This window comes from Tamandua tetradactyla, chromosome 5, assembly GCF_023851605.1.
Source record: "Tamandua tetradactyla isolate mTamTet1 chromosome 5, mTamTet1.pri, whole genome shotgun sequence".
Classification (NCBI taxonomy): domain Eukaryota; kingdom Metazoa; phylum Chordata; class Mammalia; order Pilosa; family Myrmecophagidae; genus Tamandua; species Tamandua tetradactyla.
The window spans coordinates 26761182-26901272 of record NC_135331.1 but is presented as its reverse complement, the minus strand read 5'-3'; the positions used below and the strand labels follow the sequence as shown (position 1 = coordinate 26901272).

General features: G+C 50.1%; 6 protein-coding genes and 3 pseudogenes across 14 annotated transcripts in view; 4 read left to right on the top strand and 5 right to left on the bottom strand.

The window, feature by feature from the left end:
* The window catches only part of LOC143683866 (tubulin alpha-3 chain-like), a 47648-nt pseudogene extending 20039 nt beyond the window's left edge, over positions 1–27609 (bottom strand). The window contains exon 1 of the transcript XR_013175681.1: positions 27566–27609. The product of XR_013175681.1 is annotated as a tubulin alpha-3 chain-like (transcript). The remainder of the gene's footprint in view (positions 1–27565) is intronic.
* Positions 27610–34949: 7340 nt separating this feature from the next.
* LOC143683864 (cationic amino acid transporter 4-like) lies at positions 34950–39028 on the top strand. Its single transcript, XM_077160301.1, has 5 exons — positions 34950–35246; positions 35525–36539; positions 36836–37479; positions 37667–37775; positions 37869–39028. Exons 2-5 carry the CDS (start codon positions 35558–35560, stop codon positions 38045–38047), a joined length of 1914 nt encoding a protein of 637 aa, XP_077016416.1. The 5' UTR covers positions 34950–35246; positions 35525–35557; the 3' UTR covers positions 38048–39028.
* LOC143683865 (P2X purinoceptor 6-like) lies at positions 37612–47192 on the bottom strand (annotated as a pseudogene). The gene is made up of 12 exons (XR_013175680.1): positions 46977–47192; positions 46106–46256; positions 44531–44602; positions 42484–42559; positions 42303–42394; positions 42119–42198; positions 41862–42003; positions 41635–41744; positions 40392–40462; positions 40260–40339; positions 40091–40168; positions 37612–40011 (listed from the first exon to the last, which is right to left on the bottom strand). The product of XR_013175680.1 is annotated as a P2X purinoceptor 6-like (transcript).
* Positions 47193–47387: 195 nt separating this feature from the next.
* Positions 47388–59625, top strand: LOC143682996 (uncharacterized). The gene is made up of 9 exons (XM_077159330.1): positions 47388–47463; positions 47654–47709; positions 48032–48164; positions 49150–49356; positions 52813–52922; positions 53799–53914; positions 55527–55605; positions 56486–56581; positions 58706–59625. Exons 1-9 carry the CDS (start codon positions 47388–47390, stop codon positions 58838–58840), a joined length of 1008 nt encoding a protein of 335 aa, XP_077015445.1. The 3' UTR covers positions 58841–59625.
* A 2947-nt stretch (positions 59626–62572) lies between these two features.
* LOC143682995 (tubulin alpha-3 chain-like) lies at positions 62573–72541 on the top strand (annotated as a pseudogene). Its single transcript, XR_013175396.1, has 5 exons — positions 62573–62661; positions 66348–66570; positions 67596–67744; positions 68062–68718; positions 72229–72541. The product of XR_013175396.1 is annotated as a tubulin alpha-3 chain-like (transcript).
* A 591-nt stretch (positions 72542–73132) lies between these two features.
* Positions 73133–75281, top strand: THAP7 (THAP domain containing 7). Its single transcript, XM_077160300.1, has 4 exons — positions 73133–73426; positions 73750–73905; positions 74293–74433; positions 74595–75281. Exons 1-4 carry the CDS (start codon positions 73347–73349, stop codon positions 75157–75159), a joined length of 942 nt encoding a protein of 313 aa, XP_077016415.1. The 5' UTR covers positions 73133–73346; the 3' UTR covers positions 75160–75281.
* A 1377-nt stretch (positions 75282–76658) lies between these two features.
* LZTR1 (leucine zipper like post translational regulator 1) lies at positions 76659–91810 on the bottom strand. 4 transcript variants are annotated; one of them, XM_077160293.1, is made up of 21 exons: positions 91299–91810; positions 90797–90859; positions 87813–87869; positions 86357–86436; positions 85305–85413; positions 84784–84867; positions 84108–84165; positions 83505–83644; positions 81585–81786; positions 81255–81410; positions 80731–80886; positions 80020–80112; positions 79790–79885; positions 79505–79670; positions 79144–79313; positions 78795–78951; positions 78239–78365; positions 77989–78138; positions 77584–77689; positions 77428–77508; positions 76659–77279 (listed from the first exon to the last, which is right to left on the bottom strand). In XM_077160293.1, the coding sequence occupies exons 1-21, from the start codon at positions 91496–91498 to the stop codon at positions 77163–77165; spliced, it is 2568 nt and encodes an 855-aa protein (XP_077016408.1). In that variant the 5' UTR covers positions 91499–91810; the 3' UTR covers positions 76659–77162. The 4 variants fall into 4 exon arrangements, with proteins under 4 accessions (XP_077016408.1, XP_077016409.1, XP_077016410.1 ...); XM_077160294.1 differs by having other exon boundaries at positions 80731–80841; positions 91299–91808; XM_077160295.1 differs by lacking the exon at positions 77428–77508.
* Positions 91811–92275: 465 nt separating this feature from the next.
* On the bottom strand, positions 92276–106350 carry AIFM3 (AIF family member 3). 3 transcript variants are annotated; one of them, XM_077160298.1, is made up of 20 exons: positions 106286–106350; positions 103731–103893; positions 98690–98903; positions 98416–98525; positions 98013–98122; positions 97865–97909; positions 97606–97702; positions 97400–97512; positions 96833–96919; positions 96428–96519; positions 96169–96215; positions 95932–96047; positions 95755–95826; positions 95584–95647; positions 95396–95472; positions 95190–95307; positions 94296–94394; positions 94029–94104; positions 93444–93548; positions 92278–92719 (listed from the first exon to the last, which is right to left on the bottom strand). In XM_077160298.1, the coding sequence occupies exons 2-20, from the start codon at positions 103759–103761 to the stop codon at positions 92680–92682; spliced, it is 1713 nt and encodes a 570-aa protein (XP_077016413.1). In that variant the 5' UTR covers positions 103762–103893; positions 106286–106350; the 3' UTR covers positions 92278–92679. The 3 variants fall into 3 exon arrangements, with proteins under 3 accessions (XP_077016414.1, XP_077016413.1, XP_077016412.1); XM_077160297.1 differs by having other exon boundaries at positions 92281–92719; positions 96169–96299; XM_077160299.1 differs by lacking the exon at positions 96169–96215 and having other exon boundaries at positions 92276–92719; positions 95755–95855.
* Positions 106351–108547: 2197 nt separating this feature from the next.
* Positions 108548–139546, bottom strand: CRKL (CRK like proto-oncogene, adaptor protein). Its single transcript, XM_077160290.1, has 3 exons — positions 139138–139546; positions 125624–126089; positions 108548–111708 (listed from the first exon to the last, which is right to left on the bottom strand). The coding sequence occupies exons 1-3, from the start codon at positions 139446–139448 to the stop codon at positions 111574–111576; spliced, it is 912 nt and encodes a 303-aa protein (XP_077016405.1). The 5' UTR covers positions 139449–139546; the 3' UTR covers positions 108548–111573.
* Between the last annotated feature and the right edge of the window lie 545 nt (positions 139547–140091).

Genomic DNA, 140091 nt, shown 5'->3' with positions numbered 1-140091 from the left:
CAAATCACAGAACTTATGGGAGTGAAGGACAAAGAAGAAAAAATGGAAAAAACAATGGATACCTACAATGGTAGATCTAAAGAGGCAGAAACTACAATTAGTGAACTGGAGGATGGAACATCTGAATTCCAAAAAGAAACAGAAACTATAGGGAAAAGAATGGAAAAACTTGAGCAGGGGATCAGGGAACTGAATGACAATATGAAGCGCACAAATATACGTGTTGTGGGTGTCCCAGAAGGAGAAGAGAAGGGAAAAGGAGGAGAAAAACTAATGGAAGAAATTATCACTGAAAATTTCTCAACTCTTATGAAAGACCTAAATTTACAGATCCAAGAAGTGCAGCGAACCCCAAAGAGAATAGACCCAAATAGGCGTTCTCCAAGACACTTACTAGTTAGAATGTCAGAGGTCAAAGAGAAAGAGAGGATCTTGAAAGCAGCAAGAGAAAAACAATCTGTCACATACAAGGGAAACCCAATAAGACTATGTGTAGATTTCACAGCAGAAACCATGGAAGCTAGAAGACAGTGGGATGATATATTTAAATTACTAAAAGAGAAAAACTGCCAACCAAGACTCCTATATCCAGCAAAATTGTCCTTCAAAAATGAAGGAGAAATTAAAACATTCTCAGACAAAAAGTCACTGAGAGAATTTATGACCAAGAGACCAGCTCTGCAAGAAATACTAAAGGGAGCACTAGAGTCAGATACAAAAAGACAGAAGAGAGAGGTATGGAGTAGAGTGTAGAAAGAATGAAAATCAGATATGATATATATAATACAAAAGGCAAAATTGTAGAGGAAAATATTATCCAAACAGTAATAACACTAAATGTTAATGGACTGAATTCCCCAATCAAAAGACATAGATTGGCAGAATGGATTAAAAAACAGGATCCTTCTATATGCTGTCTACAGGAAACACATCTTAGACCCAAAGATAAACATAGGTTGAAAGTGAAAGGTTGGGAAAAGATATTCCATGCAAATAACAACCAGAAAAGAGCAGGAGTGGCTATACTAATATCCAACAAATTAGACTTCAAATGTAAAACAGTTAAAAGAGACAAAGAAGGGCACTATCTACTAATAAAAGGAAAAATTAAACAAGAAGATATAACAATCATAAATATTTATGCACTGAACCAGAATGTCCCAAAATACGTAATGAATACACTGCAAACACTGAAAAGGGAAATAGACTCATATACCATAAGAGTTGGAGACTTCAACTCACCACTCTCATCAATGGACAGAACATCTAGACAGAGGATCAATAAAGAAATAGGGAATCTGAATATTACTATGAATGAGCTAGACTTAACAGACATTTATAGGACATTACATCCCACAACAGCAGGATACACCTTTTTCTCAAGGGCTCATGGATCATTCTCAAAGATAGACCATATGCTGGGTCACAAAGCAAGTCTTAACAAATTTAAAAAGATTGAAATAATACACAACAATTTCTCAGATCATAAAGGAATGAAGTTGGAAATCAATAATAGGCAGAGTGCCAGAAAATTCACAAATATGTGGAGACTCAACAACACACCCTTAAACAACGACTGGGTCAAAGAAGAAATTGTAAGAGGAATTAGTAAATACCTCGAGGTGAATGAAAACGAAAACACAACATATCAAAACCTATGGGACGCAGTGCTAAGAGGGAAATTTATTGCCCTAAATGCCTATATCAGAAAAGAAGAAAAGGCAAAAATGCATGAATTAACTGCCCACTTGGAAGAACTGGAGAAAGAACAGCAAACTAATCCCAAAGCAAGCAAAAGGAAAGAAACAACAAAGATTAGAGCAGAAATAAATGAAATTGAAAACATGAAAAGAATACAGAAAATCAATAAGACCAGAAGTTGGTTCTATGAGAAAATCAATAAGATTGATGGGCCCTTAGCAAGATTGACAAAAAGAAGAAGAGAGAGGATGCAAATAAATAAGATCAGAAATGGAAGAGGAGACATAACTACTGACCTCACAGAAATAAAGGAGGTAATAACAGGATACTATGAACAACTTTACGCTAATAAATACAACAATTTAGATGAAATGGACGGGTTCCTGGAAAGACATGAACAACCAACTTGGACTCAAGAAGAAACAGATGACCTCAACAAACCAATCACAAGTAAAGAGATTGAATTAGTCATTCAAAAGCTCCCTAAAAAGAAAAGTTCAGGACCAGACGGCTTCACATGTGAATTCTATCAAACATTCCAGAAAGAATTAGTACCAACTCTCCTCAAACTCTTCAAAATAATCGAAGTGGAGGGAAAACTACCTAATTCATTCTATGAAGCCAACATCACCCTCATACCAAAACCAGGCAAAGATATTACAAAAAAAGAAAACTACAGATCAATCTCTCTAATGAATATAGATGCAAAAATCCTCAATAAAATTCTAGCAAATCGTATCCAACAACACATTAAAAGAATTATACATCATGACCAAGTAGGATTCATCCCAGGTATGCAAGGATGGTTCAACATAAGAAAATCAATTAATGTAATACACCATATCAACAAATCAAAGCAGAAAAATCACATGATCATCTCAATTGATGCAGAGAAGGCATTTGACAAGATTCAACATCCTTTCCTGTTGAAAACACTTCAAAAGATAGGAATACAAGGGAACTTCCTTAAAATGATAGAGGGAATATATGAAAAACCCACAGCTAATATCATCCTCAATGGGGAAAAATTGAAAACTTTCCCCCTAAGATCAGGAACAAGACAAGGATGTCCACTATCACCACTTTTATTCAACATTGTGTTGGGGGTTTTAGCCAGAGCAATTACACAAAACAAGAAATACAATGCATCAAAATTGGAAAGTAAGAAGTAAAACTATCACTGTTTGCAGACGATATGATACTATATGTCGAAAACCCGGAAATATCCACAACAAAACTACTAGAGCTAATAAATGAGTACAGCAAAGTAGCAGGTTACAAGGTCAACATTCAAAAATATGTAGCATTTCTATACACTACTAATGAACAAGCTGAGGGGGAAATCAAGAAACGAATCCCATTTACAATTGCAACTAAAAGAATAAAATACCTACGAATAAATTTAACTAAAGAGACAAAAAACCTATATAAAGAAAACTACAAAAAACTGCTAAAAGAAATCACAGAAGACCTAAATAGATGGAAGGGCATACCGTGTTCATGGATTGGAAGACTAAATATAATTAAGATGTCAATCCTACCTAAACTGATCTACAGATTCAATGCAATACCAATCAAAATCCCAACAACTTATTTTTCAGAATTAGAAAAAGCAATAACCAAATTTATCTGGAAGGGCAGGTTGCCCCGAATTGCTAAAAACATCTTGAGGAAAAAAACGAAGCTGGAGATTTCGCACTGCCGGACTTTAAGGCATATTATGAAGCCACAGTGGTCAAAACAGCATGGTATTGGCATAAAGATAGATATATCGACCAGTGGAATCGAATAGAGTGCTCAGAAATAGACCCTCTCATCTATGGACATTTGATCTTTGATAAGGCAGTCAAGCCAACTCACCTGAGACAGAACAGTCTCTTCAATAAGTGGTACCTAGAGAACTGGATATCCATATGCAAAAGAATGAAAGAAGACCCATATCTCACACCTTAAACAAAAGTTAACTCAAAATGGATCAAAGATCTAAACATTAGGTCTAAGACCATAAAACAGTTAGAGGAAAATGTAGGGAGATATCTTATCAATCTTACAATTGGAGGCGGTTTTATGGACCTTGAACCTAAAGTAAGAGCACTGAAGAAGGAAATAAATAAATGGGAGCTCCTCAAAATTAAACACTTTTGTGCATCAAAGAACTTCATCAAGAAAGTAGAAAGACAGCCTACACAATGGGAGATAATATTTGGAAATGACATATCAGATAAAGGTCTAGTATCCAGAATTTATAAAGAGATTGATCAACTCAACAACAAAAAGACAGCCAACCCAATTACAAAATGGGAAAAAGACTTGAACAGACACCTACCAGAAGAGAAGTACAGATGGCCAAGAGGCACATGAAGAGATGCTCAATGTCCCTGGCCATTAGAGAAATGCAAATCAAAACCACAATGAGATATCATCTCACACCCACCAGAATGGCCATTATCAACAAAACAGAAAATGACAAGTGCTGGAGAGGATACGGAGAAAGAGGCACAGTTATCCACTGTTGGTGGGGATGTCAAATGGTGCAACCACTGTGGAAGGCAGTTTGGCAGTTCCTCAAAAAGCTGAATATAGAATTGCCATACGACCCAGCAATACCATTGCTAGGTATCTACTCAAAGGACTTAAGGGCAAAGACACAAACGGACATTTGCACACCAATGTTTATAGCAGCGTTATTTACAATTGCAAAGAGATGGAAACAGCCAAAATGTCCATGAACAGAAGAATGGCTAAATAAACTGTGGTATATACATACGATGGAATATTATGCAGCTTTAAGACAAGATAAACTTATGAAGCATGTAATAACATGGATGGACCTAGAGAATATTATGCTGAGTGAGTCCAGCCAAAAACTAAAGGACAAATACTGTATGGTCCCACTGATGTGAACGGACATTCGAGAATAAACTTTAAATATGTCATTGGTAACAGAGTCCAGCAGGAGTTAGAAACAGGGTAAGATAATGGGTAATTGAAGCTGAAGGGACACAGTCTGTGCAACAGGACTAGATACAAAAACTCAAAAATGGACAGCACAATAATACCTAATTGTAAAGTAATCATGTTAAAACACTGAATGAAGCTGCATCTGACCTATAGGGTTTTTTTGTTTGTTTGTTTTGTTTTTGTTTTTTTTTTTACTATTATTACTACTTTTATTTCTTTTCTCTATATTAACATTCTATATCTTTTTGTGTTGTGTTGCTAGTTCCTCTAAACCGATGTAAATGTACTAAAAAACGATGATCATGCATCTATGTGATGATGTTAAGAATTACTGATTGCATATGTAGAATGGTATGATTTCTAAAAAAAAAAGTAAAGGGCGACACTTTCGGGTCAAGATGGCGGCTTAACAACATGCGCATTTTAGTTCGTCCTCCAGAACAACTACTAAGTAACCAGAAACAGTACAAAACAGCTCCTGGGGCCATGTCAGTGACCAGAAACACAGCGTACCCCAGTCTGGACCAGCTGGACCGGCTGTGAGCAACCCCTAGAACCGTGAGCTCCCAAAGCTGTGGCGGCCAGCGCCCCTCCGCCACAGGCCGCCTCCCAGAGGGGAAAGGAAAGGACTTTACCAGCAGCAGGGTCTGGGCACAACCAAACGCCAATTGTAGAACTAATTAACAAATTCTGACTACTTAAAATAGGCCCCCAGCTTAGGTGAACCTGATCAAAGCGGAGGTTGCTCATTTTTGCCCCGGTGCCAAGGGGGCAGGACGGACAGAAAAAGGGGGGGGACAAAAGAAGGGAACAGAGGTTTTTGTGGCTGTGTATCTACACAGGCTTGACTGCCTCTGGATACAGCGGCAGGACTTTTCAGGCTGCAACTGCCCCAGGCATAGGCAGAAGTGAGCTCTTTGGGGGGCTTATCTAGAACCTGTGCCTTCCCCAGGGGAGGGGTGAAGCCCCACCCAGGTGGACTCCCTCCATGAAGGATTTCAGACACTAGGGCTTGGTAATTCAAAGCCATTAAAACCAGCCTACAACCTCTCCTCTGTCTCCACCACGCCCCCAGCAGGGAGAGTCTGCCAAAGATAAAGGTACCGCATCATCTTACGCTGGTGGGACCTGCAGTCAGACAAGCACCACATACTGGGCAGGATAAGAAAAACAGAGTCCAGAGACTTCACAGGAAAGTCTTTCAACCTGCTGGGTCTCACTCTCAGGGAAAACCGACGCAGGTGACTCTTTCCTCCTGATAGGAGGCCAGTTTGGTCTGGGAAAATCTGGCTGGGATCTATAATATCTAAGTAGACCCTCCTAAGTTTGTGTGTGGGGGGGAAGTCACCACACAAGCAGGGCAAGAAACAAGAAAACAGGAACTGAAAAATTCTCCTCTGTTAAACAAAACTTAACCTAAAGGTCCAGATAAAGCTGAACGGAATGTCAAAGAACAGCTAGACAACAAATTCATCCAGCAAGAAAACCCTAAATAAAAGAAGTGAAAGCAATCTCCAGAATAAACTAATTAAGGTAATTAAATGCCTAGACAACAGCAAAAAATAACAAATCACACTGGGAAAATTGAAGATATGGCCCAGTCAAAGGAACAAACCAACAATTCAAATGACATGCAGGAGCTGAAACAATTAATTCAGAATGGACAAACAGACATGGAAAACCTCATCAAAAACCAAACCAATGAATTGAGGGAAGATATAAAGAAGGCAAGGAAAGACCAAAAAGAAGAAACTGAAAGTCTGAAAAAACAAATCACAGAACTTATGGGAATGAAAGACACAGGAGAAGAGATGAAAAGAACACTGGAAACCCACAATGGTAGATTTTGAGAGACAGAACATAGGATTTCTGAACTGGAGAACGGAACATCTGAAATCCGACAAGAAACAGAAACTATAGGGAAAAAATGGAAAAATATGAGCAGGGACTCAGGGAATTGAAAGACAATATGAAGCGCACAAATATACGTGTTGTGGGTGTCCCAGAAGGAGAAGAGAAGTGAAAAGGAGGAGAAAAACTAAGAGGAAATTATCACTGAAAATTTCCCAACTCTTATGAAAGTCTTAAAATTACAGATCCAAGAAGTGCAGCGTACCCCAAAGAGAATAGATCCAAATAGACATACTCCAAGACATTTAATAATCAGAATGTCAGAGGTCAAAGAGAAAGAGAGGATCCTGAAAGCAGCAAGAGAAAAGCAATCCATCACATACAAGGGAAGCCCAATAAGACTATGCACAGATCTCTCAGCAGAAACCATGGAGGCAAGAAGACAGTGGGATAATATATTTAAATTATTAAAAGAGAAAAACTGCCAACGAAGAATTCTATATCCAGCAAAATTGTCCTTCAAAAATGAGGGAGAAATTAAAACATTTTCAGACAAAAAATCACTGAGAGAATTTGTGACCAAGAGACCAGCTCTGCAAGAAATACTAAAGGGAACACTAGAGACAGATACAAAGACAGAAGAGACAGTTGTGAAGAGTGTAGAAAGGAAGACTATGAGTAAAGGTAAAAAGAAGGAAAATTAGATATGACATATAAAATCCAGAAGGCAAAATAGTAGAAGAAAGTACTACCCACGCAGTAATAACACTGAATGTTAATGGATTAAACTCTCCAATCAAAAGACATAGTCTGGCAGAATGGATTAAAAAACAGGACCCATCTATATGCTGTCTCTACTCAAAGGACACGAGGCCAAGGACACAAATGGACATTTACACATCAATGTTTATAGCGGCATTATTAATAATTACCAAGAAATAGAAACAGCCAAAATGTCCATCAACAGACAGTTGGCTAAACAAACTGTGACATTTACATAAGATGAAATATCATGCAGCTGTAAGACAGAATAAAGTTATGAAGTATGTAGCAACATGAATGGACCTGAAGGACATTATGCTGAGTGTGATTAGCCAGAAACAAAAGGACAAATACTGTATGGTCTCACTGATATGAACTGACATTAGTGAATAAACTTGGACTATTTCCTTGGTAACAGAGACCATCAGGAGATAGAAATAGGGTAAGATATTGGGTAATTGGAGCTGAAAGGATACAGATTGTGCAACAGGACTGAATATAAAAACTCAGAAATAGACAGCACAATATTACCTAACTGTAATACAATTATGTTAAAACACTGAAGCTGCATATGAGAATGATAGAGCGACGAGGGCTGGGGCATAAACGAAATCACAAAGAAAGATAGACGATAAAGATTGAGATGCTGTAATCTAGGAATGCCTAGAGTGTATAATGATAGTGACTAAATGTACAAATTTAAAAAATGTTTTTGCATGAGGAAGAACAAAAGAAAGTCATTACTGCAGTGTGCTGAAAATAGATGATACTTAATATTTTAAAATTTCAACCAATGTGTGAGACTAAAGCAAAAAATGTTTACTTGGTACAAATCTATAGTTTGACTAGTGCATCTCCTAATATAACTTAAGTAGATAGTTGATTGAACACCTTAAGTACATGGAACTTTGTACAGGACATCAGATTTTGTTGGTTTGTCCAGGTGATGCCCTGATGAATCCCAGAGTGATTTGATCAGTGAGTGGAAAAGCATTTACAAAGTCCCCTTCGGGGAATGGTGAGAATGGGGGAAAACTCAACTTCCCCAAGTTGAATTCTCGATATTCTGACAAGCAGTGTGGACAACAAAAGCTATACGCTGAGCCCCCAGTCTTCGGGTTTGTTCATATGAAACTTAACCCCACAGGGCATAGGTCAAGCCTAGTTAAAATTAAGCCTTAGAGTCACCCCCAAGAGAACCTCTTTTGTTGCTCAGATGTGGCCTCTCTGTCCAGCCAACACAGCAAGCAGACTCACCACCCTCCCCCTGTCTACGTGGGACATGACTCCCAGGGGTGTGGATCTTCCTGGCAGCGTGGGACAGAATCCCAGAATGAGCTGAGATTCAGCATCAAGGGATTGAGAAAACCTTCTCCTCCGAAAGGGGGAAGAGTGAAATGAGACAAAGTGTCAATGGCTGAGAGGTTCCAAATAGAGTCGAGAGGTTATCCTGGAGGTTATTCTTATGCATTAAGCAGATATCACCTTGTTATCCAAGATGTAATGGAGAGGCTGGAGGGAACTGCCTGAAAATGTAGAGCTGTGTTCCAGTAGCCATGTTTCTTGATGATGACTGTATAATGATACAGCTTTCACAATGTGACTGTGTGATTGTGAAAACCTTGTGTCTGATGCTCCTTTTATCTACCTTGTCAACAGATGAGAGGAACATATGCAGTAAAAATAAATAATAGGGGGAACAAATGTTAAAATAGATTTAGTTTGAAATGCTAGTGATCAATGAAAGGGATCAGTAAGGGGTATGGTCTGTAATTTTTTTTTCTGTTTGTTGTATTTTTCTGTTGTCTTTTTATTTCTTTTTCTGAATTGATCCTAATGTTCTGGGAAATGGTCATGATGATGAATATGCAACTATGTGATGATATTGTGAATTGCTGAGTGTATGTGTTGGGAACGTTTGTGTTTCTTGTAATTTTTTTTAGTTAATAAAAAATCAAAAAAAAAGTAAAGGGCAGGTTGCAAAAACAGATGCCCTACTTAATAAGATCAGAAATGCAGGAGAATGGTCAGTGAGGGCCAGAGAAATGACAGAACCCAGGCTTTGACTGATGAAGCTGGGCTGGGAGGATGCCACCATACCACTGAATGAGCTTCCAGAACCCAAACAAGACAGTGGTGGCTCCAAAGAATCTGTCAAAGAACAAGAAAGGGACAGGCTTAGCCTTACGGGACATCCATGAGAACGTTTCCCCCTTTGGAAACTTACACCTGGCTCCTTTTCGTGAACATATATGTTTCAATATATCGATACATACTGCTTTCAGTTTCCTAACTCAAAAGCTTTCAGTTATAAATCAACATGCAAGAATGTACACCCACTAAGCTTCTGTGGCAGCAAAGTACAATATGAAAATATCTGTCAGATGAGAAACAAATTGAGATTTCACAGGAGGCAGAATATTTGACTCTGACTCAAAAACTCTCATTCATTAGTTTATATTTGAACGTGACTTGTTAAACACTTGTCTTTAACTCTGACTTCGTCTTACAGTCAGAGTTTAGCATTCTCAACTAGTTCTCTGCGTCAGGCAGTACACGTACGTGGTTGAAGATACAAGATGATGTCTTTAACATTAACTTCTCACATGGTTCCATTTGAAGAATTCTGAGAAGATGCATAATTAGCCTGTGAATGCTATGGATATATGGATCCCTAAGATTCCCCGTGGTATTTTCAAGCTTTAGATCAATTGACAGATTAAAAAATTATCTAACAGTTACCTCTGATCTCCCATAAAACTTCCTTTGGGACTACTGGAAAAGAGCTTTAGTCAGATGGACCACTAGTTTTATCCAGTAACAGCATTATTTATTTCTCAGAGCCCTTTCAAATATAATCAAAACACCATGAAAACCATACTTAGTTACACATTTATTTAAGAATTTGTACCTTGCAGAACATTCATGTATATTATCTCCTGGAATCACTTGTCCATGTTAAATGGTGTCCCTCTTGCCCCTATAAAGATTGTAAGCTTTTTGTGGGAAGGGGCCCTGGTGTATATTTCTGTATCCCTCACTGTAAAACTGAGAACACCGAATAACTGAAATCTTAAAAAAGGAAAAAAGTAAAGGATGGAAAAATACTTGATGTTTTAGTTTCCTAGGCTGCCTTAAGCAGGTACCATGAAATGGGCGGACTTAAACAATGGGAAGTTATTAGTTTACAGTTGGAGGCCTCAAGGCATCATCAAGGTGAAGTTTTCTTCCCAAAGACCTGGCTGCTGGCAATCCTTGATTGTTCTGCCATATGGCAAGGCACATGGCAGTGCCTGATGGTCTTTCCCCTCTATTCTGGGTTTTGCTGCTTTCAGCTTCTTATTTCAGTGGCTTCCTCCCTCCCTGTCCCCCTCTCTCTGTACTCATTCCCTTTATAAAGGACTCCAGTAACAGATTAAGTCCCATGCCGTATGAGCTGGGTCACACATTAACTGAAGGGGTCTCATTAAAAGACCCTATTTACAACTGGTTTATACCCACAGAAATGGATTAGATTTCAGAACGTGTTCTTCTGGGATACACACAGCTTCAAACCACCACACCACATTAACACTAAATCAAAAGAAAGTTAGAATGACTATACTAAAAATGTCATTTTTAAAGCAAAGAATGTTATCACAGTTAGAATCACTTTTGGAATGATAAAAAGGTCTATTCATGAAGAACACACAACAATCCTTAATGTTTCTGCATTTAATAACAGAGTGTCAACATATACAGACCAAAAACTGATAAAATGGAAAGGAGAAATAGATAATTCACAATCAGAGTGGGCAATTCAGTGACTGACAGTACAAGGAAATACAGTATCAGTAAGGAGCCAGAAGACCTGGACACCTTATCAAGGGCACTGACCTAAGTGACATTTATAAAATGCTCCACCCAACAGCAGCATATGACATATTCTTCTCAAGTATGCAGGGAACATTCACAAAATAAGCCAGATTTTCAACCATAAAAGAAGTTTCCATAAATTTAAAAGGATTTCAGATAATACAAAGTTTACTTGCTGACTATTTGAATTAAATTAGAAATAATTAACAGATATCTGGAAAAACACCCAAATTCTTGAAAACTAATAATAAGGGAAATTAGAAAATACTCTGAAAGGGATAAAAATGAAAACACAACATATCCAAATTTATGTGATGTAGCTAAAGCAGTGTTTTGAGGGATATTTGTAATACAAAACTCTAGTATCAGAAAAAGTAGAAAGGTCTAAAATCAATGATCTTATATACAAACTCTTCCAGAAAACATAAGAGAAAGGAACTCTTTCCAACTGGTTTCATAAGGCATTATGAGAACAGACAAATATCCCTTATCAACCCAGACACAAAAAAAATCTTACAAAAATATCAAAATCAATGACCTAAACTTCTGCCTTAAGAAACTAGAAAAGGAAAAACAAATAAAATCCAAATTCAGCAGAAGAAAGGTGGTAATAATAATAATAATAATAATAATAATAAAGATAAGAGCAGACATTAACTAAATAGGAAACATTAAAAAAGAGAGAAAATCAATGAAACCAAAAGCTGGTTCTTTTGAGAAGAACAATGAAAGTGATAAACTTCTAGTCAAATTGATGAAGAAAAAGAAGACACAAATTGCTATTATCAGGAAGGAGAAAGAGGATATTAATACTAATTCTACAAGTGTTAAAATGATAACAGGGGAGTATTAAGAACTCTACTTGAACAAATGATCAAAGCACGCTGAAAAATAGAGAACTAGAATAAAAATAAAACAGGCAATCAAAATGGCCATAGCATGATCCAGATAATTTCAAGTGAGGATGTTATTTTTCTACCATATAATTATAATCACATTACGATTCTGCAATCTCAGGCTACATCCAGTTGTGTGTAAACTCCTAAACTAGCTTTGTAATAACCTCCTAGCTCTTAAGAGGAATGGTCTGGAAGCCTAGAAATGCTGTGCAGGCCTTGGCTATAACAGGTCTGAGAAAAGTGGCTAATTAAGGCTGACAATCTAATTCTGGGTTCTAAACAAACTGGAATACTGAGCCAGGAAAAAAAAAAAGGACCCTTAGTTTACAGCATAGGGTGCCTTCAGGGACAAATTCTCCAGAAGGCAACTGACTTTATGATAAGGCTCACAGGTACTTTTTTTTTAATCTACCCAATTTTTTTACACCTTATTCCTCTCCCCCATTATTTATTAATTTTTATCCTTATTTTATTTTTACTCATCTGTCCACACCCTGTGATAAAAGAAGCATCAGACACGAGATTTTCACAATCACATGGTCACACTGTAAAAGCTGTATCCTTACACAAGAGCCTTCGAGAATCAAGGCTAACTCAGATCAGGCTGGGGTTTATTGCAAAGGGTCCTAGGTTGTAAGCACTTACAGCAATCACATATATTCAGGAGATGTAATTAATTCTACATTCTGAGATAATGCGCTGTTTGTATATATCAGGTCTTTCCCAGAAACTTCAGCTACTTATGTGACACCTGAGACTCAGAAGTCAGAGCTCAGAAGCTATGAAAGTCAGCAGGACCCCATACAGGAACAGTTTAAAAAAGTTGGGAAAGTGATCAGACATCGAGTAGAGATATGAATGAAGCTGATCTGGATAAAACTAACGTATATCAGAAGACAGGATAAAGGATGATATCATCTGTTTTTTTAACCTAAAGTTCTGTGTGAGACTAAAGGGAGAGATATTTATTTGGTGCAAAATTAATATTTTGGGTAGTGCATTTCCTAATTTAACTTATATGATCAGTGTAGTTGAACATCATAACTACAGGGAATCTTGAAAAGGGTCTGAGATTTTGGTTTGTCCAGGTTAGAGTGTTGCCCCGATAAATCCCAGAGTGATTTGGACAGTGAATAAAGAAATATTTGCAGGGTCCCCTTAGGGGAATGGGGCAAAAGGGGGAAATAATCACCTTCCACATTTGGAGAATTTCTGATACTCTGGCAAACAGTGGGGACAACCAAATCAATAGGACGAGCCCCTGATCTTGGGGTCCACCCCTATGAAACTTATTCCTACTAAGGATAAGCTAAGCTTACTTAAAATTAAGCCTGAGTCACCCCCAGAGAACTTTTGTGGCTCAAACGTGGCCTCTCTTTCTAAGTCAACATGGCAACGGAACCCACTGCCCTTTCCTCCTACGTGGGACATGACTCCCAGGAGTATGAATCTCCCTGGTAATATAGGACAAAAATCCCAGGATGAGCAGGGACCTGGCATCAAGGGACTGAGAAAGCCTCCTTGACCAAAAGGGGGAAGAGAGAAATGAGACAAACTGTCAGTGCCTAAGAGATTTCAAACCGACTCAAGAAGTTATCCCGGAGGTTATTCTTACACATTATATAGATATCCCTTTTCAATTTATGGTGTATTTGAGTGGCTAAAGGGAAGTACCTGAAACTGCAGAGCTGTGCTCCAGTACCCTTGTTTACTGGAGGTGATGGTATGAAGATAAAGCTTTTACAATGTGACTGTGTGATTGTGAAAATCTTGTGTCTGATGTTTCCCTTATCTAGGGTATGGACAGATGAGTAAAAGTATGGACAAAATAAATAAATAAATAAATAATAGGGGCAACAAAGGTTAAAATATATTGGGTAGATGGGAATTCTAGCAGTCAATAAGAGGGAAGGGTAAGGAACAGGGTATGTATAACTTTTTTTTTCTTTTTATTTCTCTTTTGAAGTGATGCAAATGCTCTAAAAAATGATCATGGTGATGAATATACAACTATGTAATGATAGTGTGAGCACTGATTCTACAACATGCATGGAATGTTTGTATATTAAGAAGATTTGTGTTTGTATATTGTTCTGTCAATAAAAACATTAAAAAAAAAAGAATCAAGGCTACTGGAACACAGCTTAAGAGTTTCAGAGTTTCACTCCCCTCTAGCCACTCTAATACACCACAAACTAAAAAAAGGATATCTATATAATGCAAAATAACCTCCGGGATAACCTCTCCACTGTCTGAAACCTCTCAGCCACTGAAACTTTACTTTGTTTCATTTCTCTCCTCCCCCTTTTGATCAAGAAGCTTTGCTCAATCCCTTGATGCCAGGTCCCAGCTCATCCCGGGATTTCTGTCCCACATTGCCAGGAAGATTTACACCACTGGGAGTCACGTCCCATGTAGGGAGAGAGGGCAGTGAGTTCACTTGCAGTGTCAGCTCAGAGAGAGAGGCCACATCTGAGCAACAAAAGAGGTTCTCTGGGGGAGACTCCTAGGCATAATTATGAGTAGGCTCAGCTTCTCCTCTGCAGGAGTAAGTTTCACAGGGGCAAACCCCAAGATCGAAGGCTCAGCCTATTGAATTGGTTGTCCCCACTGCTTGTGAGGAAGTTTAATATTTCCTTCTTTCTCCCCAGATGAGGAAGTTTAATATTTCCTTCTTTCTCCCCAGTCCCCCAAGAGGACTGTGCTGGTTTGAAAGGATGTATGGACCTAGAAAAGCAAGTTCTAATCAAAATCCCATTTCATTACGGTAGAATAATCCCTATTCAATACTGTATGTTTGAAATTGTAATCAGATCATCTCCCTGGAAATGTGATTTAATCAAGAGTGGTTCTTAAGCTGGATTAGGTGATGACATGTCTCCACCCATTTGGGTGGGTCTTTGTAAGTTTCTGGAGTCCTGTAAAAGAGGAAACATTTTGGAGAATGAAGGAGATTCAGAGAGAGCAGAGCAGAATAACACAGCCACAAGAAGCAGAATCCACCAGCCAGCAACCTCTGAAGATCAAGAAGGAAAATACCTCCAGAGGAGCTTCATGAAACAGGAAGCCAGGAGAAGAAGCAAGCAGATGACGCTGTGTTTGCCATGTGCCCCTTCCAGAGACAGAAACCCTGATTGTGTTCACCATGTGCCTTTCTAGATGAGAAACTGTGACTGTGTTCACCATGTGCCTTCTCACTTGAAAGAGAAACCCTGTACTTCATCGGCATTCTTGAACCAGGTATCTTTCCCTGGATGCCTGTGATTGGACATTTCTATAGACTTGTTTAATTGGGACATTTGTCAGCCTTAGAACTGTAAACTAACAATGTATTAAACTAAATTAAAAAAATTTAAAAGCCATTCTGTTATGATTCCTAGGCCAGATAAATTCTGAAACCCAGAGGGGCCTCCCTCTCCAAGAACATCAACTAGTTACATCCTGCTATCCCATGTTGTCGGCACCCCTTTCCAACATGAAAAAGTTAAAACAGCATAGCCCCAATACCCCTAAAGACTGGGATAAGGATCAGAGGAGAAGGAGGAGTTATAACAGAGAGAATAGGATTTAGTAAATGAATATGACTGATGACTCATTATACTGGTATTTCTTTTAGTCTCTAGTATCTTGGAACAGCTAGAAGGAAAAGCCTGAAATTGTGAAACTATAACCCATACCAAACTTTGAAACCTATTCTAAAATTATTTATTACAATGTACGTCACAATTTATTGCTTTTTTGTGTATATATTTCACAATAAAAAATGTTAAAAGAAAAAAAAAGCCATTCTGTTTCTGGTATATTGCATTCTAGCAGCTAGCAAACTAGAACAGGGACTTTGCAAATATTTTTTTATTCTCTGCACAAATTACTCTGAGATGTATTGGGGCAATGGATGCATTTTAAAGTAGGATTTAAACACAACTTTTGCTCTGGGGATTACCAATAAATTCATCTCAAGATGTTAACCCTTCAACACAAAGGAAAAGAAGCCAAATGGCCAACATTTGCTTGGAGAAAAGACCAGTGCCAGTTATTTCAGCTTCCTTTTGTGAAGGGGGCATGTGAGACTCTGAACAACAAAGTCCCACATCCCCCCCTCCAGACCAGGAAAACTTCCTAATTAAGTTGGTTCGACCAAGTAATAAGAAGTTTTAAAATCACATTTAGGTTCTGGGAAGATGGTGGAATATGACAGGTTGAGTTCAACCCTGCTCCAAGGAACAGCTAGAGAAAGGACTGGAGGGCAACTGAGACTGTGATTCCAGGGTGTAAGTGACGTGGGAGAGTCTTCTGCATCACGTGGGGAAACCCTGGTTGCAAACGCTGAGAAAATGAGAAGCAGAGAACTAGAGACTGTCCGGCTGGTGCAAACAGCCTAATGGAGAAGTCCGGAGCCCTCAGGAGTGCATGGACAGGGAGACAGGGACTAGGAAGTAGGCCAAATCGCATTTCTTGAAAGTGCTACCCTCACCAGCGCAGCCCAGCAATCTGTGACCGACCCCACACCCCATGCACCTGAAACCGTCACCTGCCCCACTCCCCACACTCCAAGCACCCCTGCCCCACCACCCACCTTTGCATGTACACACCCCACACACACCCCTCAAGCATGCCCACATTTGCCCCAGCCCAACTCACCTCTCACGCAAAAGTACAGTCTTAAACTGCCCTCCCAAGCCCTACCTCCCCTTCCCTGCCACCTGCAGATGGTCACAAGCACATAAAGGCTGATGGCACTTACCCTGACACCCAGACAACTCCCATTCCCAGTCCATTAAGTTGGGCAACCCCACCCTGCCCCCCCAGCTCTGCCCACGTGTATATAAGTTTATGGCCCTCCCAGATCTACCCATGCACACAGACACCAGTCACGCCCCCCAGCTCTGGGCAAGCGCTTACCTGAGCAGCTGGTCTACATCTGCCCCCAGCCCATGCAGACCAATGCCAACCCGCTGCTCTGACCTCTGCGCATGCACACAAAGGGCCCTGCATCCTATCCAGTGCATACAAGGGCCCTCCCCCAGACCTGTGTACCCGCACAGCCACATCCTCTCTGCCACTGGGCCCCCACGCTCACAAGCACCAGGGTAGCATCCCCAACCTGAGCTGCAACACATCACCACGCTGTTGTGCCCTACCTCACGTCCATCCCGCAAATACAAGGCTTTAGACTACTGAAGGAAATCCACTTCCAAAGTAAATCAATCAAGATATTTACATGCTGCAAAGATAGCAGAAGATCACTAAGCATATCATGATGCAGACAAATATACCCCAGCCTAATGACCAAATTAAAACATCAGAGGAAACACAGACACTGGAATAATTAATCAAAATTTAACTCTACTAAACAAAATAAATGGGATGGCTAATGACATAAAGGAGATCAAGAAGACACCTTTAGAAGAGCATAAAGAGGAATGTGAAAGAATAAACAGAAAAGTAGCTGATACCACAGAGATCAAAGATGCTGTAGACCTAACAAAAAACATACTAGAGACATACAACAGCAGATCTGAAGAAGCGAAAAAAAAAAAAAAAAAGGAAAAGTGAACAAGAGAACAGAACAACTGATTTCAAACACTCAAAAATGGTAATGGCAAAAAAAAGATGGAAAATTTTTAATCGGATCCTCAGGGAAATTGTGGTGGTTTAAAAGGATGCATACCCCCTAGAAAAGCCAAGTTTTAATCAAAATCCCATTTCGTAAAGGCAAAATAACCCCTATTCAATACTGTATGTTTGAATCTGTAATTAGATTATTTCCCTGGAGATGTAACCCACTCAAGAGTGGTTGTTTAAGCTCGATTAGGGGAGATGTGTCTCCACTCATTTGGGTGGATCTTGATTAGTTTCTGGAGTCCTATAAAAGAGGAGACATTTTGGAGAATGAAAGAGATTCGGAGAGAGCAGAGAATGCTGCAGCACCACGAAGCAGAGTCCCTCAGTCAGCGCTTTGGAGATGAAGAAAGAAAACGCCTCTCAGGGAGCTTCATGAAGCAGGATGCCAGGAGAAGAAGCTAGCAGATGATGCCGCGTTCGTCATGTGCCCTTCCAGAGAGAAACCCTGACTGTGTTCACCATGTGCCTTTCCAGATGACAGAGAAACTCTGACCATGTTCACCACGTGCCCTTCCACTTGAGAGAGAAACTTTGAACTTTATCAGCCTTCTTGAACTGAGGTATCTTTCCTTCCCTGGATGCCTTAGATTGGACATTTCTATAGACTTGTTTAAACTGGGACATTTTCTCGGCCTTAGAATTGTAAACTAGCAACTTATTAAATTTCCCTTTTCTGTATAAAATAACATATATGCAAAGCAGAGAAAAAAAAAAGAAAAAAAATTTCCCTTTTTAAAAGCCATTCTGTTTGAGGTATATTGCATTCTGGCAGCTAGCAAACTAGAATAGAACTGATTAACAAAACAAAACACACAAATATAAGAAGCGTTGGTGTCCCAGATGGAGAAGAGAAAAGGGCTAGGAAGATTAGTTGAGGATATAATGGAGGAAAACTTCCCAACCCTTATAAAAGACATAAATATGCAAGTTGGAGAAGCACAATGAACTACAAATACAATAACTCAAAATACACCTTCTCGAAGACACATACTAATCAGTCTGTCAAATGTTGAACAGAAGCAGAAAATCCTGAAAGTGGCAAGAGTAAAACAATCTGGTACATACAAGAGTAACCACATAGGACTGAATTCAGACTACTCAACTGGCACTATGGAGGCAAGAAGGCAGTAGTATCAGATATTTAAGATCCTGAAAGAGAAAGATTTCCAGCCAAGAATTCTGTATCCAGCCAAACAGTCCTTCAAAACTGAGGGAGATTTAAAGTTATAATAAAAAAACAAAGTAAACAAACAAAACAGAGGGAGAGATTAAAATTTTCACAGACAAACAAATCCTGAAAGAATCTGTCAACAAGAGACCAGCCCTACAAGAAATACTAAAGGGAGTTCTGCCAAGTTAAAAAAAAAAAAAAAAAAGACAGGAGAGGGAGGTCTGGAGGAGGGCACAGAATTGAAGAGTACCAGTAAGGGTAACTTAAACGACAAAAACAGAAAGAGGGAAAGAACATACAGATTTGACAAATAAAATCCAAAAGATAAGATGGTGGATTCAAGAAACACCTTTTCAGTAACAACTTTGAATGTTAATGGACTAAACTTACCAATTAAAAGTTACAAATTGGAAGAATGGATTAAAAATTATACCCCAACTATATACTGTTTGTAAGAGACTCATCTTACACACAAGAATACAAGTAGAATGAAAGGGAAAGGACAGAAAGGATGTTTCACACAAGCTGTAGCCAAAAAACAGCAGAAGTGGCTATACTAATATTGGAAATAATAGACTTTAAATGTAAAGACATCAAAAGAGACAAAGAAAGACACTATATATTAATAAAAGGGACAATTCGCTAACTAGAAATAACAATTATAAATGTTTATGTCACAATCAAGGAGCTCCAAAGTACATGAGACAAACACTGGCAAAATGAAGGGAGTGATAGATGTTTCAACAATAATAGTAGGAGACTTCAAAACACCACTCCCCTACAGACAGACCAACCAGACAGAGGCTCAACAAGGAAATAGAGAACAACCAGACAGAGGATCAACAAGGAAATAGAGAACAACCAGACAGAAGATCAACAAGGAAATAGAGAAGTTAAACCACTTCATGAATGAATTGGATCTAACAGGTCATTACACCCCAAATCACCATAAAATTCTTCCCTAGTGCACTTGGAACACTCTCCAGGATAAAGCATATGCTGGTCTTTATAAATTATTCAAAGCACTTTCTCTGATCACAATGGAATGAAGCTGGGTATCAATGACCACCAAAGAATGAGAACTTTCACAAATACATGGAGATTAAATAACACACTCTTAAAAATCCAGTGGGTCAAAGAAGAAATTGCTAAAGAAATCAGTGGCTATTTGGAGAGGAATGAAAAAGGAGACTACAACATACCAGAATTTATGGGATGGGGCAAAGACCGTGCTGAGAGGGAAATTTCTTGCCCTAAAGGCCTATGTTAAAAAACAAGAAAGAGCAAAACTTAAGGCCTTAACAGCTTACCTGGAGGAACTTGAGAAAGAACAGCAAACTAACCCCAAATCAAATAGAAGAAAAGAAATAACAAAGATTAAAGCAGAGTTAAATGAATGGGAGAATAAAAGAATAATAGAAAGAATCAATAAAACCAAAAGTTGGCTCTTCGAGAAAATCAATAAAACTGATGGGCCACTCGCAAGACTGACAAAGTAAAAAAGAGAGAGGATGCAAATAAATAAAATCAGAAATGAGAAGGGGTGCATTACCACAGACCCTAAAGAAATAAAAAAAAGTCATAAGAGGATACTATGAACTAAGAGGATATATAAGAGGATATATGCCAACAAACTAGACAACTCAGATGAACACACAAACCAGCTACACTGAGGAAGAACTAGAAGATCTCAACAAGTAAATCACAAGTAAATCACAAGTTAATCACAAGTAAAGAGATTCAATCAGTCATCAAAAATCTTCCTACAAAGACAAGCCCAGGGCCAGATGGCGTCACAGGGGAATTTCATCACATCCAATAAGAACTAACACCAATCCTGCTCAAACTTTTCCCAAAAATTGAGGAAAAAAGGAACACTACCTAACTCATTTTATGAAGCTAATAGCATTTTAATACCAAAACCAGGTAAAGATGCTATCAGAAAGGAAAACTACAGGCCAATCTCCCTAACGAACATAGATGCAAAAATTCTCAACAAAATACTAGCAAATCAAATCCAACCACACATTAAAAGAATTATACACCACGATCATGTGGGGTTTATACCAGGAATGCAAGGATGATTCAAAACAAGAAAATCAATTAATGTAATACCAGCACATTAACAAATTGAAAGGGAACAATCATGTGATCATCTTGATTTATGCTAAAAATGCATTCAACAAACTTCAACATCCTTTTTGATGAAAACATTTCAAAAGGTAGGAGTCAAAGTAACTTCCTCAATAAACAGCATATATGAAAAACCGATAACCAGCATCATACTCAATGGAGAGAGACGAAAAGCTTACCCCCTAAGATCAGGAATGAGACAAGGATGCCCTCTGTCACCACTATTACTCAACACTGTACTAGAAGCTCTAGCTAGAGCAATCAGGCAGGAAAAAGAAATAAAAGGCACCCATATTGGAAAGAAAGAAGTAAAACTTTCACTATTTGCAGATGACATGAGATACCACAAAAATCCTGAGAAATCTACAACAAAGTTTGATATCCTATCAAACTGATATTATTTGAGCTAATGAAAAAATTCAGCAAGTTGGCAGGATATAAAGTTAATGTGCAAAAATCAGTAATGTTTCTATACACAAGCAATGACCTAACTGAGGAGTCAGGTAATGAAAAAAATCCATTCAAAATACAAACTAAAAGAATCAAGCACCTAGGAATGAGCAGGACATAAAGGATCTGTACACAGAAAACTACTTCACATTGCTACAGGAAATCAAAGATCTATTTAGGTGGAAAGACAGTCCCTGCTCATGGATAGGAAGGTTAAATAGAGTTAAAATGTCAATTCTACCCAAATCGATCTACAGATTCAACACAGTACCAACCAAAATTCCAACAAACTACTTTGAAGACGTGGAAAAGCTAGTTACTAAATTCATCTGGAAGGGAAAGAGACTCCGAATAGCTAAAAGCATCCTAAAAAGGAAGAACAAAGTGGGAGGATTAACACTCCCTGTCTTTAAAACTTATTATAAAGCCACAGTCAAAAACAGCATGGCACTGCACAAAGATGGAAGCACTGACAAATGGAATCGAATCGAGAGTGCAGAAACAGACCACCAAATCTATGGTCAACTGATTTTTGACAAGGCCCCAAAATCCACTGAACTGCGACAAAACAGTCTTTTCAATAAATAAGCATGGAAGAACTGGATATCAATAGCCAACAGAATGAAAGAGGACCCTTACTTTACACCCTATACAAAAATTAACTCAAAGGGCATCAAACACCTAAATATTAGAACTAGTACCATAAAGCTTCTAGAAGAAAATGTAGGGAAACATCTTCAAGACCAAGTAATAGGAGGTAGCTTCCTAAACTTTACACTCAAAGCACAAGCAACAAAAGAAAAAAAAAGATATATGAGAACTCCTCAAAATTAAATGTTTCTGCACCTCAAAAGACTTTGTCAAAAAGGTGAAGAGGCAGCCAACTCAACAGGAGAAAAGTTTGAAAATCATATATAAGACAAAGGTTGGATATCCTGTATGCATAAAGAAATCATACAACTCAACAACAACAGAACAAACAATGCAATTATAAAATGGGCTAAAGATATGAATAGGTATTTTTCTGAAGAGCAAACACAGATGGCTCAAAAGCACATGAAGAGATGCTCATTTTCATATAGCTAAAGGGAAATGCAGATCAAGACTACAATGAGATACCATTTCACACCTATAACAATGGCTGCTATTAAAAAAACAGGAAACTACAAATGTTGGAAAAGATGTAGAGATTGGGACACTTATGCATTGCTGGCGGGAATGTATAATGGTACAGCCACTATGGAAGACAGTTTGGCAGTTCCTTAGGAAACTAAATATTGAGGTGCCCCATGACCCAGCAATAGCACTACTTGGTATATACCCAGAAGAGCTGAAAGCAGTGACAGAAACAGACATTTGAACACCGATGTTCATAGCAGCATTATTCACATTCGCCCAAAGATGGAAACAATCTAAATGCCCATCAACAGACAAGTGGATTAACAAAATGTGGTATTTACATACGATGGAGTATCATGCAGCAGTAAGAAGAAATGATATCCTGAAACACATGACAAGATGGATGAGCCTTGAGGACATAATACTGAATGAAATAAGTCAGACACAAAAGGACAGATACTATATGACTCCACTTTTATGACCATGATAAAGGTAAAATCAGAGGCTTATAATGCAAAATATAGGGGACTTAGAGATACACAGAAGCTACAGATGGGTGAATGGTTAGCTAATGAGGTTGACCTCAGATGTAAGGGGATAGATAGAAGTGAAGGTGGATCTCTAGTGAGTCTATAATAATATTATCATAATGAAGGTGAACTAGATTGAAAGGAGTCATATTCACCTACGTGTCCCACTGATTAACACTAGAAATATAAGTAAGTTTTTGCAAGAACTACTTCAAAGGTATGATTCACACACAAACAATGTTTAAGTCTGGGGTATGGGGGAAAACTGCTATTGCATGTTATGGCTATGTTTAATAGGAAAACATCAGCAGTATCACAGCAACAGCAGGGATAAATAATGGGGGGAGGGACAAGAGTTAAGGGGAGGTTTAGATTTCCTATTTGGTGAGGATGTGTTTATCGGTTATCTTTCTCTTGGGATCAATGAAATTAGTTAAAATTGAGTGTTGATGGACTGTGGACTATGGGCATTATATATGATGCTAATGAATGCAGGTGGCTGAAGGGTGTACTGACTGAGAAGTACACTGGCGAACGAAGGTGTATACATATGATCGAATATTGTGCTGCTACAAAAAGGAATGAAGTTGTGAGGCATGTAACGATGTGAATGAACCTGTGGGACATCCGGTGAGGCAAGATTAGCCAGAAACAAAAGAAAAGAACAATTATTGTATGGTCTCCTTTAGAAAATGCTTATAAGAAAAAAGGGACCTAGATTGTAAGCTCTTACAGCAGACACATTTAGTCTGGAGTGGTAATTATTATTTCTGGATTTTGAGAGGCTCTTCTACATATCTATAATCTGGTACTTAGAGATAAGAACAAAGCCAATCAGGTCAGTGTTAAAATAATTCAGAACACAGGGGTAAGGAAGACGCTGTCTACATTTTAGAACCACACCTATTTTTTGAGACCAAAGGAAGAAAGGTTTATTTTGTCTGGAACCTAAATTTTCTGTACCATGTAATCTAACCCAATATGTCTGGATAGCTCATTTAAAAAATCGAAACACAAGAAGCCCAGAATAAGAATGAGGGCCTTTAATCCTGTATAGCTTAATGTAATGCCTGGACACATCCTAGAATATATTAAGCAGATAATCAAACAGTATTGGCAGGGCAGGCTATGGTGCACTGCTGGAGACACGGGTTTGATTCCCGGTGACTACCCACACACACAAAAAAAGTATTGGCAAAGTCCCTTGAGGGATGGGAGGAAAAATATGGAACTGTTAAACTTTCACAATGGGGAAACCCCTGATACTGTGTCGCATTAGGGATGCCCAAATCAATAGGCCAAGATCTTGATCTTGAGGCTTCCTCTTGTGAAGCTTATGTATGTAGTGGAGAAGCTTAGCCTACTATAGGTATGCCTAAGAGTTACCTCCAGAGAACTTTTGTTGCTCAGATGTGGCCTTTCTCTCTCTAAACCCAACTCTGCAAGTGAAATTATTGCCCTCAGCCCTATGATGGACATGACATCCAGGGGTGAAAGTCTCCCTGGCAGCATGGGACATGACTCCCAGGGATGAATCTAGCCCTGGCACCATATGATCAACAATTCCATGCTGACCAAAACTGGGAAAAGAAGTGTAACTAATAATATTATCCGTGGCCAAGAGTTCAAATAATGTCAAGGGGCTACTCTGGAGGTCACTTCTACGCAAGCTTCAGTTAGGCACTGCTACCTATCATAACTTGCCAAACCCCAACCAAAACTATTCCAGCCATTCCTAAAGAACACCTACGCAATATATAAGATTCTACAAAGGTTCCATGCACTCGGGTAACTTTCCAGAAACCTACAACCTCCATATGGGGCCCTGGACCAGGTAAGTCCTGACACCTAGAGAGGCCAGCCTCCCCAGAATACCAACTAGTTCAATCTCCCTACCCCACATTACTGACAGCCCCTTCCAACATGAAAAAGTTAGAACAGGCATAGCCCAAATACCCGTGAAGAGTGGGACAGAAAGATCAAAGATGATGGTGGAGTTATACAGAGAAGGTACAGTTTAATAAGTGAGTATGATTGCTGAATCATTATATTTATATTTCTTTCAGTCTCTAGTATCTTAGAGCAGCTAGAAGTAAAAACCTAAAATTGTGGAACTGTAAACCATACCAAACACTGAAATCTGTTCCACAACTAACTGTTGTGCCGTGCTTTGAAATTTATTGCTTTTTTGTATATAAGCTATTTCTACAAAAAAGGAGGGGGAAGTTGATTGTGATGATAAAAAATACTCCTTCTAGCCTCCTATATCCTGGAACAGTTAGGAAGAAAAATCTGAGAGGATGGTATGGTAGCCCACGACAAACTCTGGGATCTGCCCTGCAACTTCTTGTTGAAGAGTGGTTTGAAAACTACTGCTTTATTCTTTCTTTGCTTTGTATACATGTTATATTACACAATAAAAAAAAGTTTTTAAAAAATCACATTTAGTCATTTCAACTTGAGAAGATCATATTTTCCCAGCAACAACAATAAAAAAGGCTGAGTTGCTCTTTTAAAGCATTAATTATTCATGGTAGTCTTTTTTTTTTTAAGTTCAAAGCCTTTACTAAAAATAACAGCTCTTGAGAATGGTGAAATGCACAAATTTCTTCCAATTCTGAAGCATCTTTTTACTTGTCGGATAAAAGAAAATCCTTTTCCTTTACATTTGGAACAATTCCTCTCCAAACAAACAAAAAACACATCTGATCAACGTGTTTCCATGCTAGGTGCCTTGACCAATAAAAGATGTGTCAACACCAAATTCTACTAAGGGGGAATGCAAAAGTTCACTTGCGTCATTATATAATCATATAGTTTTCCTAAAATCTGGGGAGGTCAGGAGAGGAAACCAAGGATCAGAGGTGACAGGCCATGGCCACAGGTAACGAGGACTTTGTTAAGCCCTGCCCTCTCATCCACAGAGGACATCCCTTGTTTGGGATGTGCACAAAGACAGAAGAGTTGACTGGGCTCCATGGATCTGTGAACTACTGAGGTGTTAATTCAACAAGCACTCAGCATATCCTAGGAGCCCAGGATATGAAAATGACCTAATTAAAGACAGAAGCCCGTCCTACTGTGAAGAAACAAGATGGGAGGGAATCTGACCACATCTAGGAAATCACAGCCAACTGGCTTCTGGCCACCCAGTCCAGACACACACAGACCCTTAAGGAGCAGCACTCACCCAGGTGACTCACTGCAGCTCTGCATGTACAATACTGAAAATCACCCCAGTGTCCAGCAACAGGCACCAGGGTGAATAATGTAAGGTCGGAATACTACGTGGCTTAAAACAATAATTCACATCTTCATATATGCTGATATAGGGTGCTCCACGACCTTTTGTGCAATGGAAAAATAAAGTGAGATTGCATACACTGCATATTACCTTTAGTGCGTGAAAGCAGGGAAATGCCTATCTCTATCTGTTTGCTTTGCTAAAATAATAAAAATAAATAAAAGGAAATGTAGTAGTTCAGTGGTAGAGTTCTCACCTGCCACGTGGAAAACCAGGGTTCATTTTCCAGCCATGCACATCCCCCCCCAAAAAAAATTTTTTTTTCAACAAATGGTGCTGCAATAATGGGCCAGTCATGTGGAAAAAGAATGAAATGTGACCACCACCCCCACCATACAAAAAAAAAATAATAAGTGTAAAGATATCCAAATGGCTAGAGATATCAGCCAGGACTGGTGGAGCATAAACTCTACTGTTTACTTGCATATCTACGATTAAAATTAAGATTAAAAGGGGAGGTTACAGAATTTATTGAAATGGGCAGGCTAGGTGACCTGTCCATAATATAACTAATAAGCAACAAAAAATATCACAGTCAAATTCTATACGAAGTTACTATGAGAATAATAAAAAAAAAAGGAACAGAATAAAATTCTTACAGCCAATGAATATATACCAGCAAGATATTTTCAAAATATATTATAAAAATGGTAAGAGAATAGGAAAGGCATGAGCAAAATGCAAAAGAAACAAAAATAATGCTCTTAACTGTTTTAAGAATTATTATTAACAGTGGTACTATCACACTCGCTATTCAGACTGCTGTATATGAAAAATAAGATAAAATAAATGAGTATATATAAATATATTTTTAAAGGAAATATAAACAAAAATATTATATACGGGGGGGGGGAGGACTTCTCGAAGTATACCTTTTCCTGGGGTTCTTGTTTCTGGACCGTGTAAATATCGCCTACTCTTTTCAGTGGCCTCGAGGGTTACAAACCCGAGATCCGAACAGGAGGGTGAGGAGCAGAGGCGCCGCCACGTTTCGGGACAGAAGCTTCGAGAAGGGCTGCTGGGCTCTGTCCCCACTGAGAGCAGGTGTCACCCGGCAGAGGGAGCCCTGTGCCCGGTCCCGACCCACACGCTCCACGGGGGCCCCCAGACGCCTCCTGGGCCTTTCGGATGCTCCCAGGTGCCACCTGGACCGCCACACCTAAGGAACCCCAGACGCCCCCCTGGACCCCACAACCAGACTCACCACGGCACTCCGTGGCTCTCCTCAGCCGCACGCCGCGCCCCGATTGGTCGGCTGCCCGCGCAGCTGCCATTGGCTCCGACTGCTTCAGGGGCGGGCCCCAGAGCCAGGATCCCACCCACGATTGGCCAGTTGAAGTGTCCCGCCGAGTTGGGCCTTCTGATTGGTCATCGGTTTGGGCGGGAAGCGCCAGCCCGCGGGTGAAGAAGAAGGCGGAGAGGCGGGGCGCGATGGGAGGTTCCCTGGGTAGAGTTGCGACCGGGCGGCTGGGAAGCGCAGCCACACTGTGGAGCTTCACAGGGGTGTGAGAAGTTATGAGAGCTACTGACTGTGAAGGGTGAGCTAGTGACTCCTGCGCATGCAAATGCATGTTGGTGCCAAGGTCCCACCTGGAGGGCAGACATGTTGTCGGCCTTTTGCAAGGCCACGGGATGAGTTCCAGAAGGGAAACAGAAAAGGGGAGGCCCAGGCCGAAGTGGGGTTGGGGGTGGGGTTTAAGTAGACCTTTACCAGAGACTTAAAGATGGAGGCGATGGGGGATAGATCTGGAAGAAGGAATTGTGACCAGCTTGCCTGGCAGCCAAGGGGGATGAGTAGGGTGGGCCGGGCAGGCATGGGCTAGGGAGGTCTGAGATCTGGAAGGTTCCACCAGGCGCCTGTGCTGCCATGAGGAGGAAGATGTGGAGGTGCTCGGTGGTCCCCATACTGAACAGAAGTGGGGGTGGGTGGGAGAGGGGTTGGGGGACTCTGCTCCATGCACATAACAGTCAATCTATGACATTGGGTTTCAGAGAGAGAATTTATTGGGTTTCAAAGAGAAGATTTGTTGCCATACCCGACGCAGGCAATCAGGTGGCCTATCAGCCCCCAAATCTGTTTCCCTGGAGTCTAAAGGGAGTTCAGGGTTTTTATGATTTGTAACCAGTACAATATCAAGCATAGATAGAGCTGGTACTAGGCTAGAAGAGGCATTACAATGGTAAGCTTAAGCAGGGCTGAGGCTAATTGAGTTTCTCATTTCAGGTATTAACTTTTGGCTGTTTCATAATATAGGAAGTAAAAAAAACGCCTATATAATGACTCAGTAATTGTAATCATTTGTTACTTCTTAAAGTCTCGCTCCCAGTCTTGGCATGACAGAGGCAAGACCAAGGAGTTTCGCTTCGTCTGGTGGGCTGGAGCAGGCCGGTGACACATATGGGTTGGAACCCGGTTGGATTGTAAATCTGGGAGAAATGGGAGGCAGGAAACCCCATAAGGGATCATTGCAGGGAACCAAGGAATTACCCCACACACACATACACACACCTCGATGAATGGATACAAAGAATATCCAAGCTATACACCCTCAGTTCCCCCCAACACCTCAAAAATTCCCCATCCCATTCCACTCTCCCGTCTCTCTGGGGGCAGTTGTAGAGAGTGTGTGGGTCCTTCAGTTTCACCCTTCTCGGTAGATGACTTATTCAGGTGGGGTCCTTTAGCTGCAGATGGGTTGGTTGCTTCCCAGTGTTTCCTTCTATGTGGGTGATGGTGGAGATATACAGAGAAGGCAGCGTTTAACAAACAAGTGTGCTTGCTAAATCATTAAACTGATGTCTCTTTTAGTCCCCAGTATCTTAGAGAAGCTGGAAGTGAAAGCCTAAAATTCTGGCATTACAACCCCTGGCAAACTCTGAAATCTATACTACAACTAATTGTTGTGCTGTGCTTTGAAATTTATTGCTTTTTTGTGTATGTTATTTTTCACACACACACACACAAAAAAAAGTGATTATATATATATATATATATATATATATATATATATATATATATATATATATATATATATATATTCCTTCTAGTCTCCTATGTTCTGGAGCAGCTAGAAGGAAAAATCTGAGGATGGTATGGTAGCCCATGACAAACTCTGGGATCTTTCCTGTAACTACATGGTGAACAGTGCTTTGATAACTATTTTATTCTTTCTTTGCCTTGTATATATGTTATATTATACAATTTTTTAAAACTTAAAACGCACACAAGGGGCGGGCCACAGTGGCTCAGCAGGCAGAGTTCTCGCCTGCCATGCCCAAGACCTGGGTTCGATTTCCGGTGCCTGCCCATGCAAAAAACACACACACACACACACAAATCTGGGTGTGTGGGGGCTGATCATTGATCACTGCTTTTAATCAGAACACTGGGGCCTGGCTGTGAGGGCAGCCCCGGTTCCAAACAACCTCACCTCACGTAAATAGCAGCAGCGGATTTTAAATAGGTAGAGCCTCCCTCTCCCTCCCCCTCCCCCGCCCCTCCCCCCACTCTTTCTCTCTCTTTCCATTGCCCATTTTGTAGCAAAATTAGTTTGGAAAAGTCACAAATTAATGCCCTCACCAACAATGTTTTATTTCTCCAGGCAACTCAAGCAACTGCCATGCAAAGGGATTTTTTAAAACTTTTTAAATCGTATAATATAACATACATACAAAGCAAAGAAAGAAAAAAGCAATACTTTTCAAAGCACTCTTCAACAAGTAGTTACAGGACAGATCCCAGATTTTGTCATGGGCTGCCATACCATCCTCTCAGATTTTTCCTTCTAGCTGCTCCAGAACATTAGAGGATAGAAGGAATATATACATATTTTTTTTTCTCATCACCATTTTTTCTTTTTCATGAAAAAATAACATATATTAAAAAAAAGCAAGACATTCAGCAATCACACGCATTTGTTAAACCCTAACTTCTCTGTATAACTCCACCATCACCTTTGATCTTTCTATCCCTCTCTTTAGGGGTGTTTGGGCTATGTCCATTCTGACTTTCTCACGTTGGAAGGGGCTGTCAGTAGTATGGAGTAGGGAAATGGAACTAGCTGATGTTCTGGAGAGGCTGGGCCCTCTAGGTTTCAGGACTTATCTGGTCCAGGGACCCATCTGGAGGTTGTAGGTTTCTGGAAAGTTACCCTAGCATGCATAGGGAATTTAATGGCTCAATGTTTTGAGGCCAAGAAAAAGTCCAAATCAAGACATCACCAAGGTCATGTTTTCTTTCCAAAGACAGGCGTTCAACAGTTGGCTGCCAGCCAATCTTTGGTCCTGGCAATGTACGTGGCAGCCTCTCCCAGTCTCTCAGTTCTCTTCTGGGTTCTGTTGAACTTCAGGTTCCTACTTCCAGTGCCTTTCTCTATCTGTCTTAATTTCAGTCCACTTATAAAGAACTCCACCAACAGAATTAAGACCCATCCTGGCCCACACCTTAACTGAAGGCGCCTCATCAAAAGGTCCTACTTAAAATGGTTTCACACCTGCAGGAATGGATTAAGCTTAAGAACATGTTGTTCTAGAATATATCTATTTCTCAAAACCAACACACATACACACAAAACAACCTAGCAGTCCCCGAGGAGTGGAAGAATACAGGTCCAAAGTTATAACAAGATAATACTCAGCATGTCCAGTTCTCACCAAAAAATTACAAAATGCACAAAGAAACAGGAAAGTATGGCCCTTCCACTGGAAAAAAAAAAAAAAAGGATTTACCATACACCATCCCTGAGGTAGATCATATATTGGAATTGGTAGTCAACGGCATTGTATCAACTGCCTTAAACACGGTCAGAGAGCTAAAGGAACTCATCTACAAAGAACTCAATGAAATTAGAAAAACAACTGCACAAAATGAAGGGATGAAATTCTAAAAAGGAAACTTTTAGTTTCCTGGTTGCTAAAGCATTGAGTTGCTTAAAAACAATGAGAATTTATCGACTCATGCTTTTGACGCTAGGAGAAGTTCAAAATCATGGTGTCATCAGGCAATGCTTTCTCCCAGAGGACTGTGGCATTCTGGGGCTCGCTGCTGGTAACTTGTCAGCAATACTGGTCCTTGGCTTTTCTGTCACAGATCAGTGGACCTAGCGGCCGCTCCTAACTTCTCCCTTCTTTTGTGGGTTCCACTAATGTTCAGCTTCTGACCACTCCCTTCCCCTTTCTCTCTTTCTGTGACCTTCTCTATAAGGCCTTCAGTAACAGTAGATAAAGATCCATCCTGATTCAACTGGGCCACACCTTAACTGAGGTAACTTCATCCAAAGTTCTTATTATACAAGGGTTCATGAGCACAGGAACAGATTAAGGTTAAGAGCATATTTTTCTGGGATACTTAGCTCCAAATGACCACAAATAACCAATAAGTATATGAAAAGATGCTCAACATCATTAGCAATTAGAGAAATTCAAATTAAAACTATAAGATACAGTTTCACACGCACTCCTATGGCTATTAATAACAAAACTGAAAATAGCAAGTATCTGGACATGGAGGAATAGGAACCCTTGTGCATTGTTGGTGGGGATATAAAATGGTGCCACAACTGTAGAAGACACCTTGGCAGTTTCTCAGAACGTTAAACCAAATTATTGCATGACCCAGCAATTCCACTCCTAGGTATATACCCATAAGAACTGAAAGCAGGAACTCAGACATTTAATTGTACACCAGTGTTCATCGTAGCATTAGTCACAACAGCCGAAAGGTAGAAGCAACCCAAAGCATCCATCCAAAGATAAATGAATACACAAAATATGATCTACCAGGCAATGGAATATTACCCAGCCATAAAAAAGAAATGAAGTGCTGGTTCGTGCTACAACATGGAAGAACCTTGAAGAGGTGTTGAATGAAATACGCCAGACACACAAGGATAAATTATTACATGATTTCTCTTACATGAAATCCTTAGAATAAGCAAATTTATAGATGAGAAGGCAGACTATGTGGTTACCATGGTTGAGGGAAGAGGGGATTAGGGATTTTGCTAAATGAGTATGAGTTTTGGTTTTGGATAATGAAAATAGTCTGGAAATGGATAGTAGTAAGAGACACACAGAATTGTCAATGTACTTAATGCCAAAGAATTGTCCGCTTGAAATGGTTAAAATTACATTTATGTTATGCATATTTTACTGCCATGAAAAATAAATATTTATTTCTTAACGCCATGGGAGAGCAGAGGTCAGCCTAATTGGAGATAGAGCTATCCCAAAGTGATCTTCCACCATGAATTACCTGCCTCCTGGGTGAAGGTATTTATGTACTCTATACCTTTTTTAATTTTTTGAATATGCCCATGTTACAGAAGACCCACCTTCTAGGATTTTCCCTGGAAATACAGGTCTAACCATACAAAACTAAAGGTGCAAAAGGCTATCCATTCAAGTACTATTGTAAATTGCAAAATATTAGAAGAAATCCAAATGTCCATGCACAGTAAAGAAGCGGAATAAGCCCTGGGGGGGCATGTCCCAAAGGAGTACTATGCAGCTGTGGAAAAGAATGGTATGATTTCCAGGACATGTTAAGAAGAAAAAAAAAGTACAAACGAATATGTGTAGTATGCTACCTTTTGTATAATAAAGAAAGGAAATAAAAGGAAAAAGAAAGGGTGCTGGATTATATTTTTTGAGGCATTTTAGGACAAGGGATATGTTCTAGTTTGCTAGCTGCCAGAATGCAATATGCCAGAAATGGAATGGCTTTTTAAAGGGGTGAATTTAATAAGTTGCAAGTTTTACAGTTCTACGGCTGAGAAAATGTCCCAGTTAAAGCAAGTTTATAGAAATGTCCAATCTAAGGCATCCAGGGAAAGATACCTTGGTTCAAGAAGGCCAATGAAGATCAGGGTTTCTCTCTCAAGTGGAAGGGCACATGGCAAACATGGTGTCATGTGCTAGCTTCCTCTCCAGCTCCCCAGGAGATATTTTCCTTCTTCATCTCCAAAAGTCACTGGCTGGTGGACTCTCTGCTTCATGGTGCTGTGGCAGTCTCTGCTCTCTCAAATTCTCAAACTTTCTTCAAAATGTTTTCTCTTTTATAGGATTCCAGTAAACTAATCAAGACCCACCTGGAATGGGTGGAGACACATCTCCACCTAATCCAGCTTAACAACCACTCTTGATTGAGTCACATCTCCAGAAAGACGATCTAATTAAGGTTTCAAACATACAGTACCGAATAGGGATTAGAAGAAATGGCTGCTTTTACAAAATGGGATGAGGATTAAAAACATGACTTTTCTAGGGTCCATACATCCTTTCCAACTGGCACAGGATATCTGCTGCATTATGTTTAGGCAAGCCAGGGGCAGGGCATGGGGGAGATGTCATCCCTGCAGGAAACGGACACCCATCTGAGAAGTTCCTCAAGACGATATCAGGCAAATACACGAACGGGCTGAGGAAGCTAGCTAAGGGACAGGGTTCCATGGAGTACCATGCTGTCTGGACTGCTCCACCTTTCCATCGCCAGCGGTTGAGTCAGCCAGGCTGCAGGTGCCCTAGGATCCAGGCCCAAGAGCCACCTAGAAACTTGAAAACACATGAATAAAAAGTGAGGATGCCTGTTTCGGTTTGGTTTTGCTTTGCTTGGTTGGATGGTCATTTTGCTGTGAACAAGTTTCACCCCATCACATCACCTTTCTCCTTTGCAGATACGCAAGAAGAGCAGCAGGGAAAAAATCATCCTAATGGCAGGAAAAGCAGCTAGTGGGGGAGCTGTGTTGGGATCCCTCAGGGTCCTCCATGCCTGACTAGGGGCTCCGTTGGCCTCCCAGGGGTCTGGGGTGCCCCACGCTGGAGGGACTGCAGCTTATCCCAGGAGGTCCTGGCTGCAGCTGTAGAGTGGGAACAGGCAGCATTTGTTCTGGGCTCTCCCAGGCACCCTGCCCCTGGCCCAGGGTCATTCATTCACCAATCCGCCCCCCACCCCCGACTCTTGGGCTCAACTCACCAGGGCCTGCTGTGGCCTTGGGAACCCACCCCAACCCTGGGACTGGATGATGCCCAGCAGGACTACTGGCATGAGGTGGGGAGTAGGTGGGCTATAAAGCCCCCCACGTTTGCACCTTAAGCCTGTCTTGTGGTACAGGGGAAGGCACTTACTTAACCTACGTGGTGGCCTGGCCTTGCTTATCTGTGAAGATGACAGAGCTGCCCCCGCCCCTGGTGAGTGCTGCTTTTGTTCATGTAAAGAGGGATAGGTAGGTATATGAGGAGAGGGGATGCATGGGTGACCGCGGGGCGGGGCTGTGCGCGGGTGCGGGCCCAGGGAGGGGGAGCGGGTGCGTGCGTGCCCTGGGAAGGGGGAGGGGTGCGGGCCCGGGGAGGGGGAGGGGCTGTGCGCAGGTGCGGGCCCCAGGGAGGGGGAGGGGGCTGTGCGCTGGTGCGGACCCCGGGGCCGGGGAGCGGGTGCCGGCCCGGAAAAGGCGAGCAAGCCGGCGGCGAGCTGGATGAGCCCTGGGCTGGGGGCGGGCCGTGCGCACAGGCGGCGCGCGCGGGCGGGGCGGGGAGGGCGGGGCCCGAGGGCGCAGAGTGGTGGCGGTGACGGCAGCAGCAGGTGGGTCACTGCGGGGATAGGCAGCGGCCCTAACCGGGCGGAGGCTCGGCTGCCTGGGGACAGGGTCGCAGGTGGGCCTTTGGCTCCGAGAGGTGAGCCGGACATCCCCTCGGAGGCCTGGGGCCCGGCGCTGGCGGCGGCTAGGGTGGCCCGTCTGAGCCCCGCCCCGGGAGATAGAGCCCCTCCTATTCCGGATCCTGGCGACCTGGCTCTGCTCCCGGGAAACCGCGGGTCTCCACCTAGCTCTCAGATCCCGGGCAGGGAGGATTTCCCACGTCAGGAACCCTGGGGCGTGACTCATCCCCAGGTATGGATGCACCAGATCCCCCTGGGGAGGGGGGGTGGCAGACAGACCCTCTGTGCTTCCCTGGGACCACAGCTACCCCCTCCAGCGGGCCCTGGCCCCTCGCTTCCCGATCCCAGCCCCACCCCCACCGGGTCCCCAGTGCCAGTGTGCCAGAACCCCTTGCCAAGGGACAGAGCCAGAGACAGGGATGGGCCGTGTCTGGGCCATCGGGGAGGCACTAGAGACTGCCGGAATCCAAGCTGGACAGCTGGTCACTCAGTCTCCTGGGACCCTGGCAGGTGGTGGTGGCTGCCTCCTCTCTGCTGCCTGCTATGGCCCGGGGACTGCCCAGCGCCGCCAGCCTGGCACGCTTCTGCGGGAAGCTGACCCGGCGGAAGCCCCTGGAGGAGTCCAGCATGGAGACGTCACTGCGTCGCTGCCTGTCCACCCTGGACCTGACCCTGCTGGGCTTAGGTGGCATGGTAGGCTCGGGACTCTACGTGCTCACAGGTGCCGTGGCCAAGGAGCTGGCTGGCCCTGCCGTGCTGGTGTCCTTCGGGGTGGCCGCCGTGGCCTCCCTGCTGGCCGCCCTATGCTATGCGGAGTTCGGCGCCCGCGTGCCCCGCACGGGCTCTGCCTACCTCTTCACCTACGTGTCCATGGGCGAGCTCTGGGCCTTTCTCATCGGCTGGAACGTGCTGCTCGAGTACCTCATCGGTGGTGCTGCCGTGGCCCGAGCCTGGAGCGGCTACCTGGACGCCATGTTCGGCCACCACATCCGCAACTTGACCGAGAGCCATGTGGGCGTCTGGCAGGTGCCCTTCCTGGCCCGCTACCCTGACTTCCTGGCCGCTGGCATCCTCCTCCTGGCCTCCGTCTTCATCTCCTGTGGCGCCCGTGTCTCCTCCTGGCTCAACCATACCTTCTCGGCCATCAGCCTGGGTGTCATCGTCTTCACCACTGTCCTGGGGTTCACCCTGGCCCGCCCGCAGAACTGGAGCGCCCAGGAGGGTGGCTTTGCACCCTTTGGCTTCTCAGGCATCCTGGCCGGCACCGCCACCTGCTTCTACGCCTTCGTCGGCTTTGACGTCATCGCCACGTCCAGTGAGGAGGCCCGGGACCCCCGGCGAGCCGTGCCCATGGCCATCGCCATCTCGCTGGGAATGGCAGCCACCGCCTATATCCTGGTGTCCACTGTGCTGACCCTCATGGTTCCCTGGCACAGCCTGGACCCAGACTCGGCGCTGGCTGACGCCTTCTACCGGCGTGGCTACAGCTGGGCCGGCTTCATTGTGGCCGCTGGTTCCATCTGCGGTGAGGGGCAGGCCCGTGGCAGATGGGGAAGGAGGCGGGGCGGGGGGGTCGGGGAAGGACACACACCTGCACTACAACGGGCTCTAACCTTAGAGACCTCCCAGCCTGCCACATGCCCGCCCAGGGCACTCGGCTCCTCCCATCGGATTCTCCCTGGGAGCCCGTTCCTGGGTGGGAGGTGACAGTCCCGGCAGCCCCCCCAGGCTCGTCGTGGGAGCCTGCTTGTGTCCTCGGGCTCAGGACAGCTGTCCGCAGTCCTGACCGGCATCCCCACCCCCGTCCCTGCTCTGCCGCAGCCATGAACACCGTCCTGCTCAGCAACCTCTTCTCCCTGCCGCGCATTGTCTACGCCATGGCGGTCGACGGGCTGTTCTTCCAGGCCTTTGCCCACGTCCATCCCCGCACGCAGGTCCCCGTGGTGGGCATCCTGGTGTTCGGCACCCTCATGGCCGCCCTGGCGCTGCTGCTGGACCTCGAGGCGCTGGTGCAGTTCCTGTCCATCGGGACACTGCTCGCCTACACCTTCGTGGCGGCCAGCGTAACTGCACTGCGCTTCCAGGACACCTCTCCGCCCGGCTCCCCGGGCCCCGCCAGCCCCAGCCCCGGGACCAAGGAGCCCAGCTCCTTCTCCGACCACCTCCAGCTGGTGGACGAGGACGGGCGGGCCGGGGCCCCCCAACCCGGAAGATTGCGGCCGGCCCTGAGGCCCTACCTGGGCTTCCTGGAGGGCCGTGACCACGGAACAGCAGTGGCTTGGGCCCTGGGCCTCCTGCTGGGCTCGGCCGTCACCCTGGGCTGCGTGCTCATCTTCGGGGACTCGGGCCTGCACCTCCCACGCTGGGGCTACATCCTGCTGCTCCTGTCCAGTGGCATCGTCTTTCTGCTCAGTCTCGCCGTGCTAGGGGCTCATCAGCAACAATGTCGGCAGGACACCTTCCAGGTACCCCCCCCAACCCATCAGAATGAATAAGGAGAACTCGGGGGTGGGGGGGAAGGGGGTGTGGCTGGGGAGGCCACCAAGTCTGCCCCTTTTTCCTGGCATGGCGCCTGGGCACCTGCTGCTTCCTGAGTCTTGGAGAGGCAGAGAAAGGAGGCCCAGCCCTGTCCTGCCGTTGCCCCCTTCTTAGATGCCCCTGGTGCCCCTGCTGCCAGCCCTGAGCATGCTTCTCAACATCTGTCTCATGCTGAAGCTCAGCTTCCTGACCTGGCTGCGTTTCTTTATCTGGCTGCTGATCGGTGAGTAGTGGGCAAGGAGAGGCCGGGTTTGCTGAGCGGGCAAGGCAGGCTGGGACCTGCCCCTCAGCCCCCTTCTGCACCCTGTCCCGGCAGGACTCGCCGTGTATTTCGGCTACGGCATCTGGCACAGCAAGCAGAACCTGCAGGGCTCCTCGGGGCTGGCCACCGCCCGCTACGTGGTGTTCCCCAGCGGCAGCCTGATGGAGACGGTGCAGCCCGTGCAGCCCCCGAGCCAGGAGCCTGGCAGCACAGAGCCACCCGCCGAGTCCTGAAGGCCGCCCAGTAGCTTACCCCTTCTGTCCTGGGCAGGCCGCTTGGGTTGGGGAGTCCCCAGGACCCCAATGCCGAGCTCTACATCTTCAGAGGGCGGTCCCGGGCTGGCTCCGGAGCAGTGGCCTCTTTGCCCAGCCCCTGTGACAAACTCCAGCTGCAGACGGGGTGTGGGAGGGCAGATCCACAATAATATCTGCTCGGCCGTCCACGTGTGGCCTGCTGCTGTGTCTGCGGTGGCTTTCTTTGTGGCACCGAGTCCCCACCTATCCCTGGGAACCAGGTGACGGTCCCCAGGCCACAGCAGGGACATCAAGGCTCTGCAAAGGGGTGACAGGGGACAGGCTGGGCCAGTGCCTTCTGCCCAGCTCAGCAGGGAGTCACACACACACACACACACACACACACACACACACACACACACTTACCAACACACACTTACATTTCCTGAGCACAGGCCATGTCTCCAAGTGCCAACAGGGCCCGTGACAAACTCCCGACATGTCCCCTGATAGCAGATCCAAGAGGCAGAGGCCCTAAGGAAGCCGCGTGGAAAGAGCTGTGATTTCCAGAGAGCGCTTGGCTTCCCAGGGCTCCAAGAGAGTGTGGCGTGTGCCCTGCAGCCTGCCCGGGGACGGTGATGCCCACATTCCCCTGCGGGCACATGCCTTACGTGGCCCGTGCCCACCCTGGCATGCACACAGGTGCATTTCCTGCAGTCCGCAGACCGAGACAATACCTCTTTCCAAATCCATACCTGTGTTTCCATTCTCCCAGGCTGCAGCTCTTGGCCGCCACGGCTCACTCTCTGCCTGCCCACTCAGGGGTTTCGAGGTGGGGGTTGTGTGTGGCGCCCAGGTATGAGGGCTCCCAGTGAAAGCTTGAGGCCCACCCCTGGCTGTGCCCTGTCCCCTTCCCCTGCCTGTTCCCACCCTGTAAAGACCACACGGGAAGCTGGTGGCTTCTTCAGGTTTTACTTTCCAGCCTTCTCTACCTGTGACATGAGCTTTCTCTGGGCCTATGGATTCCCCTGCCACAAACAGCCTCTAAGGATTGAGGGACAGCAGGCTCTGGGGATTGAGGCTCTTGGGATTGGCTGATGCCAGATGGCCAGCCCTGGCCACCAGGGGAATGTCGTCCCTTTTGCCACCCTGGAGGGGTCACCCCTGACCCCCTGCCCGCCCACCTGCCCTGGGACCCAGAGGGGCCCTGGTCCCTGCAGCCAGGTCTTGACCGTGGGTCCCAGGGCTTGGGGAGATTGTCCAGCAGGCTGCACTGGGGCTGGGGGAAGGAACTCTAGAGCTGGAAAGTAACCAGGCGGCTGGGGGTCCAGGCCCTCCTCCTTCCATTATTCTTTCCAGAAACGCCTCCCGCCTGCGGTCAGGGCCTCCCACGTGCAGTGCCCGAGGCTGGGGTAGGCAGATGCCAGATAGGTTCTGTGTCCAGGGCTCGTGGGTGGGCCAGAGGAGGGAGCTGGGCTGGGGAATCACCCCACCCCCATTCTGCTGGATTAACGCAAAGCTGGGTGAGGCCTGCCCCAGGCAATGCAGCACCACAGCCCACTGGGTGGGGGCCCCAGGCAGCCAACTTCTGCACGGGGCCTCCCACTCAGGACAAATGGGGGAGGGGGGCCGAGAGCCCACAGCAGCTGGTGGACCCAGTGGCCCAGCCACCTGCATACCTGGCTCTCCCTTCACCATGGTTGCCTTGCAGGACTCTATGATACAGATGGCACGGCAGCTGCAGGGGGCCACCTGCCAAGATTAGAGGCAGGGGGCGAGGGGAAGGAGAGCCCCCTGGGCCTGCGGGGACCCCACAGCTGCCTCAGGCCTCCAGGGTGGGTCACCAGTGGGTGTCCCCCCGGCTCTGGGGTGGGCTGCATCTAAAGTCACTCGGCAGCCTGCTGCGCGGTTGCAAGAGCCAGCTCAGTCCACGCGGGTTTGATTGTCACCTTTGGGGCCTTCGCCTGCAGGACAAAGGAATGTGGGTGGGGTCAGGGCTCCCGACCACCGTCTGTCTGTGGGTGTCCGAGCTCGGTGGCTCACCTCCTTGTACTTCATCCTCTAGTAGAAATGGGCTTCTCCATCCACATACAGCAGCAGGAGATCACAAAGGAAGGTGACCTGGGGGAGGGGCAGGGCACATCCAGGTCTCGGCCACCAAAGACAAACCAGGAAGCAACAGGCAGACGGGCATCACCGGGGTGACACTCACCACGCCCAGCCAGGCCGCTTTGGTGCCCAGAGTGCTGGTGGTGGGGATAAGGCCGAACTTCCCGGCCTGCGAGAGTGAGACTCAGGCTGAGCCAGCCTCCCCCGCCACGAGTGGGACCCCACGCCATCAGGCCCATCCTTCCCTCCGGCCCCCACCAGGATATAGCCTCCACGCCAGGACTCTTCCACCAGTGAGTGGCCGTCCTGCGGATAAGAGGCACGGCGCCCTGGGGATCAGCTCTTCTGTCCACTGCAGCCTGTCCCTTCCATCCCATCCCATCCCAGAAAGCCTGGACCTCGGCTCTGTGAGGATGCTGGGGCCCGGAGAAGGAAACGGGACTGCCTCTCAGAAGCTCGTCTGCCTGCTCAGACGAAGGTGGGGACGTGGCGGAGGTGGGGGGACAGGAGGGTCCCTTAACAGACACACCAGCAGTGGGTATGGGGAGGGGCAGGGGGCAGACCCAGAGCTGGGAGACCCCACAGCCAACTCTTGCCTGGGAGCCAGGATGGCTCCCTGGTGGAGGGGGCATGTGTAGGCTGGGCCTGGAAGAAAGCTCTGGAAGTTTCTGGGGACTGGAAAAGAGGTGCTCTGAGCACAGGGCCTGGCCACCGGCATTTAGGGCTCTGTCCCCAGGCCCAGAGGCCTTGTGGGCAAGTGCAAATCAAACATGGGGGAATGACAGCAGGCCCCCAGATTGGGGTGGGAAGGGCTGTTCAGGTTACTCAAAGACATGACAATAAATGTCATGCAAGGCCCTTGATTGAGAGGAAGGGGGAAAGAACGATTAGGACTGTTATTGGGACGGTTGGGAAGATTCTGATATTGGATCCATTCTGCTTTTGCCCGATTTCTTGGGTATGTCCTTGGCACGATGGATCCCAGGGACCGAGTCCTTGTCCCCGGAAAATGCCAGACAGTGTCGAGTGGGCTGGGTCTGGAGGACTGCCCCTTGCTTCCACTCAATCTATGTAAATAAATCCACATCAGTCTGGCAGGGAGAGAGAACGAGACTGGCAAAATGGTAGCCGCCTGGCAACCCCAGAGGAAGTATCCATCAGGGGGGTGCTTCTGGAAGGAGCCAACTTTTCTATGGTGTCTTTGGAGCAGTTTAGATAAAATTTTGGAGGTGGGGTTGGGGGGAGGGGCGGTGGGTCCTGTGGCTTGGGGATGAGATACTGAAGGGAGGAAGTGGGGTTTGGGAAGGAGGTGGGATGGAGTCTGTGCCGAGAGAGGGGGTGCCTGCGGGCAGCACCCTCCCCACCTCTGTCCCCACCCCACTTCACCCCCACCCCACAGGGGGCACCCAGAGAGCAGGGCCTGGGAGCAGATGGAGAAGGAGTCCTGCGAGGAGCACCAGGTACAGCAGGGGCCACACCTGAAGTTGTAGGTCCTCTCCTGCAGCTGGAAGGCGTAGTGGGGCCAGCACTCAGGGTCCCTGGCGACCAGACCGCAGTCTCAGTGCACGCGGATACCGACAGCGCCGCCCTGCAGGCCGCGTGTGGCACTGCTCCACTGGGGCATTGGAGGTGGTGGTGGGCAGAACTCCCCAGCCCCCTCCCGGCAGCTCCCACCCCTCCCCAGGCCTGCTGGGGGTGGACTCACCAGCAGTGCCATGTCCTGGAAACCCACCCCGGCCGCCTCCACAAGGTCCCCAACGCGGAACACGGGGCAGTAGGGGCTGGAGTGAGGGTCATAGTGGCAGTACTTGAAATAGGCGGCGTCCCAGGTCTCCAGGGCGTTGGATCTGGAAGAGGAGGGCAGGATATGGGGGTGGAAGGGTGTCCCTGGGTGGGTGTGGGGGGGGAGGTGGGGACAGCCAGTTCACCACCCCACCTCTCCCCTCCCCTCCCCAGGCTTACTTGGAGAAGTCGAGCTTAGTAAACGTGACAGTGTTCTTAATGAAAAGTGTAAAGTTCTCAGCCTGGACCAAAGGAGCTTCCTGAGGGTAGAGGGAGGTGAGAGCAGGTCCCTGCAGCTCCCTGACACCCCCCCCCCCCGGGGGACCCTGCATGGGGCAGGAGGGGGAGTGGGAACAACTCACGCTGGCACAGGGCCACTTTCCACCGGGCACCCGCCGAAGATCTCACACGTCCTGTGGGTCCCGTTGAAGGTCACGCACTGGCCCGTTTTTATGCCTTGAAAACAGACAGACTCCAGGCCCTCAAATCTCAGGACCCCAACCCCGGCCCCACTGGAGGCCCTGTAGGGCAGAACCCAAAATTACCGTGGCTGTGTGTCCCTGTCTCCCCTTCCGGGCAGTCATTGTGGACCCAGCAGCTCGCGAGTGGGACCGAAGGGTGCTGGGGAGGGGAGACGAGAGTGCAGAGTCACCAAGCAGCTGGTGGAACCTGAGCTTCCCCATGTCCTCACAGGACACCCTGAGTTTTTTTGGGGGGGGGTGCAAAGAAAAGGAAGTGTCAGAAGTGGGAGGGCGAGGAGCCCTGCTTTCCCTCCTGCAGTTCTGTCCCCAGTGGGGATATCTGGGGACATTTGGGTAGACAGAGCCGGAAAGGGGACAGGCTCCCAGGAAGGTGTGAGCTGCCGGGGCTTTGTTCCGAGGCCCTGGTGGAACCACGCTGCCCAGAGTCACAGCACCAGGTGGCTGTCTCCTCCAACACGACCCAGTAGTAACCAGCGCGCGGCCTCCCCAGGTCCCACCCCGCAGCCTGGGTGGTCACTCCTGATGTTCAGAAAAGCGCCCACCTCTTCCCAGAACCCAAGCATGGCTCCCCACTGCTGTTTCTGCCCTGGCAAACAAGCCCAGCTCCTTAGTGGGGTTCACGAGGCCTTGAGTTGGGGACTCCTGCCCCAGGCCAACTCTAGCTTCACTCAGCAGTGCTTCATCTCCCATGGCTCTGGCCCAGCCCTGTGCCCAGCTATCTCACACCAGCCGGTTCCACCAGCTTCCCGATGTGGGAAAACCTCCCCTGGTTCTCCCAGCCTTCAGCCTCTGCCCACCCAGCCCCGTCACGGAGCTCCGCTACCGCGACTTGTGTCTATCTGAACAGGGGTCTCTGGAGGCATGGCAAGTCAAGTTTGGTGGCCCAGGCTGAAGGACCTGACACCATCTGCCTGTTAGGAGCTTTCGGATCCACTAGAGCACAGCCGGGAGACTCTCGCAAGTCGGGAAGCCAGGTCTGTCCGTTTGGATGAATCGCCTGGCAGGCTTGTGGCCTCACGACCGCAAGCCTCCCTGGGAACCGTGGACAAGAGGGGAGGGGAGGGGCCCCGACACAGGGAAAGGAGAATCATATGGAGTCCAGAAAGCACTGACTCACAGTGCCCCACAAAGTTTCAGGTCGGCGTGCAAACTGAACATTACCTGGACATCTGATCATTTTGGAAAGGGAAGAACATTTGGTTTCACTAAGCCTAAGCACATCCTTGCAGACATATGCCACCTCCATGGTGAATGGGCACCAACCACAGCCACATGTTCCCAGCAACTCTGGTGGGACCAGTTGTTGGGGTTAGGGGCACAGGTGACTAAGCTGTCACCATCCAACAAGTGATTCAATGTCTGGACTTGCTTAAGGAAAGAAGTTCTTGAAGCCTCTGTCCCACGTCCCCAGTGTTCACACAGAATGCACAAGCTGGGAAAGGAGAGGGAGTGATTTCTGTAGGAGATGCCCCAGGCAATGGGGTTTCAGGGGCAGGGGTGGGGGGAGGAGGGACTCTGCATCTGGAGGTGAGAAATGGACAAGGACAAGGTGGGCAGACCTGGCTCAACTGCAGCTGTAGTGAAAAACATCCAGAGGTCATAAGTGATCCTGAATGAAGCAGGAGCAAAAACGGAAGCTGCCTCGGGACATATTAATGGAGGCTGGGCCTAGAGAAAGGGGAGGTGGAATTCCAGGTTTGCTCAGACTTCTGTGCCCAACTCTGGGTATCAGGCTGAGCACCTGGCAAGGGCCCCGAGACAGGGACAGGGTAGGGAGCTGGGCCCTTCATGGGGAGGGACAATGGAGAGTCCTGAAGGCCCAGAGCTGGCAGGGCTAGGATCCATAGACCCAAGCCTGAATCCCAACCAACCCCGCTGACCCTCAGTCTTCTCTTCTTAAACGAGGATCATAGTCATTCCTATCATGGTCTTTGTGATTCATTATGCTCAGTTTTCACAGAGAGATTTTATCCCTGGGATACAGCAGGCACATGAGGAAACTTCATTTACTTGGGAAGGAGAAGAAAGAAGACAAGCGTGGTCGGTGGGCCCAGGGCTGGTGGGGACCCAAGAGATCCTCCCAGGCAGGGAGGCTCTCAGGCAGCCTTACCTCGGGGCATCTGCCCTGAACTTGGGCTGGTGTCACACGGAAACTGGTCACCAAGAAGAAGACATTTTCTCCCTAGGAGGTAAGTCCCGGAGTTGGCCCCTGCTTGACTCCCTTGACTAGGAGGCCACAGGTGGGCAGTGAGAGGGAAGGGAACCGTTCTATCTGGTCATCAACCCCCAAAGACACCCCCAGTGAGGGTGGTTGGGGCGGAGAGGGGATTTGGCTGAGCTTCTAGACAATTCCGAGCCATGGGAACTTCACTCGATGCCCACCTCTTGGGGACAAGTTTATTTCTCTCATTTCACCTGCATTTGCTCAACCAGAATTTTCCAAGAGTTTCCTGCTCCTAGGCACTGACGATAAGAGCTGAGTGGGGCTGGGGTCCCACACAGGCTAGTGGGGGCGGTGGACCCTTGGCTGGCCAGGGGAGCAGGTGGTGAGCTCTGCTCGGGTCTGAGGTGGCCAAGTACCAGAAGGATGGCTGGCCCCTCAGTGCTATGCATGTGAGCGCTGTGTGTTTATGGGGTGCATGACCAGGAAGGGGGTCAAGGGCTGGTGGAGGGCAGGGAAAGGTGCAGCAGAGGTTACAATATGGAAGGACTTTTCATCCCACCATCAAGGAAGGGGAGCCTTGGCGATGTTACCAGCAGGAGCCTGTGGGACCTGACAATGCCGTGTGTGAAAGCTCAGTCTGTCTGCTGCATGGTGTGCACCTGGACAGTAGGGAGTGGGTGAGAGAAGTCAGAGGGTCACAGAAGAACAGAGCCTCAGCCAGGCATGGACAAGGAGACTGGTAGGAGTGAAAAATGTTAGGAGGTGGCATTAACAGGAGGGAAGAAGGATAGGTGCTGTCTACAGGGCAGGCTGGGAAGGGCTTTCAGGGATGTGTAGGAGGTTTCCTTCACTCCTGCTGGCAGGAGTGAAGAAAATTGGGAGGCAGCATCTACAAGAGGGAAGGATAGGTAGGTACCAAGTCTGGGCATCATGTCTCACTGGATGAGGAGAGGCTCTCTTGGGGTGAGGGGGAGAGTGAGAGAGAGGATTTCTCTTTGGACACAGGGAGTGTGCATGCAGAAGGTAGCTGAGGCTCAGGGCAGGTGGTCGTTGGGACTTCAGTCTGGGTATCAGCAGAACGGAAGGTGTAGCTAAGGTTACAGAAGAACGGGGTAGAGGAGAGGGGGATGGGCAATGTGGCTCCAGAGGGACAGAGAGCAACTGGCTGCTGCTCCCGGTTAGGAAGAAGAGTATTAAGAAGCTCCAGGCCTCTCCCACTCTCATGTGCCTCAACCCCACCCTTAGGCTCAAGTCTTGAGTTCTCAGACACCCCATGTCTTTTCAGATGCAGGCTTTGCAACCTAGCTTCGGGACCCATTCTCTCACCCTGTGAAACCTCCCACACATCCCTGGAAACCCTTCCCAGCCTGCCCTGCAGTCAGCAAGACTCCCTCCACCCCTCCTCTGGCATCACATGCCTCTCTCTCATAGACATCCACTGCAAGAGCCTGGAGGGTTGGTGTCAGAGGTGGGAGCCCCCACCCCATACACCCCATTCGCGCCCAGCAGCGGGAAACCCACCTGTGGCGGCTTCACAAAGTCGGCCACGTCCCATAGCCGGTTCCCGAGTTCCTTGATCTGGGTCACAGAAACCCCTTTGAGTTTAGTGATGACGGAAATCTGGGGGTCCAGGTCTCGCTCTTGGTAGCCTTTTTTGGCCAGGAGGGCCCACCTAGGGGAGGGGAAGGCCGGCAGTGTGGGATGTTCCCGGCACACGGGAGCAGGGCCAGAGCTGGTTCCCATTTGTGCACCTCTCTCCTGAGACGCTCATGTGTCGTGGGCCTGTGTGGGGATACTGTCCACCCCCAACCTTGCAGTCCCATCACACTCACAAACCCTGTGGCTCCCTGTGTAGCACTCAATGCTTCAAGAGCCACCTGACTGTTCTTCAGCCTCGTTTCCTGCCCAAGACTCTTGCACAGGCCAGAAGCCCCAGCCAGACATTGGAGAGCCACCGTCCTCAGCCTGATTTACCCCACTGTCCTAATCAACTCCACCTTTGCCCACCGAGTCCCTTCCTCCCAGTTCTTAAAGCCCTCCAGACCCCCAGTTAGAACCCATGATCTCTTTTCGGGGGCTTTAGCACTCCAGCTTTCACCATTATTGGAAATGACCTCCTCCCTGGCTAGGGCATTTCCTGCAACAGAGGGGTGGCCACCAACCCTACTCTGTGCCTCAGAGCCCGACATGGGGCTGAGACAAAGCCCTGGAAGGGAGGCAAGGGACACACAGCCGGGCACAGCTCACAGCTTGCTTTTGCATCCCGCTGGCCTCTGGACTGACGGAGGTCCCTCCTTCTGCCCAGCCCCTGAAGGAACCAAACTCTCAACCCTCAGGCCAAGTGAGCTTGGCCACCACCCCATGGCCAGCCTGCTGGGGACTCGTCTCTTACCCCAGTACGTAGACCACAACCCCCAACTGCAGCAGCCTCTGTAAGGTGCCCACCCTCCGGTTCCTTGTCATCACATACTTCTCGGTCTTGTAATCCAGAAGCCCCCAGCTTGTTGTGGCCCCCCGGGAGCCCATGCTCCCAGCTCCTGCTGGCTGCTGGGCTGCATGAGTCAGCACAGCAGCTGCTGCCCCAGCCAGACGGAGGCAAGGCAGGATTCCAAACTGGGCCAGGCCAGCAGCTGTTAAAGGGGCACTGCCCCCCCCCCCACCAGGCGGGAGCCGGCCCCCAGCCCCTGCGGCCCTGGGTCTCCTCTCCTCTGCAGACTCCTTCGGCTGAACACAGGCTTCCCCAAGCAAGCCCTGTCTCTGTCCTCTGGGGTTCATTTTCTCAGGGATGGAGTGGGGTGGAGGAATGACAAGTGCCGCGAGAGGGCGGCATGGGGACAGCAGGAGCCTGGAGGAGGGCCCAAGGAGAGCTTCAGGAAGAGGTGACCTCTGAGCTGACACGCAGATTCTGAAGTTCAACAAGTGACAAGGCTGGGGAGGGACGGAGGAAGGAGTGTATGGAAAAGCTGAGAAGCTTGGGAGATGAACTGGGAGCCAAGGTAGGGTCCTGACCAAGCGTACTCACAGAGGGCTGCAGTGGGGTGGGTAACCCACCTCTGCAAGGGTCCCCAGGTCCTCAAGGGAGCACCCCAGAACTGAACGTGCAGCACCGTGGGCTGGGGCCCGAGGTAATCCTGGAGAGACTCTGGGGGCCGGGTGGGGTGGGGGGTCCAGAAAGCAGCATCCATAGGATTATCTATTCCCACCCTGAGTGAGTGCTGTGTCCATGGCACACTTCTCCAGACCCCCTCTGTGCCAGGCGAGTTCCATCCCCACATCTGGGAGACAGAGGAGTCTGAAAGCTTAAGGGCTGGGGAGCTTCCAGCCAGGGGGGTGGTGTCCTCCTGGGGCCTATGGGAAGGGGAGGGTCTTCAGTGGGGAAGCACAGAGTGGGCTGAGCCCTGCGAGCATGAGCAGCTAGCTGTGCCTGGCCCCTCTGCACTGTCCCAGGGGGCCCGGGCTCTGGGTTCAGCATTGAGCTCCCATCCGATCATCAAAAGGCTAAATCTGCGGGACAACGGGCTCTGTGTGGCAGTGGCTGAGGCCCTGGCAGCTGCCCTGAGCAGAAGCAGCTGCATCTGTGGTAGGTGCTGGGCCTGGGGCACGTGGCCAGATCCTGAGTCCTCCCTGATTCCTCCCTGTCCTCTAGGGTGCAAAGCGACCCTTCCCCCAACTGGTGGAGATAGAGGAGGGGCCTCATCACAGTGTGGGCTGGGGAGGGGGAGAGAGTCAGACCCTCTGTCGTGCACCCACTGCGGGTCACCACTCCCCGATCCTCCCGACCCGTCCCACCTCCCTCCCTCAACGTGGTGGATCCCCAGGGTGCAGTGCCTGGATGCAATACTTGGAGAAGGGGAAGGGATGAGCAGCCCCAGCGGAGGTGTGGTCTCAATTTCACAAACCACGTGGCTGTAAACAACAGGAATGTATTGTCTCTCGGTTCTGGACACTAGAAGTCCAAAATCAAGGGCTCAGCAGGGCCCTGCTCCCTCTGAAACCTGTAGGGGAGGAGCCTTCCTTGCCTCTTCCTAAACAGTACACTGGTCTCTGTCTGCATCATTACATGGCATTCTCTCCCCTCTGGCTGTGTCCATATTTATTTCTTCTTACAAGGACCCAACTCGTATTGGGTTAGAGCCACCCTAATCCGGTTCCTGCCTCTTATTAACTCAATCATGTCTTCAGTGACCCTATTACCCAGTGAGGTCACCTGCATGGGATAGGAACACACAGCCACCTGGGCTGGCATTGTCAGGCCCTGTAAGGGGGCAGCGAGGGCTTCCGTGGGTGGGTTAGGTTGCTGCCTGTGTCAGTAACCCACGGGGGGCTGCACACCACAGCAAGCTGGATAGTCCTAACCCCTTGAGAGGAAGGGGGGGCAAGCCCCGAGGGGCCGCACCCACACTACCCCAGAACAACCCATCTGCAAAGCTCCTGCCGCTGCCTGAGGCCTGGAAAATTGCAGGATGGAGGAGGGTGGGGCCCATGGTTCCTGGCCGCCCTGCTGCCTTCTCCCCATCTCACCCCAGCTTTGGGTCCCACTGACCGGGTGGTGGTATCACCTGCAGATGTGGACCTGTCGGAGAACCAGCTGGGAGTAGTGGGGGCCCGGGCCCTCTGTGCTGCCCTCGTGGCGAATCCGGCCATGCAGAGGGTGCAGCTGGCGGGAAATGACCTGGAGATGCAGGCGGCCAAGTGCCTGGCGGAGCTCCTGCTGCTCAACACGAGCCTGCAATCCCTGGACCTGAGCTACAACCAGCTGAATGGCCAAGCAGGTACCTCGCAAGCCCATCCACACCTGGGCACCTGCTGGACAGCACCTGTCAGGGGAGTCGAACCTCCGTCGTCACCTTGGTCTGCTTCACGCCCACCCCAGCCACCCAGACATCTCTGGGTGGCCTCTTGCTCTATGTGCTGGCCACTGATGTAACAGCTAGGGGGCCAGCCATCCACAAAAGAAAGTCCCTGGCTTCAAGAAACACAAGTGACCAAAACAATTCTCCATAATTGTCGGTGCTAGGAAAACAACAAACAGGGCAGATTTCTAGGGAAAAGCCAGGACCCTGCTATAGGGGGTGTGTTAGTTTGTAAAAGCTGCTGGAATACAACACACCAAAAACGGAATGGCTTTTAAAAGGGTGGGGGGATTTATTAAGTCGCGAGTTTACAATTCTAAGGGCATGAAAATGTCCAAACTAAGGCATCCAGGAAATGATACCGTGATACAAGTAAGGCTGTCAGCACGGAAGACAGGTGCCTGGCATGTGCTGGGATCTCTGGCTTCTCATTTCGAACAGCTTCCCTGGGGGCACTTTTCTTTTGCATCTCTAAAGGCTGTATGGGCAGGCTCTGTTGGCTCTAGGATTTTTCCAAAATGCTTCCTCTTAAAGGGCTCTAGTGAGCAACCCCACCTTGAATGGGTGGACACATCTCCATGGAAACCACCTAATCAAAAGTTACCACCCACAACTGGGTGGGTCACATTCCTTGGAAACAATGAAAATGTTCCCACCAAGCAATATTGAATGAGGATTAAAGGACATGGCTTTTCTGGGTTACATAATACTTCAAACTCACGTGGGGAGGGGTTGCCAGGGAGAACTCTGTAAAGAAGCTCCATTTAAATTGAAGTGCACAGGGTGAAAAGGAGCCAGCCAGAAAGACCAGAGGGAGGGCATGCGTGTCCTTTTCCCAGACTGATAGCAGTCTGAATGCATTATCGAGCCAGGGGAGACTGGCTAGGGTGTGGGATGGAGACGCAGCAGGGGACTTGTGTAGCTGCAGGTCATGTCAGAGACTTGAGCGTTTTATGACAAGTGGGATTCCTTGATTTCGCTTCTCTCTGGGGCCCCAGGACTTTTGCACGGGTTGTCTCCTTTACATCTCTGCCTGCCTCTCCCCAAATGTTCCAATTACTGTATGAATTGCCTGGCACTCTAGGTTAGAAATACAGATTTCTGTATCCTGCACCTGCTGAGCCCAACCCTTGGGGGATATCAGTCTTGTAAAGGGTGCCCCCCCAGAAGATTTGTCTGATTTGGAAAGTTTGGATCTGTCTCCAGCTGCTTAGAGTGGGGGGCGGGGGTGCCAATTTCAGCCTGTGAGAACTGGCCTTTCCAGAGGGCTAGTTTGAGAAGATTATTGTGGGGAAGTCAATCATATTAAAAGAAAGGCTAATTTCAGACTTTCAGCGGATTAACCATAGGTGTCCCTCTGGACCTGCACAGTTGAAGGGCAAAAAGCACAGAGGCCACGGATCCTTTTGCTTTTCCAACTGGGAATAAGGGGTGAAGGAGTTTGGGTCTCAGTTTCCTGTCTTGGTCCCCGGGGGCGTGGGGCTGCAGGTGCCAAGCTTTGGCAAGTTACAAAGGCGGAGCCGTTCAGCCGAGAAGGGGCTTCCCCAAAGAGTGAGGAACCAGTACCCTTCGCTAGCAGGGCTAGAAGTGTCTGAGGACAGGGGGAAGTACCCCTTATCTGGGATCCTGGGAGGGAGGGGCAGGAGCAAACCCCAGTGCTGGGCGCCAAAGGGTGATCTCTCGCGCCTGCGCATGGAGCTCTCCGCGGTGCTGAAAATGTTCTCAGGGACCGGGCCGGCTGGGCTCACTGGTTGTTTCTTTCCTTCTCTCCTCTGTGCTTGACTGGCCCGTGGACAGGGGTCAAGGCTCAGTCCCTCTACGGAGCTCCAGGCTGGTGGGAGAAGATCGGACAGGCCAGATCCTTGGAAGGGTGGAAGCCCAAGTAGAGGTGGACGTCCGAGGAGGTTTAGCTTAACCCTGCCAGGCAGGCAAAGCTTCCTGATGCTACGAACCCAGGTTAAAAGGAGGCGCTCTTAGCCAGGTCAAGTGGGAGTCAGCAGTTCCAATGTGGGGAAGAGGCTGTGCACAGTCCCAGGGGCAGGGGAGAGTAGAAGCAGGGGTTTCTGCTCCTTTAACATGTGAAATATTTCAGGTGGTCTTTTGTTTTTTTGTTTTGTTTTGTTTTACATATACACAAACACATGCCCCTTTCTCTAGTGTCACTGCCCCTCCCCACCAGAGCTACCTCTTGCTCAGTCTATAGCATGAGCCTTTCAACTGGTCCCGCTGCTCTCATCTCTGCCTCTGCCACCCGCCGAGTCCACCCTTTAAAGAGCCTCTAAAGCTCTTGCTGAAATAACAACTCAGCCTTGTCACTTCTTTACTTAAAACCTTCCTGTCGCTCCTTGAATCTATAGGATGGTGCCTGAGTCCCTTGGCTTAGCATTCAAGGCCTCTTAGCATCTCCCCAGTGCCCATCACAACTCCATAATTCCACACCCCCCCCCCCCCCAGCTTCCCTCTTCCGCACCCCAGCTCCATGTGTGCATTTCCACAAGTGCTGCATGCTCCCAGAGCTTTCAACCTCACACTTCCTCAGGCATGACGAATTTCTCAGTGTTCAGGATTATCTCCTGTCTCCTTACTCCCCTCACACCCTAAGGCAGGTGTTTTGGTTTGCTAAAGCTCCAGAATGCAATATAATAGAAATGGGTTGGCTTTTATAAAGGGAATTGATTAAATTGCAAGTTTATACTTCTAAAGCTATAACAATGTCGAAATGAAGGCATTGAGGGAAAGATACCTTCACTCAAGAAAGGCCGATGGGTCTGGAACAACTCTGTCAACTGGGAAGGCACATGGCTGGCAACTGCTAGGATCTTTGGCTTCTTGTTTCAAACAGCTTCCCTGAAGGCATTTTCTTTCTTCATTTCCAAACATCTCTGCCTGTGTGGGTTCTGCAGCTTTTTCCAAAATGGTTCCCTCATAAAGGACTACAGTAAATGACCCCACTTTGAATGGGTGAAGACTTATTTCCATGAAAACCACTTCATCAAAAGGTCCCACCCAAAATTGCATGGGCCACATCTCCACAGGTACAACTTAATCAAAAGGACCCCACACAACAACATTGAATGAGGATTAAGAACATGGCTTTTCTGGGGTACACAACAGTTTCAAACCAGCACAGCAGGGTTCACCCCACTCTTTTTGCACATCCCCCCATCTGTAGCCTATAATAGCTCCAACCGCATTCATTTGTATTTATATCTCCTCTCTTGGTGTGAGCTCCTTGAGGACAGGGCAGAGCCCGTGTTGGGCTTTTCCCCTAGACTCACATGCCCAATGGAGACCCTGGCACACAGGAGGCACTGGCATTGTTTTTTTAATCAATAAGCAGAGTGAATGAAAAGGTCTCTCTTGGTGTCTCTAAAGGAACAATACTTGGCCCAGCTCTGGCAGAAAACACAGGACTCATGGAGCTCAACATAAGCTGGAATCACCTCCGAGGTTTAGGAGCTCTAGCCTTTGCCTGGGGTCTGGAGGTAGGAGTTCCCCCTCCCAATCCCCCTTGGGCTGACTTTGCAGCTCTTCAGAAATGATTCTTCAATCTTTTTTATTATTATTAGAGAAGCTGTGGGAATACAGAATGATCATTCATAAAATACACTGCATTGGTGTGCTGAATGCATTTAATGCATTCAACAATGTGCCAATGTGCCATGCCCATTCCCGTCAGTTACAGAGAACTCCCACAGGTGAATGTCACACACCTTTTCCAGACATCACAGGTATTCAGATGGAAGGGGACATCCTTGCAGTCATCCCAGCTATTAATGCTGCCCTGAAAGAACACCCTTGCACTCTTGGGTGGCAGCACCCATTCTGACACCCGCTCCCTCAGATGTTGCGGGTTCCAGGAACAGGTGGCACGAGCCTCTGGCCAGGTGGCATGAGCGGCCTGCAGTGCTGGCTGCCTTGGGGGGGGTCCTCTTCAGACACCAGCAGCTGCTGCCTCACCCTCCTCCAGGGCCTGATCTGGGGGTTACGGCACACACAAACTCCCACCCCTCATCCCATCACAGTCCTCCGGCATGTTTCATCCACCTGCCCTATGCCGTGGGGTCCCTGTCCTTGAAAGGCTCCCGATTGGACATGGCAACTGATCATCATAGTTCTGGGTCCTGCTGCGGCATGGCAGACTCCCAGGCTCCAGTGGCCTCTGGGGGACATGTGTACCTGCCGCCCTCTCCTGCTGCCCACAACTAGCGGGGCCTGCGTGGCATTTTCCCCAGATGCCACCCTCTGTCCTGGAGCCTCACCCTTCTCTGTGCACTTTGGTTCTCCTGCATTCCAGGGCTGCGGCCTCCCCAGGCTTCCCCTACCATCAGAGTCCAGAGCTTGGCTCTTCTCTGTCCTAGGCCAACATCTTCATGAAAATCCTGAATATTTCCTACAATGGTTTTGGTGATCTAGGTGCCTCTGCAGTGTGTGAGGCCCTGAGAGCCAATAACGTGTTGGAGGAACGCAACATTGGGTAAGGAGCATGGAGGTGCTGGCCCCAGAGCATGGGGCTCTGGGATCCTGCTCTGTCCACCACCTTAACTTACAGACCTGCCACCACCCACCCGTGATGGGCCTCGAGCCACACCCAAGAGCACTCAGCTCTGTCCTTCTCACTCTAGTTCGCCATTTCTACGTTGGGACCCATAACTTCCACTGAAAGGGCAGGTGGGCGGGAATAAGAAATATCTGCAAAGGCCTGATGTGGAATGGGTGCTCCATGAGAGTTTCTCTCCCTTTCAGAAGCAGCAGGACCCTGACCTGTGGGTGCATGGGCATGCTCTGTGCAGCAGCTGGTTCCCAGGGGCCTGCCCTGTGTGACGCACTCCTCTAGGGCCGTGAGCACAGAGGGGAGTACAAAGGCAGAGGCTAGGGCAGTCATAGTTGCCTGGCTGAGTCCTCCCGTGGCTTGGGTGCTGGGTTGCTACTCGATCTTGCCCACATTTCCTCTTCCATGGAAGGAGCCGGAAGATGCTGAAATCAAGGCAAGGCAAGTCGAGCCAGGGTAACATGGCTCAGCAGTTACCCAGCAGCTGAGCAGGACAGAGGAAGGACACAGGGAGGGAGCTGGGTGACTGGCTGGCACAGGCCCTGTCTCCGTGATAGTGTATTAGTTCGCAAGCTGCCAGAAGGCAATATCCCAAAACTGGAATGGCTTTTAAAAAGGGGAATCCAAGAAGCTACAAGTTTGCAATTCTAAGTCTAAGAAAATGTCCAAACTAAGGCATCTAGGGAGAGGTACCTTCATTCCAGAAAGTCCGATGGGTCAGGCACACCTCTGTCAGCTGGGAAGGCACGTGGCTGGCATCTGCTGGTCCCTTGCTCCTGGGCTCTGTTGCTTTCAGCCTCTGTTCCTGTGGGGGCTCCTCACTTGGCTTCTCCAGAACTGGCTTTCATCTCTTGGTTTCCCTTGGCTCTCTCCAGGTTCTAACTTGCTTAACATCTCATGGCAACATCTACTGGGCTCCAAGCATCTCCAAACCTCCATGTTTCTGTTCTCCAAGTGTCATCTGTGTCAGCTCTGCTCTGAAGTTTCTGTCAGCTCTCTCTGTCGACTCTCACTTCTGAGCTTTCTCTAAAATGTCTCCCCTTTTCAAGACTCTGGCAAACTAATCAAGATCGAGCTGGAATGGGTAGGGTCACATCTCCAACTAATCAAAGGCCATGCCCACAATTGGGCGTGCCCCATCTCCTTAGAGATAATCTAGTCATGAATTCCCTTGCTGCAATATTGAATCAGGGTTAAAACATGGTTTCCTGGGGTATGTAATCCTTCCAAATCAGCACAGATAAGTTTGGGGTACCAGCTGGGGCAGAACCTGTGGGAGCATCTTCCTAGCTCAGCAGGCAGGGGAGGCACTGACCTTCTCTGCCAGGAGGGGTGCTCGGGTCTGTGTGTCCCTAAAGTGTGTTGGCTGCATTCTCTCCCTGTTTCACTGACCTCCTCACGATCCTCAGGTGAGAGAGGCTTGCAATGTGTATGCCACGGAAGCTCCTTGGGACCGAGACAGCAGGCAGGGGCGGGACCCTGGGCAGCGCAGGCTCTGCATGGCTGTTGGGACGCACCCCACTTCTTTCTCTTGCAGTTACAACCGCATCTCAGCAATGGGAGCTTTGAGCCTGGGCCTGGGCCTCCGAGTCAACCAAACACTGAAGATTCTTGTCGTGAGTGCTGGCCTGATGGGGGAGGCTTCAAAACGGACCTGCCCCCATGCATGTCCACTCAGCGATCTCCCCACCACATCTGCCCGGCCCGGTGGCAGAGATGCAGGAACATTCCAGAACCACATGTGCGGGCCTAGAGGAAAGGGTCTCCTCTGACCTGGCCTGTGCACGTTTTCAGACCCCTCCCGTTGATCCTTCCATCCTAGCTGCTCCCCTACCCACCACTGCCCTTCCTCTTTCGTATTTCATCATGCAGACACCCCTTGCTTCCCCCTCAGCTCTTCCTCTGGCCTTGCTGGTACCCAGAATTCGGCCAGGTAAAATAGGGGCTATAGCTGAGAACTCCCTGAGGACTTTCCTTCCTCCGGGGGAGGGAGCTGAAGAGCAGGCAAAGAGGGCAGTGAGTAGGGCGGGCATGGGGCAGGTCCACAGGGGGGGACCCTGTGCCCACAGCTGAACTCCAGGCCCTCCCACACGCGCCCCTCCCCTCCTGCCCTGAGCATGTATCGCTCACTCCCAGCTCACGGGACTCGCCACACCAGGTGCTCCTCCGCACCTGTGTGTGTGCTCCTTCTTCTCCTGCCGCAAGGCCCAGCTCTGCCCAGCTCATCTGTAAAGCTCAGCTCAGGCGTTGCCTGCACCCCATCCTTCCCACCAGCCTTCCAGAACCTTCCCGGCAAACTTGACATCCACCCTCTCCTTGCACTTCCCACACTGCATTTTTGTGATCTGTCTCCTTTTATTCCTTCCACTGAGAGCAGCAAACTCGACAAGGACAGGGGGTCCAGCGTGGAGCTGGACACTGGGTGGATGCTCAGTCCACCCAGAGCCGTGGGCCTGGAGCTCAGCGCCTCTGGTTTTGTGCAGGAGTGTCTCTTAGGTGTCCAGGAACCCCATGCGAAATGAAGGCTGCCTGGCGGTTCTCAAGGCTGTCCGGAATAATCCAGCATCAGCCCTGGAACTGCTGGATTTCTCCGTAAGGGCTTTTGATAAACCTCGTCTCTGGGCCTCCCAACAGCCCAGTGAGGTGACATTGCCTCCACTTTACACCAAAAAAAGTGGGGAGCGTGGAAATAAAGCACTCTGCCCAGGGAGGTGGTGCTGCGTCGGGGTGTGAACCCGGCCTCAATCTAAGACATGAGGAGCCTAATCCCGGCTCCTACCTGGTGGCAGCAGCCTGGGCTCACCTTCGTGACCCCTGCCTGATTTCTGCATTGGCTAGAAGAGAATAGCTGGTCGGTTGAGGGGTGTATTAGCTAGGGTTCTCTAGAGAAACAGAATCAGCAGGAGATATCTGTAAATATAAAATTTATAAAAGTGTCTCAAGTAACCGTGGGGATGTAGATTCCAAAGTCTGTAGAGCAGGCCACGAGCTAACAGCTCCAATGAAGAAGGTCCTAACGAACTCTCAGGAGAGGCTTGCTGGCTGAAGCAGGAAGAGCGTCTCCTCTGAATCCTTAAAAGACTTCTGGTGGTTAGATTAAGCGTCACTCATTGCAGAAGACACTCCCCTTAGCTGACTACAAATGCAATCAGCTGCGGAGACAGCCAACGTGGTCATCATTTAAGTCCGTGAAATGTCCTGATAGAAACAGACAGGCCAGCACTTGCCTGAGCAGACAACCAGGCACCATCACCTGGCCAAGATGACACATGAACCTTACCATGACAAGAGGCGCGATGTTCTGTTCACTGACGTTTGTTTAGATTTGCAGATTCTGTACTGCCAAGGCTGCTGGCCCCTCCACTTGGCCTGTACTGGCTGCAGGTGATGGATGGCCCTACAAGAGTCCCATGCCTGGCTGTGAAGGAGATTAGGCCTCCTTTTCATTCAATTTTGCTTTGTTTTGTATACAAAATGTCAGTCTTTTCTATATTAGGCAGTCAAACGTTAAAGATGGAAAGAGAGAATCCCACAATGCAAATTACTAAAAGAAAGCCTAGCTACAACTTCCTAGCCCTGATTTATTTCAACACAGGGTTGAGTCAAAAGCCTTCCCAGAGATGTGACTTCAGGGTTTGGGACAACCCTCACTGCTTCCCGCTAACAACTGCCTGGTCTCTGTGGGTGCAAAGCCAGGGGATAGCATGCCTTCTGCTCTAGGAATTCATCAGTTCTGAACCCTATTGTCCTAAATGAGATGAAGTTTATGTGATGTCATTCTCTCAAAAAATGCCCATTTGTTCGTTATAACGTATGAGGCTTATAGTAGAGTGGAAATAGCTCGGGCTTTAGAATCAGATCCAAGTTCTGGATGCATCTAATGTGGGATCTTGGACAAGATTCTGAATTAAAGACCAACACGAGTCTAGAGCCAGGGTCCTGTCTTCTGATTCCTTAACTGTTATTATTAGTCAAATTTGACAAACCCAGATTTTATCTTCAGTTTTGAGGGAGATGTGTATAAGCTATAAAGTTGAAGTAAAACTTTTCCCAGGGCTCAGCCTCAACTTGGTCTCTATGTAAAATGGGGTTTATGCCCAGGCCTGCCTGGCATAATGACCCGAGAGGGGGTTTCCTTACCTCCTTCCATCAGCCACTGAACCTTCCACCTCCGGGGTTCTGGCCACACATCACCTGCCATCTGTGTCTGCACCAGTCCCCTCATCAACCAGGTGCTGGGTTTAGCTGAACCGGCCTTCAGAATGATTCAGATGTAATCAGAAAACATCCTGAGGCCAATGAAAATGAGAACAGAGCATATCAAAACTTATCATGAAGACAGGGTGAGGTGACAGCCCCTGTAGGAAAGCGCCTGCATGGAGAAGTTCTGGCTCAATCCTAGTTCTCCCCACCCTCTTTGCTTTTCATTGTTAATTGAGGTTCAATGTCTGTATTGAAAGGGGCACCTAGATTAAGTAGAGCTGGATGGATTTCCACAAACAGCATACAGCTGCCTAACCAGCCTCCAGCCCAAGAAGGAGTGCATGTACCTTAGAAGCACCTCAAGTCCCTTCCCATCTGTTTTAATGATTTGAGGAGTGAGATTATCATGCACAGGATAGGAGTTATGTGTGGGTGTCAGTTCTTGTGAAACTACAAATAGTCACATTCTCAGAAGGTGAGACTATATCACCTTATAATGTGTTTTTTCCGTAGGATATCCAGGTGAAGAGAGAATTTATGGACCTTGCTAGCTCAGTGAAGACAATCCTTCCAGAGCTTCGCATCAAGACTGGGGCTTCAAGGGTGGAATACAAAAAAGCATTGCCGCCAGCCTCTACCAGCACCTAACTCTAAATGATCTGGGAGTGGGGCTTCCTTACCTTTTCCCATCAGCCACTTAACCTTCCACCTTGGGGGTTCTTGGCCTCACATCACTTGCCACCCCTGTCTGCAACTGAGTCCCTTCACCAGCCAGGTGGTGGGTCCTGCTGAGCTGACCTTCAAAATGACTGTTTCGGTTTGCCAAAACTGCTGGAATGCAATATATCAGAAAAGGATTGGCTTTTACAATGGGGATTCATTAGCTTACAAATTTACAGTTCTGAGGCCATGAAAATGTCCAACTAAGGCACCAACAGGATGATACCTGGACTCTGAAAACAGACTGCCAGCATCTGGGACACCTGTGTCACATGGAAAAGCACCTGGTCAGTGACTGCTGATCCTTCTCTCCCAGGTTTCATTGCTTTCAGCTTCTGGCTTCAATGGCTTCCTCTCAACTTCTGTGGGTATGTTCTTGTCTCTCAGCTTCTCTGGGACTTCTCGAGCTCTCTGTGCTTTTTATGCCTTTTATTGTTTCACAAAGGACTCCAGTAAAACAGGTCTGCCCCAACAAGAATGAATTTAAAGAGCACAACATTTTCTGGGGTACATAACAGCTCCAAACTCCCACAATGACTCAGACCCATGCCCTCCTCTCTGCCCCAATGCATGATCTGGTCCTTCATTTTCTCTCACTCCTTTAGGTAACATTTATTGAGCCCTTGTTATGTGCTGCTTGGGGATGCCCAAAAAAAGTCCTTGACTCCAGATGTTTGGGCTTTGATGAGCTAAAAAACACAATTAAAATAAAATACGCAATCAGCATTCCTAAACCCGACCTGTGAGAGTGCAAACTGACGCCTTTTTGAACGCGCTTTACCATTATGCCCGAGAGGCTTGAAACTGTCTGCGCCCTTTTAATCCAATTGTTTGATTAATTTGCTCTACAGAGATAACAAAAGCTTGATGCCCAAAGGTGTTTACTACAATGCTATTTATAATGATGAAAAATGGAAATCTCCTCAATGCCCAGTCACTAGGGATTGTGTGATTAAGATTTCGAACTTGGCAATCACCGAGAGCCACGTTTTTGAAGAACATTTAACTAGTGGGAAAATGCACGTGATTGTTAAATGAGAAAACCAGGATAAAAAAATCACAGGGTTTGTCTGGCAGTTCCTCAATCAAAGAGTTAAACAAAGGATCACCCTAGGACCTGGGAATTCCACCCCCAGCTACATACCCAATAAAACTGAAAACACGTGTCCACACAAAAACTTAGACGCAAATGCTCATGGCAGCATTCTTCATAATTGCCAAAAAGTGGGAACAACCCAAATGTCCATCAACTGATGAATGTATAAATAAATGTGGTACACCCATACCACGGAATATTATTCAGCAATAGAAAGAAATGAGGTTTGGGATGATGCAAATGTTCTAAAATCCATTGTAGTGATGGTTGCACAACTCTGTGAATATAATGAGACCCACTGAATTGTATGTTTTAAGTGGGTAAAGTGTATGGTATGTGACATATCTCCAAGACACTGTTAGCAAAAAAATCACATGGGGCAGGCCACAGTGGCTCAGCAGGCAGAGTTCTCACCTGCCACGCCGGAGACCTGGGTTCGTTTCCCGGTGCCTGTCCATGCGCGGAGGGAAAGCCAGTGCTCCCATTTCATATGTGGTCAATACCTACTTTGGAACAGAAATAAAAAAAAATCATATGGATTGATCCCAGTTGAACCCAATGTGTGTGTGTGTGTGTGTGTGTGTGTATTATATATAACATATATATATATATATATATATATATATATATATATATACATACTTTTTTCTTTTTGTATGGGCAGGCACAGGGAATCAAACCCGGGTCTCCGGCAAGGCAGGTGAGAACTCTGCCACTGAGCCACCATTGTCTGCCTGCCCCCGCAAGTGTATATTTAAAGTAGATAAATATATACACACACACGAAGCGAAAGAGAAAATGGGCACTGAAATTTATAATGCTTTATCTCTGGATTGTGGGCTTATGAATGATTTTTGTTTTCTTGTACTTCTCTGGCATTTTCCAAACTTTCTACTCAGCGTACACATTAATTTTATGACCAGAAAAATAAATATATTTTAGGATACAACATGAGAGGTGTATGGTGTGGTTGAGCCCAGAGGAAGCAGGGATTAACTCACCTGGGAAGAAGAGGGGAGAGCAGGGGCCCACCTGGTTTCCCTGGCTGTTAGCTGGTTTGCCCTTCCATTCTCTCCTCCTGCTGCCAAACCAATCTTTCTAAGGGCAGACTTGGTGGCACTGGCCAGAGGCTGCCCAAGGCCTAGGGGAAAATCCCAACAGCTTGACCGGGTATGTCTACCACACTGGACACTGGGGAAGTTTCTAGCTCTCTAAGGAGGACAAGCTAAAAGTGCCTCATCTACCCTCTAGGCAGATGCCAGAGCAGGATGCTGCCTTCGGGTGATGAGCTGGCCCATGCTTGGTGTACAGAGCAGTGTTACCAGCTCAAATGAGTTTTTCGGACACTCACACAGTATGGTAGAAACTCTTTTATTTCTTTCTTGTGAGAAAGGGTGCTCACAGGAACAAGCTCCAAGTGAGTGCAGAACATGGAGGCCCACAGGCTCCTTTTATATTAGTCCCTAACCCAAAGGAGTCTCTCCCCGCACCCCCACCGTTCACCATTGGGTGGCTACTTAGGACTTTCAATCTAGTCTCAGAAAGTAGCAAAGTAACAGCTGAGCTTTCTACACTATATTATCATAACTGCTCATTTAGTTTTTAACCAATCACAGATTAAGGTAGGTTGAATGCTTAATTTGCATATCCAACTGACCTTATTTGGAGGGGATCAATTGAATCAGCTTTATGCCCTAAGCACCGATTACGTTCTGGTAAACTCCATCATATACTGACGTAATTGGGGTGAATGTGGGCCAGGTTAGGAGGTGGAGACTTAAACAAAGGGGTTTCCATACTTCTTTATTTGAGTGGGACGGACCCACCCCTTACATTGGGTGCCTCCTTTGTCCTCTTCCCCAGAAGTGAATACACACTGGATCCTAAGAAATGTTAAGGTTTTCTTTTTACTAAAAGGAAGAATCAAGTGATTTTTGCAGAGTCCTCCAAAATGGGTGCTGTGTCGCAACCCACCTGCTTCACGGCCTCCCCTTGACCACGGCCTGGGCATTCCCGAGTGGGGACTGGGGTGTACCCGGCCCTCCCAGGTCCCTGGAAACCCCACTCCTCACACCACATAAGTTATCAAATCCTGCACTCTTCCTGAGTTCTGGTTGGGAAAGGCCCCGGGAAAGGGGCAGAAGAGAGAGCGGGAGGCAGGATTTGGGGGGCAGAGGCGGGGGTGGGAGGGTGAGGCCTCTGAGGCGGCCATGTTTGCAGAGACCTGAATAAGCTGCACAGAGTCCAGCAGGCCTGTGACGCCCAGGGAGGGGGACGACAGCTCAACGTACCCTCAAGCCCTCCGCAGGCCGGGAGCTCCGGGAACAGAAAGCTCTGCAACAGCCCGCGCGGCGCGGAGCCCCGGGAGCTGCCCGCCTGGAACGCGCCGCCATGGACGCCCGAGGTCCTCCCGCCAAACCCACTTGCAATCAGAAAGCGTTCCGCCTCGCGCGTGCGCCGGACATGGCCAATCGAGGGCGGAGAACCGTCCTCGGCCCCGCCCGTCGGGGCCGCGGACCAATGGGCGCACGGTGGCAGAGGGCCAAAGGCGGCGCGCGGGCAGTGGCGTTAGGAGTTGGGCGCGCGGCTGCAACCGCTGAGGGAGAAGAATGGTGGCGGCGGGTGAGCAGCGGTGGCGGAGCAGCTTACTATGGTGAGGCCCCCCGGAGGCGGCATGTGTAGCGGAGGCTGGGCCCAAGGGGCGGTGGAGGGGCCGGGGTGACCTCGGCGGGCCCGTTGGGAGCGGGGCTGGAGGAGGCCGCGGGGCGGGGTTGGGGCGTCCGGAGCTGGGTGGACGCACGTGGATGGGCGCGGGGTCCGCGAGCTCGAGGGCGGTAGTGACTCCGGAGAAGTCCGGGGAATCTGTGCCCTGAAGAGCTGGGGCGGGAACCGAGCTGTTGGGTAAGGATTTGTAACCGGGGTGACACACGTGGGCCCCCAGGTGTGGGTGGTCATGGGGTGGGGGCAGGGCGGGCCTCGGGCACCCCCCCCCACACCCCCACATAGAAATCGGTGGAGACCCCACTGTCCATGTGGGTTCCCGGCTCCATGTTAGTCGAATTGGAAACTTTTTAAAAAATTTTCAAAGCACTCTTCACTAATGCAACTTGCTTTTTTATTGGGTGGGACACGGAGAAACAGATAAGGTTTTAAAACTTAAAGAAGAAAAAAATAGGCTTTATTATTTTAAATTTGGTCGTCTTAATTTTCTTTGGGTTATCCTTAAATGGTGTAAAACTTTCTCCCAAAGACATAAAGATACATATATTTGAGACTGACCCATAAGGAATTTTTTTTCAGGACCACCATAAATGGATATCTCAGGTTAATTATAAGGCATATTTAAATAAAGTATCCATGTAATCATTGTAAAGTGTGTTTCCGTAGTAAGTTTCATAAACCAATTTAAAATTGAGGCTACAAGGAAAAAATCTACATATTCAGAAAGCAAAGTTCTTAAATTCTAAGTATTCAACACTAACTTAGATATCATTCAATCAGCTGTCAAAACTGGGAATGTTCTCAAAATATCAAGTAGAAAGTTCTTACAAATATCTGCATTGCTGTAAGTCATACTGGAAATTAAAGCTGTGGGGTTAAATAACAGTGATCACGACTGTGCTTAAAGATGACACATATCTGAAAATGGGACATCCAAAATTAGATATATCAACAGTTTGTCGATCATTCTTTGGCGTACCGTGAAAAAGAAAAAAAAGGTTCCTAATTCAGCTCGCCACTCAAACATGTGCTGGGTCTTTTCCTGGAGACGACAGAACTGCAGCTTTTGTCTCGAAACTCAAGGGTAGAGATTTAATAAAATTAGTAATTTTTATTGCCCCATCAAAGACAGTCTGAAATGAAACTACCTAAAACAAAACTGAGTAAATAGGATTGAAGAATCCAGAGGTCATGTGCAATTTGGGCCCATGGACTTGATTTGTGCTGAGACGCCAGCAGTTTTGCCCACCTTTGCTTTTTCACAGCCAGTGCAAATGCCAACAGTGCAAAGGGCTCTCGATGTTGTAATGGTAGTGTGAAATTGGTTTTCTCCCCATGTGCCCCTTTAAAGGTCTTCTGCGCCTCAGGGGATTAAAATGCGCTGAATTCTTTGAGGACTGTTGCTGGAAAGGGAGTAGGTAGAAAGAATGGTGGAACCAACAGCACTCCTGTTAATCCTAAAAACACCTAGGGCTCTGACTGAGACTCTGTAATAGTTTCATGCACTAAGTTTACTTTCCTAAAACCTCCATTGGGTTCCTAGGCCAGATAAGTCCTGAAACCCAGAGGGCCAGCCTCTCCAAGAGCATCAACCAGTTCTATCCCCCTATCCCATATTATCGACAGTCCTTTCCAACCGGAAAAGGTTAGAATGGGCATAGCCTAAATACCCTTAAAGATTTGGGGAAAGATCAAAGGAGAAGGAGGAATTGTAACAGAGAGGATAGGATTTAACAAATGACCATGACTGCTGAATCATTATGTTGATATTTCTTTTAGCCTCCAGTGTTTTGGAGTCACTAGAAGCGAAAACTAGAAACTGGTGGAATGTTAGCCCATGCCAAACTGACATCTGTTCAGTAGCTGCTTGTTCAAGTGTACTTTGAAAATTCTTGCTTTTTATTTCTTTTCCTTTTTTACTTTTTGTATATATGTTATATTTCACAATAAAAATGTTAAAAAAAAAAAAAAGAATGAGTGGTGGAAAGGAAGAGGCACAGCTTTACTGTCAGGGAAAGGAAGAAGAGCATGGAGGTCTGTTTGCACATTGGGTGGCACCAAGTTGTAGCTTTTGGGTAAGTGGGGTAAAAGGTAAAATCTGCCAGGAATAGAAAGAGAGGAATTGGTCCGAACCTTGAAAAGAATAGAGGAAGTTGCAAATAATTTTCTTTTGAGAAAAGAGGTAAAAGGTGAGAATCCAAGGGAGTTTGGCAAGGATGAATTTATAGTGGCTTTCTGTTGCAAGATAGTGATAGTCCGGACTGATGACTTGGATTGTTTCATTGATACATCGGGGGGGGGGGGGGTGGGGGGGTAGAAGTGGCTTTACAGACCACTCAGTTTCCCACCTCTGTTTTGCAAATGAAGAAATTGGGCTCGAACCCCCCAGGTTACAGAGCTAGTTAATGGTTGTACAGGTGAGTAGAATGCCAAATCAGGCATCCTATGAAATAGTGTATTTAATTAAAGCAAAACAAGTAATATGGATTTGAAAATAGTGTGGTTGAATGAGTTCCAAAGGACTTTTCAAGGAGCTTTGATGAATTCCCCCTCCTCAGGATTGGAGAAGTTTGGGCTGGAATAGAATGGGTCCCTTTTGGAAGATGTGAGGGGAGCATGGCACTTACTAATCTCGCATGCCCTTGCCAACAGGTGCTGCTTATATCAGAGGAGCCAGGTCACCACATTCTTGGGATCATACATTAGAATGTTAAGAGTGGGTACGGGAACCTCAAATTTTATTTGCTCTTTCCTATTTATTTCTGAGGAAGACTTGTCTAAATTCAAACAAATGAGTAGTTAGACATGTGGCACGAAAGAGATGGTACATTCAAAATAGGTACTTTAAGACTCTGAAAACATGATTTATAAAGCTTTGGGCAGGTATCTGCAAAGGACAGGACAGTATCCCAGTCCTTGTGATGTCTGGGAGCCGTCCATGTGTGCAGGCTGAAGGGTCAGGGGGAGGAACAGTCAAGGCTGGGTTTGTGGGTAGTTGGAGGAAGAGGCTGTGGTCTTGTTAAAGGGACTCGGCCAGCTCCCAGCACGAAGGGAGGCAGGGCCAAGCACGCGGAGCATGTTCTCCTGCTGGGGCTGCCATTGGCCAGCCCTGTCAGAACCCAGAGGACAGGGAAGCCTTTGGGGCGGTGTACCTAGGTTGGCCTGCCAGGTGAAGAAAAATGGGAAGTGGATCTAGAGGGCAGGCAAAGGACCCACACAGCGATCAGCTGGACATGAACCCGGGGAACTATGCTTAGTCCACTTTTTCTTTCCCCATCCTATTCCCCGATCTTTTCATCAGGACACAACAAAAATGTTTGTGTCTTTCAAGAATTGATGTGACAGCAGGCATAATGCGGACATAATTGTTCACATTCCTTGCCTTCCAAGTTTTAAAATAATCCAATTCTTGTGTGGTGGCAAATATCTAGATTCTGGGAATAACTCTGGCACTTAGCTAGTTTGGACTAGAGCAGGTCTCTTCACGGGATAGTCACATGAGTCTCACTGGAAATAAGTGTGAGAAAAGTCTAGACATGCTGAAGCATTACAGAATGTTAACTTAAAGTCTGGAAGTGCCTGGTGATGAACAGCCTTCCCTCTCTGTTGTGCCCCTAGCGCGAGTGCATCTCCATCCACGTCGGGCAGGCAGGCGTCCAGATTGGCAATGCCTGCTGGGAGCTGTACTGCCTCGAACATGGGATCCAGCCCGACGGCCAGATGCCAAGCGACAAGACCATCGGTGGAGGGGACGACTCCTTCAACACGTTCTTCAGTGAGACCGGAGCAGGCAAGCACGTACCAAGGGCAGTCTTCGTGGACCTGGAGCCCACTGTGGTGGGTAGGTGTTCGGGCCCTGGCAGTGCCTTCCTGGGATGGGGGAAGACCCCTAACAGGGCCTCACGCATGCCCCCCTGAACCGCTCTGCAGACAGGGCAGGACTTAGAAGCCTAGTGATTTTAGGTGAGAAACGCAAACGTTAGTGGTTGAGGAGCCTGTGGGAAGCAGTCTCCTAATTTAGGAAACCTGACCCACTGAGGGCGGGCTGCTCTGGCAGCAGTAGGGTGGGCTGGCAAAGGATCCACTTGGGCTCTGTTCATGGCGCCCATCGGAGGCAGTGGTGGCTACCCCTATCCTTCATGCTGTGCACAGTCTCGAGCAACTGTTCTGACCTGCGTCACGAAAACAAGGTAGGTGTAGCGCGTCCCTTTGATTCTTCCAGATTAGGTGCCAAATTAAGGCATCCAGGGAAAGATAGCTTGGTTCAAGACTGATCAAATTCAAGGTTTCTTTCTCAGCTGGAAAGGCACATGGCAATGTTTGCTAACTTACTCCCCAAGATTCTTTAATGGCTTCCTTGGGACTCTGTTCTGGTGGCTCTAAAGCTTTTTCCAAAATGGTTCCCTTTTAAGGGCTCCCTGTTTCCAACAGAGCTGCTGAGAGCACTTTTCAGTGGCTGCCCAGGAGGGACAGGATATCACTTTATGGCCCGTAAGTCCCAGGCCACACACAGTGCTGAGGGGACTGCCCGGCAGAGTCATGGGTGATTGTCTGGTGCTTAGGGTTTCTTTTTTCAGGCCCTTTGATGTAGCTCTGAGTATGAAAGAAAGTGTAGAATGACCTGTGTGTGCACGTGCGGGCTTGCTCTCCCTTCCTTGGGGACTGGTTCTGCTGGCATTTTCCTGCAAGTTGACTTTTCCTTCCCAAAGCCTTAAATGGCATCGTGGTTCATGTATTTGACTCCCATGTTTTCTATGAGGTCTTTACATTCTGATCCTACAAGGACCGGATCGGCTTTGTAGAGCTGAGTGGCGCCTGGTGCGTGTGGCAAGCCTGCAGGGCTCACGGGCTACTCTGTGTCTGCAGACGAAGTGTGCACGGGGACCTATAGGCAGCTCTTCCACCCGGAGCAACTGATCACCGGGAAGGAAGATGCCGCCAATAACTATGCCAGAGGCCATTACACCATCGGCAAGGAGATTGTCGACCTGGTCCTGGACCGGATCCGCAAACTGGTGAGAAGTGCCGAGAGGGAGTTGTGCAGAAATGGTAGTGGACGGGCGGTGGGCCTTCATTTGCCATCAGGAGGGCATTAGGGCAAAATCTGGGTCAGAATCATGAGTTCAGGTGGGTTTCTCGAGGTGTGTATTGAAACATATCCACGTACCTCTCGTATCCCTCCTGTTTGGTGCTGAGTGTGCTGCATGCTTGCTGTCGGAGGCCCAGACCTGCATGGTTGTGCCGAGCAGGGCAGGACGGGCCCTGGCTCACTACCAGACAGGGTTGTGACTCCTGTGGGCAGCAGCTCACACGCTTCTGTCTCTGCAGGCAGATCTGTGTACTGACGGGACTGCAGGGCTTCCTCATCTTCCACAGCTTCAGGGGTGGCACCGGCTCCGGCTTTGCATCCCTGCTGATGGAGCGGCTCTCAGTGGACTACGGCAAGAAGTCCAAGCTAGAATTTGCCATCTACCCGGCGCCCCAGGTCTCCACAGCTGTGGTGGAGCCCTACAACTCCATCCTGACCACCCACATGACCCTGGAGCATTCCTACTGTGCCTTCGTGGTGGACAATGAGGCCATCTATGACATCTGCCGGCGCAACCTCGACATCGAGCGGCCCACCTACACCAACCTCAACCGTCTGATCGGGCAGATCGTGTCCTCCATCACCGCCTCCCTGCACTTAGGGCCCTCAACATGGACCTGACAGAGTTCCACACCAACCTGGTCCCCTACCCTGCATCCAATTTCCCCTGGCCACCTACGCTCCAGTCATTTCTGCCCAGAAGTCCTGCCACGAGCAGCTGTCCGTGGCCGAGATCACCAACGCCTGCTTCGAGCCAGCCAATCAGATGGTCAAGTGCGACACTCGCCACGGGAAGTATATGACCTGCTGCATGCTGTATCAGGGGGACGTCGTCCTGAAGGAGGACCCACAGCCATCGCCACCATCAAGTTTGTGGATTGGTGCCCAACCGGGTTCAAGGTAGGAGCTGGAAGGAGCCTTGCTTTTTTTGGGAGGGTACAGCACACCTGCATAATCATGCTGCCCCCCAAGGCCTTGGGGAGAAGTCTGCCCCATTCTCTCAGGTTCCTGGTCATAGAGGAGTGAGCCAAAAGTGATCACTTATCCAAGTTTGTATTCTGAGTTCCCTTCCTGAATTATCACAGCATATATATGTCTATGGTGAGCATTTAATTGCAGAAAATAGGAAGTATTCTGAAAAGAATTTTTTTTGCAATGTACTTTCAAATTTATTGATTTTGTGCTTGTGTATTATTTTTCTCATTAAAGAAAAAATGAGGAGGGTATAATAGAGAAGATAAGATTTTAAAAAGTAATATAACTGCTGAATCAACACACTGACGTTTCTTTTGGTCTCCAGTGTCTTGGAGCAGCCTCTCCAAGTGTATGGGTTGGGTCTATACCCTGGCCCAAGGTTTCTTGACTTCAGACCTTAGTTTCCATTGTTCTGCCTCTGAAGTTATTTTTCCTTAACTTTGTTGTTTTTCTCTCCCTTTTAGTCCAGAGTGGCAGTCGTTCCATTTATACAGATCCCACAGCACTCTTGTTGATTTCCTGTGCAATATACTGGGATCATGCTCATTACACAAAAGGACTTTGCACAGATCCTTCCTGGATAACTCCATACCTAATCCTGGCTTCTTCTGGAATGGCTAACTGGTTCCATACTTCATTAGATTTTCACGTGGGACACGATTCTCTGAGGCCTCTCTTTCTGGAGGCCCACACTTTTCCAAAACACCAATTTCTGTGTTCTTTGTACCCAAGATTTCAGTTCTCAACTTATCTCTTTTTCTCTCACATTTTACTATAAGCTGCAAGGAGAAGCCAGACTGCATTTTCCACATTTAGTTTGGGAATTTCTTCTGTTAAACATCCAAGTTTATCACTCTCAATTTCTGCCTTCCATCTACAAAGAATGCCTTTCTTCCGGTTTATAATGATACATTCATCATTTCTGTGTAAAGTCACATCAGAGTTATCTTTAGAGTCCACATTTCTACCAACAGTCTCTTCAGAGTATTCTAGGCCTTCTCTATCAAGTGAATCACAGTTCACCCCGAATCTTCCCCTTATCCATTTAAAATCTGTTCCAACCTTTTTTACTATTTGCAAACCATAGCAGCACCCCATTTCTCTGGTTCCAACATCTGTTCTAGTTTGCAAGCTGTCAGGATGTGATATACCGAAAGTGGTATGGGTTTCAGAAAGAGAAATTTATTAGTTTGAAAGTTTATAGTTCTCAGGCCATAGAAATGTCCAAATTAAGGCAAGTCTATAAACAATGTTCAAATTAAGGCATCCAGGGAAAGATAGCTTGGTTCAAGACTAATCAAATTCAGGGTTTCTTTCTCAGCTGGAAAGGCACATGGCAACGTTTGCTAACTTACTCCCCAAGATTCTTTAATGGCTTCCTTGGGACTCTGTTCTGGTGGCTCTAAAGCTTTTTCCAAAATGGTTCCCTTTTAAAGGGCTCCAGTAAGCAACCCCACCTTGAGTGGGTGGAGATATGTCTCCATGGAAACCATCTAATTAAAAGTTGCCACCCACAATTGGGTGAGTCATATCTCTATGGAAACGATAAAAAAGATTCTACCCAGCAATATTGAATGAAGATTAAAGGGCATGGCTTTCCTGGGGTACATAATAACTTCAAACCAGCACAACCATTCTTGCAGATGCTGACATTCAAGGCTCCTGAGCCCAGGCAGTTTCCTTTAGGTATACAGAAGCTGGTATTGTCTGGGGTATTGACTAAGATTTCTGCAGGCAGCTTGTACCAAAAGGCAGATAGTCCCCACATGCTCTCACAGTTGCTGAAAGTTATAAACACTGACCGTCTCAGGGTGTCAGAGACCAAAAGTCTTGCTTCCTCTGTTGGATGGTAGTGTTCTGGCAAGCTGACAGGCCTCAGAGTGCCTTGGTTTTTTCATTACATGGCAGTGTCCTCTCTTTTCTCTTCTGGGTTCCTGCTGACTTCTGGCCTCTCTCTGAAGGGATTTTTACATTCTTTTTTGGGGTAAAATTGGTATAGGAAATGTAGGTTGAACATAACCATGTGGGAATTTTCAGGATGTTTTTGTGAGTTGTGTGGATAGTGGATATATTTGAAATTGGGATGTTCCACAAACTGCTCTCACCAAATCTTACTTTCGTTCCATTGTTAAAAAACATCCTGTATAATTTTAGATTACATAAAAACTATCACAATCGTCTCGTGAAGAAAACGGAACATCTCTTATTTCTCCTTGGTTAGCTCCTCATCGTGGCCTGTGTCTGTTTCAGACACAGCATTTTTCTGAACTTTCATGTGACACATGATGCATCCTTCCTGTGGCTTCCAGCTCTGGGAGCCTTTGATTCCTAAACCCAGTCCATTCTCCTTTTCTTGGCCCTCTGATTCCTTGTGCCAGGCTATTTACACCACTTGGTCAGGTTCAGACCCTTCGTTTGTGCTGTGGTCATGACAAGTTCCTAACTTGTATCTCCTTCCTCTAGTTCTGAGGTCAGCTGGTGGAGGGACCAGCCGCCCGATTTTTTTTTTTAAGTTGAACCAATTATTCAAATTTTAAAATATTTTTTGAGATATTTTATATACAGTCACACCTGCCTGATTTTGTAAATAAAGTTTTCTCTGAATGCAGCCACACCTCATCCACAGATTGCCTGTGGGCACTTTTGAGCTACAGCAGCAGAGTCATGGGGAACGGTGACCCTGTGGTTAGCAAGGCCTAAAACTTTACTGCCAGGTAGTTGCTTACTATCAGGCAGTTGTTTACCCCTGCTCTAGTCGAGCCCATGTGCTCCTGTCAGTTATGTCTCTGAGGACCCTCAGGCCCTGCTATCCCCAGGTGCCAAAACTCCCCTTTGGCCCAACCTTAGAATGTCATGCAGTGCAGGCTCCTGCTTCAGCACATGCCAGAACCCCTCCAGTGGCTGTGGTGACAGTACATGACCCTTGGTTGTCTGTTACTCTTGCATAAGCCCATGACTGTGGGGACAAGGGGGTGGGGGTGGGATGAGCTTCCCTTATCCCAGTTGTGTTCTCTGAATCTGTCTCAGTTGAAACAATTCCAGCTACAAAATTCATCATCATCTTGTAGAAGCATGGGGGGAAATAATCTCCAAGAAACACAAAGCAGTATCCATTCCAGAGGGCAGACAGTCCCTTCCCTTGAACTGTTATGACACATCAGTTACGTGGTACCCAGAGTCTTCAGGCAGCTTGGAAGCAAGCCAGGGTGACTGAATCCGGCTTCTCTTTCCTGGCTATTTCCTTATCTTTGGAAACCATTTCCCGGCTCTGGCAGCCTGCCTGGCCCAAAGAAGGGAACAGTGAAGGTGTGTGGGCGAACCGAGCTTCTCCCTGGTGGCCACATGGCACTTTCAGCCTGTCTTCTGTGTGAGTAAAAGCAGCTGCCACTTCCAAGAGCCGATTTGAGTTCCGTGTCGTCTCCCCTTCTCCCACAGGTGGACATTAACTACCAGCCCCCCACCATAGTCGGGGGTGGAGTGGAGAGGGCACCTGGCCAAGGTGCAGCAGGCCGTGTGCATACTGAGGAACACCATGGCCATTGCTGAGGCCTGGGCCTGCCTCAACCACATGTTTGACCTCATGTATGCCAAGCGTGCCTTCGTGCACTGGTACATGGGGGAAGGCATGGAGGAGGGGGAGTTCTCGGAGGCCCGGGAGGATCGGGCTGCCCTGGAGAAGGATTATGAGGATGTGGGCGTGGATTCCGTGGAGGCCGAGGCTTAAGAAGGGGAGGAGCACGAAGAGTGAGCCGAAGAGTCTTTTGTATCCCCCTCATCCTACCGTAACATTACATAATATAGTTAACTATTAAAGTTTCTGTATTGAACCATCATCTCTTCCTTGTGCTTCATTTTGATAAAATTCCCAATGCAGATAACCTGCCTTTTCCAGATGGATTTCTGGGAAAAACATCCACGTGTTTCTCTCGTATTACTTAGCACGTCTGCAAAGGTTTAATTGGTGACTGCATTAATCCCAGAAGGAAGCCTTCGAAAAAGTGCTTTATTTTAAATCATCAAAATATTTAAAAATATTTAGTTCTAACCTGCTGCCTTTGGGAGAAGAGAATAGACATGTGACTCTCCTCCCGAAAGGGGCGGTCTCCGTAGCCCCGGCCATGTGTCTCCCGGATGCACACTCCCGGCCTGAAGGCCGAGGGCTCTCAAGGCCGACGGCGCCTTCCAGCTGCCGGTCACCGGCTCGGCAGCCTTAGGCGCGAGTTGCCGGCAACCCCGTGTTGCCGAGAGATCCCCCTCCCCGCCGGCCCTCGTCTCCTGCCCGCAAGGCCCCGCCCCGCCGTCGAGCCCGCGCGCCCTCCCGCATCTCCGCGGGGCCAACTTCCGCTGCCCCACACATCGCGAGACTTGGGCGGCGCAGCAATGGCGAGACCGTGAGTGTGTCCAGCGGGAGCCAGGAGGCCGGGCTGGAACTGTGCCGGGCCAGGATCGAGCCGGAGGAGCCCCAACGATCCGGGGCGTCCTGGGGCACAGCGGCGGCAGGGGCGCGGCCCCGCAGGCCCGGACAGCCGCCCACACCCCCGCCTCCCCGCCAGATGCCGCGTCACTGCTCCGCCGCCGGCTGCTGCACACGCGATACGCGGGAGACGCGCAACCGCGGCATCTCCTTCCACAGGTCAGAGCGCCTGCGTGGTGACGCGCCCGGGCCTTGCGCATGCGCCGCGGTTGCCCGCCTCCCTGGGCCACATTTGCGCCTGCGCTGTGCGCCTGCCTCAGGTGGGGGCGAGGCTCGGAACTTGGGTTCGGGGGTGGTGTCCGGTCAGTGTTCGGAGCGCGTCCTGGGGGACCTCGATGGACAGGAGGTCCTCCGCCCTGGGACCCACCGTCTCCTCTCCCCTGTAAGCAGTTTTCCATCCTGAGGGCTCACTTTCCTCACCTGGGCGGGCTGGGCGAGGCGGGGGCCGGGTGGCCTTTGCTCACGCGCTTTGGGCTCCGCAGACTTCCCAAGAAGGACAACCCGAGGCGAGGCTTGTGGCTGGCCAACTGTCAGCGGCTGGACCCCAGCGGACAGGGCTTGTGGGATCCCGCCTCCGAGTACATCTACTTCTGCTCCAAGCACTTCGAGGAGAACTGCTTTGAGCTGGTGGGAATCAGGTGGGCTCGGTCGCCAACCAGCAGCGGGGCGGGGTGAGGAGTCCTGAGCTACCACGTGGAGACAGGAAAATCCACACCCAAGACCCCCGTGCCAGTGAGACGGGAGGGAAGCATCAGCCTTTCCAGGGCATCGCATGGCCCCAAATAAAAGACTTCTTTGTCTGGCAGCCCATCTCTGCCAGGAAGATCCCTCCATGCTTCTAACGAGGCCTGCAGGGAGGAGATTGCTATAACTGCCTAACTTAACCCTTCCCGACGCTTTTTGCAGTCTGCTTTCCAACCTCCCCAGCCTAGTGCCTTGGGACCCCTCCTGGGGTGCTGGTGGATGTGCCAGCTCAGTGCCCAGGGCCCATCTCTTCGTCTCACCCAGGCTGCTTTTCCCCACAGTGGGTACCACAGGCTGAAGGAGGGGGCAGTCCCCACGATATTTGAGTCTTTCTCCAAGTTGCATCGGACAGCCAAGACCAAGGGGCACGCCTACCCGCCTGGGCCGCCCAACATCAGCCGCCTCCGGCGATGCAGGAAGCGGTATGTGCTGCGGGCTTGATGGACTGGGTCTGCCAGCTGCTTTTGGGTAGCTAGTGTCCTGAAACCTCTGGAGTTGGGGTACATGGGTGCAGGTAGGCTGACAAAGTGGGCCATAACAAGCCCTTAACCCAACCTGTTAGTGTCACTCTCTTTTTGTGCAGTGCCTCTGAGGGCCGGGGGCCCATGACTTTGTTCTCTCCCCCGCCACCTGCGGACGTCCCCTGCTTTCCTGTGGAAGAGGCTTCAGCACCCACCGCCCTGCCTGCCTCTCCGGCTGGGAGGCTGGAGCCTGGCCTCAGCAGCCCCTTCTCAGACCTCCTGGGGCCCCTGGGTGCCCAGGCTGACGAAGCGGGCTGCAGCACCCAGCCCTCGCCTGAGCGGGAGCCAGAAAAGCAGCCGTGCCCTTTGGCCCCACGGCCCATCTCACCCTCGGCCTACATGCTGCGCCTGCCACCGCCGGCTGGCGCCTACATCCAGAACGAACACAGCTACCAGGTGGGCAGCGCCTTGCTCTGGAAGCGGCGGGCCGAGGCTGCTCTTGACGCCCTGGACAAGGCCCAGCGCCAGCTGCAGGCGTGCAAGCGACGGGAGCAGCGACTGCGGCTGCGCCTGACCAAGCTGCAGCAGGAGCGGGCACGGGAGAAGCGGGCCCAGGCGGATGCCCGCCAGACTCTGAAGGAGCATGTGCAGGACTTTGCCATGCAGCTGAGCAGCAGCATGGCCTGAGGGGCCACCGGGCATGGCCAGGGTCCGGGCCCAGCAAGAGGCTTCCTGCAGCAGGACCTGCACAGAGCTGCAGCCACTGTGCCCTATCAGGCCCCATAATAAAGCGGATACCATAGAATAAGGCCCTGCTGCCTGGCTCTCAAGGTGCCTGGTACCCTCCTCTAGGTTCCAGGTTTCTCCTACCCCATCCCCATCCCCGGACAACAGCTGCTGGGCTGGGGACAGGCAGCCTTTGCCCCACCTAGGCTCCTGGGTGCTGGGACCAGAAACTCCTGCCCTCCAACTTCTCGTGGCTCAGCCCTCGGTGTGCACAAGGAGGCAGGCAGCAGCCCACCTGCCGTGGGCCATGGTGCCAGGACTGAGCACCAGTGTTTGCCCTCCTGCACAGCTCTGTGCCCACGGGGGTTCTTAGTAGGTACGGGGTATTGTGGTAGAAGCTGGGGGCAGTGCCAAGTACCCTTCCCTGGGAACCTGAAGCAATCTCGACTTAAGCACATTGGCCCCTTTGAAGTCTTTGTAAAACCCTGTCCTGATGTGGCTGCTTGATAAGGGCACAGGGGCAGCCCCTGACTCAGCAGGGGGCCTGTGTACCTGGCACAGCCTGCGAATCCTGGTCCCCAGACCCACCCATTGCTCCCCACCAGGGCTATCTCCTTTTCTTCAAAACTAAGGTGATGATCCCCACACTTTGGGGTTACTATGCGTCGCAAGTAGTGAGGCCCCAACCAATGACAGTCCTACGCAGTCTGGAAAAAGGTGGGGGACATGGGGGTCCTGGCAGCAGACCTGGCACAGTGAGGCCAGGAAGGGTTCAGCTGCAGGCCTGGCATCAGCTCATGTCCTTATTTTTCTTCAGCCTGCTGGGAATACAGAAGGCCTTTTTTTACCTGTGGTCCCTGGCTATACTCCCCCCTCCCTCCCTCCAAGTGCATAGCCAAAATCCTTCTGTTTCTATGGAAATTGGGGCCACTGCCATATTTTGGAATATTCTTTTGGGTACCTTGAGGCATACAGTTTAGGTGGTTGTTACCCATCCCTTCAAGGTTCTCGTGAACCCGCAGCAGCCATCAGGGGCTGCAGCTGGGGCAGGCACCCATTGAGTAGGGCAGAGAGCAGATCATTTCTCTGCAGGTGGATCTCTAGCTTTCTGGCAACCAGATCAACCAATCACCTGGGGCGCCTCCCAAAAGGAGGCAGGACAGGCCTTATGCAGGGTCTCCAGAGGGCACTGATGGGGCGGGACCCAGGAGAGTCTACCCCAGTCTCGGGTTCCCTTGGGGAAGGGGGATCCACTTGGAGTCCTCTCACAGTCCCTCTTCCTTTTTGTTGAGTGACCCCACACTAGAAGGGGTCAAGGTTTCTCTATCCATGCTGACAACATGGATAGAGAAACGGGACCAGCCGATCCACAACAGTGCCACTGACTGTCAGCTGCAGGAGGCCAGTGGGCACCGGACCAGCCCCTATGGTGAAGATGAATGAGTTGGGGCACTGTAAGGTGGTGCTGCCATGCCTTTATTGGAGGCAAGTCTCTGACAAATAAATACAGGGGGAGGGATGGACTAGGGCTGAGGCACCTCTGAACCCCAGTGGGCATAGTAGGGCAGGCTGGAATTTTGCAGTCTCCTCTGGAGGCTGGCCTGGCCCAGCTCAGTTGACCCCACGGGGCTGGGCGTGTCTCGGGGCCAAATTCATCTTGAGCAGGAATCAATCAAGTCATTCCAGACCTCTGGGGCGCCTGAGGGTGCGTGGTACAACCCGGCCCGAGCCCCTGGGGCCACAGCAGTTCTGCCGAGTCCGTCCTCGGGTAGGCAAGGCCCACAGCCAGGATCCAAGGGGTGGGGGACTTCCCGCTCCCGATGGCTAAACTTGTCCAGGTCCCAGGGCGGTGTGAGGTGCACCTGCTTCCTTGGCAGTGGGACAATAAGTGCGGGCCTCCCCCAGCCCCACAGCTCCATCTGGGGTTCTGGACACCCCTCAGCCCACAGGAGTTGCCTGCAGAGTCAGATGTCAGCGCCCAGCTCTGCGCACTGCTTGTCGGAAATGTGGGAGGCTAGGGAATCAATGATGTCGAGCAGCAGCTGCTGGCTCAGAGAGCGCAGCGTGGGCAGCTTGGAGACCTGCGTGAGACAGCCCGGAGGCCGGGATGGGGTGAGTCAGGGCCGGGCAGCCCTTCTGGGCTTCTCCCTGAGGTCCCAGGACCCCAGGAGACGGCCAGATACTGCCAGCACCCAGGCGCAGGGGCCTACAGACGCAGGGGTGGCTGACCTTGGTGAACTGGTGCACGATGATGTGCAGGCAGTGCCGCTTCATGTCCAGCGCCTGCGTCTTGTCAGCCGCCTCCAGGATCTGGGTGGGGGGGGGGCCCCATGAGGCACCGCTCCCTCAGCCCCCCACCCAGGTGCTCGGGGCCCCAGAGCCTACCTGCAGCACGTTCTGCACAGTCACATTCATTTCCAGGTTGTGCTTGCAGTAGGCCTGCAGCCGGTTGCTGTAGAAACCGTAGTAGTAGGGGGCCGCAAACAGGTAGCTGTGGGCTGGTTAAGGAGCTGTCCCCAAAGCCTGACCTCCTCCTGCTGCTCTGTCCCGTGTCTTCCCCCACCACACACCCATCGGGGACCAGCAAGGCCAGAGGGACCTGTGGCTGCCCTCTCCTGCTATGCCCGAGCGGCTGGCACTGAGCTCCACAGGAGTCAGGCTCGGGTGCCTTCGCAGGTTCTGCTCAAACGAGGAGGTCTCCCCGGGAGACCTCGACACCCAAAAGGAGCACTCGAGGAGGGCATGCAAGTCGGGACCAAGGGTCAGTGATTCCCGGGGAGCCAAGGATGCAGTGAGTCCTCGGGCGGCATGTTGACCTCGCCGTAATAGATGTAGCGCAGCATGGATTCGAACGCCTGCCTGCTGGGGACCATCTCCCCAATGGAGATGTTCACCTGCCCAGCCTCCGGCATGAAGGAACGGAACATGGCCTCAAAGTAGCTGTGGGCAGCGGCGGGGAGGTTGAGGGGATGAGGCCCGCGCGGGAGGGCAGCTGGCTGCCCTGCCTCACCACCCGGCCCACACCCCCGGCCCCACCCACCTGGAGCGCGCGGCCAGGATAGCCTTGTGAGCCGGCCGTGGGTGCCCGTCCAGCAGCAGCGTGATGTCACAGAACTCGCTGCCCGCCCCCTCCAAGTAAGCCTTCATGTCCTGGATCAGAGACGTGCCTGGGGGTTGGGGCAGGAGCCTGAGTAGGCGCCTCCCACCCCCACCTCGGCCCAGCTGCTGCCCTGGCACGCAGCCCTAACCCCCCAAGGGCCTTGCTCTCAGCACCTCCCCCAGGCAGAGGCACTACAAACCTCCTCCCTGTAAGACCTCCTCTCAGGACTCTTGGGCCCTGCTTGGGAACTGTTTGGGCTGCGGAGTCACCCTAGAGTAACCAAGAGCCCGGGGGCGGGGGGGGGGGGGGGCTTCGGGTCAGCCACACGGGAACACAGACACAGGGAGCCCCTAACTGTGGGGCCCCAACCGCCTCCCATCAGCCCTGTGGGAGAGGATTCCTCCCAGCCTGTGGGCCTGGCAGGGACTTCCACATTCCCCAAGACTCCCACCTCCACCCCCACCCCCAGCCCCACCTCCCAGTTCCAGCAACCTACCGATGTCCACGGGCTGCTCGGAGGGGGCACGCGGGGGCGGCTGCTGCTTGCGCCGCACAATCTCCACGATGAGCGGGGAGGAGAGGCGCTCGAATTCCTTCATCATGATTACTTGGTTGAAATGTGACTCCTTGACCACGAAGTTCAGGCAGTGCTCCTGGGCGGGACAGAAAGACCGATCAACCGGCGGGCGGGTGGGTGGGGCTCGGGCCTGCAGCTCGGCGGCCCCCCGCCTCCACCCCCACCCCCACCCCCACCCCTCGCCCTCATCCTCCCGAGGTGACGGGGACAGGGGAAGGGGCGTGGCGCGGGCGCGCACACACATACACACACATATACACACGCGCACCTTGAGCTGGCCCAGCTGCAGGCGGGCGGCGCTCTCGCACACCACCAGCACGTTCTGCAGGTCCACAGACGCCTCGATGTACTGGCGGCACAGCTGCTCCAGGCGGCACAGCTGGAAGCTCAGAGCCAGCTTGTACACATCCATAATGAGCAGCACGTCCTCTACGTGGCCTGCGCCAGGAGACATCGGGAAAGGAGTGGGAAGGGGCTCCCCTTTCCCACAACCCCCCAGGGCCCGGTAGGCTACACGCCTGCTGCTGCGCCCTCGCCCCCACCCCCGAACCCTACCCACCCCATCCCCCACTGCGCGGCGCCCCAACCCCGTTCCCGCCGGCCCCCGCGCCCCCGCGCGGCGGGCGGACCTTTCCGGGGGTATCTGATCTTGTCGGTGTAGAGGAACTGCATCAGCACCTCGAAGGGCCGCGCCTCGGCCTCGCGGATGGCCACGTGCAGCATGGGTGGCCGGGATGCACCCACTGCGCCTCCGGGGGCCTCCCTGGGGTCCGGGGCCACCTCCTCCTCCAGCTTCTGGGGGGTGACAAGAGGGGACGTTGAGGGGGCGGGGCTTCCCTGCTGGACGCAGTCGCCTCCCACCCCCACTCCCACTCCCACCCCGGGGACGGGAGGGGCAAGGGGCGGGGCCTCACCTGGGCCAGCCGCTCCCGCGCCTGCGCGATCTTCCTGCGCAGCCAGCGGCTCCGCGCGGTAACGACGGCCACGTGACCCTGCACGCATTCCTCCTTCTGCGGGGCACAGCGTGCTGGCCGCGGGCCCGGGACCCTCGCCGCGGGCGGGGGTGGGGGGCCCCAGGCACCCCCTCCCCCCACCCCCCATCCCCGGCCCTGGGCCTGGGACCCGCGGGAGGGCACCCACTCACCTCACCCAGCACGAACTCCACATCGCAGAACTGGCGACTCTCCCACAGCCGCCCATAGTCCTCATGCAGCGTGCACTTGGGGTAGCAGGAGAACTGGCGGGGGACGGCCGGTGGGGGGAGAGGAGATGTCGCTCAGCCCCGCATGCCACGGGCCACCCCCACCCCCACCCCAGCCACTGCCCCTGTGCATCCGGTTCCGGCCCTGCCCCGGCCCCTCTGCCCGGAGCTTCTGCACGACTGCAGTACTGCAAGTGTCCCGACCCTGAGCCTTGCCACGTGCGTGCCTGAGGTTCTCCAGCCAGCACCGTCACCCCCAAATCCCCTCCAGGAAGTGTACCTCTGCCCTTGGTTGCACCATGGCCCCACCCCCCTGGCCACTGTGGGCTGGATCTGTCTGCTGCTTGAGGGGGCGGGCCCCTCCCATCAGATCCCCACCAGATCCCCCCAGGGCCTGGGAAGAGACAAGCAGCCTGGCTCTGCCTTTCTCTGGGCGGTGGGGGTCCGGAGGCCCCAAAACTGAGTCCAGCTCAGCCTGGTGTCCTGCCCTGAGCCTCCGCTGTGAGCCCCCAATCCACCCCCCTGCTCTGAGGCTCTGCCTGCCCTGCCTGCCCATTCCTCCATGCCCCTGAGCTCAGCCCAGACCCAGCCAGGGCCCCCCACCCCACCTGCCGGCCTTCCCAGGACCATGCCTATCCCGCCCGGGGGCCCCACCTGGAACCTGTACATCTCCCCGCTACGAATGTTGTTGTCCACGGTGCCCCCAAAAATGTACATGGCGTCCGAGATGACAGCAGCCGCGTGGAAGAGCCTCCCGCTGGGCAGCTGGGCCGGAGACAAGGCGGTGGGATGGAGATGGGGCAAGCGTTCCTGTTGGGGGGGCGGGGGGCGGCCCTGACGCTGGCCAGGCCGTGAGGGAGGGGCCAGAGGGCAGGGCCCCTGGGTGCTGGCACAGGCCGGGGGCAGCGGGCTGGGAGGGGCATCGGGGCAGAAGCCCAGCTCAAGGGGTGCCGTGGGGAGTCTCGGGGTGGTGGCCTCTGAGATCCAGCTGACCTCAGCTCCTGGCCCTGTTCCTTCTTGGCCTGGGGGAACCCACCCCCCGGAGACTCAGTTTCCCCACCTGGGAGTGGGGCCGATCGCGGCAGCTGCCTCAGGTTGGGGGGGGGGGCGGGAGTGGGTAACGGGAGCCCCCAAAGCAGCACCCACCAGCCGGCAGGGCCCAGGGGCCTGGCCCTCACCTCGGAGGCCGGCTGAGTGGGCTGCTTGGCTGCCGTGGTGCCGAAGTCTAGGCCAAACACATCTCGGGATTTCTTGAAGCCCGCCCGCTCGTCGGGGGCCACCGCGGGAGCCTCCTCGGCAGCTGATGCGCGCTCTGGCACCTCCACTCCCCCGACCTGGCAGGGAGACAGAGGGCCGGGCGTGGGGCCGGGGGTTTGGGGTGGGGGGGTCCTCTGCAGATGCCCCGGGGCAGGGAGGCCTGGGAGGGTCGAGGCTGGCTTCTGGAAGGTCACGTCAAGGGGGAGGCGTCAACTGCAGGACGGGACAGGGGCTGGCGGCAGCGGGCCCACCTCGCTGTCAGCGCTGGGCTGCACCACCTCCCACGTCTGGAAGTCCACGTCGTAGCAGTGCAGCTCGTTGGGCAGCGTGTTGTCCGCGGCGCCCCCGAACACGTAGAGGTGGCGGTCAAAGGCCACCATGGTGTGTCCGTAGCGCCGCTGTGGGGGCGGCGGAGAGCCTCGGAGCAGGTGCTCCGTGGGGATGCGTGTCCACCTGGGTGGGGGAGAGGGCATGGGGGCGGCTGTGCCCCATGGGAGGGGCAGTGCTGCCGCTAACGGGCAGGGGGTCTCCAGCTGTTTTGCGGAGTGGAAACGGCCATCTCCCGTTGCGGCCTGGATGTACCCCTCCCCCCACCTGCCACCAAACCCCAGCCCTGCGCAATGGGCTAAGCCAGCTACAGAAGCTGACAGCTGCTATCCCACCCAGCAGGGACACCCTGGATGTCCGCCTGGAGTGGTGAGGAACAGGGGTGCTCGGCCTGGAGCTCCTCACCCCTCACATCACCTGCCTCCTGGTCTCCACAGAGATGAGGACCCCAGGCCACAGGCTTTCCCATCCCCGGCAGAGGCGTGGAGGCCATGGCCTAAAGTGGGGACCCCACATCTGTCCCGCCCAAGCAAAAAGCAGCAGGTGTGATGCTGGAGGGGAGCGGGTGGCCAAGGAGGCAGGGTGCCTGCTGACGCCACCCACGGTGCCACCCTGGGGGTGCACCTGCCAGCCAGGACCCCCCACACCCCCGTCATGGCTCCCACCTCCCTTTGCTCTGCCACTGGCCTCTCCCCGGGGGGTGGGGGGTAAGGACCTCCCTCCTGCCATTCCCTCAGCAGGGCCCATCTCCACCCCCAGCGCCCCGTGCAGCCCTCATACCCCGTTTCTGCCCCCAACATCATCCCCCTGCCCTGAAGCTCCTCACCCAGTGGGCCCTGCCCTTGCCCACCCGCGCCCCCAGCTGGGTGTCTGTGTCCAGCCCCCTCTGCACCAGCCATGCCCCACTGCCCCCCCCACCCGCCACTGCACCCCAGGCCAACACTGCCAGCCCCGAGGCTACACCCCCGGTCCAGCCCACCTGCCGCATGCCCCTCCCTGAACCCATCCTGGTGGGGCGGGGCCTAGGGCCACGTGGCAGAAATCTTATGCTGGGGGTGGGGGGGGTCACATGGGGTGAGGCCCTGGAAAGCTGGCAGGTGTAAGAGGGCCGGTGGGATTCGTCTGAAGACAAGAATGAGAAGCAGTGGCTCTTTTTTTGTGAACTGAGGACTTCTAGAATATGCTCAGAGAGGCCAACTTCTCTTGGCAGGGGGCAGCCAGGCCCCAGGTGCCCAAATGAGGAGAGCTGCTTCCTGGGAGACCAGGGGAGCAGGGCAGAGAGCCCGCAGGCAGTTCCCCTCCATGTGGGGCTGGGAGGGGAGAGAGGCAGAGGGCAAGGCCACGGTGGCGGGGTGGGGGGGATCTCTGAGCCGGGCCTAGGTGAAGAAAGCAGCTGGGGTTGCCTGTTCTATGGGAGAGAGGGGGTGCCCCCAGGCAGAGTGTCCCATCCCACTGCCCCCCCCTTCAGAGGCCACCCCCTGTACCCCACCCCATCCCGGCCTCCCCCTGATTCTGTGCCCAGAGCTACTTGTCCTCCACCACATACACACACACCCACACCAAGTACAAAGCAAGTCCAGGGGCCCCCCCCATGCCCATCCCAGGGGAATTGGGGTGGGTGGGGGACAGCGAGGGCCACCTCTGGCCTTGTGCCATCAGTCGGTGTCTCAGGCACCCCCATGCACCCCTGCACCCCCCAGGGCAACTGGCCCTGCTGTGTATTAGCTTTGGATGGACACAGCTGGGCGTGGGCACAGGGGGCTGCCAGCGAAGGCCCCTCCATATACACACCCCGCCCCCGCCCTCCCGCATCCACCCCGGGTCCACCCCACGGGGGTCCTCACATCTTGTCCTTGAATTCGAACTGGAACAGGTTGTTGGTGATCTTGGCTCCACTCTGGCCCGAGAACACAAACATTTTGTCCCGGCACACGGCCACGGGGAAGTTGCAGCAGGATGGTGGGATCTCCCCGCTCTGGACCACCTGGGGTGGGGACAGATCAGCCCGGGCCCCACAGGACCCCGATGCACGCCTTTGCATGCTCAGATGGTCACGCGTCAGCTACTCTCATTCTAGAAGTTTCTGCGGACAATGGTGCCCAGATTCCGAGTCGCAGGACAACTCACAGCGCAAGCAGCAGCTTTCTTCCCCGAACCCCTTCCTGCCCAGCCATGAACAGCTGAAGTCATGGCTTCGGGGGAAGAGACTGCACCGGGGAGGGGTGGTGGGACAAGGGGAATCGTCGGGACCCATCGGGGTGCCAAGCAGGTGCCCCTCAGACTACACCCTGATCACATCATGCCATGGAAGCTTCCACCCACCCCAAGTACTGAGCCTTTGGACAAGACACGTTATACATCTCGATGTTGGCATTGGTGGAGCCTGGGCTCAGGCAAGGAGCAGGGAGACCCCCGTCTCCTCCCCACCCCACCCGACACCCCCTCACCTCCTCCCAGCATGTAAGCTCCCGGTCCTGCAGGCCAATTGTCCACATGTCATTCAACCTGCGTTAGATCGGGTGGAGTCAGGCCCCGCCCCCCCTAGCTGGTTTTTGGGGGGTGGGGGTGGGGGGCCTGACCACCTGGGGAGGGTGGGGCTGTGCTGAGTCTTTGCACGGCCAGGACCACAGGGCCCACCCAGCCACCTCGCGCAGGCATGGGTCCCCTGGGCTGGGTCCCAGGGCTCGGGAGGGATAGACACAGCAAACCAGCACCCACCCCGAGCCCCTAGGAGTTTATTCGTGATGTGGAACGAGCACAGCAGGTGCTGCTTTTGTAACTGCATGATATGGCAAAGGCAATTTTCTGTCACAAAGAGCAAAATGCCAAGGGCCCCGGGCAGAGCTCTGATGCCACCCACTCGGCCCCCCCAGGGCCCCACCCCAAGGACTTCAATATCCTTGACAGCGATCCAATGGGCCGCAGACACCCTCCTTTGCCCTGGAGATGGGTGCACCCTAAGAGCTGCAGAAACCAGGCCAGGCTTGCCACCCCCTTGGCCACCCCCTGGGCTGGCCAGCCTCGGGGTGCTGTGGCCTGCCAGCCTCTGTGGGAATTGGGTGGAGGTCCATCTCGGCGGCCCCCTAGCCCATGTCCGTGGGGTGCAGTGGGAGCCCCACTCACCTGGCATTGCCATCATAGCCGGCAAAGATCCACAGCTTGTCACTGTACACGGTGGCCCCGTGTGCAGACCTGGCAACAGGCAGCCTGGGATGTGTCAGAGAGAGGATGACAGGCGAGGTGAGGCCACCCTGGGAGACTCTGCCTCAGCCCCCAAGGCAGCCCAGCCGGACCCCTGGGCTCCAGGGGTGCCCAAGGGGGAGCAGCTGGAGCAATGAGTCCAGCTAGCCATGGTACCTCCAAAATATCAAAGTGTGGGGGGGTGGCATTTGCAAAAAAGCAAAACCCAAGAAGCACATGGCAGCAGAGGGCTTTCAAGACACTTCTGACCTCTGGGAGGAGCGCCTGTCCAAGTTGGGAGGGGCCCAGGGACAGTGCACAGCTGGAGTCCCAGGTCCCCGAGTCTCCCCACTGTGCAGCCTCAGGGTGCTGTGGGCTCAGAGCCCTCCTCCACGATCCCCCCAGCGGAGGGGGCAGAAGCCATCAGCACAAACCCCAAGGCACGGCCCAGCAGATTCGCTCACCGTCCTTCAATTTTCCACTCTGTCCACTGGCCAGTGGCAAACTTGTACTCGAAGAGGTCGTTTTTATTCTTCAAGTTAGAGTTGGAATATATGTCCCCAGTGTAACCCCCTGGGTGGAGAAAGAGACAGAGAGAGAGTGGTAAATGCACAGGGTGGTACTGAAACCTCCAAACCCCGGGAGGCAAGGGCAGAGTGGGCCCCATTTAAAATGCATCCTGGTGCAAAGGTTGTAAAAATGATCCTGGTGAGGAATACACAACTATGTGATGATATTGTGAGCCACTGGTTGTGCAGCATGTATGGACCGTATGGGCGTGAAGATTTCTCAATAAGAATTTTTTTTTAATGCATCCTGGGTCTTTTATGGACAGATGAGTTAAAAAAAAAAAAAGCAATAAATAAATAAAAATGGGGGGGTAAGGGGTAAAATAAATTGGGTAGATGGCAATACTAGTGGTTGAAGACAGGGAGGGGCAAGGGGTTTGGGCTGGAAGAGTTCTTTCTAGTTTTCTCTTTATTTCTTTGTCTGGCGTGATGGCAAATGTCCTAAAAATTATCGTGGTGGTGAATACACAACTATGTGATAATGCTGTGAGCCACTGATTGTGTACTTTGGATGGGCTTTGCATGCATGAAGATATCTCAATAAAAATATTTTTAAGAAAAAATGCATTCTGAGGCTCCTTCCACAATCCTGGGGAACCCCTGCTGCCTGCCTGCCTTGGGGCCACGACCCAGGAATGCAGAGATGGGAAGACACTATTCCCTGCCCCGGCCACCTATACCCAGACGGGGACAACTCCAACCCCAGTAGGATCATCAGGACAGGGTGGGGGTAAAGGACCAGAAGAGGTGCCAACCCAGCCCAAGAGGGCGATGGGCAGCTTCCCATTGTTCCAAGGACCTGGGCAGGCAAGGCCGAGGCCTGGCCGGGGAGAGGACCTGGTGCAAACACACGGGAGCTCTGTGCACCCCATGAAGGCCTGGCACCCAGGAGGCACTTACCGAAGTGCTTACTGAAGGGCTCCCACTTACAGAGTGCTCCCACTTACCAAAGACGAACATACTGCTTCCGTAGACAACGGCCGAGTGGTGGTAGCGGGGGGCTGGAGGGGTCCCAGTGGTGAAGGCCCTGTGAGGGTACGGGGGTGGGGGTGGTGAGTGACGAGGACTGGGGAGCGGCAGGGGGTCACCACCCACACATGGCGGCCCCTGCGCCACCTGTGCTTCCCTTTATTTTCCTATCTTGGACTCAATCACTGTCTCACCATGGGCATTCGAAAGAGAAAAAAGACTCGAATATAGGCAGTGAAACTCGGGTGCCATCCCATCTGCCAGAAAACCACTGTGAGTGCCTCGAGATATGCGTGCTGCACTTTCCTGCAGATACATATACCTCAGAATTTTTTTCTTCTTATGGAATCACGTGGTGCATATTTTGTAATCGGTTTGTTTTTTTTTCACCTAAATGGTAGGGTGCGACTAATTCTTCCTGCCATTCTAGAATCATCTATGCCCACCTTTGCAGCGGCTGCGTGGCATAGGTGGCTCGTAGATTTTATTTGCTGAGTGAACGGCCCATTCCAGCTGCTTTTGTGGGGCTGAGCCTTTTCAGAGCTTTCTACTGAAACAACCGAATAAAGAATTGGAGAGTTTTCAGGGCCATACTGAAAACGGATGCATGAGCCATATTTTGAAAATCAAGGGTGAGAGAAATGGGCATAGAAGCTTCTGAAGCCAGGCCCAGTGTCAGCACTTGAGTTTTTTCCCTGCAGGGGACGGGAGGGGTGGCGTGGCACTGTCCTGTGGCCATTCGGCCACTTTGGATCCAGGGCCAGTTACTCAATGTCCTGTGTCAAGGGGGATGGTGAGACCCCACCCAGGGGGGTTGCGGGGGGCCATGCGGGCTGTGTGCAGAGCTCCTCCCCCAAATACAAGGGGCTTCTGTGGGTCTGGGGATGCTGGCAGTGGTCAGTAGGAAGCCTGTTCCCTCCTAATCCCGGGACCCACATCTTCGCCTTCACTGTCAACTGCTCCTGGACAGAGGCTGGACAGGAGCCAATGGACCCAAACAGCCAGTAGCTCAGAGAGGGCAGGTATGGTGCCCAAGGCCACACAGCTGGGAAGGGCATGTGAGGGAGGGGGGAGGCCCATGTCGGGGTCTCCTGGGGTGAGACAGGGATCCACAGCTGCCAGCACCCGGGTGGCACAGGATGGCATGGGGGTCAGCCCTGGCAGGACCCCGCTCAGCCAGCAGATCCCGCGGCAGCCCCAGGACCCCGAGATTGGCCTGGGGGCCTGGGCTGGGGCAGAGCTTGCAGATCTGCAACTGGACCAAACTTACCAACCGCAGCCTTAGACTGGAAAGGAAACCCAGGGGACAGGGGGAAATCCTAAAAGTGGCCTGGACACAGCATCCCGGGAACCATCCTCTCCTTCTGACCTGCGGGAGCTGGTTCTGGGAAAGATGGGAGTGGGAGGGGGGACCCTGGGGTGCCAGCCACCCACCTGCACCAGGAGCAGTCCTTCACGTCAAAACGCAGCAAGTCATTGAGCATGGTCTTCCTGAAAGAGGCACACGGAGTGTTTTGGGACCCCAGACACTGGGCACTGCAGGTGGGGGAGGGATTGGGGGGCTGCTTCATCAGTGAACCCCAACAACTGAGACTCCCCAGCTGGAACTCCAGCCCATGCTGAGTCGAGAGACCAGGATACGGCCTGGAACCGTGCCACCACCATGCAGCCCCCTTACCCACAAGCTCCAGGGAGACCCTCCTTGGCTTCTCTCATGACCCTCTGGCCAACCCTTTAGGATCAAAATGTGATAGCTGACACGTGTCACCACTTGGGTGAGCCCTGAGGGCTTCCTGGTGGGTGAAATAAAGCCAGACCCCACAGGGGACAGACACTGTGCAAATTTGGAGTCAGAAATCAGAATGCAGGGTGCCAGGCACCAGGATGGGGCTGGAGGAATGGGGGGCTCTGGCTTAATGGGTACAGAGTTTCTTTTTTTGGAGAGGGCAATGGAAAAGGTGTGGTCGTGGACAGTGGCCTAGAAGTGGCACCAATGCCACTGGGCTGTGTCCCCGAAGTTGGCTCAACTGGGATATCTCACATCGTGTATATATATATATATTTTTGGGGGGGGTGGGTGGGCAGGCACTGGGAGGACTCTGCCTGCTGAGCCACCATGCCCCACCACATGTATATATTTTTACACAAGGAAAACTTAAAAAAAAACAACAGCAAAGAAACCAAAACTATGAGACGATGATGCTAAAGATACGGATAAAGGGATGAAGAACCTACTGGCCGCTGCCTCAGCCTCATTGTCTTCCCGGAAAAGAGTGGATGGGGACCCCAAGAGCCAAGCATCCCCGACTGCACAGCCGGCGCTCCCTTCACTTGCCTCCTTCCACCTGCACCCACCCAGAACGGGGTGCTCTCCACCTCCAGAGATGGTCCCCCGCTCCCAAGTTCCAGGAGGGGAAACTAAGGCTGGAGGACAGGCAGCTAGGTGATCCCACCTGCAGCCCCCACACCCCCCAGGCCATTTTCCTTTGTACCCAGCTAGCCTTACAAAGTTGCAGCTCAAAATAAAGATACATTTGTATCCTTTTTTCTGAGTGTCACATTATAGCAAGCATGTTTCTGCTCCTTGCACAAAACTCTAATGTCTAAAGGACTGGCACCCCTGTACCCCACTTCCACTGCCCAGGGTGGGCACTGCAGCTTTCTATGGTTTGGGGGGGGGGATTCTCCTTAAAGTGCCAATAAATGCCTGCAGACCCTGAAATATCATTTATTCCTCGTCTGGGCCATGGGGTGCCATGCACAAAGTACCACCCTGCGTCGGTGGAGCTGACATTCCAGCAAGGAGGATGGAGGGGTTGGAAGGGGCTGGGAGGCCATTCAAGGCCTTGCTCCTGAGCTGCACAGAGGAGGGCAGGGGAAGGAGGGACAGGGGTAGGCCGGGTGGACACCTTGAGGGAAAAGCATTCCAGGCAGAGGGGAACAGCCAATGCAAAGGCCTCAGACAGGACGGTGCTCGGCACAATCAAAACGCAGTATGGCAGCTGGTGCAGCTACAGTGCAGCAAAGGGATGTGTGAGAGAGGCAAGAGCAGAGGACCTCAGGAATTGCTACAAAGATTTTGGCTTTTACTCCAAGGAAGGCAGGAAGGTATCTCAGGGTTGTGAGCTGGGGAGGGATGCGCTGTGGCTTGCATTTTTAAACGGGTCTCTCTTGCTGCTCATGTGGGGAGATGGGGTGGAAGCCAGGAGCCCCCCAAGTCAGCTCCCTGGGGGAGCCCTGAAAGACCTAGGCATGCAGTGCCAATCAGGTCCTGGGGCTGAAAGGTGGGAGCAGGACTCAAGGGCAGGATCGGCTGCAAAAACTCTCCCTCCTCTGTGCTGGGCCTCATGGCCACATGCTCCCTGACCCTTGGGGGTGTCAGCAGGACAGCTACCGCCCCACAGACAGAGGAAGCCAAAGCACACTTGGCGTGGTTACGCTTCCTGCCTGACCCCCAAGCCACAAGGCTCTAATTTGAGCTGAGCCCTGCCCATCCAACAGACTAAGCTTCAGCCCCGCCTCTGGGTGACTCCCATCCTTGCCCAGATTCCTGGTGTCCTTGGGCTTTTCTCCTGAGCACGACGAATGAATGGATGAGTTAGGGAAGGGGGGAAGGCCCTGTGTGGTCATCGGGCCTTGCCACACTGTTCCTGACCTATCCTCTCTCTGCCTGGAAGTCCCTTCCCTCCTTTGCCTGCCTCCTAAAACTTAGTAGCCTGCCTACTAATTTTTCAGGTCATCATCCCTTCTGGTAAGATTTCCCTAACCAAATCAGAACTCTACTTCCCTTGCCCAGAACAGCACCCCCACCCAGTAAGTGACATGGCCCAGCACACGCTGAGACAAGCTCCTCTCTCTTCAAAGGTCCAGCTCCCGAGGTAGGCAGTGGCTACATAAGGCAAAGATTTCCCTTTGCTGTGATCGTTTACTAAGGAAAACTGGCCGCATTGTAGGAGGGGTGCAGAGGTGTCCCACCAACAGGACCTCAGATCACTGCCAGGAAGGCTACTTGCCGGGAGTTTATAACAACGTAGGAAGATCCTCACCGAAAGTGAAAAATGCAGGAAATAAAGCCGTGTCCTCTGTGCCTTCTCAGCTGCAACATGTGCTGCTGGGCAAGTCCCAGAGGGAGGGCAGGGAAGGAAAACTACCTGGTGGGGAGGTGACAGCAAGGGCCTACATGGTCCTTTCAAAGCTGTGTCTACTCGCCCAGAACAAGGGGACATTTCTGTGTACTGAGCCTGTATCCCTACTGCATGTGTGTTGCTGGCCTAGGGACAGGCTCTCATTTTATTCTCACCAGGATCTGGGAGGCGGGGCATCACAGATGGGGAGTTGAGCCTTAGCTGAACCCCAAAAGACAGGAGCTCATCCCTGACCACCATGCACCCCCCGCAGTGGTCCCCACACGTCCTCACCCATTGTCTCCACCAAATACGTAGATGGCATCTTTATAAGCCACCACTGTGTGCTTGCTGCGCCTGGAAGAAAAGATGGGGTGGGAGTGGGGGGGGATCGTAAAGTCGGACCCTCCTGGAGGGGGGAGCATCCAAAGGATGAGACCAAGCTAGAAGCCTGCTCCCAAAGTGGGGTAACCCCTCTCACCTTCCTACACCTACTGAGGACCCTAAATTCCACCTGCACCCCCAAATGTAAGGGGCTCCCTGGACCTCCCCACCCTGCCGCAGATCACCCAGGGTCCCAGACCAGACACCCCGAAGCCTGCGCCGTCGGACCCTGCCCTGGGGTCACTTCGTTCTGGGGTCCCCCTCGGCGTCCCCTCCCAGCCCTGGACCCCCTTCCCCCACCCCTCCCCCAAAGACCAGACCCTGCCCCCCGGGACATCAGGTCCAGGCCTCGCCCCTGCGACCCCTTCAGACCACCGTCCGCCCCCAAGGACCCCCCTGATCCCGCCCGTACCGAGCGCCCACGAACTCGTCGCAGGGCGGGAGGCGCCGCCAGCGATGCACTGTCTCAAAAGGCCCGAAGTTGAGCGTCAGGTACTCCACGCTGTCGGAGCAGCTGTGATCGAAGTCCACGCTCGGGGCCACCTTGGACCGCGCGCCGCCGGCCAGGGCCCCGGTCCCGATCGGGACCCCCGAGACGCCGGGCCCAGCCATCCCGGGTCGGCGGGATGTGCGGCCACCGCCCGGGTCCACTCGACGGGACTACATTTTCCGGCTCGCCCTGCGCCCACGGCGCGACACTTCCGGCCGGCGCTACCGCACTTCCGGACAGGCCTAGCTGGGCTTGGACACCACGGACGGGCGCGGCACTGGGCTGCGGCCGGGTCTTCCCTGCGACCGTGTGCGGCAGCCTTCCGGCGAAGTACGGGCGCCCGAGACCCGCTTCTAGTGAACGCGGAGCCTCCGCCGCCAGCCCTGTGTGCCTACACTTCCCCGGAGCCCGCCAGGCCCCCGCCGCGGAGGGTCTGCAGTTTCCGGTGTCCCACGCCCTAGACCTTCCGCCGCTCCCGGCATCCCGGAGGGAAGGTTCCGGCCTCACAGCGGCCCCCCCGGCCCCGTGGTCTCCCCTTTGTGTTCTCGTTGGCTCGGGGGCAGCATGGAGCAGCGAAAAGAGCAGGGCCTCTGGATTCCCATTCTTCCTCTGCCATCTACTGGCAGGGTCCCAGAAAACGGAATCTGTCCCAGGATCAGTTCCTGCAGCCCTAGGTGGCAGGTGCCCCCCAAACTGCCAGACATGAGTCTCCCTCTGACCTCTGAAGAAGCATTTCCTTTCTTGAGCCCTCGGCACTCCCCTCTGCCTGGACTGACCTTCCTTCAAAAATCTCCACTCTTTGGGAGAAGCTTTTCCTGACCCCGCAGGCAGAATCAGTTGCTAGCTCCTCTGGGCGCCCCTCAAGCCAAACTTCTTTGGTGAGGCACTGAGAAGTCTGGGGGTGTGCCTGTGTCTTCCCGTGGAGAGCCATGTCCGCTTCTTCCCCCATGAGTGTTTCCCCAATCACACTGGGGGTCACACAGATCTGCAAATGTGTGCATTTTTTATTTTAACGTAATATCTGAGACGTCAAAAGGTCCCGGAGGGGACCAGACCCAAGAGAGGGAGAAGAGGCAGGCCCTGTCCCAACTCCTGTGCCAGCCATCTGTGGCAGCAGAGGCCAGCAGAGGAGAGCCAGGGCATCTCTGGACAGCAGAGACTAGGCAAGGGGAAGGCAAGCGATGGAAGGGATCGAGTTCTGTCCTGGGAGATCCTGGGAAATTGGGAAGTTGGCACCTTCCCCAGGACTTGGCTTCTGTCCCCCGAACCCCGGCCCTCCTGCCCAAGTCTCCTGCATGCGAGCTCAGGAGCCCTTCCCCGTGAGCCAGGACATGTCGCCGGTCCTGCAGGAACAAAAGGAAGAGGAATGAGAGCAGAAAATGAGAGGGTCTCCCACTTTGGGCACCACAAGTAGCTGGCCCTTGAAGACAGCCTGGGGCCTGCTCCATGCCAGGCCTGGTGCCCAGCAGAGGTGTGTACTTGGACAGAGAAGGTAGACCAGAACCCCCTCCGGGAAGGCTCAGAACCCTCAACAGAAAGGACAAAGAAAGACAAACGTACTTGCTGTGCAGCACAAACAGCCTTCGTGAAGGCAAGAGGAAGAGAGAGAGAAGGCCAGGAAGAGGGGATGTCATTCATTGCATCCCCTCTTGGTTCTCATTTCCAAGCTCAGGCCATACACCCCCACGCCCCTCATCCCTGCCCAGTGGCCCCTATCCTCCCCCCACTTCAAGCTTTCCCCAGTCCCTGGGGCTTCTCAGAAGGCACAGGTTGATTCCTATCTGCATTGTGCTAGAGATGTGGGGAGGGGTAGTGGCTGGTGTCCAGAGTCTGCCATGGGTCCCAGGACAGATGACAGTCCAAGAAATGGGCCTTGTCCCATCCCAGAGCCCTGGCTCTGCCCTGGGACACAGCCCTCCCTTTTCCACATCTCCCCCATGAGCACATTTCCCGCTCGGCTCCCAAGCCACAGCCATGCCCCATAGCCCCATCCTGCCCTGAGGCGTGGGAGCTGTGACGGGGCCCCCCTTGTTCTCCCCACCCCAAGGCCTCCATGCCCATACTCACTCCACCTCCCGCTTCCGGATGGCTCGGCCAGAAGCCAGCACCTCGGCCACCTTGGACACAATGGGGTCATAGTTCATGCTGGCCACAGCAATGACCTCATCGCCTCTGTAGGTAGACAATGGCCGGACCTGAGCACTGTCCCACGAGCATCCCCTCCAGTTCCCAAAGGACCCTGACTGACCCTTGTCCACCCAGAGCCCAGGGAGGGGCATGTTCCAAGCATGCAGCTCTCCTGCTTCAGGGCTCCCCTGGGACCCCCATGGAGGCTCCTGGCTTCCTCCTGGGCCTGGCTCCTGTCCTAGAGTCACCATTCTCTCCCTGCTGTCACTTGGGGTGGGGTGTCAACACCTGCCTGGAAGAGCTGTCCTGAAGGTCGAGTGCCGGGCCTCCAGATAGCTATAGGCAACCATTACCCCTGCCTCGTGGCCTTCCTTCTGCAGGACTCCTGCCTCACTTATGTCCACCCCCTTTGCCCCTGGCTCCAGCCATGGGCTGCACCTTCCGGGTAAACCCCCCACTTCTGGAGCACACCTTGTCCCGGAGGAGGCCCCCCTTCCTGACCCATCTCCCGTCCGTTGCACTCACTTGGTGTAAAAGGCCACGAACTTCAGCTCCTCCAGGTCCCCCTGGATGATGACGTCATCGAAGCCTTCCCCATAGCCTGTGGGCCACGTGGAGGGGGTGGGGCTTCTCAGGATCGGGGCCCCGCCCCCTCTCAGGCCCCACCCCCAGCACGGTCCTAGCTGGTGTTTGCTAGTTCTGTCGTGACCCCACCCCCAGATCCTCAGCCCCACCTCCAGGTCCTAGGCTCCGCCCTCAATGCCCAAGCCCCACCCCCAGGCCCTCGGTCACCTGTGTAGCGCAGGCTCTTGCCGAACATGGCCGTCCAGAGGTAGGGGACAGTACTGATCTCTGCCTCCTGTGCCAGCATGTTCTGGGCTGCCACACGACCTGGGGGATCCAGGCCCATGAGATGCCCCCCAGCCTCACTTTCCCTCCTCCCCCTCCACCACTGCCTGACCTGAGCGCCCCCACAGCTCTCTCTCCCCCCCATTGTGGCTCAGCTCACTGCCCACCCACTGTTGCAGCTGGGAGGGGGCACCTGGCTCAAAGCTAACCCATTCCATTCCTTCCCTGCATGGAGAATCTGAATTGAGGTGCCCTGGGGTCCTGTCTACTGTGTACCTGACCAACCAGCCATGTCAGGCTTGAAGAGGGGGACAGATAACAGCACCGAGGGCCCCAGAGAGAGTGGCCATGGGTGGCTGCCCCGCTTCTGCAGGGGTGCTCTGTTGACAGTTCCATAAGCCTCCCAGGAAAACCCTTATGATGCATGACTGATGAGTAGCCTCTATTTCCTTCCAACCTGGCCATAGATCTCGGACTCAGACAGAACTGGTACCAGGAGTGGGGTTCCTGGCAGCCGATACTCCAAAAATGTCAAGACAGAGGGAAGAAGAGGTGGGTGCAGGGTGGAGTCCCCTGTCCCAGGGGTGGAAGGGAGTCTTGGGGTCCTCCCTATGAGGCAGTGAGATGGCTAACTTGCTGGCACTTGCATCTTAAGGGACCCCTGCAGGTGCACATGGCAGGTGTGGCTTGGGGGGGGGCTTGTGTGGGGCAGGGAAAGCTCTTCCTCGGGGGTGCTCGACAGCTTCTAGTGACCGGCTCCCAATGGCCACTTCCCAGGGGCCTGAGCCAAGCCCCTTAGGACCCACCACCTTTTCTCCAGGGCCAGCCATACTCTACCCTGCATGTGAGCCATCTGCCAGTGTGGGATGTTCACTTTCCGGTTGTTTCTCCATGCCAGGGGGAAGGTGACGGCGTCACCAGCCGCAAACACGCCAGGGACATTGGTCTGCATCATCTGTGTCAGGAGACAGGGCCCAGAGCTCCATGGCAGGGTCAGGGGCCCCAGCCTGGACCTCCTACCCAGGGCAGAGCCCAGCACCCACCTTGTTGACGGGGATGTAGCCCCGAGAGTCCAGACAGATGCCACTCTGCCTCAGGAAGCTGGTGGCAGGCACGGCGCCTTGGCAGGGCAGGACACGAGTGGGCAGTGGGCACCGGAAAATGCCCCCCATTTGATAGAGGTGACACTGAGCCTGTCCCACTCCTCCCCCCCCACCCAGCCCGCACTCACCAATGCCCACCACACACACATCAGCCCGGATGATCTTGTTGCTTTTTAGCATCACTTCCTTCAGCTGGGGACAGCAGGTGGGGTGAGCAGGTGGCCCAGGGCAGAAGGGACAGTGAGAGCTGGGTGGCTGGCAGGGGGGGGCATGATGGGACGCGGGTGGCAGGGACCCACCTTCCCCTCGTGGGCCCGCAGCTCAGACACCTCTGTCTGCATGTAGAACTTCACCCGGTTGTTCTCGAACATCTGCCAGGTGGGGGCAGGTGGGCCAGGGGCTGGGCATGGGGGTGAGGGTGGGGGGATCCAAGGGGCCTAGGAGCTGGGCAGGGGGGAGGGGGTGTTGGGGCTCACCTTCATGAGGGCGCGCCCCACACGCTCCCCCAAAAACCTCTTGAAAGGTGTCTCCTCCAGTTCCACCACAGACACCGAGTGCGCCTTCTCTGTCAGGTAGGAGGCCACCTCCATTCCTGGGGGGGTTGGGGGAGCGGCAAAGGGACAGCAGGGAGTGTGGGGGGGGCTGGCACCCTGCACCTCCAGGGCTGGCAATCTCTTTCCCCACCCCCGCCTCCATCCCGCGATGCCACCCACCCAGGAAGCCAGCACCCACGACGACTGCGTTCCGGTCCCGAGCCAGCCTGCCCACACGATTGGCATCCTCAGGTGTCCTGATGGTCACCACATTCTCCACCTCTTTACCTTTACAGCTCAGGGTCTTGGGACTGAGATGGGACAACCCTCCCCAGGGGTCAGCAAGGGGGTCCCCCAGCAGCTGAGCTCTCTCAGGCTGGCTAGGGACACCCCCTGCCCACCCACACACCCACACACCCACACACACACACACACACACCTGCTCCCGGGCGCCAGCAGTAGCTTGCTGTACTCCAGCTTAAAGCCATCCTTGAACACAACCTTCTTGTTTTTCACGTCCACCGTGACCACCTGCAGCACCCACCCACCCCATCCACACCGCAGTTAGGGCACCACCTGCCCGCCTCCGGGTTCCCCGCCAGTCTGCTCAGGGCCCAGCCACGCCCTCGGTGCAGTCGGCGCACATGGGTCCTGCCACCTGTTTGGTGCTTTCTCAAGGTTCCCCTCCTCCCCCCAACCCCACCAGGGCCAGGAGCCCAAGCACCCCTACCCTCACCCACCCTCACCCACCCCCAGCTCCAAGGACCCTGCCCTGGCCTCATGCCTAACCACGTGTCCCACTAACTCCTGCCTGGGCCTCAGTTCCCCCCCATCGAGCGTGTACCTGGGCCTCGGTAAGCACCTCGATGCCGTAGGCTCGGAAGAACTCCTTGGGTCTCAGGGCCAGCTGCTCGGGCTGCAAGTCCAGGGACTGTGGGGGGGCAGCAGGGGGGCCCGGAAGGTGGCTGAGCAGCTGAGTGTGCCATTTTATGCAGAGGATGTGGGGACCAAGGGAGGAGGGGGTGATGGATGGGAGCAGGGAGCAGGGTGACATGGGGGGGGTGGTCCAAACCCCAGATCTATCAGGGCCTCTACAGAGGGGGGGCCCAGGGTGACTCCCGAGGGGTGTGAGGTGAGGTGCCCAGGGGGCCCAACCAGGACTTAGAGGGCCAGGGGCCTCGGGGTACAGAGGGCTGGTGGTCTTGGGGTGCAGAGGGCCGGGGGTCTCAGGGTGCAGAGGGCCAGGCGGTCTTGGGGTGCAGATGGCCGGGGCTCTCAGGGTGCAGAGGGCCAGGGGTGTTGGGGTACAGAGGACCGGGGGTCTCAGGTGCAGAAGGCCAGGGGGCTCAGGCTGAAGAGGGCTGGGGGTCCCGGGCAGGCCCTGCCCCGGCCACGCCATCCCCACCCGCACCTTGCTGAGCTTGGGCCTGTCGTAGGGAAGGTGCCGGTCCAGTGTGCACAGCACAATTCTGTCTGAAAAGCCCTCCTGCCTCAGTGTCTCTGCGCACACCAGGCCAGCTGCACCTGGTGGGGTGGATGCGGGGGCGGGGGGCTGTGGCTCAGAGAACCTCCTCTTGTCCCGTTCCCCGCCCTGCCCCCCACCACCCCACCACCAACCTGCACCCACGATGAGCACGTTGGTACTGCTGCTGTGGCCAGCGCTGGGGGAGATGCATTTGGCCATCATCTTGGTCCGCCGTTGCAGCTGCAGGGCCTGGGGGTGGGGGTGGAGCTGGGAGCTGGAATCTCTGCCATCACCCCCGAGGGCCAGGTCCCCCCCCTCCAGCCCCTCTCCCACCACAGGGCCTTTGCACAGGCTGGACTCTGAATCCAGGAGCCCTCTCTGCCTCTCTCCCTTTCGTCTGAGCCCCCTCACCTGCTTGCTGGCTCGGACATACACCTTCTCCTTCTCAATCTTCACCTGCAACAGCTGCATTGCTCAGGGGGCAGGGGTTTTTTTTGGGGGGGGGGTGAGGGAGGGACTGCAGCCCAGGCCCCTCCCCATGCCAATGGCCGGCCCCCACCTGGAACCTGTGCAGACTGTCCAGGCCCGGGAAGTCCTCCAGATCCCCCGTGCTGATGTTGAAGCAAGCCCCATGCCAGGGGCAGCGCACCCTGCCTCGGGAGAGCACACCTGGGAGGGGCGGGGCTTGCCTGGGGCCACGGGCACAACCTCCCCTCCCAGGACCCCTGGGTCCCGGCACCCAGCGCTTCCCTCCCGCAGCCCAGCAGGCCCTATTCCTGGATGGGGAACCCTGAGGTCCAGGAAGGAGCCAAGCTGGCCTGGGGACTGGCGGGGGCGGGGCGGCCCAGTGGGTGAGCGGGGTTTGCCGTGGCCACGCCCCATTCCGGGAGGTTCCGCCTCGTCACGGCCGACTCTCGCCAGCGCGCCCGCGCACCTGTGCGCCCAGGTGTGCGCGCGCTCACCTTTCACCAGGGGCGCGCCGTAGTGCGGGCACTTGTGACCCAGGGCGTGGAACTCCCCGTTGTCCTTCACCAGGAGCACCTTCCCCCAGCCCAGCTCCACTTCCCGCATCCTGGGGAAAGGAGGGGGCTGCGCTCAGAGGTCAGACACGGATTTCTAGGGACACCTCCTCCCGGGGGAGCCAGCGTTCCGGGGCTCAGGGAACCCAGTCGTGGCCTGGATAAGCCCCAACCTCCCACCCGTATTCCGACGCCCCCTCGCACGCCCAGCACCCACTGGCCATTCTCGAGGTCCTTGACGTGGCACACGGCGGCCTCCACGCAATCCTGCGCGCCGGGGTAGGGGTGCGGGCCGGGGAGGCGCTCCTCCGCGTGGAAGTGGCGGGCCGTGCCGTTGCCCTGGTAGGCGCGGGGGCTGCCCTTGCCCCCGGCCGACAACTCCTCCTTGGCCCGCTCCTTCTCGGGCAGCACCACCTCAATCTTGAGTTCCACTGGGGGCAGGGGCGGCACGGTGAGTAGGGGGCCACCCTGACCCCCTGATCGTCCAGAGCCCGGGTCCCATGCCCGCGCGCGTGTACGCGCTTGGGGCAGGGACCAGTTCCTCTGGGCGCCAGCCCAGTCCTGCATCGGGGCAAGAGGGATGGGGTCTCCCCGCTCCCTGCCGGGAGAACTCTCCAGAAAACCACCAGCAAAGAGCCGAGGAGGGGCAGGACTGGGGGACACTCTGGGTCACCCTATATTATTTTCTGCCTGTTTTCTATTTCTGTAACCCAATTAGGAAGGGATGGACCCAAAGCCTCCCTCCACTGACCCTATGATACTCAAGAAAAACCGAGGTGGAGGAGACACCTGGGTTCCTTGAGTCTCCATCTGACTTCCGAAAGGATAAAGGACAAGGAAGGTTTCGGGGTTCCTTTAAGACTACCACTGCTGGTGTTTGGGCCTCAAAGTGAGGGCAGCTCGGTTCACAGCCTGTGGACGTGGGCGAACTGGAAATCGAGGACTCCTTGTCCTATTCTTGCAACTTTCCCTTCCCTTGAAGGTTTTTCAAAATTTAAAAAAATAATAAAAAGAAAGGAAAGCCTGCAGAATGTCATTTCCACTGCTGGAAATAGCTGCTCTCAGCAATTGGAGAAGCATTGGCTCATCTTGTTTTTTTTTTCAAATGTTTACGTGGGCAGAGGTCTGGGGCCTTGGGACGGGGTGAGGAAGAACCCCCCCCCCCGGAACCCCACTCTGGGAGGGGTGCATGTGGACAGGACAGAGGGGCTGCAAGACTGGGGACAGCGTGCCCACAGCGTCTAATCCTGGGAGAAGCTCATTATGCTTCTCTGCACTTTTCCAGATTCCTTACGGCGTGCCTGGGAGATTTTTCTAATTAGAAAGGAACAATAAACAGTTTTTTAAGCAACCATAATCTGGCCTCCTCCTGTTCTGCTGCTGCATGGCATGCTGGCTGGAGGAGGGAAGTTGCACTCAGAGGGGGTCCGGGGGGGCTGGGGGTGGGGGGCTGCCTCCCCAGCTCCCAAGGGGTATCACACCTCCTGGCCCTCCTCTGTGCGACTGGTTCCCTTGGCCAACAAATTGCACCCCAGGGGTTCCCTCCTGCTAACTGCCTGGGGCTGGTGTCCCTTGTCTCACGCTGTGATAATGCGCCTGGCCTGGCCTGCCCCTCTTTCTCAGCTCAGACCTGGACACAGTGGGGTAGGGTGTGGGGTGCAAGGGTGAAGGTGCCTCCCCCATGTTCCCAGCCAGGCAGGTGATGGTGGGAGGAGGGGGGAGTTTTTCTTTCTTTCTTTCTTTTTTTTTTTTTGAATTTTCCCCACCATTTGCCACCCTTTATGTAACAGTGTTAGAATGTTTTCGGAAGAATTAAAAAGAAAAATACTTGGGATTCAGCTGACACTGGCTACGCGAGCTGTGGGGAGGGAGCTCCCAGGAACAGCCTGGTGGGGGGCCCACGGTAACGGCCAAGCCTGTCTGTTTTCATCCTGCATGTCCTTCCAGAAGGTTCTGAGGTGCTCATAGAGGCTGGCTAACAGGAAGCCGTTGCGCCAGGAGCAGAGGGAAGGCGGGTGGGGAGAGCATCTCTGCACTCCCAGCCCCTGCTCCATGAGTCCCAGCTGCCCACACGACCTAGGGGCCCCAGCCTTAGCCCCTTGGGGCCTAAAACAACTCTATCTTAAATAGGGAGACAGTGCCTGTCCTCTCTGAGGATAGTTAATGCTGAAGGAAATGATACATGTGAACCCAGAGTAGAAACTCAAATAGATGGAGTTGGGTAGCAATGTTTCATCGGGGTAACTCTGAGCTTCCTGGCAGCCACTGCAAGGAGGCAAAGCCAGGTAATTAGATGCCAGTGAGACCCTCTTCCTTCTAGTTCTGGGGACTGGCCTGGCGTCTTCCTATCGGGAACACAGGGGCAACTGGCACTCCACAGGGTCATGACAAGGTGGGGGAGGAACTCAGGAACCTTCAGAGCTAATGTGCACCAAACCATAGAATTGAAGTGAGCAGGGGAAAAAGTGAAAATGGGCATGAGGATCTGCTACTTGCACTGGTCTCCCTGTGGCCTCTCTGGACCCTGGCTGAGCCCTTATGCCCCAAACTTCTTATTCTCAGCTTTGAAACCCCCTGAGCCCCATCCCTAAACTTCCCAGCTTGGGTGCCTCCAGCCTGAGCTCTTGCCCACCTGCACACAGCCCTAGATGGGAGATCTGCTGTCAGAAAGCCCAGGGCAGGGAAAAAGGAATAGTAGCATTTCTCATTCACACCTGGTGCATGATGATTAGCTCCATTTTGCACCTGAGGGATTGGAGGCTCAGAGAGGTGCAGTCATCCACCCGAGGCCACACAGCCAGCAAGAGGCAGGGCTGGATGGCTCAAGAGCCCACATTCCGCCAAAATCATCTTGGAGGGCACACACTTCCTGATCTTAAAACTTATTACAAAACTACAGTAATCAGAACAGCATGGCAGCAGACATATAGACCAATGGAATAAAATTGAGAGCTCGGACAGAAGCCTTCACACCTTTTGCGAACATGTCAGAGCACTTGGAGGGGAAAGAAAAGTCTCTTCAACAAATGGTACTGAAGGAAATGGATGTCCATATGCAAATGAAAGAAGGTGGACCCCCTACCTCACAGCATATACAAAAACTAACTCAAAATGGTCAAAGACTTTACTAAACATAAGAGCTAAAACTATAAAACTCCTAGAAGAAAAGAGTGAAGTGTCTGGGGGACGTTATGTTAGGCAGTGGTTTCTTAGACTTTATACCAAAAGCACAGGCAAAAAGAAAAAATAGAAAAGTGGAACTAAATCAAAATTTGGTGTACAAAAGTCCTTTGTATACCAAAGGACTTTATCATAATACTAAAAGGACATCCTAGAGAATGGGAGAGAATATTTGGAAAACATCTGATAAGGTTTAATGTCCAAAATATATAAAGAACTACCATTTAACACAAAAAAGACAAGGAACCCAATTTAAAAAGTGGACAAAAGACTAGGACAGACATTTCTCCAAAGAAGCAATGTCTTCTTTGGATGATCAATACAATATGAAAAAAAAAAAGCTCAACATCATTAGCCACTAGGGAAATGTAAACCAAAACCATGGTGAGCTACACTTCACACTTATTAGAATGTCTACCATTTGAAAACCAAAAACAAGTGTTGGGGGGGATGTGGAGAAACCGGAACACTCTCACTGATAGGAAATCATTAGACAAGCAAACTCATAGAGTCAGAAACTAAAATGCAATTTATCAGAGGCTGGGGTCAGGGTAGGGAATGGGGAGTCAAGGCTGAAATTGTACAGACTCTCTATTTGGGGTGATGGGGAAATTTTGCTAAGGGCTGGTGGGGTTGGCTGCATGACACTGCAAATGTAACAAACAGCACTAAATTACATATTTGAATGTGGTGAAAAGGGGAAATTTTAGATTGTATATATGTAACTAGAATAAAATTTTGAAAAACAAACACATAGGGCTGTACAAACAGTGAACCCTAAAGTAAACCATGGGCTAAAGTTAATAGCACAATTATAATAACGTCTTTTCATCAGTTGGAGTAAATGTGACACACTAAAGCACGGTGCTAATTTCATAATAGGGTAGCGGAAGAGAACTCCTGTATTTTATGCATGATTTTTCTGTAAACCTGCACCTTCCCTAATTTAAAAAAAAGAAAAGAGCCCAAGTTTGTAGACCTGCTCGCGGGGCAGTCCTGGAGTTTTTCACGGGTCCCGGGCAGGCAGCCTTTTGAGGGTCCCTTCAACAGGTGATATCTGCCCAGGCCCCCTGCCCACTCCTCACTGGGGAAGGTGAATGTCATGGGAAATCAGATGACATTTGAGGGCGGGGAAGGGCAGTGGGATGGGGCCTGGGACGGGCATCCAGAGTATGGCAGTGGGGAGGTGGGGGATGGTATTTCTACCGCCAGCCCTCTCCCCCTGTACGCCTCCAGGTTCCCCCCTTAAACCCAGGAAAAAGAGAAGAGGTTCACAGATCCCAACTTAACAGAACCTGATGGGTATCAGGTAAGGGGAGCTGGTCAGGTGGTGTGGCCTGGGTGGGGGGGTGGCTGGGATGAGTGCAAGCATGGGTGCAGACAGGGTGTAAGAAGGGCCTCTCCCTACCTGCCCTTGTATGCCACAGCTACATACCCTTGTCCCCTGGGTGTGGAGAGAAGGGAGAGTGGGGTCCCAAGGAAGAGCCTAGCAGCGGCGAGTCTCCAATGGGGAGCTTCCTCCAGCACCCCAAAACACCCTCTCCCCTAGCCAGAACCTTCCCCCTCCCCCCACCGGACCAGGCAGGGAGGTGACTTTCTGTACAGATATGGAAATCTGCCCAGAGAGGCTAAGGCAGTGGCTCAAGGTCACACAGCAGCTTGGAAGAGAGAACCTCAGGGCCACATTGAGAAGTCATCTAGAGGGAAACTGAGGCCAGGAGGGTAAGTCCCATACCCTGCATCACATGGCCCTTTCCCCAGCCCTGGGGACAGACAACCCCACCCACACTCCCAACTTCGGTAGTGAGAACTGTCCCCTCCTCTTTCCAGGAAGGTTCCAGCTGCTCCTCCCTCCACCAGCACCCAAAACCCCAGATAAAGTGGGTGACCCGCTGGGGGTGGGGGGTAGGGGATTGAAGAGTTCCAGCCCCCCCCACCCCCATTCCACGCATTAACATTCCGAGCCAGCTCTGGCTCAGGCCTGACCTACTTCGCAGGCCTGCCCAGTGCCTGGGGCAGGGGGTGGGGGGGAGGAGGGCGGGAGGTGGAGGGAGGAGGGAGGCAAGGGAAGGGAGCACCTGGCTTGGGCTTGGAGAAGCAGCCGCCCATGGCAAGAGGCCCCGGGCTGGGTGGGCACTCAGGTGTGGGCAGTCAGGCATGGGGTGCCCCCCATGGGGCCGGACCCCCTGTGGGCCTTGGAGATGCTGTAATTGCCATCCTAGCTGGAGCAGCCTCTGGGACCTGTGGCGGGCAGGGCGCGGAGACAGGGGTGGTGAGAAAGACCCATAAGGGCAATGGGAAGAGGGGGTGTCTGGAGGAGTCAGTCTTGGGGCTGGAAATGGGCGTGTGCAAAGACCCGGGAGCTGCCTCCTTCTGGAAGTCCTCCAGGCTCTGCCCCATTGTCTGCCCTGTCTTGGCATTTTTGCACGGGCTGTGGCTGCCACCAGGGGAGCCCCTCTTTCCCCCAACCTTGGCCACCCGTGTAGGTCCGGGAAATCCTCTTGGATTTCCCCACCCAGCCCTTGCCTTCGCCTCTGCAAATCCTGCAGCCACGGAGCTCTGGGACGCTCCATTTCCCTCCAGGATGCCACCATGCCTGGGGTGAAACTTGGGGTCACCCTGAGCAAGTCATCAGCCCCCCCTTCCATGGGGGGGTGACATCCTTGGCCCCCACCCCAACTGGCAGCACTCCCCACACACCACCTTACCCAAGGACAAGTCTCTGCTTCCTGTCCCCAGGCCAGCGATGGACTAAAGCCGCTGGGGGCCTGGGAAAGGCAAGGCAAAGGGGTTGCAGGCAGGGGTCCAGGAGGCGGCCCAGCCCGTCCCCTCCACCCCGTGTGGGCTGTGGCCAGAAGAGGTGGGGACTGGGGACGGGGCAGAGCCCTGGGCCAGTCTGCTGGTCCCCAGGGAAACCCGGCTCCTGGTGGAAAAGCCAATGGCCAGCCTGGGGCCCGATGGGGTCAGGATGGGGACAGGGGAGCCGGGCACACAGCCGGCCGCTGTTAAAGTCACACCGGAGGCCAAATGGGGAAACTGAGGGCCCAAGGGCACGCCAAGGTCAAGGCAGCAGGGGTGTGTATATGGGAGGGGGGACATCCAGGCAGCCTCGCGCCCTTTTGCCCACCCAGGTGGGGCAAGAGACCCAGGAAGCCCCGGGCAGGGCAACTCGGCTGGGGGAGGGATCACCTGGTGTGCAGAGAGGTTGCAGGGACCCAAATCCACAGGGTGGGCCTCCCACAAGATTCAGTTTCAGGGTGGACTTTGGAAGGCTCCGTTTACGACCCACATCCCCACGCCCCACCCCACTGCCTCTCCCTTTTGCTCCTGGAAGTCCCTCCTGAAGTCTAGCTTGAGGTTGGGCCAAGGCCCATGAAGGCTTGTCCAGATGCCAGGCAAAGGGGTCTGAGATCAGAGGTGCGGGGTGGGGGAAAGGTGGGGAGAGCCCATTTTTTGCCTGGCGCCCCTGTCTTACCTGCCCTGCAGGTGCCCGTTTGCAGGCAAAGGGGATGGTGTCTCCCCGTGTGGGCGGACCCGTGCTCTTTCCCCCACTGGCAGCTATGGGCAGGGTCTATAAGACCTGCCCCGCCTGTCCCCCTGCTCCTTGGGCACCAGGGGTCTCCTTCCCAGACCCTGCCCCACCTCTGGCTAGCCCTGCCCACCTCCGTCCTCCTTGGCCTTGAACCTCACCCACTGCTCCCCAGATCCCGGGAAAAGTCAGGCTCTGCCCTGGCTGTCCCCTCCCTTCCCTGGTACATCCCCTCCTGAGCCTAGGCCTCAGCTTCTCTGGGCACCCACTCTGTGCCAGGCTGGCGTGGAGACCTCCTGCCCCTGCAGGGATGGGTCACCCAGCTCAGAGGCAAAGGTCCTGCGGAGTGGGGATAGGGAGTGTGTGTGTGTGTGATGTCCCCAGGTTTTTTTTTGCAGAGTCCTGTCCCCTGTTCATCTCTGCCCAATGCCAAAAAGCAGCAGCAGGGCCCACCACCCACCAGACATCCTACCCGGGGCTCTCCTTTGTCCAGGGCTGATTCAGGGATTATCCCAAACCCCAGGCCCTGCTCTTTCACCCAGGTTCCCCCACCCCACCCCACCCCACCCCACCCCACCCCACCCCACCCCGGGGCCCTGCCTGCTGCAGGCTCCCTCCCCCCATCCCCTTGGGCAGCCAGCTGGGTGGCTTCAGTTGCCCTGAAGGTGGAGTTCCACTTCTCCAGGCCGCCGTTCAGGAATAAGGGGTAGCCCCCCACACACACACAGCCCCGCCCGGGGGACTCAGCCGCCAACCTGAGGACTCTCCCTTCCTTTGCACGTGCGGTTCCCTCTCTCCGGGAAGCCCTTGGGTCTCAATCCCCGACCCCCGGTCGCCCCGGGTGTCCCCGGAAGGGGAGCTGACTCACAGTGGGACCCCGCGGCAAGCGGGGCAGGGGAAAAGGGGGGAGGGTGCTCTCCAGCTCAATTCTTCCCCCCCACCCCCGGCCTGTCTCAACCAAGCTGCCGATTCTCACCAGCCGCCCCCGCCCCCATGCCCCCACCTCGGGTGCCAGCCCCAGCGAGCGAGCTCAGTGGCCCCGGGGCGCACAGGCGGGGAGGCTGGGGCGGGCAGGGGGTCCGGGGTCCCCGGGTGGGTGCTCACCTGGGCTCCGCGAAGGCCTCTGCTCTAGAACCGCTCTGGGCCGCGGCCGCGGGGTTGAAGGGGAGGGTGCGGAGGGGGGGTGCGGAAAGCGGGGGAGGGCGGGGCCGGCGCTGCGGCGACACTGCGGCCGGGGAGCCCGCTGCGCCCAGCAGCGCCCAGCATTGCCCCGCCGGTCCTGGGTGCCGAGTGCAGGGTGGGGGGCATCAGGGGGCAGGAGGCCATCGGGCGAGGACTCCGTCGGGCCTGGGGACCGGGGACGCACGGGACAGGGGCTGGGTGCTCGCGGTTCCTGGCGACGGGAGAAGGTCATCAGGCTGGGCTGTGCGGGGCCGGTTCCTCTGCCCTTTTTTTTTTTTTCTTCCGTTCCCAAGTCCCCGCACCATCCGTGGGGGCCGTGGAGGCGCTGAACCACTCGGAGAAACTTCCCCAGGAGAGAAAACCCAAATCACTGCCAGGATGCCCCACAGGCACCCTTTACTGGTTTTGGGGGTTGCTCCCCCTCCTGCCCCTCACTCCACGCATCGTTCATTACATTTTCTTTTTCCCACCTGTCATTTTACCAGGGAACTTCCGGGGCCTCCATAAACCATGGCACCCCCAGGAGGTGTGCGCCGTCCTCCAGGAAGTCCTCCCTGACAAGCCTCCCGGCACTAGATCGAGCTCTGCTGTTCTGGGTCCCCGGACCCGGGTGTTTGTAGCCCTGACTGTGGGGATCTCTGCGCAGGGGTCAGGTAGAACCTGCCTATCCCCACCCCAGCAGCTCAGTGGCTGAGTGGGGAAGGGAAGTGATGTCAGGTCCTGCGCCACGGAGTCTGTTTGTCCCTTGGTGGCTTATCTCAGTGGTTCTTTCGCAGCCTCTCCCATTTTGGGGGGAGGTAGGTAAGGAAAGCAGTGGAACCGGCAAGCCAGCCTGACCCAGTTCTCTGGGCAGTCCCTTATGTATGCCCCCTTCCGCCCTGGGGGGACAAACACCCCCCACCCCCCATTTCACCGTTGAAGGAGGCTGAGGGACTTTGCAGTGTGGTCGAGAAGCAGGACCAGGGCCTGCTGGCTCACTCGCCGTGCAGGTGGGTGTGGGGCCACCCTGGAGAGCTGTGGCCTGAGGGGGACACGTGTGACTTGGCTCAAGGCCACTTTCCGTGGCGTGTGCTGTGGCACTGACTGGACTGGTCTGCCCACCCGCTAACCCTGCCCCGCCTTCCTTAAGCCCCCAGGTCCATGCCGGTGTCCCACGCCCCACAGCCGAGGGTGCCCGAGGAGCGGTGTGCAGAGGGTGCATTTTTAGGTGACATAGCCCCATTCATTCCTTGGCTAACCTTAGCATCGACACTGGCACCCCCTGGAGGCCACTGGAAGGGCAGCTGGGCCCAACCTGAGCTTTAAGGCCCCAGGGCCCGGGGTCTTCTGCCAGCCAAGTCCAGGTGGCTTTTTGGTTGGGGAGACTGCAACCAGAGTAGCAGGAGTGTGTGCGGGGCCACACTTCCTGCCGCTGGGCCGGGTTTCAAGGCAGCCACCTAACCTGGTGGGGGGCTCCGACGCATGGGGACAAGTCTCCAAGGGTTTCCCTGCCACAGAGGGGCACCGAGCATTTCCCCCAATGCCCCAAGGAACCCAGCCCAGTATTAAAATAGTCCTTTTCAAACTGACAGGTCTTTTCCCAAGTTTGGGTGTCTCTGGAAGCATTTTTTTTCCCAAATAATGAACACAACTTTTTGTTACTTCTATTCAAAACAGACTTTCCTCAGATGCAGCAGAAGCCCAGGACATCATAGCAGGGTAGCGCTCCTGCATGATTCTGGGCTGGTGCTTTCTTTCCCCACTAGGAAATCGGGAGTTCTGAGTGCACACAGACCCACAACAGGTTACAGGTGAAGCCGAAGAGAAATGGCCTGAGGAGTGGTAGGGTGGTGGTGGGGACACTCAGGGAAACCAGCCCCCCAGCCCCGCTGTTTCCTTCCACTTGAAGATCACCCAGAGTCCAAGAGGGAGGCCATAGACACAATTGAGCAGAAAAGGATTTCCAAAGGCCAGACGGTCATCCCACTAAGGTGGGATGAGGACTTAAGCTTGAAACCACTCACCACTGATCAGGAGCCATGCTGGGCAAGCACTTAGTGGAGGTTTCAGATACAGGGACTTCTGCCCATCCCTCTCCAGGCCCACAGCCACCCCGGTGCCCAGACCCTGGGCCCTGAGGCCTCCTCCATGGAGCCCCTCTAGGCAGGCAGCACTCAGGAGACACTGAAACACCAAAGCCGCTGCCACCACCAGCTGATGCACGTTTTATTGAAACAGTGTACAAACAGGCCATGGAAAACAAGGGTTTTGATGCTGGAACCAGTAACGTAAAATGGAATACAAAAATAAAAAAGCACTAATCTGTTAAGAAAAGACACTCGATGTATTCTAAGAATATAAGTCATTTAATACTGTTAATTTTATAGCACAAAATAAAACAAGCTATGATCCCCAAAAATAATTTTAAAAGCTTACACAGAAAATATTATTGCCTGAAGTTTATGATCTTTAAGTTACAGGTCAAGAGAGTTTTGTGTTGTGGTTGTCATTTCAAAACACACAGTGGAGACCGTCTCGAAGCAAGGCCACTGTTCCTCCTGCAGAGACTGTCCTATCCGTGAGACACAGCCAGCTGGGTGTCTACATGACAGCAGGTACCAGGCACGTCGGGCTCCGCTCCCAGAGGGTCTGAGGCAGGCTCAGTGCTGCCCATAGAAAGCATTAGTCTTAGGGTCTGTGTTAAAACAATCAGGAATTCACTCACTTGAGAGGTTAATGAACACAATATTAAAATATTAAATTATAATCACCTGGCACAAAAACACATGATCCCTTTGCAAGAACTGTTCCTATTCCCGTGAGCAACAAGTGGCTGGAGCGGTGGCCTCTGCAGGCCCGCCTCTCGGAAACAGCTGGGAGACCCTGCATGGCGCAGGAGCCTGGGCTCAGGGTGGGCACGGCTGCTGTCCCTCCTTCGCTCTTCCAGCCAGGAGCACAGCAGGTCTCATCTGGGCAAGCAAAGCCATCCAGAGGCAGCCAGTCAACATGTCCTCCTCTCAAGTGTCATCAGGTGGTACCACACAGCACAGAGGTGACAAAGACGATCATGTGAGACGTCCCTCCCAGGATAAATGAGTGTGATTCAAGCTGACATTGCCCTTTAGTCAGCACGAATCAGAGGGCGCTGCCCTTTAGAAAACTACAGTGACAGTTCATTTAATATCCAAAGGTTTTCTTAACTGACACACAGGAGTTAAGTAGCAACAGTGAATACACATAAAGGGAAACCCACCAGCAACAGGGTGGCTTCAGGGTCAGATCCACACAGCTCTACAAAGTGGGAAACCCAGGCACCAGGTGAGGCAGTGGTGCTGCTTCTGATGTATTCAACATGAAAAGAAAATATCCCTGACTGATTAAAACAGGGATGAGGTTCTAAATCAAAGTTACTACTTTTGGCACATATCAAGGGTTCAGAATCAATACCTCACCTTATTTTGGGCTGACACTCCTGGGATGCTCTGGAGATGTTTACATATGCTGAAGTGATTGAGCTCATTTATAATGAAACTCAACTGGTTTATGGGGTACTCTGGACTCTGCAGTGTGCCAGGCAACTAGGGTCACGCTCTTGTCAGCAGACAGGCTGAGAACACCTTGCTTTCCAAGATAGCCAGACATTTCTTTGTCAGGCCCTCGCACTAAGCCCTTTTCAGGAAAACCATGGTCTGTCTGCAGCCAAGGTGGTATTTGACCCAACTGATCATTTCATCCCAGGAGCCCTAGGAAGATTCTTTACGGTGGCGGCTACCTATCCGATAGAAAACGGATTTCAAGAGAAATGGAAGCATGGTTGTTCCGATGGTTCTACCACCAGAACAGGCTCTAAAACTCAAATCCCCCTCTCCGAGCCAGGGCAAATGATCCAGCGACTCCTGCGGCTGTGGCTACATGGCTTGGTCTGCTGTGCTCATTTTGAGCTGAGGCTCAGCTTCACCAGTGTCGGGAAGAGAGTAGACAGAGCGGAATCAAGGTTCCAGAGCTCTGGTGTGCAGGTGCAGAGGAGGGCTCCCTCTACACTTGGCCATGCCAAGCTTGTAAGCAGGCCCTTCCAGCTAGCAGGGAAATACTCTCCACCAAATGGGCAAATGATTAACGTAGATTTGGTTAGCAGATCTCCCTAGTCACTAAAGCATTACCCGTGGAGGCATTTGCTGTTCCTGAGCCTATGGAGCCACCCTTAGCAGTACTTCCTACCCCTGGCAGAGTGGTCAGCTGTGGCCACGGGAGGGAAGGACTACAATTCACAGGCTCAGTTCAATGCATGGATTCTACAAATGATCTCAAAGAATTTTAAGTCCCAGGTCCCATACCTTAAAGAGGAGCATTCACAGAAAACTTGGACACCTGCCAGTGTCCACACCCCCCACCCCAACTCCTGTCACTGGCAAACAAGCAAAGGGTTCCCAAAATTAGCACTCCCCCCACCCCCACCCCTCAGAACTTCTGGGACAACATAATCCAAGAGGCTGTATATTCATGCCGGCACGCCAAAACTGATTGTTTTTGTTTTGTTTGCTTTATGGCAAAACAAGATACTATGAACAAGACAATAAAGGCCCTGCTCCAGGGTCATTCTTTTCATATTCCTTTAGTTCCAGATTCATTTTAGAAGCTCAGAGGCACATGCCATTTCTTTCAGATCATAAAAATCCAATCTGCTACTTACAAACCTGTTCAGAACATTAATTAGTCTTCCAAATCCAAACCAAACAAAAGAAAACAAAACCAAAGCCAGATGTGGGGAGTTTAGGACAGAACTCTCTCTTCTTTAAGGTTCATCTCCTCTATCCTCCAAAGGGAAACAAAGACGGCAGCTGAGCCATGCTGCCGGGTGGAGCAGGGAGCGCCGCCAGGCCATGGCCTCCGATTTTCTCCAGAGAACACGAGGAAATCAGTCTCAAGCACAAACAGGGCCGTGATGAGGAGGAAGGCCCTATCCTCATCTCTCCACCTGTATGCTTCCACCAGTATTTCCAGTTTATGACCCAAAGAACTCTAAAGCCAGCTGCTCTGTGACAATACGACTTGAACACAAATGCCAGGAGTAGCCTGCTGGGTGCATCCAAGTGTGCATGAGACCGTCGTTTTGCAGAAGGCTGGTGGTGGCAGTGCAGGGTGACTTGCCTACGAGAGAGAGAATGCTTTCCCACTCCAGAGAGACGATGACAGGCAGGACAACAAAGCAGCAGGAAGCAGGGCGACCACAATCACTCGCTTTCATCAGGGTTTTGAGGGTCAATGATTTTCACGTGTGTAAAAGGGAAAAGCCCTTTTCGGCCATTCACTTCGCCTTCCCACTGCCCATTTATATTCATCCTTGTAACTTTCACAATGTCACCAACCTGTAAAGATGGAGAAAGAGGTCAAAGTTAGCATTTTCTTTGCAAACTAAAAGAAAAAAAAGTTTACACTAAATCAAAAGCACTTTTCTATCCAAAGCAACCTATAAATTTGTAAGACTGACCTATTTTGTCAGTGCTCAGAACGAAAACCAAGCAGGGCAAAGACCCGAAGCGCTGCAATGAGGCGAATGCCCTTCTCAGCAGGCAGGAGTGTATGTCAAGGGAAGCCACTTCCAAGCAGAAAGCCCTCTCTCTGCCCTGTTACTGGACAGAAATGAACAACTGGCTCCCTGAGAACAGTTACTGAAGTCAGTTTTGAGTATCTTTTAGGACCTACTTTAAATTACAGGGTGGCAGGAAAACTATGTACATACCAGGCGGGGTTGGTTTGCTCATCAAGGGAAGAGAGAACTGGACAAGATTTTATTTTGGAAGTGGTTTTCAAATTGCTCTGGAGATCCATAGGGTTCTAGGGAGGTGCTTTTAGGTCTCAAGGAATATCTGATTGGGACTTCAATTTTTAAAAATTACATTTTATGAAGTTAGAACAAAAAAGCACATTCTCAAGTGTTGCAGTTCCCAGTACACAACTCATGCTGCCCTGCTAAGCGGCTTCTATGCAGACCTTCCTTGGAAAAAAATCTACCTTTGCCTTGCGTTTGAAGACTAGTTCCAAAATAGCTAAATACAAGCTAAAAAGTGACTACTGCCACTTGAAGGAAAAACAAAAATTCAGGAATGTAATTAAACATCACTGAAATGAAAACCTAAAAGTGGTTAAAATGGGAAATATGGGGTTTTATATATTTATATCATCGCAATTTTTAAAAACCTGTAGAAAATAAATTCAGAAATAAATTGGATGTTGGGGCAGACATAAGACTGCATTAGTCATTTTTTTCTGCCTGTGATAACAGTTAACTGCTTTTTCTCAGTTGCTTTTTAAAGTAGTTCTTACAAATCCCAACTAACAAGGTAAATTTATACTAAACATTTATTTTAAAAAAGCCAAAACCCTTTTTATCTGTCTTTTTTTGGGTTCCACACCATATTTCAATTGGGAAAAAGGAGTCTCCTGTTGGAGGTACTGGACCACCGGGTGACCGTCTGCATGAAGTAACCAAGGACCCAAGGCACCCTCGTCGGCCATGCCATGTGAGGGCGGCTCTGGCTACGCAGCCTGGCAGGGAGAAAGTGTGCCCCCACACGCACAGGCTTCCCAGGAGCCTCCCCAAGCTCCTGCTCACTAAGCGGGTTATTGCACTCTGAAGAAAAGAAGGCAGGTTTCCTGTGGCAGATCTAGAATAGGGAATCTTGTTTCTGAAACAGATTAATTTGGATTGTTGTATAAAGATATCCAGGGCTCAAGCAGAAACACTAAAATTCAGCAATACTATTGTTCATAACCCTACGGTATCTAAAGAGAGGCAAGACTGAAATGAACAGAACCAGATTCCAAACATCTCACAGCTCAAACCCAAGATTAGCCATTTCAAAAAAGCACACAGAGGGGGTTGGAGACATGCTGCTTAGGGGATTCTAAGAACCCTATGTATACATGCCACCAGGAAGCAGACAACTTCACATGTTGCCAATGTCAACCAAGTCTGTAAACCTGGTAACCACATCTTGACATAAAAGCACGTCTACGTAAAGGCCCATTCACACTGCAGAGAGCAGGGTAAAAGCAAGCCTTTGCAGAACATGCTGCCTAGACCTGGGTGTCAGAGCCCACAGACATGCACGCCAGGCCTCACTCCCACAGGTGCCACCTGCAAGGTGCTACCAACACATCATCACCCTGGGTCCTCAACACCCCAGCACCCTGAAAGGCAGACGGGGACGTCAGAGCCAAGGTCACCGACTGGTGCCCACACAGCAGGGACACTGAGCCAAGCAGCATCCAGTGCCCACTGCCTCCACCTGCCACCCCACATGGTACACAGGCAGCATGGCCCACCTGTCCCTGGAACCTCTGACTACCCTTGTCCTGGTCCGTTGGCCCTTAAGACCCTCTCCTCCCTTTGCAACTTCCCTTCCTGTGGGCACAGACTGGCTGCCAGGAGTCTTTTGCCTCCCGCAGGATCCTGCCATGCTCCGCTTTTAAATTACCACTCTCTTGGTCCAGCAGAGATTTACAGGAACTACCTTTAATTCCCCAACTTTCCTGATAAATAAGAACACAGGAGCTAAATTTACACTGAAAACAGTATGTGGTAGTTAGGTTTAGGTGTCGATCAACCAGGTGATGATGCCCCACTGTTCTGTTGCTGTGGATTTAAATAATCAATATGTGAGATTCATCTATGGCTGATTTGTGGTAGGCTAAGGGGAAATGGGTGACATTTAGTTAATTAGCTGGAGGCTTAAGAGAGAGAGATCAGAAGACAGCTCAATGCAGCACAGCCCAAGCAGCTGAGCATAACTCAACTTAGCCCAGAAGTTTGGAGATGCAGAAAGGAATTTCCCCATCACCCCTAGTAAGGCTGCTGGAACCCAGAAGCCAGGAGAGGAGGCCAGCAGACTGTGTCGTGTGCTTTCCCATGTGACAGAGAACCTCATATGAAAGCTAGCTGCCTTTCCTCTGAAGAACTATAACTTTATAACTCACTAAATTACCGTATTAAAAGCCGATCCATCTCTGGTGTGCTGTATTCTGGTAGCTTTAGCAGACTAAAACCCAATACTATCGCTAAATGGGAACTCTTCTGTGGAAACTGGATTGTTCTGAGTACTCACCAAAATGGTAAAGGGAAAAAGAACTTTATCCTGGAGGCTGCGTGGTTAGAACACAGTGCATAAATTCAACACTATCTTTTTTTTTTGCTTAAGTTCCCAGTCTGATTTCTGGTTCAAACTCCTTTATTTAAGGAAACCACCAATTCAACAATTGTTGGATGGCTTGTAAAGAGTTAATCTGGTAATTAAGAATTGTATCTTGCACGAGATAAAACATACTCCATATTCAGATTTTTGTCAATGAGTGCTACACATACATGAGAAAAACAAGGTGTAAAGAGTCAGTTGCCTGTGTTTATGAATTAAATTATAACTGGTTACACTTACTAAACTTCAGTCACAGGTCCAACTGAACAAGTTGCCTGAACAATTAAATCTGAAGGCTAACAACTGAGAATTCTCAGCACAATGAAGCCATCCAGAGGAGCAGGGCCACGGTCCTTTCTCCCTCAACACACCTTCCTATCCATTCATTTCCTTTGTATCAAACAAAACGCATTGCTCTGTCTCTAATTTTAAGATAATGAAACTGGAAAAAAGGGGAAAACTTATGGATAGAAAACCACTGACACCATTCCAAATTCACTTCTCTTCATTGTCAGTAACTAGACACAGAGAAGACGGGCCTTCAGAGCCAGAGCTGACTCTGCTATGTGTGTAAAGCTGTTAAGAAAAGGCTAAGGCAGGACCAAACACGCAAATAAAGGCGCTAAGCAGTTTTGCCCAGATGTCAAAAATCAACCTCCCTAAGACTAGTTTTTGCTTGCCCTATTAATATGATGCCCTACAAAAAATACTTTGGAATTGTGTTAATTTATCTATGCCTTTCCTATCTTCAACTGGACTCCAGGCCCACAGGGAACAGACATTCTGCCTAAAGTTGTAGCCTTAGTTTGTGGATGCCCCAGGCAGCCTTCTCTCATGTTCTCTTGGGCCAGCTCATTCCTCCAGACTGTGAATATATCCTCACCTCCTGCCATCTGCCCCCTCCTCCCTATCTACCCATCCTGTACAAGCTACCCGCCCTCACCTGTCACCCGAGCCCCATCGTCCCAACTCCCAATGGTCTTCCTTTTCTACTGCCAGATTTCCAGAGACAGAGCCGTTCTCTACACCTCCATTTCACTGTGTTTTTAAGCTCTGTGACTGCTCAATACCATCTGAAGATAGACCTTTCCTAACTTCCTCATTTGAAAGCCCTCCTCCCCATAGCCTCGTGACTCTCCCTTTTTTGGGGTGGCATTTCTAAAAATAGCCCTAAGCAGGTAGGCACTCTCCCCATTTTGCCTCTGTGAAAAGCCAGTCCCTGAGTCTCTGTGAGGTTAGAAGGCCAGGCAGGTGCCTTGTCCTCTAGAATTCAGGCAGATATGCCGAGTGAGGACATGTTCTCTCTTTCTCAGCCGTCAACTCCCCAGTGCCCACCACACGCACTGCTCCAGGGAGGGAACCAGCTTTATTCATATTTGCACTCCACGTACATCTCTTGTAAAATACTCTGTGAAGACGTGTGCAGTCAGGGGGAGAGAAAGAGAAGAGAAGACTGTGGCCTGACGTCCTCAGATGCCAAGTGGAGGAGCCGGGGTCTGAGGACAGGTGTGGCAGGCACAGGGCCCAAGGATAGAAGATCAATCTTAGCACATCTACAGAATCACGTCACTGCTTTGCTTTTAAAATCCTCCAATATTTTCTGTCAGGAGTTAACATCCAAATCCTGTGTTCAAGGGTGCCTGCCCTGTCTCCTGACTCTCCCCATCTCAGCTTCTTTCAGAACATCCTGTCTTTCCTGGTTGCATAAACACACCAAGGCCTTTCCCGCAGGACCTCTGTGTAACGCTTCTCCCTCTGCCTCAAGTCCTGCCCTCAGATCCCCCAATTTAGCTTCTCATCTTTCAAGTCTGGGTCCAATGGTACCTCCTCCCTTACAGGGCTTTTCCTGACAATCTCAAAGCAGCTACAGGCTCTCTCCCTCACTGTATCACTCCCACCCCCATGGTGAGCTCATATAGCCATCTGTTTATTGATTATGATCTGTATGCAGCAGATAGTGTCCACAACACTTGTGGAATGCACTGGAGGTAAGAGCTAGGTGGGCCTACTCTACTGTGCATCAGAGTCCTTGCTGACTTGCACCCTGGGTGATGGAAAGGGTCTCAGAGAGGCTACCAGGTCCAGCTCCCAGTGGAATGAACTGCATGCACCTCTCCTCTACCCCAAGAACGTTCCAAATGGGGCTGCCATCAAAGGCTTCCCTGAAGGAGCACTGTGCTAAGGAGGTTATACCTGCTTTCCTAAACCACTTGTCAAGCAAACAAACTCTGCCCTGCACCTGTGTGCACAGGTTATGCCATCACCCCATTAAGAGCTGCAGAGTCTGGGGCCAAGATGTCCAGTCAGTGAGGCTGAGAGCCAGAATTACAATTCACTTCTCCGAGCCTCCAAATCGGGATTCTTTTCCTTAAGCCAGATAAGGAATGACAGTTGGAAGAACCTTGAAGTGCTGGAAACACGATAATTCGAATGTACATCTTAGGGCACTAAAGACCATATTCCAGGCCATTGCTTCAAATTGCTGAACTTGTCCTAAAAAATTTTAGACCTGTACTCTTCTTATACAGAGAAAGAAATATAGCAACCCTGACCAAAGTCAAACGAGTCCTATGGATGATCTGAGCCTCCTCATAAAGCTGTGTATGCAGAGGTGAGAGCAGGAAGGTCCCTTATTTGAGAGCAGGACAGGAGTGACAGGTGACACAAGGGTGTGGACTCTATGCAGAGCGGCTGCCTCAAACTCAAGACCAACCACCACGAACTGGAGCAGGGCAGGACAGAACTGACGTTACATTACCTGGTCCTGCCACCTTTACTGGAATATGACTATGGCAAATCACTCAAATTCTCCAAGTTTCCTTTCATCTTTGGAGGGTTCTTACAATAATTAAAGGAATACATGGGAATTGTTAAGCCAAACCACCAGCTAAGCAAAAGGCAATCGCATTGGAATGGAGATGCCTTAAGAGAACCCAGCCCTGCTTTCCTCCCTCGCTGGCTTCTGCTGGTCACTACCCTCTGGAACCCCTGAGGGAAAGCTGGAATTGGCATCAAGAAGCAGCACGTACCCATCAGTGGGCCTGCGGTCCTCTCAGAACTGATGAGCAAGGGTGGCCTATAAGACAGGAGAGGAGGGTAGGCTGAAAATGGGGGATGGCATGGGGGGCTAATGAACCACAGTGCTGGATACAAAGCAGCTGAAGGAGATAATGGGAAGGAGAAGATTGTGAGCCAGGTACTGAATATGCCAAGAAAATGCCAATCTCACGTCTCCAACTAACTTATGACTCTGCCAGTCTTTAGTATCAGATACTTTCCACATGACCTACCCAATCAATTTAATAAAGATTAATTTCTTTTTTATTGTGGTAACACATTTGTTAACATAAAATTTGCCATTTAAGTTGTTTTTACGTGCACATTTCAGTCAGGCTAATTACAGTCTCCTGGAGGTGCTACCATCACCTCCATCCATGACCAACTACTGCACTCTTGCCACAAGGAAAATGAGGTCAGTGCCTGTCCTTGAGGAGCTTATGCTTTCAATGAGGGGTAGACAAGAAAGAATGCACTGTCAAGCACATGGCAGATGCTTGGTAAATGTCTGTTGGACTATACAATGGCAACACAAGGTAAAAAACCAGCAAGTGGCAGAAAAACCAGCATGAGCCTGCCCTGGACAGCGCTCAGGCTCAGATCTAAGGGTTGGGAGTTTCTCAGCCATCTTGCAGTTCCTCTCATCACTTCCAATTTTGGTATAGAAAGGCGAAGCCCAGAGAAGCATTTCCTGTGGGGGGCAGATCAGTCTTCAAGTGGCTGGGTATCAACTCCATCCAAGGAACAAACGAGGCCTGGAAGATATGCTGAGCCCCTTTTTAAGAACAACACAAATAGGGACACATCAGTCAGCCCCCCCAAGCCTCTTTATGCTTAGTGAGGACCATGCAAGGAAAAGGCAAGTTAAATTTACAAGAGGGCACGTCCAGCTGCTGGCAATGTTTCCTACCGCTCTCCTTAACCGGAGCATGTGCAGCAGGGCTCTAGAAATACTGTGCTGCCTGATTTCTGGTGAGGAAGGTCCCAGAGCACCAAGGCACTGGTTGTCAATGACAGGAGATCTGTGCTTTCCCAATCAGTCTCTGCACCTCATACCGATATTCAGAGACTACACACTCTTAGGTCACATAGAAGATTAGGAGTACAATGTGTTACACTGAAGACATTCTAACTTAGGTGATATTAATGGGTTTCTGGGATCAAAGAACATCCTGAAAGTATACACTGACGTGTATGTATATCTCTAGCTTCCATCAGATTCTTAAAGTGACCCATAATTCAAAGTGTAAAAGAAAACAAAACAAAATCCATGTACTATAATCATGGGGCAAGGTTCCTTCCTACTATTTATGTTTTTCATGCATTTATTAATCCAATAAATACCACCTAATTGCTATGTGCTCAGGCCCTGGGAAGATATAAGAACAAAACAGACAAATGCCCCTGTACGGGCCCTCCAGCTTGTTTTACTTTCTGCCTGTGTCCTCTGTGCACCTGCACCTGAACCAAAGCTGCTACAGCTGGAGAGACGGTCTGGAGGGCATGGAGACTTGTCCACTGGGCCCCGGATGGCAGTCAAGTAAGGCTCATGGACACTGTGCTGGTTTGAAAGGATGTATGTCCCCTAGAAAAGCCATGTTTTAATCAAAATCTCATTTTGTAAAGGCAGAAGAATTCCTATTCAATACTGTATGTTTGAATCTGTAATTAGATCATCTCCCTGGAGATGTGATTTATCAAGAGTGGTTGTTAAACTGGATTAGGTGACAACATGTCTCCACCCATTTGGGTGGGTCTTGATAAGTTTACTGGAGTCCTATAAAAGAGGAAACATTTTGGAGACAGAAGGAGATTCAGAGAGAGCAGAGAAGAATGACAGAGCCATGAGAGCAGAGAGCCCATAAGCCAGTGACCTTTGGAGATGAAAATGCCTCCCGGGGAGCTTAATGAAACAGGAAGCAGGAGAGAAAGTAGCAGATGACGCCTTGCTCGCCATGTGCCCTTCCAGCCAAGAGAGAAACTGTGACTGTGTTTACCATGTGCCTTTCCAGATGAGAGAGAAACCCTGAACTTCATCAGCCTTCTTGAACCAAGGTATCTTTCCCCGGATGCCTTAGATTGGACATTTCTATAGACTTGTTTAAATTGGGATATTTTCTCGGCCTTAGGACTGTAGACTAGCAACTCATTAAATTCCCCTTTTTAAAAGCCATTCCATTTCTGGTATATTGCATTCCGGCAGCTAGTAAACTAGAACAGGTGCTCACCCACAAGTGGATGCTACCTAACTAATTCTTAGGTCTGAAGATTTGGTCTCTTTCTTTAAAGTCCCATTGACCTTCAGAGGAATCCCTGGGCTAATGTCTTCGAAGGCCAACCCCCGTGAGCTTGCCTCAGTGACCAGTCCCATGGCACGTCCCATTACAATCTGCACACACTCCCTAATCACCGCCTGCCCACAGTCTCCCAATTTCTTGTCCAGAGAGCTCCTTGTTGGCTAACACTTCTTGAGGAAACACAGGGATTCCACTTTAGGATGGACCAGGGGTCCAAGGTAATGTGAGCCAGTCCCAACTCTGCCTCACACCACCTGTGGGACTGCTGGAGAAGAATACAACCCCCAAATTCTACATGTGTCAAATGGGGTTGGTGCCACCTGTCCCCTGGGGCAGGTACAAGGAATCCACTTAAGGCCCCTGGTGATGGTTCCTCTTACCATACACATAAAACTGAGGGCAGATAAAGACTAGGTGGGAATAGGCCACACCCAACCACACCAGGGCCTCAATTTCACAGTATTCTCACCCACTTTATACATTAGGAGGAACAAAACCCTTCTAAGAATATCTTTTTCTGATCCATACCCAGTGAGAATGATATGCTATAAGGGGAAAAAAATCTAATTAAATTCTAGAACTTCTAAAATTCTAATGGACTTTCTGAAGTTCTTTTACAATGATAGTGCAATCAAGGAAAAAAAAAGGACTTTGGTATAGAAAAAAATAGAGTAAATCAAATTTCTAGATGCTGTGAAGGATGACTGACACATGCCAAGGCCCAAAGGTTGGAGGAGGAACCCATCCCTCTGGCCCCATACCCCCATGACATGGGTAAAAAAGGCACTTGGATGCTCGACCTAGGACAGTGCAAATGAGCTCCTGGGCATCTCCAACAAGCCCAGGGGAGGTAAAACAGAGCATACCACTGGAGTGGAGGACTCAACTGTCTGGACCTCTTCAGCCAAGTCAGATGGGGGTACTAAAGACATGTCATCCAGCCAGAGGAATTCATGGGGAACCCTGAGATTAAAAAACACAATACTGCTAAAATCCAGATATGACACTTTCTTTCATACACGCAAGTATTCATGGGTGTATGGACCCAGGATAAGGCGCAATTCAAAATGCAAAGAAATTTCTTACCTTCCTTTTCCAGTCAGGAAAATACACCAGTGAGTGAGGATTATTGTTACAGGGAAAATCAAGAATTTGCTTGAAATGGTCTAAAAATAAATAAATGAAAAGGCAAACTGCCTGCAAACCTGAGACTTCCCACAGGTTGTGAGAAATGGGCTGTTTAACACCTCAATGACGGCAATACAGGAAAACTCTTAAACTTCTCAGCTTAACTCTTTTGTGATAAGGCAACGGGCCACTACTTTCTCTACCTTGTCTTTTGCCCGGTGCTTAACATGCTTATGGCACTTAGCACCTGCATCACTCAGTAGTCTTGGTCTCATGCACATAGGCTCTTCCCTCTGCCAGAAATGTCTTTCCTTACTCCCTGTCCTCCCCCGCCCCACAGCTAACTTCCAGTCATCCTTCAAAACCCAGATCCCAGGCTAACCTGCTCCAGCAATTCTCCTTTGATTTGCACTACCTACCTACACTGCCATCTCCTAGCTCCCTCCCCACAATCCCTCCTATTTACCACACTGTTGATTTCTCTTTTCTTTCACTAGTTGGTAAGTTCCTGGGTGGCAGGACTCTACCAGGCCCCACACAGGTTGCTGCATGAACAAATGATTAATGAACCAACACACAACAACTTTCATAGTCTGGCTGACTTTTAGGTCAGGCTCAAAGAACTTAGGTGACTTGCCCAAGATAGCACTAGTAAAAGCCAGGACTGAATGCAGGTACCTGACTCTTCCCTAACCATACTGCTCCCCAGGAGTGGCGAAGAACATAGGTATTTTATAATGACAACAGCACCCTTGCCACAAACAGTCTCTTCCGGTCAAATGTGGCCCACTTTCCAGGAGCCCTTCCAGCCCTAGGACACCAAGGACATCAAGAGAACAGAAGGGTTCTGCTGCTTTCAAGGTGAGTGACAACTACAACTCACCGCGTCACCTCACACAGATCAAGCGTTCTACCTTCAAATCAATCCCAGGACCAACTCACTTCTAGAAAGGTGAGCAAGAGGAAAACGGCTACAGAACAGTTTAAAAATATCTCTTTACTTGCAGGATTATTCTTCTGAAAACCAAGTTTGAAAATAAGACAACAATAAAAAAACAACTTGTCAGGTAATTTTAAGGAATAAAGTTCACCGAAGCCACCATAGGTCAGTGAAATACCATCAAGGGCACACCAAGCTGCAATTAACTGGCACATTCTGTCCTACTTGTCACACTTGCTTCCCATTTTAATACTTTTCCTGGTAACCTAATTCCAGCAGTCCCAAGAGAAAGAGTTGTTTTTAACAAAATCAGACAGGCACCACTGTTCTAACAGTTTTAGAAGATAACACAATCCATAGAATGCTATATTCCTCATTTAAACACACAGAATGAGTAATACTGTTAAGTGGAGTTTGGCCCAGGTATATTTCTGGGTCCCACTGACACTCTCAGTGAAGCACCAAGCACAGGCTTGGATGGGGCCGGAGACTGCTGGTTAGTCATAACGAGGCTCAGGGGGTCACCTGTGGGGCCTAAGGGACCCAAAAGGTTGCTTTCTAGTCAAGCAAGTGCATTATCTTAAAATACACAGCCTTAAGCTTCCTGGCCTTTCTCAGGCAGCCACCTATTTACACTGACTGAGCTCCAGGGAGCTCCAGGGACCCCTGCACGAAGCCAGGGGCTCTTCTCTACAACCTCTGGGCACTTTAGGACCTTACAATAGACATGGGGTTCTCAGACGTTCTTCTTAGAGCTCCAGCTCAGCCTAGAAGCCCATTCCTGACATTCTTTAGGATCCTGGGATCTGATGGGGGTGTCCAGCCCCCAAGGATCTCTCACCAGCTCCACAACACACTCAAGTCAATGCCCCAAAAGGCTGCAACCATTTGGCAAATTGGAGGGTGGTTACAGCCCAGCGCACCTCAAGTTATTTTAAGGCACTGAGGTGTGGACGAGGCTAGCCAGGAGCACCTGTGGAGGGGCAGCTTTCATGGGAGTGTAAAGTTTCAAATGCCTGCTCAACCAGGCCTCTATCTGTGGAGGCTGCTTCCTCTGGTTCCTTTCGGTTCTGCTGGGAAGTGTGAAAGCAGCTAGGCCCTCCCCACAGACCTCAAAGGGCTCACCCTCACAGCCTGCATGCTAGGAAGCAGAAACAAACCTTCAGGGGATATGAGGTATTATTCCTAGTTCAAAAAAACCTGAGGTCAACCTATGGGAAAAGACCTACAGATCAAAGGACAGCTGACTTGAACCTGTTGGCAAGCTGACTTTTGTGGGATAAAGTTTTGCTGTTCTGAGGCAACAGACTTGGATTACTTCACCCTTCTGGGGTGCCCCTGGGCTGTCCCCCAACCCTCCCCTATTTTGACTTTGGGGTGAATACACAGAGAAGAGATAACAACTTAAAGTTTCTCTAACGTATATGCAATTTGATATACTAAGAAAGACTATTCTGTAATCATATATAATAAAACTTACATGGTAATGTATTGTTTACAAAGCATCTTCACAAACATCATTTTACCTGATCATCACAACAGCCTGCTGAGGATGGCATAGTGGGGCTACTTGCACTTGGAGGTAAGGGCAGAGAAGCTAAATGATTTTCCTTGGGTTAAACAATAAATGAAAGAGCTGGGATTTCTGGCAATAAATTCCATGTTCTGATACAACAACATACAGGGTCCAATTTGCTGCATGCATTTTATATTCTAGTAAAAAACTGACTGAAAAAAATATACAGGACTGTTCTAAAAGTCAGAATTTAAAAAACCTACTTTATTTTTCAGACCCTTCACCACCATGGGGTATGTGCTCATGTACCGTCATTCTGGGATTAGCAAACATCTCAGCAGACATCTACCTTGAGTGTGAACAATTTCATCCTTCCCCCTGGTAAGAGGGCTGTGCTGGTTTGAAAAGAAGTGTGCCCCCTAAGAAAAGCCATGTTTTAATGTAAATTTCATTTCATAAAGGTAGAATAATCTCTGTTCAATACTGTATGTTTGAAACTGTAATGAGATCATCTTCCTGGTTGATGTGATTAGTCAAGAATGGTTGTTAAACTGGATTAGGGGATGACATGTCTCCACCCATTTGAGTGGGTCTTGATTAGTTTCTGAAGTCCTGTAAAAGAGGAAACATTTTGGAGAACGAGAGACTCAGAGAGAGCAGAGAATGCTGCAGCACTACAAAGCAGAGTCCACAAGCCAGCGACCTTTGGAGATGAAGAAGGAAAATGCCTCCCGGGGAGCTTCATGAAACAGGAAGCCAGGAGAGAAAGTAGGAGATGATGCCTTGCTTGCCATGTGCCCTTCCAACTGAGAGAGAAACTGTGACTGTGTTCGCCATGTGCCTTTCCAGATGAGAGAGAAACCCTGAACTTCATCAGCCTTCTTGAATCAAGGTATCTTTCCCTGGATGCCTGTGACTGGATATTTCTATAGACTTGTTGTAATTGGGACATTTTCTCAGCATTAGAACTGTAAACTAGCAACTTATTAAATTCCCCTTTTAAAAAGCCATTCCATTTCTGGTATATTGCATTCCAGCAGCTAGCAAACTAGAACAAGGGCTCACCAACACCCACCTTCAGGACTTTCAGCAAACTACATGACATGCCAACCTTTCCAAGAATCTCTTCTTAAAGGCAGTTAATGTTTAGTTAGAAGAGAATGGTTTTGGGATTACTAAGTTCACATTCTATTTTATGCTATCATAATTTACAAAATCTCTAAGGAGCAAGGTCTGAGAGATTTTTTAATGATTCTTCTGCCTAGCTAAAGAGGAACTCTTTAAAGACAATTATGCTATTTCACCTCACCTGGTCACAGTATTAGAAAAGTGAAGCCACACAAATGGCTCTGTGTCTATCGGCTGATTTCCCCACTAGGTCCTAGGTTTCTCTTAACTATTCTTTTTCCTGATGGGAAAGAAAGCCAACTACTGTAAGACTATAAGGCTTTGGAAGAAGCAGAGAGAGCAGGCTGAGAACTTGGGAGAAGCAAGGGGCAGGAAAGGACAAAACAATGATGTGAAACAGCTGGCACTTTCAAAATCACCCAGTTCTTGCCTGAAAATGTAGAGCTGTGTTCCAGTAGCCACATTTCTTGAAGATGATTGTATAATGATACAGTTTTCGCAATGTGACTGTGTGATTGTGAAAACCTTGTGTCTGATGCTCCTTTTATCAACCTTGTCAATAGAGGAGTAAAACATGAAATAAAGATGAATAATAGGGGGAATAAATGTTAAAATAAAATTAGTTTGAAATGCTAGTGATCATTGAAAGGGAGGGGTAAGGGGTATGGTATGTATGAATTTTTTTCTGTCTTTTAAAATTTCTTTTTCTGAATAGATGCAAATGTTCCAAGAAATGATCATGATGATGAATATGTACTATGTGATGGTACTGTGAATTACTGATTATATATGTAGAACGGAATGATCAAAAGTTACGAATGTCTGTGTTTGTTTGGTGTTTTTTGGTATTTTAAAAAAAATAAAAAAATTAATTACAAATAAAATCACCCAGTTCTCTTACCCCCATGAACAGAACATTAAATAAGTGGCCATTACTTTGCTGAAACCAAATTAAACCTGAAAATGAAGAGGAAAAAAAAAAAAAGGCAAAGGACCCCAAAACCCAGCCTCAGTGGATTTTACCTCTAGTGCCAAGGCAGTCTTGTCATAGGCACAGGGCACTCTTTTCTGGATTGCTTTCGCAAAGACAGGTCCATTCTGTGTGGATGGCAAAGGGTTGACTGCTGCACCAGGAGTACTGGGAACTGCAGGTAGAGGAGTTGTGGTCTGAGGTTGAGCATAGGCATGAGCAGGTTCTGGGATCCCGTAACTGTTGGAATTCCTATTTCCCAGCTTCCCATGTGGGGAGGATCTCACAAGCTTTTCGACGTAAGGGACAGGTATCATGCCGACCCGACCATCCTTATTGCGGGCACTCCACCACTGCTCTTCCGGCTTCTCTACTATCACCAGGATCTCGCCCTTCTTAAAGGGCAGGTCTTCGGCATCATTCCCAGGAAAATCATACAGAGTCCGCACATACTCCAGATTTTCTTCTGCTGTCGGCAGGTTGGGCGCTGGTACAGATCCCATTGGTGGGCTTGGATATCTTGAGAGAAAGAAAATTAAGAAAAAAATCTTACTGCATACCAGTGTTTCTCAATCTTAAAAACAAAAAACAAACAAAAAACCCCACAAAAATCTCTGTAATGTCAGTAATTAAGATAGTTGTATCACACTGTTTAATTTCTGAGTCTTTATTGCAAAAAACAAAACAAAACCCCTAATTTTGAATGTGCCTTTCCAAATTACACGTCAAATACACCCACCTGTTTTATAGGAAACTTGTTTACACACAGAGACTCGTGGTTTGAATTTGTTTTTAAAATCTCAAGTAACTTCAACAGCTACCTTTCTCGGAATGCAATCACAAAACAGCACATCATTCCTTGTGGTCCTAACCTCTGACAGGTGTGGTGCAACCTTCCTTGGGCTTGCCTATCAGCCTTTTATAAAGGCTTAGTAGCCAGCCCAATGATAAAGGTTTGTCCCTCAAAATATGAAAACCAGAAAAGGGCTAACACACTTTCCAAACTAAAAAATATAAGATTCATACTGTATAGCTCAAACAGGGATTCTCACTTGACCATCAAAATGAAAACATTGTGAAAGTTCTTACTGCACAACTTGAAAGCTCTCTGCCAACCACGAATCCACAGACAACTCCTCCCAACAGGTTGCCAGAGACTCCGAGGGGACTCACAGCGTACTTGCTGGGGCCAGCTGGGAGAGCCCTTACCCCTTCTTCCCAGCAACAACCCCATCTGCAGTGCCCCTTCCACAAAAGGAATCTAGAGGGCTCGCTTAACTTAAGTATTTCTGAAAAGTTTCAAATACACCAAGTTTTGGGGAAAAAAAAAAAAACATTTTACCATTAGTTTCACCACCCCCAACGTTTCAGAGAGAAACACTCCCTGGGCCTCATCGGAAGAATGCGCACCTCTTTAGGAGATGGCCCTTTCTTCTAGCAGGATCGTCAGAGCCCAGCAGTTTTCCAAGAGCCAGGACGGAACATGCCTGTTTAACCATGGGCTTATGGTTTCTGATTCAGCTTAAATTAGCTCATGGCTATTTTCTTCCTTCCATCTCAATAAATGATCTAAAAAGTGCTTCATATACAAGGTGATCTCCTGTTTTGACATGCACTTTAGGAAGAAAAAAGAAAAGAATGCTCCTTTTAAAAGTGTCACTCTGAATTCTTAATATTCTCACAAGCAGTGGGGACAACTAAAGCAACAAGCTGTGCCCGCAATTTTGGGGTTTGTTCATATGAAACTTAATCCCACAAAAGATAGGTCAAGCCTACTAAAAATTAGACCTAAGAGTCACCCCCAAGAGAACTTCTCTTGTTGCTCAGATGTGGCCTCTCTCTCCAGCCAACACAACAAGCAAACTCACCATCCTCCCCCTGTCTACATGGGACATGACTCCCAGGGGTGTGGACCTTCCTGGCAACATAGGATAGAAATTCTAGAGTGAGCTGGGACTCAGCATCAAGGGATTGAGAAAACCTTCTCGACCAAAAGGGGGAAGAGTAAAATGAGACAAAATAAAGTGTCAATGGCTGAGAGATTTCAAACAGAGTCGAGAGGTTATCTTGGAGGTTATTCTTATGCATTAAATAGCTATCACCTTGTTAGTCAAGATGTAATGGAGAAGCTGGAGGGAACTGCCTGAAAATGTAGAGCTATGTTCCAGTAGCCATGTTTCTTGAAGATGATTGTATAATGATATAGCTTTCACAATGTGACTGTGTGATTGTGAAAACCTTGTGTCTGATGCTCCTTTTATCTACCTTATCAACAGATGAGTAAAACATACGGAATAAAAATAAATAATAGGAGGAACAAATGTTAAAATAAATTTAGATCGAAATGCTAGTGATCAATGAAAGGGAGGGATAAGGGGTATGGTATGTATGATTTTTTTCTGTTGTCTTTTTATTTCTTTTTCTGAAATGATACAAATGTTCTAGGAAATGATCATGATGATGAATATGCAACTATGTGATAATATTGTGAATTACTGATTATATATATAGAACAGAATGATAAGAATGTTTGTTGTTATAGTTTTAAAAAAAGTAAAAAAATTAATTAAAAAAAGTGTCACTGTATTACAACACTCATTAAAAAAAAGAGAAAGTAAAAGAGAAAAAAATTCCCACAGTTCCTGTCTCAACATACAGTTATCCTTCCCTTTATCTCCCCCCACACAAGTTTTCCTGCTCGTCCTCACACACAGGCCCTTCTCCTGAACTGGGCTTCCTGGTGGTTAGACTGCTGTGATAAAGTGTCCCTATGGGTTTGGGAAATTTAGTTTGTTTTCTATTTCCCCCTATTAATCATCAACTTCATGAACCCCTTTGAGTATATTTTTCCTATATAAGATTTTCTGAAAAGCCTAGATTTCAACAACTGGAATCTCCAGGTTTAAGATCACAGACATTTTAATGGTCCTTGGTACATACTTCCATCCTTCTTTCCAAAAGGCAAGCTTCATAATTTGGCAAAACTTACATCTATTTAAATGTAAATAACTAGTTTTGAGGAGGTTTAGATTTCCTATTAGGTGAGGGTATGTTTATTGGTTTTCTTTCTCTTGGGAGCAATAAAATTATCTAAAATTGAAAATGCTGATGGACTGTGGACTTTAGGCCCTCTACGTGATGCCTGATGAACGCAGGTGGCTGGAGGATGCACTGATGGAGTAGATTGGCAAACGATGGCGTATACTTATGAACGAAGGTTGTGATGCTACAAAAAAAGGAAAAATGTGAAGCATGCAACGATGTGAATGAACATGTGGGACATTTGATGAGACAAAATAAGCCAGAAACACTTTAGAAAATACTTACAAGAAAACAGGGGCCTAGATTGCATGCTTTTAGAGCAGACACATTAAGTCCGATGATCATTATTTCTGGAGTTTGAGAGGCTGTTATATATATATAATCTGATATTTAGAAATAAGAATGAAGCTGAACAGGTTGGGGTTAAAGTAATTCAGAACATAGGGGTAAGGAAGACAATGTTTATATTTTAGAACACACATACTCTTTGAGACCAATGGAAGAAAGGTTTATTTGATCTGGAACTGAAATTTTCTGTAGAGCCTAATCTAATTCAATGGATCTGTGTCGCTCATTTGAACAACTGAAACACAGGAAGTACAGAATAAGAGGTCCCTTAATCCTGTTTAGATTACTGTAAAGCCTGGAAACATCCTAGAGTTTATTAAGCAGATAAATCAAAAAGTATTGGCAAAGTCCCCTGAGGGAGGGGAGAAAGACTATAGAACTATTAAACCTTACCATCGGGGAATCCCCTGATACTGTGTTAAACTTTAGGGATACCCAAATCAATAGGCCATGCCCTTGATCATGAGGCTTACTCTTGTGAAGCTTATGTAGGTAGCAGAGAAGCTTAGACTCTCTATAGGCATGCCTAAGGGTTACTTCTGGAGGACCTCTGCTATTGTTCAGATGTGGCTTCAGTCTCTCTAAGCCCAACTCTGCAAGTGAAATCAAATCACTGCCCTCCCTCCTACGTGGGACATGACATCCAGGGGTGAAAGTCTCCGTGGCGATGTGGGAGAGGACTCCCAGGGATGAATCCAGACCTGGCACTGTGGATCAACAATTCCATCTTGACCAAAAGGGGGAAAAGAAGTGTAATTAATAAACTATCAGTGGCAGAGCATTCAAATAGAGTTGAGAGGTTACTCTGGAGGTTGCTTATGCAAGCTTCAGACAGACCTTGCTACCTATCATAACCTGTCAACACCCAACTAGGATCATTCTAGCCAATCCTAAAGAACACCTAGGGCAATTGATAAGATTCCACATGGGTTCCAGGCACTAGAGTACCTTTTAAGAAAGCTACAACCTCCAGATGGGTCCCTGGACCAGATAAATTCTGAAACTTAGCCCAGCCTCTCCAGAACATCAGATAGTTTCATCTCCTACCCCTCATCAGTGACAGACCCTTCAATACAAAAAATTTAGAACTGCCACAGCCCAAACAACCCCAGTGGGAGGTATAGAAAGATCAAAGGTAATGGTGAAATTATACACAAAAGATAGGACTTAACAAATGAATATGAATGATGAATCATTAAACTGGTATCTCTTTTAGTCTCCAGTATTTTAGAGCAGCTAGAAGAAAACACCTAAAATTGTGAAACTGTAACCCATGTTAAAGTCTGAAATATGTTCTACAACTAACTGTGGTGATGTGCTTGGAAATTTATTGCTTTTTTGTATATATACTATTGTTCACAAAAAAAAGAAGGAAAAAAATTGATTGTGATGATAAAAAAGTATTTACATCCTCTAGCCTCCTATATTCTGGAGAAGCTAGAAGGAAAAATATAAGAGGATTGTATGGTAGCCCATGATAAACTCAAGGATCTATCCTGTAACCACTTTTTGAAGAGTGCTTTGAAAACTAATGCTTTTTTATTTCTTTGCTTTGTATATATGTTATACTATACAATAAAAAAAGTTAAAAAAAAAAAAAGAAAAGTTAAATGCAGGCAGATCTTGAGGACACCCTTCAAGTATAGTTTCCAAGGGAGAAACCCATTTGCCCAGGCATCTACCAGCCCTACTATGTACTGAGAACTCTGGGGATTATGAATAAAACCAAGTTCCTACTCTCAGCAGACTGACAACTGAACACAGGCAGGGACTGGAAGGCAAATGAGGGCGCAAAGTGTAACCTGTCAAGGCGGAAGCTGACAGGGTCAATGAAGACGAGAGGAAGGAGTTCTGCCAAAAGTCAGGAGAAGAGGCGAGGAGGTGATGCCAAAGGTAATTCTGCTGCAGGCTAGCTCCCCCTGAAGTTGGGAGATTTTGTTGAAAATAGGTTTAAATTATTTCGGTTCTGTATCAGAACAAAACTACTGGCCCAAAGGTTCAAATGTTCCCCTCACAGGCTGGGCGCACACAGCTGGTTCCTACAGGCCTTGGGACTCAGGCCCCTGGGAGTCAGCAAACTTCTTCTGCAAAGGGCCAAAGCCATGCATGGTCTTTGTAGCATTTTTTTTTCTTAAGCAATCCTTAAAAAACTAATAACCATTCTTAGTTCCAGGACACTGAAGAAAAAAATAGCCTGGAGCCTAGCCTGGAGGCCCACAAACTATGGCTGGCAGGCAATTCAGCCCACCACCCTTAAAAAAAAAGAAAAGAAAAGAAAAAAAAAGATATAAAAACATTCACCAAACATACACCTGCGCTTCTCCCCTCTCCTGGTAATCTCTCATCTGATGTCTCCATGGACTCGCTGTTTGTAGTCATCTCTTTTAAGTGACATCATACAGTATTTATCCTTATGTACCTTGCTTATTTACTGAGTATAATCTTTTCAAAGTCTTTCCATATTGCAGCATGTCTCAGAACTCCACTCTTCTTATTGACGAACGACATTCCATTGTGCATATGTACTACATTTTGTTTATCTACTCATTTCTTGAACACTGAGGTTGCTCTCACTGTTTGGCTATTATGAATAACACTGCTATAAATATTGGTGTTTGGTGTACAAGTTTTTATTTGAGACTCTGTTTCACCTTCTTCGGGTACACACATAGAAGTGAGATTGCCAGTTCAAATGGTAATTCTAATCCTTTCACTTTCTGAGGAGCTGCCCTACTACTTTCCACAGTGGTTGTACCATTTTACATTCCCACCAACAATGCACTCGAGCTCCAACACTGTTGTTTGTTTTTTAAATGATAGTCATCCTTGTGGGTATGAACTGGCAATCCTGTTTTGTAAACAAAATTTTACTACAACACAGCTAAGCCCATTCCTTCATGTACTGTCCATGACTGCTTTAACACTACAAAGCACAGCTGGGTAGTTGTGACAGAGCATAAGGGACACAAAACATAAAATATTTACCAGCTGGTCGTTTTCTGGAAAGGTCTGCAGATCCCTGGTCTATATAACTGGGGTTAGGAGAAGCAGAGGGTGCTTTTCAATTTATCTGCTTCCCTGGTGAGTGAGGTGTGTGTACAAATCTCATAAAAATGGAAGATTTTAATCAAATGGCTTGCCCTTTCTCCACCACTATACTTCTATAGTGACCATCTGACTTACTACCTGCATAGTTAACCCTAATTTGACCACAAATCAATCTCCCAGCCACATCTCTGACATAAATCCAAAGTCTTCCGCCCCATATTCTCAAATGCATTTATCCATCAAAATTGCTTGCAAAATCAGACAATGGCAGGTTGATAATTAAGAAGCACTGGTAGAGTCCCTTGAGGGATTGGAGACAAAACATGGAAAAATAAACCTCCCCATCTGGGAAACACCTGGTACTCTATGAAACGGTAGGAGCTCCCAAGAAAGTAGTCCAGGCACTTGATTTTTTTTTTTTTTTAACGTATCATTCCATTCTACATATACAATCAGCAATTCTCAATATCATCACATAGTTGCATATTCATCATTTCTTAGAACATTTGCATTGATTTAGAAAAAGAAATAAAAAAACAGAAAAAAAAAACGATAACAGAAAAAAAGATTATACATACCATACCCCTCGCTTTCATTTATCACTAGCATTTCAAACTAAATTTATTTTAACATTTGTTCCCCCTATTATTTATTTTTATTCCATATGTTCTACTCGTCTGTTGATATGGTAGATAAAAGGAGCATCAGACACAAGGTTTTCACAATCACAGAGTCACATAGTGAAAACTATATCATTGTTCAATCATCATCAAGAAACATGCAAGCACTTGACTTTGAGGCTTGCCTGATGAAATTTATTTTTGTAGTGGAGAGCTAAGACTATCTATAGTTATGCCTAAGAATTACTTTCAGGAAACTTCTTTTGTTGCTCATATGTGGCCTCTCTCTCTCTCTCTCAGACCAACTCTGAGAAAATCACTACCCTTCCCCTCATGTGGGACATGACCCCCAGGGATGAGCCTGGCCCTGGCACTGTGGGATCAACAACTCCTTCCTGACCAAAAGGGGGAAGAGAAATGTAGCAAAATAAGGTATCAGCGGCTAAGAGTTCAAATAGAGTCACAGAGGCTATTCTGGAGGCTACTCTTACCGAAGCCTCAGGTAGATATTGTTAATTGTCAAGGTTTGCCAACCCCCAACCAACTATATCATTCCTGTTCATCCTAAAGAACTTGTAGGGCCCTAAATGAGACACTATATAAGTTTCACATATTAAATTTACTTTCCCGAAACCTATAACTTCCAGATGGGTTCTTAAGACAGATAAGTCCTGAAATCCAGAGGGGCCAGTCTCTCCAGAACATGAACTAGTTCCATGCCCCTATCCCTTATTATTGACAGCCCTTTCATCAAATGAGGAGGAGGAGTTATAACAGAGAAAATAGTATTTAACAAATGCTGAAGCCTTATATAGACACTTCTTTTAGTCTCCAGTGTCTTGGAGCATCTAGAAGGAAAAACCTAAAATTGTGGAGCTGTAAGCCATATCAAACTTTGAAATCTCTTCTGTAACTACTTGTTAAAATGTACTGACTTTGAAAATTACTTTTTTGTGTGTATTTACATATAAAATATGAAAAAAAAAAGAATCCCCTGCAGATTATACATTAATTTCCTTACAGAGCTAGAGAGGACACGATGCTGCCTGGTCAGATACCATGCCCTCTGCAGTAGGCCCCACTGCTTAAAGAAATATGAGATATAAAATGAGAAAAATTCACTGCTTTGCAATCATTTTAGTTTGTTTTTTTGAGGATGACTGAAATTAGCACCCTCCAGCTCCCTTTTAAAGTTTACATATGAAAAGTTTCCCAAACCCAGTTAAGCACCTCAAGCTCCCTCTATTCTGCTGTGCTGGTGGTCTGGAGCCCGCTCTGAGTAGCAAGGCCCTAGAGGACAGAGAAAAGCTTTTCTTTTCTAATGATAATGAACCACCCCGTGGCCTGTGGTTTAAGGCATTCTCAGCTTCACCAAGTAACACAGGTAAAACATTTTCTTTAAATCCGAAAGTTAAGACCTTCTAAATTTAATATCTCCTTTTTCATGCTAAAGAACCAATCCAATCAACTTCTGGAAAATGGGAGTTCCAAAGATACTGTGACTATTCCATGTAAATGGAATAGATACTGAAAACTAATTAGTACATGTATATGTATACATACTCTTTTGTCTGTATGAAACATTTCACAGTAAACAGTTTTAAAAGAACACTAGAAATAAGTATCAAATCCAAGAGGATGGAGTAAGTACCTCTAGCAAGGCTACTTTTGGTAAGGTCACAGCTCTTTGCCTTTGGCATTTTAAACAGAGGACCTCTCCCTCCCACCCAGGCTCTTCACAGCTCCTCTTTCTCTGCTCATTTCTGTCTGTACACTCATTCTCCATGATTCTGCTTACATTTAGTTTCAGAAATTTTTACCTTCAGGCTAAGTAGCTTTCTAGTCAAATCACTTTTGGTTTTTCAATCATAGCTCCTCCTCATCTTCTACACGTAACTGACCAGCAAAAAAAAAAAAAGGCTGTCGCTTTTCCCTATCATTTCAGCCTCGTTTTATGTTCCCATTGCATCTGATCTTCCTTTAGAGCCTCATGCTCTTTTCCCTAACAGCCCTTAATTAGCTAGTCCCACATTCCAGACTCTCTCCCTATCCAGTCCCATTTCCTAGTCAGAGCAGTTTCTAAAAACCAAAACCGATCACAATGCTCTTTTTAGAAACCTGAGATGGCCCCCATTTTATCCTTTCCTAGCTCACTGCCCATCACTCAGCCATCTCTTCTACTCCTTGCACTATACATCCTTCAAGAATCAGTTGAAAGAGCACCTCTTCCTTCAAGCCTTCCCTGACCCTCAGGCACAATTGATCACCCGGGCTTTTAATTTCACATAGCATTCTATTTTAATTTTTTCAAAAGACTGAGCTCCTCAAAGGCAAGAACCATGATTTACTCCTATAACATACTTTGAATCTAGTATTATGCTTTGGTATACCGTAGGTACAGATACGCTGAAATTCATCCTAATTAAATAAAAAAATGAAAGGCACAGGGAAGCATTTCCCTCTTATATTTCTGTCCTTTCTTTCCTTCTGACAACACAAGCTTAGGCCCTGCAATCACCTTCATCTGGTTATCTGCTCCACAGGAGACAAGGAGACCCTGTGTGCTTGCCCTCCCAGCCCCCTCTGCCTGCTGCTGTTTCACCACTTCTCGGGTACTGGTCGCCATCATTCCAGGCTCACTGCCACTTGCCTGGTGGCACCACTTTCCATGTTACCATTTTAGCAGCTCAGACTCTAGGGTAATCTGAACTCCCGTAAGGAGTGTCACCTTTACAAATATAATTTAACCTTAACGTCCCTCCGAATCAATCTTGTCCAACTGTTTAGCTCAAAATGGAAATTCTGATTTAGGTAAACATTCTGTGGATTTGAGTCTTAAACAAGATTAGAATCACAAAGGAAACTGCTACTGCCAGTAGTTTATATACTATAGGGCCAGCTGCAAGATTCCCATTTTCAGCTTAACAACAATGTCCTATCTCATCTGATTCAATTTCAGAAGATTTAAACTACTGCTCAGAAGAAATCCAAGGGCTTATTGGCAGTGGCAAATTCTATACCAATCAAAATTCCCATAATCCTTCTTCCCCTTCCCACTTAAAAAAGTCTAGATTTCTAGAGTTTCCTTAAATATCTTAGATGTGGGAGATAACGATTATGTGGTCGCCTTGGGTCCCTACAGGACTTGGCTTGGGCTTCTAAAGTGTGAAGAGGTTTTTTGGAGCTTGTGGGTTGGGCTGTGCTCTCCATTCTCTCACAGAGAATATTTTACCATATTATATGGTGTACAAATGGCCTTAAAAAAATAATCTCAATAACCAGTAAGCTCCTCACACGCACAGCAGGGACTACCCCTTCAATGTCATTTCCACATTATGAGATACTTGCAATATTCAATGCCCGCTGATTTTTTTCTAAAGATCAACTTTCTTCTATGTCTAATAGTAAAATCTCTTTTTGACTTATTTTTTTCTCCTAGCCTTCATATATCTAAATAAGCTAAAACCGGTAATTTATAAACACACTTCCAGTTTTCTACTCCATGGGAAAATATACTTTACTTCAAAACAAATCACCCAGAAACCTTTTGAAACATTCTCCTGTTAAACTGGAAATAGCCTCTATTAAATAAAAAATACTAGAGCTTACCTGAATACTAACTATAACCTAAACAGAATCTTAAATGTTTATATTCAAATAAAAGGGAGGTGAAAATCACCACAAGACAGGATTTTTTCTGTTTATCAAATGATTTGTAATATAAAAATTACACTCACGTGCATGTTTATGTTTAGGTCCATTCAAAATCAAGAGGCTGCCTGATGTGGTATCTTTTGGGGGTTAAGTTTTAAATTCACTATACAAACACTGTAACCGCCCCAGGTCACTTCTCTATCTCAAATTCTTTCCTTGGTGCCCAAAGAACTTTAAATAAAATCCAATCTCTCTACAATTCCGCCAGTATACCGAAACTCTTCTCCTATGATCCCCTCTTCTCCTTTAAGAACCACATTTCCCCCACACAGCTGTATTTGTCACCTTGGCACCTTTGCTGGAAGACTCAGCCCAAGGCCTGCTTCTTTCAGGCAGAGCACGCTACTTCAGCTAGGCCTCTTCTGTTATAGCCACTTGGCCTAGGTTTATTTCCTTCATAGTATTTACTACTCTTTCAGGTGTTTTATTTTTCTGCTTTTCGCCTGTCTCTTCCACTAGAAAGCAAGTTTCATCCCAAAGAAATGAAGCCTGTTGCCCATCTTTCAAACCAGTACCCAAATCCTGTGATGTAACTCTCATAAATGGTTTAGCTCAAAAAGTGCTCTTAAAGAGCTCTGTTTTGATGCCTGAAAAGCTGAACAACTTCATTTACCTTGTTTAGGGCATTACATTTAATTTTGCATTTGGCCAAACACTAGCTGATTAGCTGACAGGTGCTATCAGCTGATGAGGGATAGGTTTTTCTACAAGACTAATAAAAACCAAATCGATGGGATTTCAGGTTTGGGAGAAGCAATCCAAAGCTTCAGTGTGACAAAGGAAATCTAGCCAAGAGCCAACTGAATGTGTACAAGTAATAGCACTCAGAGCCATGGGGAAAGGGTAAACCACTGCTGTTACAGCAATGGGCTGGGGACAGGGTGTAGGGAATGGCATGGGAGGAAAAAAACTGAATGTGGCGGACGGAGTGGGGGTGGGGAACGGGGGGGCTGACTCTGTAGGGTCAGGGAAGGCTCCATTATTTGTGAAAGGACTAGAACCATAAGTGGATTTAAATAGAAGAGTTAAGTGGTCAGTGAAGGGCCAAGAGCCTGAAAGCAAAGGTACAAAGGTCCATGAGCCGGGCTGGCTACCAAGACTCAAGCCAGCGGTCCAGCGGGGCTGCACCAAAGGAAGGAAGGGAGGGAGGGGACCAGGATGGTGACAGAAAATCATTCCTCGCAGGGAAGACAGATGGGACTCAGGTTGGTGGGTAGTGGGAAGCCACTGCAGCACACTTACATCTACTTCTCTCTCTCTATGAGCAAACCACTACCATTAACTCAATGAAGCTCAATGCTTAACGAAGGCCTGAAATCAATAATATGATTCACCTTCAGAAATCAGGGAGTAATTTACACAAAAGGATAAAAAAACCTCATTACTTATGGGAAATACGATTCTGTCCACTTTACCACTGTGTTCAAAACTGACTGCAATTACCAGCATCTGCAGGGACCAAGAGACCTCAGCAATTTGATTCTTGGTGTCCTGGTCTTTGTTATCCAGCATCTGATTTATAGCCACTTTCGCCTGGATTTTAAAGTCACTTTCGCATAGTGGTTAATCTTACAGTCATTATACTGTCATGGTTTTATTTTTTTCTCTGTCTATACCAGGAGCAAAACTCTGGCATCCAGTTGGTGCTCCCTGACTATAATAGTTGTTCACATTTAACCTTCTGAGTAATATCTTGTCAGCAAATTCGTGAACGTCAGAAACAATCTCACCCTGAAAAACCTACAACAACAATTTGCTCTTTTAAAATGTTGTTTAAGAAAAGAACTGGGTAATGAAAATACATTTTAAAAATTCTGGGCAATTTCCTCAGTTCAAATTTGGCATCATTTAAATAAAAAATTTTCAAGTCCCAGGAGACTTCGCATATAAAATACCTATCAAGACAAAATGACCAAAAAAATCAAAATAATGCATTCTACTTGGAAAAGCACGTAACTGATGCTCAGTGTCATTTTACGTTAACTTTCATATAGATAATAAACTATTAGGCTTAACACAAAAGCTACATGTGAAATTCAACTAGCACAAGATCAAGTATCATTCAAACATTCCCCTAAATTACATTCTAGCTTTACTCCATCTTGGAATTTAACCAAATTTATCTGTAGCCTATTAATGACCCAGAACTTGGGGTGGGGGTGGGGAACTTAAAATAAGTCCTCGATGAGGCTAAGACACCCTTTACAAGTATTACTAGTATTATAATTATAAAATAATTGTCTGGCCCCACCTGACACCAGGATATCAGTATCCAGGTCTGATAGGTCACATTTAAAAGTTTCTAAGCGCTCAGGCATTTTCATTTGCCGATTGTTATCAAGGCTGCACTCTCGGAGTTCTTACCCCAGAGCGCAGAGATCTGCAGAGAAGCAGAACCTGGAATGGTGCGCACACTTGTTTACATACACTTTCGGCGGGGGGTGGGGGTGGGGGTGGGGAGAGGGAGGGGGATGCCACGGCTATCGTCAGATTCGCAAAGAAGCCTGTGGTCCAAAAAAGATAAAACCCGCGTGCACACACAAAACCCTCTAATTTGGTCGGATGGTCAGACAGAGAAGGCGACCAGCGGCGAAGAGCATGGTAACCCTGCAGCCACAGCAATGTGCACCCAAGGGATCCAGACCCTAACACTAGCCTGCTTTAAGGAATACATCCTGAGAAAAGGACACGGCTCAAGAATGGGGGAGGAGTCAGGGCGGGCTCCAAAGACCACCTCACCCCACCCCAGGCTCCCGGGCCCCAAGCGAGCCGCCCTGCCCCGTCTCGGCGCGTACCTGGGCGCGGGCTCGATGAGGGTGGTGGTGTCCAAGTAGTGGATCTTGTAGAACTCCAGCAGGGCCGGCAGGTGGTCGAACTCCTGGTCCCCGATCTTGAAGCGGCGGTTGGGCAGCGAGTTGATGATGTAGTGGGAGACCCGCGAGTTCTCGGACACGGACAGCACGTAGTCCCCGGGGCAGGTGGACGAGTCGCGCACCAGGAACACGCCGTGGCGCTGGCCCTGGAGCCGGGTCTGCGCCTCCTGGCGGGACACCGGCCCCATATACCAGGCGGAGCGGTCGGAGGAGTCGAACCTGGCGGAGGACATGGTGTCGGGCCCGGGGGACTCCGAGGCGAGTCGGGGCGGCGGCTGCGGGCCCGAGGGAGCGGCCTCTCCGGCACACCTCGAGTCGCGCTCAGAGGGCAGCGCCGGCTCCTTCCCCGCGGCGCCGGGCCCGCAGCATCCTCCTCGGTCGCCGCCCGCCCGCTCCGGGGCCGACTCGGGGCGCGGGGTGGGGGCTGAGGGGAACAGACCCGGGGACTGCGGGGCAGGGCCCGGGGACCGGACGGCCTCAGAGGTCTCGGGCAGTCCGGCGCGCCGGGGTTGCCTCTGGGACCTCCTGGCTCGGAAGGCGCTGGCTCTGCGCCCCCACGGCTCTGCACCGGATCCCGAGGAGCACCGTGCCTCTGAGGCGGTTTCGCTCAGCCCGCTCCCGGGAGCCACAGCAACAAAATGGCGGACGCGGGAGAAGGGACCGGCCACCTCCCCCTCCGCTCAGTGCGCTGCGTCTGCGCACGCGCGGCGCTTCGGCTCCCAGCGGCCGCCGGGGCCCGCCCCGTGGCGTCACTCGGCGCAGCCAATCAGGATCGCGCTCGCGTCGCCCCCGGCGTGCGCCGCTCGCGCCGGCTCCCGCGTTCCGGGCAGAGGAGGCGGCGGCCTCGGCGGCTACTGCGGCGGACACTCCCTTTCT

Bases quoted from the DNA above. Each gene is read 5' to 3' on its own strand.
- LZTR1 (XM_077160293.1), bottom strand. From the start codon at position 91,498: ATGGCTGGGCCCGGCGTCTCGGGGGTCCCGATCGGGACCGGGGCCCTG. The intron at 85,414-86,356 runs GTAAGTGGGAGC...TTCTCCACCCAG, and splicing joins AAGCAGTATGTTCGTCTTTG to GGGGTTACACTGGGGACATA. The intron at 79,671-79,789 runs GTGAGGCCCCGC...GTCACCCCCCAG, and splicing joins CGCGGGAGCGGCTGGCCCAG to AAGCTGGAGGAGGAGGTGGC.
- AIFM3 (XM_077160297.1), bottom strand. From the start codon at position 103,761: ATGGGCGGCTGCTTCTCCAAGCCCAAGCCAG. The intron at 98,123-98,415 runs GTGAGCGCGCGC...CGCCCCTCCCAG, and splicing joins CGGCGCGCCCCTGGTGAAAG to GTGTGCTCTCCCGAGGCAGG. The intron at 97,910-98,012 runs GTGGGGGCCGGC...CAGCTGTTGCAG, and splicing joins ACAGTCTGCACAGGTTCCAG to GTGAAGATTGAGAAGGAGAA.
- THAP7 (XM_077160300.1), top strand. From the start codon at position 73,347: ATGCCGCGTCACTGCTCCGCCGCCGGCTGCTGCACACGCGATACGCGG. The intron at 73,906-74,292 runs GTGGGCTCGGTC...TTTTCCCCACAG, and splicing joins TTTGAGCTGGTGGGAATCAG to TGGGTACCACAGGCTGAAGG. The intron at 74,434-74,594 runs GTATGTGCTGCG...CTTTTTGTGCAG, and splicing joins CTCCGGCGATGCAGGAAGCG to TGCCTCTGAGGGCCGGGGGC.
- LOC143682996 (XM_077159330.1), top strand. From the start codon at position 47,388: ATGACAAGTGCCGCGAGAGGGCGGCATGGGGACAGCAGGAGCCTGGAG. The intron at 47,710-48,031 runs GTAATCCTGGAG...GCACTGTCCCAG, and splicing joins ACCGTGGGCTGGGGCCCGAG to GGGGCCCGGGCTCTGGGTTC. The intron at 52,923-53,798 runs GTAGGAGTTCCC...TCTCTGTCCTAG, and splicing joins CCTTTGCCTGGGGTCTGGAG to GCCAACATCTTCATGAAAAT.
- CRKL (XM_077160290.1), bottom strand. From the start codon at position 139,448: ATGTCCTCCGCCAGGTTCGACTCCTCCGACCGCTCCGCCTGGTATATG. The intron at 126,090-139,137 runs GTACGCGCCGAG...CTTTCTCTCAAG, and splicing joins CTCATCGAGCCCGCGCCCAG to ATATCCAAGCCCACCAATGG. The intron at 111,709-125,623 runs GTAAAATCCACT...CCATCTTTACAG, and splicing joins AGACTGCCTTGGCACTAGAG to GTTGGTGACATTGTGAAAGT.
- LOC143683864 (XM_077160301.1), top strand. From the start codon at position 35,558: ATGGCCCGGGGACTGCCCAGCGCCGCCAGCCTGGCACGCTTCTGCGGG. The intron at 37,480-37,666 runs GTACCCCCCCCA...CCCCCTTCTTAG, and splicing joins GTCGGCAGGACACCTTCCAG to ATGCCCCTGGTGCCCCTGCT. The intron at 37,776-37,868 runs GTGAGTAGTGGG...CTGTCCCGGCAG, and splicing joins CTTTATCTGGCTGCTGATCG to GACTCGCCGTGTATTTCGGC.